Source organism: Meleagris gallopavo, chromosome 8, assembly GCF_905368555.1.
Source record: "Meleagris gallopavo chromosome 8, MGAL_WU_HG_1.1, whole genome shotgun sequence".
NCBI lineage: Eukaryota > Metazoa > Chordata > Aves > Galliformes > Phasianidae > Meleagris > Meleagris gallopavo.
The window spans coordinates 6,988,924-7,133,102 of NC_139411.1; the positions used below are offsets into that span (position 1 = coordinate 6,988,924).

Here is a 144,179-nt window from a genome sequence, read left to right on the forward strand (position 1 = left end):
TTCCCCCTGAGCAACTCACAAGGCTTCATAGAGAGTTTTTGGATCCGTTTTGTCTTCCATCCTCTTCTGCCTCACACCATTCCTGGTTCTGCTGGACACAAGGTACCCCTGCACATCTTCCAGCATGCTGCCTATCCAAAGGAGCATGGTCACCAAGCAGCTACCAACTGCAGACAGCACAACTGCTCTGAGACAGATGTTACACAAGTGGCACAAAGGAGTGGCATTAGTGCCACATATCCATGCTGTATTTCCCACCTTCAGAGGTGTATCGTCCAGATTTCCAGAAGTCAGCTGGGACTAGCAAACTGGAGAGTTGTGGCAACAAAAAAAAATCCAGACAAACCTAAGATCTCTGTAAGAGAGCTGCATACTGTGCTCTTTGTTTGGTCTTTTACAAAATTAGGGGTTTCAGAATGCAGCTTTGATTTAAAGCCTAACTGTTTTGGTTCAGGCTTGTATCCAAACCTTATAAGAATCAGTTCAGTTAAAAGTTAAAGAGAGCAGTAAAGGTTTTACTGTACTTTTTCCTTTGACAGTGAAATGTTTTGACTGGAAGCAATTTATTTCAGAAGCCATCTTTTTTGCTATATATACATATATGTATTCAGGCCACAGAACTGATCCTGACAGATCTTGCTGCAATAATAAATGCAGTGGGTACCCATTGTTTATTCTCAGTTTCAAGTAACTGTATAATTTTACCATTAGGTGGCACCAGAGAATATTTTTAACTTTTATACAAAGGCACCTCTGAAACTGAAGTCTGGAACAGTCTTAGAGCAGATGTATCCACTAAAATTAAAAAATAGTCATCTTTGCTATGCATCTGAGCACTTTAATTACTTGACTATAAGCGATAGCTTTACACAGCTCATTGGGAATCAAGTTACAGCTAAAGCCATGATTTCTTTATTAGCAAGTTTCTTTTCTATTCTCTATCACACACGAAAAGTGTTCTGTGTGAAGCTGCCATACAGTTCAGTTTAAGTGAGATGAACTGCTTTGTAGTGTTTCATTTGTCTTACTGAAAAGAAACATCTCTGCCCAAACAATTCCAAATATAAGGTATCAAGATACCCTTCCAGGACTCTGTGCATATCTGGTACAATTCCAGCTAGGTCTATGAATAATTTGCCAGTTAATGAGCTCTTTTCTAGTTATGAAAGTATACTCTTCAGAATACTAAGGCAGGACACGGGCAGTAGCCATATGTTTCTTCTCGAATTCCAGCTAGACAAATGACCTGAAAATTGCTGTTGCAAGAACTTCTAAAACATATGGCTAAGTACAGGGAATTTGTTAGCTTCTTGTGTCAGATCCAAGAGTTTCCAATTATCAACAAAAGATGGCATACCAACCCAATTACTCCTGATATATTCCAGTCAAGACAGATTCCAAGTAACCATAGCTGTGTGGGTGTATGTGGTTTGAAATAACAGGAATCACTGAAAATTTAGTGTAAATAGAAAAAAAAAGAAGTAGACCTTCTACATATTACATCCAGACAAACGTGTCCCAGTGTGCTGAATGTGCTTTCAACAGGAAGCAGGAATTTTTAGGCTTTCTACCAAGGCTGATTTCAAGCCATCATAAACTATTATAAGTACATTCACTTTCCAGAGTTACAGAAGACTCCTGCAACAGCTTATTTATTTCATTTGTCAATAGAATAGAAAAAATACATTTCTTACATCAGATAACAAATATGTACCAAATCATTCTTTTTTTTTTTAATGATCAATTGCAGATGGCTTTAAGACAACATCCTTGTAGCGTTGAGTAAACATGAGGCTACAATTAACAGTCAGAGCATAAGTACATTATGCACATTACCAATTCATCTGACTAAGCAAACACTGACCCCACGTTCTTACTCACATGAGCACTTCGATCCAGACTATGAAGACTTCCCACGCAGTACCTTGACCTAAGAATCTCTAGATATTCTACTTAACAGTGAGAGATGAAAAATCCTACATTCACAAAAAAAAATCATAACTATTAGAACTGCTAGCAAAAGACAATATAAGGAGCATATTTATAAACTAAGTTAGGTTCCATATTCGTTCTGTAAAGCTATAGTCATGTCATCTTAAAAGCTATATAAACTATCAGTGATTGTCCCCACTCCATTATATACCAGTATATACAATATTTTTCAGGAAGACTTTCTCCAGGTTAGATTTTTTTAATTACACATTCTTTTTGCAATTAAGATATAATTGTAGCATGAATGTAGACATCTATTTCAATTCAGACTTTTCAAAGACTGATTAAACTATTTACATTTACCTCCCAACTACTACAACAATTCTGAGATTTAAGCCATGGGTGGTAGCAGAACATATTAAATAATTACCCGTAGGCAAGCCAATTAGTTACCTGAGATGCTTGCCCTTTTGTTAGTCATAGCCTTAGTCACTTCAGATGCAGGTCCCCTTGGGACTAATTGTGCAAGCTCTACCAGAGGAGAATTTTCTCTCTGCACTGCATGCCTCTGCTCTACTTCACTGTGAGTACAACCTGACTAAAGGCTACAGAAGCATCCCTAAGGTCCACCTGCCAAGGTAAAAGGCCAGAAGAAAAGTCCTGCTTCTGGGGAAAAGGAAAAACCCTCCAAAAGCTCAAGGAACTTTTCAAAAGACTTCCAGCCACTCAAACTAATCATCATGATGGAGACTTGTTCATTACAACCAAACAGAACAGAAAGTTCAGGAAAATGATCCCAAAGCCCTTAGTACCATCTGAAAGTGAAAATAATCACACCCATGAAAAACGTTTAAGAGTCAAGAAATACAATCTTTTCCTGATGGCTTAGCAGCTGCTTTCATGAAGTTGAAAATCATTCACTTAACTAATCCTTCATCATGTATCATATGAATTTCAAGAGTAGCACCTGAGCTACTAATGAAAAGGCAGCTTTTTAAACAACTCCGTGATCTAATGCATAATGATGGAAGAGGTAAACATGTTGTAACTTCATATGCTATCTTGAAATACAGTAGGAAGATTCAAGAAGACAGACCATTCTGACCTTTGCTACCTAAACACTATCTGAATCTAGATGAAGGTTTTGTTTCTCCCAAACACAAGATAAAAACTAATTTGTTGTTCTTTATCAGAGCAAAAGATATCTGGCACTGTTCATAGGAATTTCCAATATTAACCCACCTGTAAACCAAGGAAAACATTTTCTCATAGCTCAGGAATCAGTGCCATGGTAGCTCATTTGTAAGACACAGGAATGTTGCTTTCGAAACTCAATCTGGTATGAGCACATGGAGATTTAATGATTAGCCATTGTTTTATCAACTCCGTAACAAAAAGTTTTCACAAAAAATGTTCACAGCAGCTAACTAGCAATACTTCCTTACCACCAGAATACCAGTAGTCAGCAGGTTTTCCAAAGCGTCCTTACATCAATTTCTCCTATTAAAACATGGAACAAGTATCCAGAAAACCGTCATGAGTCAAAACACCTCTGTATAAGACAGCAAGTCTACTTGCTAGAAAACTAGCCCCAGTTGTCAACCTTGGGTTCTCAGACCTGCACCTAATAGAAACCAAATACTCTTCCATTTCTTGCTGTGCATTGTACTTTCTTCCTGAAACACATTTTCACACATCACAGTTTGCAGTATACAACTGCTCCAACAGTACACTTAAATAAATGCATAAGTTACATTAGTGAGCCCACTGACATTGGTTAATTTATCCTTACACTTAAAGCCAAGCTGAAGCACTGTAGTGAATTATGGCCTTTTTACAATCCTGTACTTAATTATCAGCTTCTAGGTATCTTAATATCAAGAAACATACATCAGCAATCAGCTTTAGCTATTTCAGAGCAGTTGTGCCCAGAATTTTCACCATATCAACGAAACACGTATATTAATGTACTACAGAGTGCCCACTCAAGGATCTGAATCCTGTTCTGCCTCCCTCTTGAGAGAGGGATATTACAGGTGAGTTCTCCAACTGATTACTACATTTCACAGCCAATTCCAGCAATCTGTTCCTCTACATCCATATAGGGTCATTCCAGTAACCTTATATCCACCAGTGGATTAATTATCTGTTAGACTACTTCTATATATATGTATATCACATATCATCTGCTCTTGCCTCAAAGCAAACATCACACCTTTTGCCATATTAGCACTAGTCACAGTATGTTACACAAAATGAAGCCAGGTAGGGTATAGATTATTTAAACAAATTAGCATGCAGCATCTGCATATAAGTCCTTGTATTGCACTGTTATCACATCCCGTAAATAAGGGCCCCCAACTCAATGTTTTCTTACAACACTCTGAAATCATGCTGCTCATCAACTCCACCAGCTCTAATAGTATCTGTCCCTTGCAGGATGGCTATAGAAGGATACTGCTCTTTGTTAGTTGGAATTGCTGCCACACCTCTTAAGCATAATTTAGTCAGCAGTGGTTTTGCATTGGCTATTTTAATATGTTTATTTTAAATATCCAGAAAGAGTCAGATAAGACACAGACTATTTTACTAAAGAATGCATAACATTCTTAGAGTAGAACATACAAGACTCCCACAACTATTTAAGTTAATAATTAAAAGGCCTTCCCCTAGGGTTAACCAAGTCAAGTTAGTAATTCAATTCATTTAAAAGAACACATACTAAGGTAAAAAAAGGAATGGAGGACTAATTAGTTTGTATTTCATCCATGCATCACTCTGTACTATAGCTACATACAGAAGTACAATACTGCTGAACACTTTGATAGTTATAACACAAAGTACAGCAAGCCACATAGTTTGATATGCAGGTATTTCTCCGAGAGCTATCTGAGGCTCACTGAGAAGCTTGGATGGCTTTAAACTATCTCAGTGGCTGCACCAGTTCCAACACTGCATCACTCTGAAAGCACGCAGACTGGTACACAAACATACATTCGTCAAGTCCCTTGCATGTTATATCTTCATTGTAGAAAACTGTGGCTAACAGCCCTAGCCAGCCACTGCTCCAAGCTACACTTGAAAAGCAAATTCATTTTTACTGATGTTGTTCACAGCTCTGCAGGAAGACTAAACCATAGGAGAAGCCAATGGTAGTGATTTTTGCACACTGTCACTAGAAGAAACTATGTGGTTAATTTTTATTTAAAAAAAATAGAAAATAAACATCTACTTTAAATTTTTTTATTTTTATAAACTCATTAAGTATACTCCCCTATGCAGACTAAATACAGAGAGACAACTCTAGCAGGCAACAGTTTAGCCCTTTGGGAAGTACATCTGTCCCTTCTGCTGCCAGAAAAACATCACGTTAGCGTGGTCAGCCTTACAGATGATGACTATTCACTTGGTGATTTGAACATGTAGCTTTAGGGAAGAGACTACTTGCTGCCTCTGTTAGCCAATAGTGTTTCCATGCCAAACCTAACTCTGCCCTCATGTCCTCACTAGTAGGAATTGAGAGCATTACGCAAAACAAGAGAATGAGGAACTCAAGTTACCATAGCAGAGGAGCTGTATTTCCTAAAGACTCTGGCTAACACTCCATGCAAGTGACCAACTCAGAAAACAATATATGGGAGGAAAGCAGAGGAACCCCCCAAAAATATGTAGAACACAGTCCTAATAAAAAAAGGTGAAGCTCAAAAAAAAAAATGCAAGAGCACAGCACCAAACTAAAAATCAGAAAATGAGAGAGTGGAAAAAAATCAAAGCTGATTCTGGAAAAAACTAGTAAATGATTTTTAAATGCGTATGGCTTAAAGAATAGCCAGATTTGTAAAGAACATGTTACAGCTTCCCATAAGGAGAACTAACAGATGTGATTTATCTTGGAATAAAAGATAAACCATTAGTGAAGTTCCATATAATGTTCTTGTACCAAACTAGACAACTACACATAGAAAAAGCATTTGGAATAAGATCATGTAACAGTTTGAAAAGCAAATTTAGATAAAAACTGTACATAATTCCTGCATAAAGATGAAAACAGAATCAGGCTGAATTAAGTAAATAGAGATTTCCAAAGGGCAAGTCCACTCTCATGGTCAGAACAGGGCCACTTACATTAGGTTGCTCATGGTCATGTCCTGAAACGAATCTCTTCATCACTCAAGCACAAATTCATGTCCACAACCTCCTGCCTGTTCATCATTTGAGTGCTCCTCTAAAAGAAAGGCTGTCAATCAGACAACTCTGCTATCTGCAGCCACAGTACATTTGGAGATTAATCTAAGGGCAACACCAATTGTTCACCAGAAAAATAGAAGGAATTATTCAGAAAAGAAAGCTAGCACTATCACTTGAGCTGTAATTAAGATGAACTCCATCAATATGCGATCCTTGTAATCGCAGAATAAACCCAGGTTTCACTTCAATTCTCATAGCTCATGCAGTAAGATAGAAAGTATTTCTACACTATTATTGTCACACTAAGTTTTGCTCTGAGGTTTTTTTCCCCCCTCTCTTCTAAAAATGTGCAATACAAATATTAACCCAGAAAGCATCAAAGCTTTTTTCTTTGGAAGTAGCATCTAAAACATATGAGGATCAAGAGTCAGGCATTTATTAAGCAACATAAAAAAAACCACACTTTTTGGTATTACCAAAGGGTATTTGATATATTGATATGTCTGGATCAAGTTTTCATTTGTTGCATGTGCAAATTCATCTACTTCAACATGTTCATGTAAAAACATCCATGTGCAAAATGTATTTCTCCACGTCTACTGAAGTTCTTGGCTATTTACAGTCACTAACCTGATAAAACACTATTACAGACTTGTTTTAGGAATGTAATTCAGTCATTTCACTGCTTCCTGTCTGTGCCTCTGTGGGCTAGTAAACTCAACTTCAACAGTATGGTTACATTAACCTAGCTTTTCTTGCCATTACTATGATGTTTTTCTTTCTTCTGAGTACTCTGAGTCATTTCCTTAAACCTTTGCTGGTTTGGCTGCAGCCTTTAGGATACTAGGAACTGCCTGTGCTCCTCTTCCAGTTTTGGTTTTAATTCCACTGTAAGCTAGAACTGGTCCTCTGTTTCACAGGTTTTATCTAAGGTATTTTTGTTGAAATAACTACAATTTGACCTAATGCTGAAGTCACCCAAACACAGCTGTCAGTAGTTTCTTTGAAGCCATAGTTTACACTCACAGAGAGTCTGAGCCTTATAGTTCTATTATCAATTCTGATAAAGCCCTTGCAGTTGACTAGCTGTTTCCCATACTTGAAAATATGGCTGTACTACTGATCTGGGGAAGTGGAAAGAAATTCTTCACAGCTATGGCAGTTCCCCTACATATTCCCAAGGCTTCACAAGGGAGGCAAGACCAAAAGAACATCAGTGCATGAAGTTGTTAACTTCTGAATATAAGTTTTTTTATTTCTTTCCTAACCAGATCACACAGAACCCACAGAAATGGTTAATAAATAAAACCAGATGTAGAATACAGTCCTCCTGAAAGATATTGCTCAAGACAACAGGTCAAGCAGAGATAAAGATCAAGCAAACTTGCTCTCAGTCTTGTTTGAAGCAGCTGGGTGCCAGGCTGCTTACAGTGCTGAAATTATTCTAGTTGATTCTGGACTTGAAAACACTGTGGAAAAGCATAAGGTACCACAGGTATCTGTGTAAGGCCTTCCACAGTAAGTGCCACCTTCAAAGCATTACACAGGCAAGGGGAAAAAAAATCACTTCTAAGTAGATAAGAAATATGACCCTGTATGAGGCCAGTATACTGACTGATAAGGTACACTGGCTTCTCACCATCTTACCACAAACACCAACAGGAATGTTGCACAGTTTAAACACCACAGCAACCACCTGCAAATCCAAATTCCCCCCTTCATGGCCCAACATGTCAACTCACTTAGATCAGGCCTGCTTGCTTCAGACAAATGCACAGAAAAGCTTACATCACTTTTTTCCCAGCCATAGTCCATGTTTAAAACATCAGTCAGACCAGTTTTTCAAAATTTATTCACAAAATATACCTTGCCTCTGGTAGGCAAACACCCAGAAGGGGAAAAACCTTCTTATCTCCCACTTCTGTAGTAGATAATAAAATAATCAAGTTTCTAGATACTTTTACAACAATACATACAGCTCAGATACTGCTTTCCACAAAGGTAAATGCAGCATACAGAATTATGTAGAACTTATGATACTAGCTAAGCAAATAGCTATTTGCAAATAGAAAGCATTGTAGAACACTGTCTCCTAAAGTTCGTGCCTGCTCTGAATAGGTATAACACTCAATTGCACAAAGACGATAGCTAACAAAATGAAGAGTTCAACTACCAGCTTTCCAATGCTTGTTATGAGACAGTCTCTCTGCCTTTGAGCACTTGCTCAAATTAGGACAATTAGGATTCCCTTTTAGCTCACAGTCAGTTGTTGAAATGCCAAGATCTCTCATTACACTTCCTTTACCAGAGGCTGCAAGTCTAGTTTGTATTTGAACAGAGATTGAATTAAGATTTCCAGGATTCATATCATCCAAAGCTAAAGATGAAACAACTAGCAGTAATAGAAAAATAACAGAATTGAATTAAGACTAAAAGTTACTTTCAAGCCCAGCTTTTCCCAAGCAGTTCATTCACTCAATAGTACACTAGAACTACCTAAATCAACAACTTACTTGAAATAAAACAAAAAAATTCTTCAATAACTAAAGGAAAAAGGTAGTAGGAACTCACACATTTTTATTTTGATACAAGAATTCATTCCCTTTGATTTATTCAGATAATAAATATGTAAAGTAGACGTAAGCATTACTTTGACAATGAAATACCAGAAATTCAAACCGTGGGAATAAACAAATATCTAGAGTTAAGGGGAATGGAGAAACAGACACCAAGGCTTCAAAATGATGCTATAATGCTTTAACATAATGGAAAGTACTACAATAATAACAGAGTTGTACAGTCCCAGACTACAGAAAATAAAAACAAGCACAAATACAGCAACCATCAACACAGAAACAAAGGAACAAAAACTGCTTACCTTCAGAATGCCTTCAGCAGAAAAGGACCTGCAGCAAGATAGCTTCACCTCCCCCCTGCTAACCCTTAAATGAGATCTGGCTCCACCCTTTCCACTCACTCAGATGCATTGAATGCACCTGAGCTCCCCTGGATTGGCCCTGCCTTCACACCAGGTGCTCAATCACTAGTTCAGGCCATGACTTACATTTCCACTAAGCTAATGAAGATTGCCAGTTTTTTTTTCCTAATAACTAGAATTCCTTGCCTGCATCACACTAAAATATGGTAAAGTCCAATCTAAAGCTTAGTAATGTTTCAATTCAAACATTTCAGTCATAATTAAGCAATTTAAGTGTGCATTATAAACACTTGTGAGGAAGGCTCATTTTCAAAAAGAAAAGAGAGCCATTAGATGACATGCATTTTAAAATATAAAGTTGTCATTCGAGAGCCAGAAGAGCAGGACTAATCCATAAGGCAGGACAAGACAGGAACATCGGTCAACAAATCTTTACTAACTCAAGTACAATTCCACGTGTCTAAGTGCAATTACTTAAGTCAAACAGGAAAAGCAAGGTCCTATCAAGAAGATCAGATATGGATCAATGATCAATCACTAAAACACGTCTATGAAGTCATAGAAGCAACAGCAAAAAACAGAAGTTACAACTGCATACCTCCAATACAAGCCAAAATCCAGCCAAGAAACAAAAACAAGAAAACAGATTTCATTCTGATACAATCCAAAACAAGAGCTAAGGCTTGGGGTTGAGCTTAAATAGACCTCCCAAAGCCATTGGTGGAGAGTGTAGGTGGGGCCTCAGGTGAGGCAGGTTGGGGCAGTTAGAGCATATTAGTGCACTCAGGTGCACTGTCTGTTCTGACAGCATATGTCAGAACACGGCCATCATGGACTGAGAGATGAATAGCTGTGTGGAATAACAGAAAGCATGCTTCAATCATTCCTTCTAGGTTTTTTAAATGGCCACTCATAAAGTGCTAGCAAAGCAGGCCAAACCATGACAGTATTAAATCTGTATAAGAAAACAAACAAAGAAAAAAAATCATCAAATCACATTTTTCTCTTTGATTTCTGGTGGAAAAGGAAAGGCTGATCTTAGCAGCTATTTACTCTTGCTACTGATAGAAATACAGGAATTACAGCAGCCATTCTGCACAACATGAAAGCCTTGAATGCCTAGGGTGCCTGTGCATGTAAAGGAGACCCTCTCTTAGTTGATGGAACATCATAATAACGTAGTGAATTGCATGTGCGGATATAACTGGAAAAATAGATGTTATCAATGTGCCATTGGTAACTGCAGCATTTTAGCTGTGTGAGATGATAAAAGTATAAACTATGTGTACAAACAGAAGAGAAAAAAAAAAAAAAAAAGGCCAGAATCATATAAATAAAGACGGTTGAATTATTTGGAGCCTAACTCCAGAAACCACTGTAATGTTATTTCCACTGATGTAGGAATATTCGGGAAAAAAAATTTAAGTATATAGTTGAAATCAAGTGAAGATCAACTCTCCTCAGTGGTCAAGCAATCACAGAATCACAGAATGTCCCAGGTTGGAAGGGATTTCAATGATCATGAATCTCCAACCCCCCTGCTGCAGTCAGATAGGGCCACCAACCTCCACATTTAATACTAGACCAGGCTGCCCAGTGCCCCACCCAACCTGGCCCTGAACTGCTCCAAGGATGGGGCATCCACAGCCTCTCTGAGCAGCCTGTGTCAGCACCTCACCACTCTCGTAGTAAAGAAACTTTCCCCTGACATCCAACCTAAATCTTCCCTCCTAACAAAACAAAATGATTTTTAGATACCCTCTCCAGAGTTGCCCACTCATTTGTGTCTTAAATCTTCCCACTTTAATCAAGTACAGTTGCTTTTGCTCTAATTCTTTTTCTAACAAGGAAGAAAAAATGTGTAATAAAGATACATATTTGTTCATTTTTGAGAAAATGAAACCTCAAAAAATTCAGACACAATTTTTTTCTTAAATGTTCATAACAATAAATGTCATAAGCAGTCACTACCAAATGCAAGTACGTATTCATGATCAGGTGATGACTTTCTAAAGATATCATTAGGAAAACACAGACACACTAGCAGAATTTGAATTGTCATAGTAATGACAATTCAACAGTAGATAGACTGTTGTGTTACTGTGACAGAGAAAGAAAGTCTGCAGGTGGGTAACAGCAGAGGCCATACCTGAGGGTTTGTACAGAATTTAAATCCTGTTTCCTGTAACATTCCAACACAATATAGCTAAAACTGACAAAGAAATGGTGTGCAAATAGGTGAATAAACCTTGCTGTGCAGGATTGTTATCATTGTTTTGGTGTGAAAATGGAACGGTGTATAAGATAGGACTGCAATAGTTTGTCCTGGAACTGTGTCTGTTCAGTGTTTTGGTGACAGCATTGGTGAAGAAACTAAGAGTATGCTTCTTAGAGGTATAAAAAATTAAAATGCAGAAATGTAGCACTAGCACAGAAGTATAGCACTAAACAGATGTTAAAAAAAAAAAAAAAACAGGCTTAAAAAAAAAAGATGAAATTCAGTAGGGACAAGCCCAGGAGATCATACTGATGAAGAGTAAACAATGTCACAAATACATTGTGAGCAACAGCAAGCTAGACAGTAGATTTTCAGAACAACACCTAGGGATTATAGTGGAGAAGCGCAAACCAATAATGTCACACTGAAGAGACAGAACAAACATGATGCAGAGATGAATAAGCAAGTATGAGATGCATGGAAAGATTATATTATATGCAGTTATATTCACCTCAGGTAATGCTTCAGCTGGTATTTTCTCTCCAGGTTTGTGCTTTGCATTTCAAGAAGGCTGTAGGCTATTATGGAAAGAGTTTGTTGGAGGGCAACAAGAAATAATACCTCTGAATGGACTGAAAGACTTTGTATTAGTTATCTAAAAGAAAAGAAGACAGAAGGCGTGATCAGTGCTTGATAAAAGTCTCCAAAGGATCATAGACTATAGATAATAAATAATCCATTCACCATATCCATGATAGGACGAGAACTAACTGATTTGAATTGCAGCAAGTAGCATTCAGGTCACTTACTGTGGAGAAAAAGTACTTCCTGCAGGTTAGTGAAGCACAGGAATTTCCTAGAGGTCACAGAGACCTCATCATAAGAAATTGTCAAGAAGATAAACAAATATATTTTTAGAAATGAACTCAGCGTAGTTAGGAGATGGACTACATAACCTTTTTGAGATCTCTTTCAATTTCTTTTTTATAGTTCCACAATTAAATGTAATTATAAAGATGTTTCAGAAGCTCTCTGCTCTTACGCTTAGGAAAATAATTTATCTTGGGAATTTCTATGGCTGGAAAAGTTTTTATAATAGCTGTGGAGGACCTCTTATTTATTTGCTGGTGTGCCTTAAGTACACAGTATGTTAGTACAGACTAAGCCACTTGATATTATTCTGAGAAATTAAAGTTAATGGGGCCTGCTTGGGGAATATAGTACAACATAATGAAAGTCAAAATCTTACAGGCTATTACTTCTGCAAAGGAGATAATTGCCATAAATAAAGCATTTCAAAATGCCACTAACATTCATCTTCATCAGTAATAAACCTCTTCTAAATAACTGAAACCGAAGTTAGCATTCTCTCTAGAGAAGTATTTCTAGAAACCACAGATGACTTACGAAGATTCTGTATGTCTCCTTCTCTTTTCCCACTCTCAGTTCACAGCTTGATGAGCTGCTTTTTCGTTTATTTTTTTTTCTTTTCTTTTTTTTCTGTTTTGGACATGGCTCTCAGCTTGGAAAAATACAGATAATGGCACTTTGCTATTAATAAATAAATTAATACATTAAATAAATTAAAGATTGCAAAATCCGGAATACTGTGCTGTACTGATAGGTTACATTGTGTCACTCCTCCATTTGTAGATAACCTCTGCATTGCAGACTTGCGAAGGACAGAGATAGCCAGCTGTCCACTTCATGCTTTGGCAGCAGCCCTAAGGCAGACCTGTAACCTTGACTGGTGCTCTTTTCTTGGTGACTGTCACTTCTCTTCCTTTGCCATAGGAGAGAGCTTATGCAGCTCTAAATCTTGGGGTTCTATGCAATCCCAAAGTGAAGTGATTTACCAGCGAATGCAACCTGATTCATCAACCTCCTTTAAATTCATATAAGCTATTCCACCCTGATGGATGTTATATGATAAACTTACTGTCAAGTGTGTGAGTAAAAAACATTTTTCTGTTCAGTTAGGCTTTTTCAGAGATTTGCAGATATTGTATGTATGTGAGGTGAGGAAAAGAGACCAGGGTGAAAAAATTGGGAGAGAACATAGAAAAACAGGCATCCTACACCAAAATGAGGAAGGTCCTTTTATTCTTTTCTTTGATCAAGCTACTGGCCACAGAAAAATGACCAACATATGTTATAAATGCCAAAGTCAACTTCAGCTAATGTTCCTTCTAGCCATTTGATCTTTTATCTGCCAACTTCCTCCCATTTTTTCCCCAATTCTATCCACATTTCATATTGTTTTAGCCATTAAAGTGTGGTTTTCTACTTTTCTGTAGCATTTTATTCTTCCACTGTAGTATACTAGAGAAATAAAATGCCACCTTTGCAGCACAAATGATACTCTCCTAAACACATACTACCGATAAAAAACTTCTATAACTAACACTGCCTCTTTTTTGACCATTTATATAGGTTGTGATAGGTTTACTTTTCATTTTTTACTTTTCATTTTGGTCTAAAATCATACCACAGAAGGGTTGTTTTCAATTAATGAAAACTAAACCATGTACATCATTATTTTTAAAGAGATGTTTGATTTACTGTATTGTTTACATGGCTGCTGAAAAAATACTGCTGAGTTTGACCATAGCTAATTTATGAGAAAGGATTCTGTGGCCGTGCTACAGGAACTGATAAAATGCAAAGAAAGGGACCTCCCACACTGAGAATCCCTGACTGTAAATCTCACTGCTTTATGAGTGGAAAATACCCAAGTAATTGTTCTGCTCAGAGGTGCTAAGCACCTGTAGCAGCTGTGGGTTGTAATTGGCCCTGTCGACACTCATAACTTGGAAACATTTGGATTGTGTAACTCACAGGTCCTGGCACCCAGAAGACAGACAAGTCCAGCTGGCGCCGATCGGGGGGAAGCAGCGGCTTTCTCCGGACTCCCAGTTGGTTTGATACGGACCATCTTCACTTTCCATCTGCAATAAAAATAGGGTTTTGATGACTAAATTTCTGAACCAGGAAGAAAAGCAGCAGTGTGCTTTCAGCCTCCCCTCAGCCCAGCCATTGTGCTACAAGCTACAAATGGACATCACACTGTTTTGAAGATCTATATTCACGTTGTGTTCTGTTGTTGTTGGATCCAGCTGCTCTATTTCCCACCATGAGAAGTACCAGGGGATGTTGTGAGCAGCACTCTGCCTGCAGGTCCCTGGCTGGGATCCATGGAGGCTGAGAGCAGCGGGAGGAGTAACTGCTGTGGCTGAGCACAGGGAGCTTCAGTGAGAGTGCCTCCTGGTGTGCACCTACTGGTTGGTAGAAGCGCAACCACAGGGATGTGGAAATCACACTCACAGCGCAATGTGAGAAATTGTTAATGACGCAGTGAGCCAAAATGTCAACCTCTGTACATGTGACTGCATCTTGCAACAAGATCCATCTACCTGACATCGGCCCAGCCCCTGATAACTTCTAACACAGCCTGCCAACCTGGCATTAGCTCTGAGCTGAGTAACCGCCACTGGAGTCAGCTACCACTGTCCTACTGCTTTCTGGCAGTGAACAGCAGCGCACTTTTGCCACCAGAATCCATATCGTAGAATCACAGAACCATTCAGGTTGGAAAAGAACTCTGAGATCACCCGATCCTATCTGGCCCCACAGCCAGTGCCATGCTGTCTGAAGACACTCCTGCTACACCACTGCATGGTTTTGGGCCTAGACCGATTGCAAAGCAATACAAACCCAATGTTTAACTCTGACTGAATGCTGCTGGTAGGCCATCCCAAGACCACCGTGCGTAAAATAATGTGGTTATACCTCGGAGCTTAGGGCTCTGTAACACATCCTCATGCGGAGCACTTTGTCTTTCCAAGCCTCAGAACCAGAAAACCACAAGGGTGGAAGTTACTGCGGTGCAGAGATCTGTTGGCCACACAGGACAGCTGCCTCCAACGCATGCTGACAAACAAACGTTGTTGTGAACAAAACAAAGTTTGTTTCTTTTCGCTGCACATTCGATCAGCGTTGAGGGGAATCGTAGGTTGATTTTTCTCTTTTTTTTGGGGGGGGAAGGACGGGGACTGTTATTTAGCGCTTATTTTCCAGAACTAAGAGCCCTACGAGTCCATTGCTCTCCAGCACATCAGCCGGAGCTGCACGGCCGCCGCCGGACCTCCCTCAGAGTGCGGCGGCGGGCGGCTGAGGGGACACCGGGGGCCGCTCATCCCCCAGCGGGCCCTGCCCCGGGGGGGGGCGGCCTCGGGGGAAGGAGGGAGGGCGAGCGGGGCGGCGCGACGCTCCCGGAGCCCCGCAGATAGGGACTGGTGCCGCGGGTCGGAGCCGCACCCCGCCCCGACAGCCGCCCGCCTCCGCGGCCGCTGGGGGCGGCCTCTCCCCTCCCCCTCCGCTCCCGCCTCCCGCCGCCCCCTCCTCCCGGGCCGCGGCCGGGGATATCCCCGGCCCCTCCCCGGCGGCCCGACGGCGGCCCAATGGAGGCGGAGATGCTGTGCGGGCTGCGGGCGGGCTGGGGGCGCCGCCGAGCCGCGGACGCCGGCCCGGGGCCGCGCGCACTCGGCGGGGAGCCGGAGGCAGAGGCGGGCGGCGGCGCCGGGGCCGGGACTCTGGCAGGCGGCGGCTGGGATGAGGCGGGGGGGCGGCTGTGGGGGCAGATAGCGTCCCGCGGGGAGGCGGCCGAGTGGGACTCGGAGCGGCGGCGGGGGCCGCCCGGCAGCGCCATGGCGGCTCATTGCGACCCGCTGAGCGGGTACCTGCAGCAGCCGCTCTCCGACCCGGGCTCCAACAGCGAGCGCAGCACCGACTCTCCCGTGCCCGGCTCCGAGGAGGACTCGGCCGGCCCGCCGCGGCCCCTGCACAGCCCCGAGTGGGGCGAGGAGCGATTCCGGGTGGACAGGAAGAAACTGGAGGCCATGCTCCAAGGTGAGGGCGGGTAGCGGCGCCAGCGGTGCCCGGGGGGGCGCGGGGCGCCGGCGGCCCCGGCCGGGACGGAGGGAGGAGAGGGGACCGCGTCCGGGCCTGCCTGGCCCTTCTGGTCCCCGCTCCCGGCGCTCCTCCTGTCAGTGTCCCGGGGCGTCGGGAGACGGGGCGGCAGCGTGGCGTTCCCGTACGGGGTTGCGCGGAGGCGGCTGCGGCTCGCGGTCTTGTATGGAACTGAGTCTCCGGGACCGCCCCTGTCCCGGCCGGGCCGTGCTGCGGCTGCCCCGGGGACGCCTCGAGGCGCTCAGGTGCCGGGCCGGCCCCGGCGTCGCTAGCGGAGTCGCTCCCCGAGAATCACACCGGGGTGAGCGTGCCGCTACGAAGGGCTCGGGCTCTCGAGAAGCCCTTCCGAGCGAACGTCGACCCTGGAAGCGTGCTTTAGGCTCGCCGCTTTCTAGGAACAACTCCGAAGGCCGCGGCGTATCGTAGTGGAACGGCGGCATCCCCCCGGCCGGCGTGCTGTCCGGGAGGAGCCCCGTGCCCAGCCCTGCCGCTCCTCCCGGAGCCCGGCGGGACGAGAGCCGGGGGAACGGAGCCCGGAGCGCCGTCTGCGGGTCTTTCGTAACTAGAGAGCAACGCGGTTCCGATGAGTCGCGAGGGGGCGGCGGGGCTTTGCAGCTGACAGCTGCCTGTGCCTTCGGCTTTTTTCCCCCGGGACTCCGTGCTTTGTCCCATTGTGCCTTGAATTATCTGACTGTCTCAGTGGGATCTGCGTGGATGACTTTGGACAAATAGTATCACGAGCCTGGCTCTGTTTCTAAAAGGCAGATGGATGGGTTTAAGGCCACTGATGTTGGCGCTCAGCGAGCAGTTGATGCTGGGTGCTCATGTTGCTGACCCCAGAGCCCTGACAGATGAGATGAGTTCAGGGCTTGTGCTGCCCTTAGGCAGCAGGATGTGTGGGAATCAACCCAGGAGAGACAGCGTGCTTTGGAGAAGTGTGCTCGTAGCTTTGAGACTGATGTTCTGTAAACCGCGTTACGCTCACACCTTAAGCTGTGTAAGTAAATTTTCCAAATAAAACCCTAGTTGGTACGTAGCAATTGTTCATGAGGTGTGTGCCACTGAGAGCTGCAGCCAGCAGGTAGGTAGCTGGCTCTCCTGTCTCAGCACCTGCCTGCCCCTCAGATGAGAGCCGGCACAGAAGCGTGGGTGAATTGGCCGCTGCAGAGCTGTGGTCTGACTCAGTGACTGCAATGATTGGAATTTTTTAAAATGAGATTCTGTCTCCTGGGGGTGGGTTAATCTTTAATCAGTTAATACTTTGGTACCAGTAGAAAAATTTCTTTATGTCATGTGGTAAAAAGTAAGGAATTCTGAGGAACAACTATCATAAGCAGAAACTGTGTCTGAAGATGTGTTCATCGGAGTGACTTAGAACTAAAATCCGTGGGTATGGAAAAGAAAGCATTGGTAACTTTTCCCTGCTTTTTCATAGGCACCAAGTGCTGTGAAAAGATTGACAGCTGCCTTTACCTTTTCCTGTGCTAATGTAATAAATTTCCATTATCTCATCCCACACAGTCTCTCTTTCTACTGCCTGAGGTAGTGAGCGTGTGAGAATAAACAAAGCTCCTGAGAAGGATCCAAGTTCCATCTAGTCTGTCATCCAGTAGTAGCTAGTGTCAAAGGAGTTGGACTCTAGGATGCTTATGGTTCCAATTTGGGTTCTTCTGTAATGTGAAGTGTGGGGTTGCTTGCTTGCTCCTGTTTTCAGTTTCTTCTTATCCTTGTAAGAGTTCAGTAGGAGGTCTGATAGGTAGTGCAGACAGAATGCTGTGTGTTTCTGTGTTGCTATATGTCCCTTCCAGTAGGTACGTACGTACATGCTTCAGGCAGTGGTTTGGGGAGGTTTTTGATTCTGTTATTCTCTTTTATTCTTTTTTGTGAAGAGCAGTGCATTTAGAACTCAGTATCTGGTGATTTTTGTTTGCTGTGAAAGCCTAAACTTTCTGGCTTGTTGACTCTACAAAAAGCACACTTCTTGGGAAATGTAGCAGAGGCAAGCAGAAAACGATCAGAAAACAACCATTTATTAAATGTCAGCACTCTTGTACAAGTTCTAATCTTGTGTCTTCACTTTCCTACAAGGTAGGTCTAACTTGACCTATTTTGTAGGAGGGTACAAGTTTACCAGGGTGTCACACACAGCATTACGAAGCCAGAGCCATAGATGGTACCCAGAAGTTTCAAGTCAGTTATGTTGCAGATTGCAACAGAAAGTTGATTTTGGTGGATGGGTGTGCCCATCTTTTGTAAGCATAAACGTTCCCTCACCTCTGAGAGGAAAGAAATGATGGAGAAGCGCTATCTTCAGAAATTCACTACAGCTTCTCTTACAGTGAATTTCTGACTCTGAAAACATGACTCATAAGGTTACATTTCCTATTGTTTTTAATCCCAGTGTTCTTCACTGGGGAAGTTTTTAAAACATGCAAAAATGACTTTGTGGAAAGGAAGCATTTTTGTCATCTTCCCTTGGAGAAGTGATCATCAGATTCTGACTTCTAAGATATACCCAACTTTTTTTAATCTGAGCTGGGGTAAACGCAGTTTCTTGCTTATATTAGATGGATTAAGTCTCTTTTAGTTTTTAGCCTAGCTAAGACTTATGGCTTGTTGAAGTGTTCTCAGTAGCTTTTTTAGGTTACTTGAATGCAAGAATGCAATACCTTGAGTTCAGTTGTCATTAAAGCCAAATTATAAACAGCATCTAGTTAAGAAACCTATCAGGAAATGTTCTCTTTCTTGCTCTGAGAACCTTTTCTATTTTTTTAATAGTCAAGATCTGCTGCTTGCTAATGAAGAAATGTAGGAAGCAATTGGTAGTAGAAAAAAGTTGAAGAAACTAAGTGTTAGTATTAAGTATTAGGCCTGGTGCTTCTGCTGCATGTCTTGTGTTCTAGGACAGTATTACTAAATCTTCTTTTCTGCCACGATTATTTCCCATCTTTTCTGCAACCGCTATGTTATGTGGAATTTCTCAAGGGGCAGAGACTTCAGTGAGATTTACCTGGCACTGCAAATGTGTTGTATAGTTCACCTATCTTGGGTACCTTGATGTCACCTGCAGAACCCATAGAGGGAGGAAGTGGTATGGTAAGCACACAAGGTTACTCTTGTATGGTAAGCACACAAGGTTACTCTCTTCCAAGGAGATGTTGATGTGGCCTGTTGGCTACCAGTCACTTCTGAAGCAGAAACTAATTCTGAACTGAGATGGCGGAAAGCATTGACAGATGTGGGAGTGCTGCTTGCTCTTTTTTTCCTCACCTTAAGATAGTTCTTTCTGTGTTTTTGGTGTTTTGAAGGTTTTGATTCTTAATAGCCTCAAGAGAAATATTTAAATAAAAAGTAGAGGGAGACTCTCAAACAGTTTTCCTTTTGCTAGTATCTGGAAACATGAAAACTGCGGTGAACATTTTGAATGTAAGTTTTTTTTTTTTTTTTCACGTCAAACCATCTTATATTAGTGTTTTATTACTTAATGGAACATCATTCCACTCATCTTTAATCTGAACTGTTACTGTGGGATATACGTTGTCTTACGGTGCATCTCTTCATCAGTTTGTTGGTTGAGAACTCTTTTTTCCAAGAAACAAACTTAAATAAAGCAGATCAGCTCTTGCTTTATTTTTTCAGCAGCAATGGACCGTTGGATGGTATTTCATATTACTCCTGTTAATCATAGCTGTTGTGTACTGGGGAACACTCAGGTGATTTAATGCTGTGGAATAATTCACTTTGATTATTTAAGTGCCTGTTACCATAGTAGCTGAGTATGATTACAAAAGTGAAAACTACTAAACTTGAAAAAGCTGTCTGAGAAGGTACATCCTAACAAGAAATGCAGCAACCATTGAGAGACTCTAGAGTTACCCATGCACCCATAACAAAGAGAAAAGGAAAGACACTCCAGTGCCTTTCTACTGCATTGCAACTTAACTGTGAAGTATCGTGCCAGTTTTATTTAAAATAATCCTTTCTTCTTCGTCATTCTTTAATGGACATAAGGGAATTTTGGTGGGATGTATGTAGAGCGCATGCTTAAGTACTTGGATTTTATAATGCACTCTTGTACAGCAGTACTTCAGCCAAGAAAAGGAAAAAAGCAACGCCACAAAACCACATTTCTTGTTTTAAGAGAAGCTTAACTGTAGCAGTGATGCAGATGCCATATTACATATCTTTCCTTATGGAAAGAAGAATGCAACAACAGAAAGAAAAAAAAAACAAAACAAAACTGTGACAGTCTATGCCTGTCAGAATTTGCTTTTTAAAACACATCTTTGAGTTTGGGGACACCTCTGGGTAACTTAAGTTTTGTTATCTGAATCTGGAGGTAATTTGTTGTTTTTTCTCAGTTATGGAAGCACCTTTCTGCTGCTGGGAATGTGCTCCAGAGGAGGTTGCTATCAAGTGGGAATCTCATCCTGGGCTCATGTGGTATTGGCTGAAGAGTTCTTTTTTAACTAAAGGAAGTCAACATCTTTAGGAATCGTGTCCATCTTCATGTACATAAGGTAGATTCATCTTTCTCCCGTGGATTTGGTGTCCCTTGCCTGTGGTTTGGAGTTGGAAGAATGCTCAACTGGTTATTGTTGACCCAAACAAATCCTGCTGCTCTTTGATACATTTTCAGTTCATTTAGTCTAGGTGAACGTTGCCTATTTCCTGTAAGTCTATTGAAAATCAATTGTAAATTCCTTTGCCCAAAGCTCACCCTTGAGGCCATTGCCTGGTGCTAAGGCTGCACTTACGCAATGCCCTACCTCTGGTGCCTGGGTGATAACTGATTTATTCTGTGTTTGCTGATCTCTCAGATGGAACTTGCTGCCTTTAAGCAAGTATGTTTTTTCTACTTTACCTATAACTGTCAAGGCTAGTTGGTATCAGCTACAGAGAATGATAAATTAATGTCTGACTGGCCAGGCTTGTGTGGTGGGGGGAAGAAAACCCACTTGAGCATATGGAGGGAACTGGAGATGTTCCAGGAGAGGTGGAGGCGTTGCTGCAAACAATAGTTTCAATGGAAGCTTGGTTCTGAAGATGTGAGTTGACAGACTTTGAGCGAGCTAGTATCTTTAATAGGCAGTCTTTAATTTTTATTTAAATAGGGTTATCCTGACTGGTTTCTGTGTGGGGACAGTGACCTGGGTGTTAAATATGCTGACACTGATGTGTGAATGGCTGGACAGGGAAGAATCCTTCCCTTCTGAATTTTCATGTATGATAGTGGCAGAAATCTAAACAATAACACTAAATGTACAGTGTTGATTTGAATGATTAGCATACTTTGCTTGCAGTTGAATTTACAGATGCATAATGCTGTTGATTTGTATTCTGGCTTAAAGGGTCCCTGTTGGAGCTATAGGAAGTGTGAAATACATCTTTTCTTTGAGATTCTTACTGAAATAACTCCTCAAACTCTTATTTTCCTAGCATGTAATCGCTTTATTTTCCTAGAGAAATAAAATGGTTTTTTTGTACTTAAGAATGAGATTTCAGTTCATGTTTTTTTTCTATTTTTTTATACCTCGCAGTGTAGTAGCATAGCCTGGACAGAGAACATAGTTGTGGGGAAATGGGACCCTTTCTAATAGCATTTACATTTGGTGTTTAACTTCCATGTAGCAGGAGAAAAACAGTTCAGTTTCTTGGTCAGGCTTTCAAATCCCTGAAGTGCTGAGTAGTCTATTTCTACAAAAAATAAATATATGAAATGAATTTGTGTGACTTGTAGTTTAAAAATGTTCTTGCATTCCATTGTTAACAATTGTAATAATACCACTTTCTCAAGTTTCAGTGTTTTTTAAGTAGTACCACGGACTATCATGGTTTGGCACGAGCTGCTGAATTAAGTATTGCTGGCTTGCACATTCCTGTTGGTTATATTGTAATCTTTACCTCCATTGGAAAATATGTCCTATTTTGAGTACTCGTTGCAGGCTTTTGGCTTAATGCCTGTCAAACAATTAAACATGTTAGCTTTTATTTAATTTCAGAACACTATGTTGAAAAACTAACAGCGTTTTTAAATTAATTTTTTTACACCACTACCTGGTACTGTGAAAGCTCAGTGGTTTTCTTGTGCTTCAAATATAAAAACTCACTAAATGTGAGTTGGCCCTTGGATAGCTCATGAATTGCATATAATTCTTGTAGATCAAGGAGTGAGAAATTGATTGAAGGGTTTCTTGAAGATTCTACCTGTTAATCAATGATTGTTTTGGTAAGGATTTTGAATTAAGCAACCAGAGGTTTTTGTTCAGTATCTTAATGACTGTGCTTTCAGTTCAGATCAGGATGACTGCCTTGCATGGGGTAATGTAACTCTTCATGTTTCAGTGACTTTAACAGCTGATTTATGTCAAGACTTCTGCAATGATATCCTCTTTACTGGAATAGGAACATTATTTTTCTTAGGTTTCCTGTTCAAGTTGTGTTGATATTTTGAGGAAATCTTTTCTCAAAAGACTGAGGTAAGATAAATGCATATTTGAACTCTAAGACTGAGGAGATGTGTTTGTAGTATCAGCCACACATAGGACCTGTCTTGTAACAGACGTGAGCAAAGCAAAATCTGCAGAGTGAAGGCGTTGGTTGGTGAGTGCTAGCAGCCCTCTGCCAGTTCACTCCGGTCCTGCTGGATTATCTACAGTCCTCGTAGAAAAGAACCGTGCCCTTTCTGCTGTTATTTCTAATAGGAGTCAGGATTTGGGGTGCTCATCAAGTTTCCTCCATAATACGTGATATTATAGTTTTGGGTGGGAAAAACTCAACTTCTGTAGGAAAATTTGTGGCAGCTAGTGGGCTTAAAATGAATGTAAAATAGAAATGCTAGATACCTGAATGGATAAATCCCTTGTCCAGTTGTGCAACACTTGATTTTGTGCTGAAAACCTGACTTCGTGTGGCTGCATACAATTTATGTATCCATAGTGGTTGGTCCCAGCCATTATCGTGGTGCGTAGCTCTGGTGCAATGGAAAGCAGGGCACACAGCAGGGCACCTGTCAGCACTGTGCCTGCAGAATGGCTGTGGGGAAGCTCCTGTTCCTCTTCTGGGAAACCTGTGTGCGCTATCCAGACCTGGGCTCCCAGCAGGTGACTCAGATCAGTGAAGGGTCACAAAGAGATAGAAGGACTGCAGCCTCTGATACGGGAGGAGGGTTGAGATACCTGGGACTGCTCAGCTTTAAAGTGTAGAAGGCACAAGGGAGGTCTTGTTCATTGTGCATAGCGGGGTTGTAAAGAAAACAGTCTTCCTCAAATCAGTGACTACTGATAGGGTACAAGGCTAAGTTACTTTTTATGTCTCTATCTTTTCTTCGAAAATGAACTTTCATTTACTTCTGCATTTTAGAGGTAGTTGAAAACTTGAACAAATTGCCCAGAGAGGCTGTGGTGTTTCCATCCTTGAAACTGTTGTAAATCTGACTGGGCATAGCCCAAAGTAAATAGCTGTAGCTGATGCTTTTTTATGGAAGATAGTTGAAAATGTGTTTAATCTCTGCAATTCATTTTTGAGTTCATGGATTTGGTTGAGTTGTTTCACACTACAAAAACAGGAAAAATGGATTTGTATAAATAATACCTGTAGCACTTGGATTTTACGAGTTGCAATGCATGGGGCAGTTTAAATGGGTTGGGTGGTGTGTGGAGGTCATGCTTCATTGGTTCATTGTGGATGAAGGATGTAGATAGGGAATTAAGGTAATTGGAATGCTGTGCAATAATCTGGAGGGTTGTTTTTTTTTTTTTAAATAGTGTAAAATTGAGCAAATGTGCCTTTGCACTAAAAGTCAAAGTTGCAAGGCTTGTGATCAAAAGTAAGAAAGTCTACCTGATTTTTTTCCCAAAGAGTTATTGCGTGTTGACATACAATTCAACCTGATAAAATGGGATCTATTCTAGAAAAAATCCATACAAATCTTCACTTGTCAATTTTGTAGTGTTCAGTTATGAGCTGAGATTAGTTATGCTAATTTCTAGGTAAATGCTTGATCAGTTACTAGTATTACTAAAAAAAAAAAAAAAAAAGCCCTCTGGAGCACAAACTGTAATAAAGGATTGATGAAGGTGTGCCTGAATATTGTAGTGGATTTGCCTTCCTCGGGAGTGTGAGAAGCATCTCCTTGGAAAAATATGGTCTGCGCCTGTCAAAGTCCTAGTAGCATTTGGATGTTTACTTTAAGATGTCTTATGCCCAATTATTAATGCTTTATAGTGTTATTTTAATGGAACTTCAAATAGTGATGGAACAGGCACAAGGCATGTAGGCTGCTTTTGCCCTTTTAAGCTGTCGATCTCCTGAGCAAGTAGAAAATTGCAATACTTTTTTTTTAATTTGTATTCTTGCTCACTTTTTTTATTTTTATTTTTAATTTTTTTCCCTTTTAGCATGGCTACAGCTGTTCTTTAGATACCATTGTGTAATTTAAGAACCAGCTCCCTCTCAAATGGCCAGTGGCCAGCAGCGGCTGCTTTAGAGTTTGGCATTTTGGTCAGCAGTTCCATAAGTACTGTGAAGTAAAGCTACTATTTGAATTATTTTTTTCAGAGTTGCTCGGACTGCTGTCACCTAGAAATGGGTTAAAATCAGATCTCTGTTGTAGAGGCTAAGGAGCATAGGAGCATCCTGCGGTCACTGAAGGAGGCCGTGTGCCAGGACACAAGCAGTCTGATCAGCTGGAGATCTTCCTGAGCACGTGCTTGGTGGTGTGTGTAGTCCAGCTGTAAGCTGTTGCTGCATCTCTAGAGAGGTACAAATGCAACTTGCTGGACTGAGAGCAGTATGAGCGCTGATCTGCCTTGAGAGCTCGATTCAGTTGTTGCCCGCATTTGTTTGGGCCTTGTGCCTTTTCTAGGAGAGGGGAGGTGGTCAGAACGGTGCCAGCCATGGTGCAGCCCCAAGCTCCTGCTCCGTGCAATTCCGGCACTCACCTGATGTGCAGGGGCTGCTACAAGCCTCGTGAGAAATGCTGCTTCTGCAGAAAACCTGATAAACTCGTATGGAGAAGCGTGTTTTTTTTTTGTTTGTTTGTTTTGTTTTGTTTTTCAAATATTACTTTCAGAAAACAGCAACTCCCATTCTTCTTCTGGCTTTTTGCCTGTTAGGAACTTGTATAGACGCAAGTGAAGCCTGAGCTTTCCATTTTCCATTTGCTAAACTCATGTCTGGGCCAGGCCCAGCAGGCTTTGCAGAGTCTCCTTTCAATTTTCCACTAAAGCGAGGTGATATGAGTAAGGTCTGTAGGAACAGTTTTCGAGGAAAAAATAAGCAGTTATCCTTCTGCTTATAGTCTTTCTATAAGGCTTGCAGTATATACATATTCACGAATTTCTTTTTAACACTATAACTTTTACAAGTATGTTTTTCCCTGATGCTACAAAAGACTCCTTAGCTTTGTTTAGTTTTGTCAGCTCCCTCCCACTTAACTTTTTATTTAGTAAGCTATGGGGTTTCATTGAGTTAGGCCTTCCAGTTCTTCTCTGATGTTTTCCAGCATTTGAAGTTAAGTCCTATTTGCAAGGATGTAATGCCACAGGATGCTTTGCTGTAGATACTGGAATGCTATGCAGCATCTGGAAGCAAAAACCATAAATGAAAAGGTGTACTAAGGGAGGAAAAAATAAACATTCTCATTCAAGGTCTTTCAAGTGAATAAGTAGGTAATGTAAAAATGGGTATTAGCATTATCCTGATATTATGGGTATCAGTATTAGCATTTTGCAGTGATTAGGTGTGAAGTAGCTATTCACACCCCTTACTGGCAATGTGGCAACTCAATGCAGGAAAAAAACCTAATAGGCCCTCTGGCTACTTGTGAAGGAGGTCAGATCATGGGCTTTGTCTGGTAAGCTTCATTCCTGGAAAGGAATTATGCTGTACTTCCTTGCGAGAAAAATTTGCAACGTTTTCATAATAAAATTCAGCTAAACAGTTTATAGTACAGCACGTCTGGAAATGAGCAGCAAACCAAGTACATCTGGCCTGAAAAAGACAATGTTAATAGATAATTGGAGTTAGAAATTGGTGATGCTAATGATTTATTAGAGTTAAAAAGAAGAAAAAAACTTTGGTGTTTTTACACTAAGCAACTTCCCTTCCAAACAGCATTATGGGTACGTACTTGACTTGTTTTTAAGTCTAATAAGCTCACGCTCATGCAAACCCTCTGTTCTACCATCCAGCTGTCTTATTAGTATCTTGCTATATAAAGTTTCTCAATTAGAACTTTTATTGATGTTCTGAATTTTCATAGTGGGGTTACCAGCTATTCCAAAGTTTAAATATATTATCACCACTTCATTAAAATTGTAGTATTATTCTACTTATGAGTGATGGCACTTTGTCCATTATAAGCAAGGTCTGCTTTTAGGAATCTGCACTGCCATTCTGGAGTAGTGGTTTAAGCTGACCTTTAATTCTGCCTTTTCCCTACTGCCAATAACTTGGTCTGAATGGAGGGCTTTGATTTTATCTATTTGTATTGGCTCTGTGCTGTTCAGAGCACGTCTGTGGTAAATTTATGGCAGCTGAATATACGAGGCTGGTAACTTAAGACTAAGCATCTTGAGAAATGTAGAAAATGAAATCCTTAATTCCAAAGTAAATATTAGGTCAATTAAGTGGTGCATTGAAGCATTTTTATGTTACAGAAAGCTTTAGCAGATTGCTTCTTTTGAAGGTATTCCCCGTGACCTTTACAGTAAGACAATTGAATTGCCTGAGGGAATACAAACCATGATTCTGTGAGCTATTTGCTGGATAATTAAATCAAAAGCTGTGCTGTGAGGTGGTTCCTGTATGGAATGCTCTCCTGTACTGCAAACACCATGATGAGTGCAAGCTTAGTCACTTAATGATACAATCCAGGGTGTTCTGACCTGAGCTGATGCATCTTCTGCTCTGCTGCTCTGGGGCCTGGCCAAAAGATTGGGTCTCACTTCTTCTGGGTGTGCAGTGCATCTGTGGGTGAGAAGTGCCATGAAATGGTGTCATATTATATTGCATCAATTGCCCCTTGGTTATATGTATGCAGTTAGAGTGGTTAAAATAGTGTTGTATCAAAAAATCTGGTCATGCAGTACAATATTTATGCGTTGTTTAAATGGTAGAAAGGAGTCTCAGTACTTCTGTTAGTAGAACAAATAGATGTGCTGTTTTTCCCTTAGTGAACCTGTGCAGTGTGGGTCAAGCGGCAGATAAGAAAGTCTGGTTTTGATCTATTCCATGTGCAGAAACAGTGAATAAATGTGATCAAATCTTAGTACTTTAAAAGCAATTCCTTTCTGATATATGAACATATCCTGCAGAACTCTTTTCTCTCGATGTGGAAGATATTACTACCACTGGAGTCCAGAATCCATGGATTCCCTATGTGTGAGATTGTTTTAATGCACTAAACAATTCAACATGTAGGGATGTTTTTTGGGTTGCTTAGTAACAGTCAGGTTCTTTATTTTAAATGGCCTTCAGTGGCATTTTCAGATTTTTTTTTCCCAGAGATTTGGCAGAAATAAAAGTCGTTCTGCTGCTTGAAACATGAGGAATTGTTTAAGCCATGAGAAAGTGGGATTGGATTGTTGTAGAGTTTTGTTTGTGTTTGTTTACAGGACTTGGTATTGTGTTATAGGCTTGGGAGTGTTGAGTCTAAGAGGATCCTACTGTGTTTGATATGGTTGTAAGTGGTTCATTACCTGAAAGGCAGAGCTTGGATTACAGAATGTTTAAAGCTGAATGAAACGTTTTAATCAATATTATGTTTAGTATGAAGCTGGGTGTGGTGGTGGTGGTGTTCTGAGTTGAGAATATTATTCCAACTAAAACTTAAAATATGCAAGCTACTTCCTTGCTTATGGAATACCAATTGCATGCAGACAGAAACCCTGTAACTGGGTCAGTCTCCATTACTGCTGCAGAGCTGGCACCGGGGTCATCTACTGCTCGACTGGAGAAGGCAGCAGGAGTTAGAGACCAGCTTCAGTGCGTGCTGCAGGGTCAGTGCTATCAGCTTCTGCTTGGGATGCTTTTGTTGTGTCTCTTCTGCATATATTATCTAAGATGAAGTTTTTGCTTGCCATAGAGCAGTGGCTTGCAGGAGCGTGCTGCAGAACCGGGCAGGTGTGGGAGAGGTGCGTGGCCGGGGGGAGAACTGCTTGACTGCTCCTGTGGCTTCGACAGGGGAGTGTATGAGCCAAGTAGTGTTTGTACGTAGAAAGCTTTTGTGAGAAATCTTGGAGCAAAGAAGTAAGTGGATACATGACCAAGGTGGTTTAAAAAAAAAAAAAAGTTGGATAGTCTTGAAAATACAAAGAGAAGATCTTCCTGCACGTACAAATACCAGACGTATCATTTCTGAGCAGTTCCATTCACATTCCCTTGTTCCTTCATACTGCCTGGTGCTCTATGGGAAGAGAGGGAGAGAAAGCCCTGGTCAGTTGTGCTCTGCCTCCTCTCAGCAGCATAGTGGTGGTGGTGGCAGCTGCTAGGAGATTGTAACTGAGATTGTAAGCTGGGAGGACAGCTGTGTATTCACCATGTGAAGTACTGATACTTTGTTTTGCTAATTGCTGCCACAAATTGAAAAATGGTTAAAAATGATTAGGAAGGCTTGCTTAATTTTAAGGTAGGCAGTTTCTGTCTGGTAACAAAGTGGTAAACTTCTGGATGGAGCTTCTTGCTATGGAATGTTAAGTCCTTAATATGTAGTGTTATCTTGTAACTTAGCTTGTCTGACATTCTTTTAATAATCAACAGAATGAGTTCTTAATGATGCCTAATTTTACATCATGCAGCAGATTTCAGCTTCAGCAGAAGTCAATAGCAATCCCTAATTATAAAATAAAAAAAAGAAAATCCTTCACTGTGGTCTCCTGTAATTCCCAAATGCTGTAGTCTGCTTTTAGGTTCTATCTCTTCTCTTCCTCAGAAATGCAGAGGCACTTTACCTCTATAATAGATGTTGAGATAAACTTTACTAAATTGACAGGGATAGTAGTACCACTTTTGGGGGAGGGGGACGGAAGACTTGTACAGGGTTGCTTAAGAGGACAGTGTCTTTTTAGGCAAATTGTTCTGTAACTTCAGTTAATTTTTGTGCTTTTCAATTAAAGACTCTAGTATTTTCTGATATAAATGCCAGTTTACTTCTCCAGCTGGACCGCAGGTCCCGACTCTGTTAGCAGCTTGTTTTGCTTCAACATAGTACGTTCCTTACTTTGTGGAAGGAGCTATTGACTTGGTGCAAAGTAGAGCTTGGCAGCTGACTGATCATCCACAGGACTACATGAGGGACCGTGCTTTAGCTAGCACCCACTGATGTTTCTTCAGTATTGCTTTCTTTTTTTTTATGGAGAAACTTCTCTCATTGGGCCTGAAGTAGATGGATGCAGGCACTGGAGGTTGTGAATGTTTCACTGTAGCAGCTTAGGCAACAGATGCAAATCTACTTCTTCTGAAACAAAATGTTTCTTTTGAAACACCTTAAATTTGATGATTACCTGTTAGCAAGTTACAGAGAAGATTTATCTCAGTCTCTGCAAATGGGTTTTGCCAAGACTGGCTTCATAGTAGCCAATCTATCTCATGATATCAGTGTAGGAACTTAGGCAGCTGACAAGTATTTTATGATTAGGGCCAGTTGAATTGAAACAGAAAACCTACATCAACAAAAATCAAAATAATAATAAAAAGGCAAACAGGAAATGTTGCTTTTTCTTTTTTTTGGCAGTCTTAAGGGCTTGTGAATTCCAGAATGCAGTAGGCTGTGTAAACTTTACCTCTAATCTTTTTTGATTTTATTTTTGTTATTCACAATTGTGATTTGCAGATATCTGACTCTCCTGAGCTCTCTCGTCTTTCAGTCTGATCATCGCAGTGTTACTCTGTGTCGAGACAGTTTTGGGAACTTTGCTGTGTCAATAGAAAACAAGTAATTGATAAACTTCCTTAGCTGTCCTTACAGAACAATCGACTGCTCTCCCTAAGGCTTAATTATTTCTAATTGTATGCAGTGCCTCTTTTTTTTTTTTTGTTTGTTTTCTTAGGAGCATGCAGGAAAAACATGCCTAAACAACTCAGCTGAAATAATTGTAGTAGCACTGGTATTGGGGAAAAAAAGACATAGAAGGAGAAGCGTAACTACCGATTAATTAATCAAATGATGAAATGGCTCTGCTTGCATTGGAAGGCTCAGCTCAGTCAGGTCTATCTCAAAACTGGCGGTAGGAGAAATGACTTGGCATGTCTAATGGGACTCTGAAATACAAAGAACAGAAGTGCCTCTGGTGCGTTGAATGCATGCTATTGCATGCAAATGATTGTAATACTCATGTAATACTTGGTGTGCTAAAGAATAACAAGTACTGATAAGCACTGTCTTTTGAATGTGGCCAAACAAAGTGTGTGTATTTTTGTGTTCTATGTATTGTGTAATTAGAATGTAACTTAATTTATAGAATATCTGTTCATCTGTATTAGGAGGTAGTGTGAATTCTAGTTCATTTCTGTATGTGGGAGTGACATTGGCAACTCTAAAACTGGAATATAAAATCACTTGAATTCTCTGTTAACTGAGAAACTAGGAAAATTGCTGTGGATTAATTGCAACTGTGGGATGACCCAGTTAAATGAAATGAATATTGAAAGACTTGGCTTGATACTTGCTGTGTGTGAGCAGGGCGATGTTTGCTGTTTTTCCGGAGTCATCATTAGGTGGTTGCACATTCCTTATGCTAAGCAGGCGTGCCCGTTTTAGAGGGACTTCTCTGAACTTGAACACTTGTTTTCTCTTGTGTCTGCTGCATCTGCACAGTGACAGCAGAGCTGGACACCTGCTCTGCTTTGCCTTGCATTCATCCTTCCACAGTGCCTGGATGATATATGATTACCAAATAGAGGCTCCTTTAAGGCTTCAGGTGGTACTTGTTATGCCAGTACCTCATGTGCGGAAGTGAAAGTTCTCCATTTAATGCATTTGCAAGAAAATTGTACTGATAACTTACAGCTCTATTAATCTTTTTTTTTCTCCTCAAATGTAGTCTTCCACAGCCTTAAGTTACTGTTTACTTGGCTTAAAAACTCCTGAAACATGAACTTTACAAAACATTCAACAGAGGAAATGGAACAGCAAGACCTAGCATTCTTTGTTCAATCTTCCCTTTCTGCTTACTTGTAAAGCTAATTCATTTTAACTGTAAGAGCACACTTTTTCTGATAGATGGTTTGCACTGCAGTAAAGCTACGGCTCATGTTGTGGAACATCTTGAAGACCAAATTATTGTAATGAATAAGGAATGTTAGGAATCTTTTGTGGACAGTTTATATTTTGCCGCAGAACTTTGTGTATCCTTGCTTTGGATAGCTGAGCAAAGGCTGTAATCACTTGTTTAGCTTTTCTGTGCCTTAGTAGAAGGCATTCTCTGAGAAGGCTCCACATCCTATCTCTGTACTGTTGGGGGAGTAGAGGGTGGAATGTAAGGCTGGCAACTCTAGAGTAGATGAGTATTCTAACATTTCACTTCTTCAGCTGGTGGCCCCTTCATGCCTTTTAGTTGTTGTTTCTGGACAACTTAGTGGGATTATTTAGCGTCGTTTTAGGCTTTGCTGAATTCTTACAAACCTGTGAGAATACTGATACGGCTTTCTCTGGTCTGAGTCAGTCCAGATGGGGAAGGTGAAAGGGATGAGAAGGGCTCAATATATTGAAAATAATATAGTTATTATTAAGGAAGGCTGTCAATTTTATTTTTTAATTGTACAATGCAAAAGCATTAGAAGGAAGCTTTCTTTTTTTTTTTTTTTTTTTTTTTTGCAAGAGCTTGTTAAAACCCAGAAGTAATAGAGGGCTTTAAGATTCCAGATGCTTCTGTGATTATGATACTTAGCGTTCTGCATTGCAGTTTGGTGTTGAAAGATCATGTGCCTTGAAGTAGTCATCAGAAAGAGTGATGGAAATTGTAAACTTTTTCATGGGATTCTGATCTTGCTGTTCTTTGTTATTTATCACTTTCTTGTCTTCTCTTAATGCAGGGTTTGGTGAATGCAAGTGTGTATCAGTGTTTCATCTATATTCGTAGAATCATCATAAAATCATAGAATTGCTTGAGTTGGAAGGGACCTCAAGGATAGTCAAGGCCATCAACCTCTGTATCTAATGCTAGACCAGGCTGCCCAGGGCCCCATCCAACCTGGCTTTGAACACTTCCAGGGATGGGGTATCCACAGCCTCTCTGGACAGCCTGTTCCAGCACCTCACTACTCTCATTGTGAAGAAATATTTTTTTATTAGATCTAATCAGTCACTTGAGCAAGGCATTGTTGCATTTTTTTTAAACTTATTTTTGGTCAACTACTCACTACTATTTAGTGGAGCAAAATACCAGCAAATGCAGAATATTGTCCAAACAACGTTTTTTGTTGAGATATGAAACAGGTGTACTTGGCTCATGGGTGACAAAGAGTCCGTTGCATTCTTATTCCTCAACAGATCTGAGTACTCTAGTGTTTTTATTTCAGTTTTCTACTTTTATTTCAGTTGAATGTAAAATGCTGATGCCTTTTGCTTTTGAGTGAAGAAACTACTGACAGCTGTTGCTAACATTTACTTTTTTATTGATGAGAAACTGATCTCCTTCACAGAAGCTTAATCCAGTGTTGAGTTTGAGCTACTTTGCTCTCTGCTTCTTCAAACATTGCAATTCAACAGATTTTGTCCATTTAAAACAAGTGTTCTGGGGTTCAAAATAAGATTTGTATAATGTTGCTTTTTAATGTATCAACCACAAGTATAATTATTAAAAATTATATATTTTATTTGTATAATTAATAACTAGCATGAATACTCTCATTTGTTTTACATCGTAGCAATTGAACGTGGTTAGGCACTTTTCAGGGGCAAACATGGCTCCCTAAGAAAGCAGTACTTTGTCTCATTACAGGTCCTTATGATTGCTACTTGGAATTACTTTCAAGAGCAGTCTCTCCTAATGTTCAGCTGCAGCTGTTGGCTGTGCTGTTCTTATCATCCAAAAGTATTGATATGTTGTCTTTTGTCAGGCTTATGTTGTTTAAGTTGGTGTTTTGGGTACTTTATTTCTTGGCCTATTTTAAAATAACTTTATCAGTACTTATGCACCTGTTAAAAGCACGATTACTTGCAGTTAAGTCTGTTGTCTGTGACACGGCCATCTAATCTTTACAAGTTCTTGGAGAACAGTTAATTGTTTACCCCACAGCTGTGAAGTTATTTCAGTTAATTATGACTCCTCCAAGGGGTGCAAATTGGCAGGTAACAGAGGGCAAATGACAAGGTTTTAAAACTAGTCTTTTTTTTTTATTTCTTGTTGGTTCACTGACATTCTTTCCAAATGAGTGCATTTTCCATGTCAGAAAGTGAGTGCTTTTGGCAAATGCTTTATGCAGGCATGAAACAGATGGAGAATATTTATAAAAACTGGTGTCTTTTGCAAGCGGTACATCATGTGAAGAGATGTGGCCTGAAGTGTTACACGATGTTTTGTACATATTGCTTTATGTGCATAGCTGGTAATGTCATCCTGTGTTTTGTGTTAACAAACTAGACTTTTGTTTTTGTCACTCAGTTACTTCATCTGCTCCAGTTTGAAAGAGCTGTAAACTTTATCAGTTATGCTTCAAAGTTTTGGAAGCTGAGGTTTTTGCTTGTTTTTGGAGTAGTAGACTGGTACATCAGCAGGGTGAAGAGGCTCTTACCGTTATACTTGAGACTCACTGAGATTGTTTATATATATATATATATATATATACACACAATATATATATACAATAAATTATAATAAATGTACAGAAAAGAACTTGATAGAGAACTTCAGAGATACTGCTAACGCTGGTCAATGTCATGTTAGCAAATGCTAAATGCCTTTGTAGATAGCAAGTTCAATGCTTATCATTTTGTGATTAACTGTGTGATATGTGTACCTTGCAGTGATCAGCAGAAACTTCAGAAAGTCAATTCTAAATATTATGTCATATTCAAGGTCACTTATAGACGTGCTTTATGATATATGAAAACTTTTTCATACAGATCAGATTCTGTTTAACTTCTTTTTCTTCTATGTGTGTTACTTGACCGCAGTGTAAGCACCAAGAGGAGTGCGTATTTCATATAAAACAGAAGAAAAAAATATTTGCATGAAGCTTTACTGAAAGGATCTGAGTGTAATAATGCGGAATACAAATAGGAAAAAATTATTCCTGAAAACAACATTTCATTGTCAGCTGCACTAACATCTTGCTGCTTAATAGTGTTTGTGTTTGCAGAAATATGGTATTTCTTCAGCTAAAGCTCCCACACAGGAACTGGAGGCAGAAGAAGGCCAAATATTAGTTCCACACTCTTTATCGTTTGTTTTTCTAGATTTTGGCAGAAATCGAACATTCTTCGTTTTAATTTTTCACTTAACCACACATGACACTTCATAGCCTTTAAGTTTGTAAGTTTATTTTTAGTTTACTTTGCACAAAATGAAGTTTCTGGTATTATTTCTGCTTAGAATTGGTAGTTCTTGAGTCGTTAGAAGGTAGATGAAGAACTTTAAATTTCAGAATTGCTCAAGCTAACCAGATAAGTGAGTTATGTAATGCAGAATGGGTTGTCTAACCACAGTGCTTTCTTGTTTGCCCGGGTCACTAATTTAACTTCAGCATTTCCTGCTCCATATCATAGGTTCATGTAAATAGTTTTGTAGAATTTCTTTGGCTTCTATTTGTTTCCTGTAAACAACAGTGTCAGAAATAGCTTTTTGTATTCATAAAATAGGTATTATCTAGTGGAGGGCTGGGTACACCATCTCCTCCATGGTGTGCACAGATTGGCTTGTAGTAACGAGCTTGTTGCCTGTTTGTGTAGGCAATGTCATGTCAGAACTACTCTCTCCTGACTGTTTCTTCAGCACAGAAGAATTGCTCAGTTGAACCTACTTGGAATTGAAGATCGGCCAATTCAGAGACTAGTTTTCAAATCCTGTAACTTAAATTCAAAGGTGATGTTTACTTACAGCCCAGCTGACTACTGCTATTCCGCTATATTCCTTTCGACTATTCGAACCTGTACATGTGGAATGAGAGGTTTAAGATTCTTTCCTGAAAACTGAGAAGCACAGGTGTAGACTTCTGTGTTCTGCAAGTGTGGCAGTTGCATGGGGAAGGCCAGGACCCTGTAGTCTCAGGATTGGGTCAGCTGCCCCATGCCACATCCTAACATGTGTGTGGAGGGGAAATTCAGGAAAAGTCTTGTGGTTAATGGTCTAACATTGCAAGAACATAGCTGCTGTGTGGGCTGGGCAAAGCAGCGAAAATTTTGTGTTTATGTACATCTCCTGTGCAGCCACAATACTTGATTGGGAAATTGAGAAAAACAACAGAAGACTGAAAATAGACAGGAATGAGTTTATGAATTTTGAAGTGTGGCCCAAAAATGGGTAAGGTTTGGCTGAGCCATAGAGTGGGTGGTAATTATTGCTACAGTGTGCTCACAGTATTTTTCTAGTACTGCAAGAGTTGTGTCCTTGACTCGAGTTTTCGTTGTCTTGATCAGCCTGAATGTGAGAGGAGTCACCATGTAGAAGTGCAGGGTGAATGGAGCAGGTTAAGCCTCTTAAAAATGGAAATGTCTGTTTACTACCATACGTGCATTGTCTGTGATGTCTGCTTCAGCACTCTGTATTCAATGTTCAGAAGGAGATTTGGAGTACTTACGAAATAAGACTCAGCGGTAACTCTCATACCAAGCTCACAGAACAATAAAATGACCAAAGCTGTTTTCTCCGTGTGTGTCACCTGGTTATACATCAAGCTGTTGTTAATGATATGATGTAATTTTCTTTGATTTCAAAACAGCTCTAAGAAACCTGTCTTGCTCTGCTTCTCTTGCCTTCAGTTAGTGTTTTGTGCTGCAGACAGTTGCTTTGGCTGGAACAGGCTGACTGAAGTCTGTATAGGAGGCCCTTATTTTTACTACCTCTTGTCCATTACATCCCTTTAAGGAGATACCCTGAACTAGTGACAGTGCAGCATGAGATAAGTGGTGCCTCATCAGAACGCAGGTTTACCAGCTGTCCTTTGCATTTGTATGTAAAGAGTATTCTACTTGTTATGGCTTTTGTGGATGACTAAGTTGGGCTCTGTAGCACATAAAGTGAGCCCAGTTTCATAATACTTGAGCAACCCTGGGAGTTACTTGGTCCCAAGGCAGTCTGAAGATGACTGTGGATGTTACAGCACCAAAGACACAAAAATGTTAAACTAAGCAGCTCCTGATGAAATGGTAATGACACATCTTGCTTTACTTCTTTTTTTATCATCACTTGAAATTCTGCTCCTGTGTTCTATTCTTACAATCAGTTTTGTAGGTTTCTGAGCAGCATTTAGGAAAATGGAACCAGTCCACAACTGGTTAGATTTTTTTTTCCCCCAAGTGGATAAAATTTATAGATTTATTTGCCCGTCTTATAGTTTGCCATACGGACAGATAAATATATTGCAAATTTTCAGTAGTTACTGATGTAAAGTTAACTATATAAAAATAGTTACTGGAAAGGTAGAACTAATGTTAATCTGAAATTCACAAGCATTTGCTTCTACTCTGCAAACATCTGGGAAATCTGCTTTGAAAACACACTGGTAAGAGAAAGTCAGCTTACCAGTGTAAGGGCAGAATTTGTTGTAGAGCTGCATCTTGTTGTCTTCATTTGCCTGTTGGTTTAGAGCAGTTTTCTTCCTGGATATACGTCCGTGTTATGTCTTGGTCTAGTGCTGTTTACATGCATAGCATTACTTCAGTGAACAAGCACATAGGTTTTCTGAAACAGAATAATTTAAGTTGGGAGGTAAAATGAATATAATTCTTTCACTTGATTTTTGTCAATTTTGAGAAATTGGAAAGCTTTTGCTTGTCCTCTTGCTGAACAGTTGACCACACTAAAATACAAGTTGATATATTAGGCTTAGTAGCTAATGCGATTCACATCTTCCACCACAGCACTATTTGAGTCTCTGTGGATGCTAAGCTCCCTGCTGACTTTGACCACTGAAGTTTGAACTTACATAAACTGCCTCTAGAAGTGGTAGTTGTACTATGTGGTGTTCTTTCTTTGCTCTGAGTTTGTGTATTTTTATGTTTTTCTATACAAATACATAAAAAAACTTTTCTGCAGCTGTATGTAGTGCTTGTGCTTTTTAATATGGGAACTAGTCATAGGGAAAAAAAAAAAATCATGTAGTTGTCAAAAAAGTGGACAACAAAACAGCTGTGAAAATAAAACTTTTTCACCTTTACCAGAAGATCCAGACCTTTGTTGTGCTTTGATCTTCTTACCTAAACAATTACTTCATTTCCTTAGCTTCTTAAAAGAAGAAGGACCTTGATGCTGTGAGTCAAGTTTAGTTTGTGGGCTTAACTTAAGTTGCAGGTTGTTGTGCTGATGCATAATTTGGATTCCTTGCCTGTGTAACATGAGAAAACGGGTGACAAATCGGTGCAAGCTTTATGATGCTCCATTGCTCTAGGCTTGAGGTATGAGAAATGGAAAGTGCTATTTTTCAACAGAAAGGACCTGTTTGTTTCTTTCTCCAAATATTCCAGTTAACTCCACAAAGCTGGAGAGTGTGGCTGGTTGGTTTTGAGAAAGGGAGAAGATCCGTTAATTCTGAACAGTGTTCTTTTTTTTGTCCTTGTCTCTACATTTTTTCAGAATCTTTTTCAGCCTAATGGTTCCAGATAAGCATGGTGTCTCATTACTGATGGGAAAGTCTTGTTTCTTGTAGCTCAGTACGAAACCTGCATTGCAACAGTCTTAAGTTGGTTTCCTGTATAAAGCTTTGTCTTTGACTTAATCTTGGCTTCCATCCTGTAGCTCCACATCTGTGAGTGACTCATAACAAGCAGAGCCATCAGAAAAATATTGTGTACATTTTTATCCAAATCTGTAGGGTTTTTGTTTCTAATTTTTTTTACAGCCTCACTGCATTCTTTTCTTGTATGTAATGAATCATAAAGTATCCGTGTGCATACCTGACAAGAAAAGTGGTTATGCATAGAGAGAAAATGGAACACTAAACAAATAGAGTATCCCTAGTCATCAATCTGTTCAGAGCAGAGCTTTTGTATTTGGCAGTTATCCCCTGTCAGCCCCCAGGGCACTTCTGAAATGATATACTTTTTTTTTTTTTTTTTCCCCTCCTGTAAACAGCAAGTTCTGTTAAGTGGAGACTGGCTTGGGGGCAGATTCAGTTCTGTCAGTCACTGGCAGTAGGAGAAGTTTTGCCTCCTGAGACTTTCAAGAAATTATTGTCTCCACAGCACCCAGGGATTCAGGAAAGCAGACCTGCCATGGAGCCATACTTTACATCTTCTGCTTCTCTTGTTCTTGCAGGAATGCTTTGACTCACCAGTGTGTCTCACTTCTTGGTGTGTGACAACATGAAGTTTGATCTGTCAGCTGTTCTGCTCCTTCTGCAAAGTGTTTGGTGGCTAGGTTTCAGGCAAGAAAAATGCTGGAGCCTGAAAGACAATTCCTTTGTTTTCGAACTTTCCTTTCACTATCTACCTAGGTGAAAAAACAGCTTCCAAATTCAGCATTAGGTACTTGTGTGTTTGCTCATAGACTGACACTGGAGTCAAGGATGATTCGGGATAGTCAGCTGAGGCAGGCAACATGGAAGTGGGGCTGGAATGGTTTAACCCAACTGCATTGTTTTCATCTCTTTCCTTGTGTCAGGAGTAGGCTTATAGTAGTGGAAGAATGAGTTGCCTGAGTAAATAGCTTTTTGTTTCTTTGATTAGAAGTATTTTATAGCAATTGTGGGTTCTATGGAATCTTGGTGAGATTTTCCAGCAGCTACTAGAGCAGCCCTTCTCTGGATCATAGGTTAAGGGAATTGGTATCATCATGATAGTGTGTAATATGGAACAGTGTTCTCGTTGACTTGACATCTGGCTGTGGGCTGATCCTGTCAACATTGTGCCTACAAAGCATCTGGACCAAGTTGATACCATGTGAAATCTTACTATCCCAGACTATCTTTTTGACCACAGGTTCCCAAATTTCCTACCACGCTGAGTTGCAGAAAGGCCTTTTGAAGGAGAGGAACCAATTAATTAGCTCCTTGAGTAACACGGCAAAAGCTAAACTACCTCATCTTTCCTTACTGCATCTCAGTGAAGGTAACACTTCCTGGCAGTGGGGTTCCACTTCTTATCTTCCTGGAGTGTAGATTGGGTAAGGAGTGCAGGAAGACTGAGTTCATGGATTTATTTGCTCTTATATTATATGTAAGTTCAGTTAGGAAAAACATTTTAGAAACATAAGGATCAGTTGCAGTCTTTACTTTTTAGTCCTACCTCCAATATAATGTAAAATGTTTGTCTCAAAACTGGGGGGCAGAGGGTAATATTGGACTGAGGGAGGGTCCACAAAGGGACTTAATATAGTGTTTTAATCAGGTTTCACTCATGCTAATAGACTTAGTGAACCTGTCTATCTTATTGCAAACCATGGTATGCGATAGGTGTTTTTTCTTTAAAAAGCATTTATCAGAGCTGCAGGTGTAATTTTTTTCTATTTTGAGAAATCAGAAATAAAACTCTGCTACTACAGAATTTAGATTCTGAAAAGCTGTTTTTGTCCACTTTGATCAAAATAGAGAGAAAAAGTAATTTATAATAAACAAAAATCTGAAAGTAATATGGGAATCTCTGGGTGAAATATTAAAAAAAAAAAAAAAAAAAAACTTCAAAAGAAACATCTTGACAAAGCAAATAGGGCTTGAGTTTGCCTATGCTAAAGATGTTCTTTGACTTCATGGCCAGTACTTTAATATTGCTTTCTAAGTCCCAGTGGTAAGACCAGAAATAATTAAAACTGGACCATTTTTAGTTTCACTTGTGAATACTTAGGGTAATGGAACAACTGCTCCTTTTCTTTCATAAAATATCTAGTTCGTACTACAGCCACCAGTGCTTTAGCTGAGATGTTCTGGTTTTGAATTCATTATTTCTTTGAACTCTCATCTCCTTACCTACAGCCTGATAGTAAGCTATGCTTTCTGTGTATGCAGGACTTGAAAAGCAATCTTTATTAGCTTGAGATTTCTTAGGCTTTAAGGAAATTCTTAGGATTTCTATTTTTATGTAGAATTCTGTTGAACTTGAATTAGCTACGGAATTTCAGATGAGCCCAGAAGCAGGCCAGATGACTTAATCTGTTATTGAAATTGGAGTAAATGAAAGATTCTTAATAACTTTTCTACATCGTTTAGATACAATGCAGCTGTCAGTCTCCCTGGTATAGTATGTTAACTCTTACAAACCACCATGCAGATAAAAGAATGACTCATCATGATAAATACCATAGTTTGACCATCAAATAATTCAGAAGTTTTTTTAAGTGTAGAATAGTAATGACTCTCTTTGGTTTTTAACTTATGGTTTAACCAACTGAGTATAAATAGAGGAAGAGCCTTTGGTTTCCATCTAATTTTTGACAGTGAGAATAGGAAGGTGAGAATGGGCTCTGAAAAAGCAAGCATCAAACTAAAGCTGATCCAAGTTTGTGTGTTAAGAAGGGGAAGCTGAAAACTTGATCTTGGAACACGAGTTGGCATGTCTGCTATAAGTAGCAACTGGAGTCCTTGAATGCCTCTGAAGGATGATGTAGGAGGCTTTCAGCAATTTTCCACCTGATATGTTGAAGCAGAATAGAAGACGGCGCACAGTGACTTGCACAGTGCCGTACACTACTAGTCACTTCAGCATTTTCTTCTCTCCCTTTGCCTCTTCCTAATCTATGTTTTTAATTCTATCGTAGAAATTATAATTGAACTGCCGAGCACAGGTCTTTTTTATGTGAATTTCTGTGTGCAAGGGAAGAGGAGCAACGTAATAGAGGTCCAGGTTTCTTGGGTCTTAGTACTGAAGAATCCACACTGAGAGAGCTAATAGAGCAGTTTTAATCAGGTAATGCATTGCTGACAGCTACTTGGTTTTCCTGACTGATTTCTTAAGAGTAGCTGACAGGAAGTAAAGCACTCGCTTGCTATCTTTGAAGTCTGAAATGTTGGGCCGTAGAGTCTTCTGTGCTCCTTGTCTCATAAGAAAGCACCCTGTGCTTGGGTAGATGAGGCAGACCCATTTGGTTTTTGAAGGAGAGATCCCCAACAAGGAAAAGAGGTCCCAGGGCACCCCTGGTTTCACAGCTAGCTGTAAGTCTGATTTGACTACAGAAATGTATAGATAGCATACTTTCTCTATGCAGAGACTTGGCAGAAATCATTTTCCTTAGAGACAAATTTGTTTTACAAAATGAGAAAAATCTGTTGGTATATATGTAAAATTTACAGTTATGTAGTAAGTCATTGGTTCTGGATGAACTTCATAGTTATGCAGTTGTAAGAATCTTGATGCCAGGGAGAGAAAGTTGACGAGGCAGTAGCTTGTAGCATTAACTCTATTTTTCTTGATGCTACTAGCCATAAAATCCATGAAGTCCCTAAAGAAATCAAAAATAAATTGCTGGAATATTAGTTCAAAACTGTTTTGGTCATTTGAGTGTATATAACATTCTTTCTTGGCAATGTATGCAGTGGCAGTAAGCTTAATTTGTTTTAAGCTTTTTTTTTTGGCAATTTTTGTTCCTTATTCATTGCAAGTAACAGATGGAGGGAACTTTGCATTTTGGTTGTGGGATGGTTTTACTTAATTGCCAAAAGTCTTATTATAGCATGAGGAAAACGATTATTGAAAAATTGTTGTAATAACTGACTGTTTATGTAGTTTACGTGATGGATAGTCCTCATAATTTTGTGTATGAAGTAAATGGGGACTTGAGGGATGAGTGAAAAATATCAACTGTATGCATTTAGGAAAGGCCTCAATTCAAGAAATCTCACGCAGCTAGCTAGTAGCCCAAATAGGGACTGTAGGTGCTGAGTTTCTGCAATGCTCAGAAAATGTTGTATTTCAACAACAGTATAAAAGCAGTCTATGTTCAGAGGCTACTCTTTCTTTTTTTCGCATTAGTTATGTCTGTCAGAAGTTCTAGCACATCTGGCTTTTTCACTAATAGCTCGTAGCTTGTGTATTAAAGTCATTCCAAGAGCAGGAGATACAGTGGAATCTACCCAAAAACATCTAGTTATTTAACAGACTGTTTTTTGTCCTTTACTGAAAATACTGACATTGTTCCAGTTCTCCTTAGGCTGCTCAACTACAAAAAGAAACTTCCCGTGTAACATCTGTTTGTGCCGTGGGTATCTTTTTGTTTTAATTGTTTTCAATTGTTTTTCCTCTTAATTTATGTATTAATCAAAGATGCTATTTGTGTTTTTACCTGCAGTCCTGGAATCCTTTCATCACATAATATGTAGACATCGGATAATTATGTAATATTACAGATAGTGTGTAGTTCCTCACTTGGCAAGTTTGTCAGCATGATATATGGACAGGTGTATTTTTTTGCCAGCTTTTTTAGTTGTGACTGTGCCAATAATTTCTTGAGTACTTTGCGTTGTCTTCCATCCATTACTCTTCTTTCTGATACTTCCAGCTGACTTTGTGATGTACTCTTCCTGGTCTGAGGCAAGCATCCTCAAAGGCTACAGGTTGCCTTACCAGTGAACCAAAAAATAGAAGCACTTGGTTGGTTTGCTTTTTTTCTGCTTACTGACTCTGGAATACTTACAAAGCTAATAGAAATCCTAAAATACCATAATTTATGAGCTACAGAATACTTCATGATATTATAAAACGAGTGATTTTCTTCTCTTTATTGCTTGGGAAGATGACTACACAGGGAAACTGGTGACTTTTGGGTTTTTTTTTCTACATTGTGGAAGTTTCTTCACATGAACACAAAGTTAATTGTGTTACAGAGAGAATATCTCTAACTTGCAGCAAACTAATAAGTGGTCACAGAAAGCTTAAGCTACCTCACAGTGAGATGAATATGTAGCTGAAATACTACTGAAAGGCCAATACAGTAATAGAGTTGAAGGTTGTTATGCAAATGGATGGCTTATTTAAGCTTTCCTACGTTCTTTTGCCAAACACTTTGATTTTGGCTCATCAGCTCTTATTCTAACTTCTTAGTTTATTAGCTGAAAACTGAAAGGGAAGCCAACTTTATAATTAGAAGAAAAATGGTAAATGGATATCAAAAAATTCAACTGAAGGTCAGGTTCTTTAAACAATACATGCTCTTTTTTGTTAGTGTGCAATCACTATGAAATGAGTGATTTCACTTCTTGAAAACAAGAAGAATCAAGTCAGTATTGGGTCAACACATTTTTATAACTTTGAGAAAAGAAAACTAATTAATATGAGAAAAATAACAAGTTTTACAAATTCTTTGTGATTTATTGACTATAAGTTTTTTTTAAGTTTGATACTTCAGGTATATTATTCTACAGTTGGACAATCACGTTAAGTTGGTTTGTCTTGTTAAAAAAAACCTCAATTTTTTTTAGCTCTTCTTTTAAATGTGTTTTCTGATGCAAGAAATAATTTTGTTTCATAGCTGAAACCCTGAGACAAGAACATGCAATTAGTTTCTCTGATAAATGTAAGGGTTTTTTCAAGAGAAGGGAAGAAATTCTGATACTAACCAACCCAAAGGCAACTGCACAAATATTTTTTCATAGTTTTCAATACTGATTTCAAGAGCTTTGGGAATGAGGCATAAAGCTGATTTGTGAGATCAATTTGCAGTAATGGCTTCTTTAAACAAAACTTGACTGAATCCGAGTACCTTTGGTTCAGTTCCTATAAAACGTGGTCTACTTTGTAAACTATTCTTTTCATGATTAAAAGAACATTTAAAATAACAGTTAAAATTCACTGTTCCATGTGAACTTAAAAGAAATTACAATCTGGCTTTTTTCTGATTTGGTGATTAAGTAGACAAGCGGTATACTTAATGGATGTAATAATAGTTAACACCTGTTTCAACTGTTTCATATTTGTATTGGATGGGACCTCAGCAATCCAATATATCTTGAAAAGTGAAAACCAGATATAAAATATTTCATGGTATGGAAGAAATTATAATAAACAGAGTATAGCTTAAAATATAAAATGTCTATTATGTACGTTTATTTAGTCTTTTCTTGTATTTCTAAAGCCAATGTTATCATTTTATGTAAAAATAATCCTAGTTTTGGTGAAGTTCAGTTTAGTAATTATTGAATACAAGGAAATAAATACTGTTTTCAAGAAACCAATACTTGCTGAGTAGGAGAGGTTGGTGAAAATGAAAAAGTGAGGAGTCAGTGCATGGTGTTAATTAGCGTTCTGCCTGACGTGGCAGAATGGTAAATGATGTGGTCAAGCCCACTTTGCAGATGGGGCTGCCAACAGAAGGGTGTGGTGGTCTGAGGCTGGCGACCACATGTGGAATTCGAGAGCTCACCTGGATATACTGTCAAAGCACAGATCCTTTTCTGTTTCTCGGTAGAGATGCTGATGTCTGTTTGTTGTGGTAGACATTGAGTTGAGTTCAAGGAATGCTGTCATTGACGTGGTAGTGCTTCTGCTGTAAAATGTGCTGTTACGAAATCAAAGAACTGCTCTTTTAATATTTATGCCATACCCGTGATGCCTGGTTTTTGAGGAAATGTCGGCTTCGTTTTAACATTACAGATAATATTAGTAAAATAACTAAAATAATCTGCCAGGATATGAACGTCAGCTATGAATTCTGAGAGATTCTCAATATGATATTTCAAAGACAGGATTTGTTTTGAAAGTCAGGGTTAATTCTCAAGATTTGTTTAGAAAAAAAGTTGAGCTTAGGATGCGGTGACCTATCAGACTTCTTTCCCTAAACACAGATTAACGCTTGCTTTTATCTCAGTTTGTCTGACTGAGGTCAACCTCAATAGCTTGCTGAGTTGCAGATCGCTGTAGCGAATGCTGCACAGTTTGGAACCCATTTTCAATGACTTGGGCATAAAATTAAAAATTTTGGGGAATAATTTTGGGGCTCGTTTCCCTGTCAGTGATACCAAGCTGGTGGTGTTAGAACAGAATCCATTTTTCTTTTAATTGGGAAAGAAATGGGTAACTTTTTCCTTGTTTGGCAACTGCTCCCATTTCCAGAAGCTACAAATCTCAGCCTCTTTTGGAGGGAAAGAAAGGCTTTGAGATGGTAAAATTTTAACCACGTTAAGAACTATTAATGTTAAATTCTTTTGTGTGTGCGTGTGTGTGCGTGTGTGTGTGTGTGTACACATACATGCATACTTCATTTGGAAGTAAACATGCGTTAAATGTATGCAATATATGAATGATTGAAACTTTGGTATTTTCAAGCACGATTTCTCCTCCTTAGGAAATGGAATAACATTACAGAAAAGCAATATTATCGTTACCAAGAGTTTGAGAATGGCAGGAGAACTAAGTAGAAAATAGTTAGCCTAATGATAAACGTGATGTGCTGCTTTGTGTAGATTATCTGACTTATTTTCTTAGCTTTAACTAGAAAAGAAGAAAATACCATTTCAAGCCTAACTCAATAGTTTAAGCTACAGTTGAGTGTTGTTTTTCATTCAGTGCTCATTAGAGATGGCAGTTGTTAGGCCACCTTAATATTCAGCAGCTATTTTATACATGGAAGTGAGCACAGACATAAAGGACACATAGGAAATACTGAAATCATAGGAAGAACTGCTTTAGGGTATAGCAGTGTGAAAGTTCAACGTATTCCCCAATCCCTACCCTACCCCCACTAAAAAAACCCAACCAAACAACCACACAATACAGCCTTCCCTGTCTTTTGTTAGGAACCACAAGACCTTAAAAGTTAGAATGAAAGACTATTCCTTTATTTCACAGAAAAGCAATTGAAAACACTGAACAATGACTAAAACTGTAAATGCCATTTGCACCCCGACTTCATCAGGACACTCCCATTCCCTCTTCTCTCTTCCATGCTTCTTGGGATCCATGTGATGTGTCATACAGTTGCTGGTCGGGTCAAGCTGTAAATCAGGTCACCAGAATGATTCAGATTAAAAACAAACCTGCAGTAAGAAACTTGGAATTTACATTGTCAGCATTCTACTTAAATGCCTCGCAGAGCATCACTGCCATTATCTAAGCCATCTCTTGTTCGTGTTCAGTTTAGAAGGCATGTATTTACAGCTGAAACAAAATCTGTCTATTCTCAAGGCTACAGCTTCAGCTTCCCATCTGTCATCTTCTCATCTACAGTTTGTCTTCTGGACCCTCTGATTAAAAGCACATTAGGCCCATCTATCATTTGAAAGAACGTTTTGATACTCGCCTCCCTAAAATTTCTCAAAGCAATTTCTGACTTAGTGAAAGATGTGTAAAAACAACATGCATCTATGAAGTGCCTGCTATCTAAAGTTAGCTCTTGTTTGCAATTTTCTTGCGGATACCTCTGGCTTGCAATGCACAAGTTGAATTTTGTTTCCACAAACTCTGCTCTAGTGAAGCTTCCAGCGATGCGCTCCTCTGTCACAGGAGGTGTGGGTTTGGAGGGCGAGGAGAGCACTGTTCTTTCCTCAGTTTGTGAAGCTGGGATTTACTCTGCAGCAGGGTGACTAGTTCACTGGGTTCTTCTGCTTTGACACTGACCAGGAACTTCTGTATTCAATTGTATAGGAATTCGTGGTCAAGGATTACTCCATGCTATTTGTGTTAGAGACTTCCTGAGAAGCTCTCTAAGTGGCATTGCTTCCTCTGGGGTAGGAGCAGTGGTCTGATGCCATTATCTTGTACCTTCTCAGTGGCTTTTGCTCTGTCTGGAATTGCTTGCGTCACCAAAAGAGCAGAGAGAACTATGTAGCTGGAACAACTGTGAAGGTAGGTGATGGGGCTAATTGGACATCTGTTCTGTGTATGAGAAATACAGAAATCCCCAAAGACAATGAGTGTCTTCAGCAATTCAAATTTCCAATCAGGAAACTTGTTTTTTTTCCCCTCTTTTGTTTCCTTCATTTGGAATTTCATTTGGTGGCATTCCTTTTTGGGGGAGAAAAGGCCATTATCCTTCTCATGTTTATCTTGCTTCTGAAAGACCTACTGTGTTGTGGTTGTTGTGTCTCGAGTTGCAACACAGATAAGCTACAACATATGTTATGTGCAAACAGTTGTAGCATTTTCAGAGCAATCCCCTTACATCACCCCAGAGCACAGTGAGAGGTTTAAATTAATGTGGGAGAGAATCCAAGCCCTAATCCCTGTTTTGTTCTTGAAACCACTAAGTTGCATCTTTGTTTCTTGTATGCTTGCTAGTCCTGTTCTGAAATGATGCTACTGCTGCTATTTTTTTTCCTGCAGGCTTTTTGAAAAATACTCTTAAGGCTGTATACCTTGTTTATTGCCTACGGATTTTTAGGTTTGTGGTTGCCTGCTCTTCCTAAAGCCACTGTTGCCTTTTTTGTTGATCCAAATGTCCTAGTGTGGTTTCAAGACTGCAGGGCACAGCATGCTTGCACACACCAGCGTTGATGCCCCTTTTATCTGCTCTTCCTCACAGAAGCTCATGACCTGGAATCCCCAGATCTGACTGCTTGTACTGCACAGTTTGACATTACTAGAACCATGCTAGGCATGAGGAGGATGTTCTCCATTTTGTGCTTTTTATTTACAAAACTGTATTAGTGTCAAGTTGATGGTTTTTCTATTGTTGTGCTGTTTGCTGTTTTTCCTCTGAGCAGTTTGTTTTCATGAACTCAATATTTTCACCTTTCAGCCTCTAAAACCTCCTAGGTTGAGGAGCTCCCAATGTTTTTCCTTCATGACAAGTTCATATTTGCCCATGGTTGAGAGATACCAGCAGCCCCATTCAGTGCACCTTCTAGCTTCAGGTCACCTTTCTTGGATGCTGCTCTTGTATTCAAAAGTGCTCATGCTTCTGATTTGTACAACAGGCTGTTCCTAGTATCTAGGGCTGCTTTCAACTTTTCAGCTGTGGTGACTGTAGCAGCTCAGCAGTGCTGTTGGTCTAAAGGAAGATTGCATAAATTCACTGCCTGACAAGCAAATATAACAGCACAAAAGTGTGGTTGGATTTCTGTGGTGCTTTGTCAGCCTCAGTAAAGCAAAGAGCAGTCAGTATTCTATGAAGTTGTTTTATTTCCCTTTGGTATTAAGAAAAAGTTAATAGTAGAACAGAGGTACTTACTAATGTGATTCAGACTTAATACGCTGCTTAGTCTTGTCTTGGTTCTGATTCTTAATCTTGATTTAGTGAATGCTGTGCCCTTCCAGCTTTCTGTTTACATCTTAATAAAAGTGCATGGCAAAGTATGCAATGTGAATAAATCATTGGATGTAGGTGACTGTAGATCTAAATTTGAGTTACCAAGTATATATGTATAGTAGCTCTATTATGCAAATAAACATGTGCTTGGAACTGATCCGCAGCAAGTGACTCACAAGATGTTGTTCCAAGTATTAGTCAGTTGTTGATAAATGTCTATTGCATAAGAAATAACTTACTGGAGTTATAATTTTGCAGTAACATGGGCTCATTGATGATGTTTTTTTTATATGTAGACCTAGAACTTTTCTCCCAGGTATATTTTATAACCAGATGTCATTTTTGTTTTACAGCTGCTGCTGAGGGCAAAGGGAAAAGTGGGGAAGACTTTTTTCAGAAGGTAAGAAAGTTACCATAATTTTATCATAACAACTGACTAGACAAAAAACGATGCTCTTTGTTCATTCATGATTTCTACCAGTGAAACTTATGGTGCAGTTTCCACTGTGTTATTAAATCCATTTTTTTTCAATTTTGCTGTTTAATGCCTACTAACCATCAGCTGTCCGTAAACTATAATGATAAGTGTGCTCTTTGGTGTATGCTACTGTAATTCACTTAAAAGCTTAATTATTCTTTAATTGGAAGTTTCAAACTAGGGGGAAATATTTTGAAAATATTTTCCCCTCGTAGCACAGGGTTCACCAGAAAGATGGTGTGGTGGTCTTAACATTTTTGTCTGTGGATAAACACTACATCCTGTTACTGAAGAAATAACATGAAACTTATTGTGCTATCATTGAAAGCATAAATATTTGGTTGAGAAATGCAAAGTCCTTTCAAGAAAGAAATGCACAATCCACACAGTGTTTCAATAAAGTCTGTGGTTAGACAGAGGCACGGAAGGACTGGAAAAAATAGTCCCACAGCAACTCAGCTACAAAGAGAAACATGAACAAGAGTAATGGCTTTGAAATTGCTTTTTACAAAGCAACATGGGTTTTTTAATGAATAATGTGTAAATTATTATTTATGAGTCGATGAAGATAGTGCATGTAGTATGCAAATAAAAATGAGCTGTTTTGTCTTTCTGCGCTCCAGAGAAGACAGTGTAAACCTTCAGGTTGTATCCTGAAATGCCTTGAAACTTCTTTTTGATTAGCTGCCTGTTAAATAAGTGGCTGCCCTATTTTGTTCATACTTAGAGATCATATTTTTAAAAGATATGTTTTTAAATGTGAAAGAACACTTTATCCTGTATGAGATCAGCAGATGCCCTGGTCAAGACTGGAGGGGGAGAAGTGTGGATAATGGCAAAATATCTATTTTATTTAGTATTATATGGGATTCTTGGATTACATTCTTGCACTAGATTACATTAGACTACACTGGGACTGACAAATGAGTTACTTTTCTGAATGTGTTGCTTAATTTTCAATGTTAGTGTGCACAGCTGGGGGACGTGTTAAGAATTCATCTTTAGAATGTTATTAAAATGTGTGGTTTTGTTTTAATTTGATGCAACTTACCTGCAATTTATAGCAGGTACTTCGTTCTACACATCACTTTACGGTACAATATTTTCTCACCCTTATGTAACATGACTCATAATTCTTACAGCTGAATGTTTCCTCTGTGGAGTTGAATGACTTGCATGTTTAATGTGTCTGGATACTTGATTATTTACCGTAGGTATAAACTACCTTAGAATTACGCTGTCATTAGCGTAACAAAAAATACTGTTTTGAATTTAATAGAAAATGACATGTCCTTTGTGAATAAGAGTATATCACTTAGCTTATATTAATATGTCTATTTTGGCATTAATGCACTGTCATAAGCCTGTGTGGTTGTTGTTTAGGCACAGTGTGGATGTAGCAAAAGGTTAAAAATGCTGCACTTTAACTAACGCTCTTCTTAGCGTCTGAGTAACTCTGTAGTTTAACTTGCATTAGTGAATCTTCTCTGTACATACATGAGATACTACAGCTAATAAAAACAGATGGAAGCTATCTTCACAAGTTTTCTTTCTGTTAAAAAAAAATCTTTGGGCAGTGTCTCATGGCTTACTCACCGTCTCTGTCTGTGCAATTTCCTTTAATCGGGGCTACGTTTTTTCCTTTCTCTCATGTGAAATGAATAAGGCATTTCTGGAGGTAAAATGAAGACTACTGATGTGTTTCAGGTTGTGTAGTGAGGAAGAGTGATTTGAAACATTGGAAACATAGTGGAAGCTAAGGGAGCAAAATACTTTCAGAAACTTAGTATGAATTTGAAGGTGTAGTAAATACATCTTAAAATGGCTTCTAAAATGAGCCTCTCTTCAGGGCTGTATTATCAGACTTCAGACTTGATTGGTGAGAAGGGTGCTACTTATGAGTGACATCAAGATTTGAGGGTGTAATTTGCATAAATACTGTTGCATATAGCATCTTGAGACTGTACAAATGTTTTCTGACAAATGTGTTGCACTTACTGTGGGTTGAAAGGAGTGGGCTGGGTGTGAGAAGCTTTCATGCAAGTGCTTCAGTGACAATGGGCAAAGGCTCAGAAGGTGATTCAGTTTGAGAGAGGCAGATAAAAAGGGAAGAGAGGAGGCCAGTACTGGAGGCAGCAAGGCTATGCTGATTGCTCGCAGATGGCCTGGCTTGGTGGCTGGGCCATGAGAGACAGCTCAGCTAGTGTAAGTAGACATCAGGAGGAACAGAAGTTACTTATGCTCCCTGGGCTGGGCTTGAAGTCAGAACTCATCCAGGATTATTAACACAAGTTTTGTGGTGCTAAGTTTTTTACTGATCTTCCAACATGAGCGAGCAGTATTGCTGCCATTAATTTTTGTAATAAAGTAGGCGTTAGTGGGTGTGAACTGTTCCTATCAACTTCTTATGTTAAAAGCTTAATAATAGTTCAAGTATCAAGGTGCAATATTTCACTGAGCATATTAGCAGAACTGAGTATGTATTCTGCTGATGGAGTTGCGGAATTAGCCCTTGTTCCCATCGGTTCTTGGCTGTGTGGGACAAGTATGGCTATCATTTCTGCCATATTGTGGGGAAGATGGTGATGATGTACAACTTCTCTGGAATTAAATATGAGAAAGGGAAAATAGCTAAGTGTTCTTCTCTGGTGTTACTTAATAATAATCTGAGGACATCATCGTGCTTCCGATATTTTTTTTTTTTTTTTTTTAAGCTTGACTACTGCTTCAGAGTTGGGGGAAGACCTAACATAGTCTGATAGATTTTTCAAAACTTCTGGTAGTTGCTAATTACTTAACAAGAAATAAACAATAGTTTTCTCTCCAGATCACTCTGGTTTGTGGTTCAGTGACAGGTATTATTAAGCATGGACTGGTTGGCTGCTATTACATAAAATAGCTAATGTAAAAGATCATTGTGGGCCTTGCTCTCTCTATTATTGTTCTTATTTTTTCTATAAGTAATATTTAATGTAAAATTATTACTTGATACAAAGCCCATTTGCAGTCGATGGCAGAATTTTTCCATTGAGTTCCGTAACATCTGGTTCACGCCTCATGTGCTAGCAAGGCCCTTCCCAGACAAAGCCAGGACATTGTTCCAGGGAACGTATAATTTATGTAGCATTATAGATATGCATGGCACTTTCATGTAAAATGTAAGAAGGTGATGGGTCTCTGCCTTAAGGAATTGGTAATCCAAAACAGATGAAGGTTGGCTGCATGGACAGAGGGGAATTTAATACATCACTTCTGCTTGCTTTTTGTTCTGGCCTCCTTGTCTTGCCTTTATCTTTTTCTAATATTTGGAAATCTTAGTGCTAAATGATAACCTCTCACTCTGAAATTCCTCAACGCATCAGTGCACATAGAACTTGAATCACAGCACTGGGAGAATGCTGGGATTCAGTTGACTGGAGTTCTTAGGCTAATATGGGGCTTTGTGTTCAGAAAGAGGGCCTCTGGAAATGTGCATGTGGGATTCAGTCCAATGCTTAACTGTAGGTCAGGTGTAAGCTCCTCAGTGCAATGTGGTTTAGTGTCTAAAGGAAGGTTAGGATTGTCTTTGCTCATTTTCTTTGTAAAATGAGTCAGACCTTTGAACATACTGCAGCTGTTTTAGAAATGTTAGTCAATGAAACTATCATTTAAAGCTAGCTACTTCTCCAGGATAAAGATCAGAAACACAGTACAATAGAAGATGAAAGGAAACAAAACAAAACACAAATACACATACCTAATTGCATCTTGCATCCCTTGTTGATCAAATTCAAATTGTCATTGAATTAGTTAATAATGAATGTATGAACTAATGAATTAGTTAATAATGAATGTACATTACTTTTAGTTTAGGATGCTCTCATAGCAGAGGCAGTAAGCAAACAGCCTCCGGGTCAATTAATTTAAGATAATAGTATTCTACAAAATCCTTTATTTTCACTTGTTTATTCTTTGAAGAGCATTTTTTGGGGATGATGTTAGGCAGATGTGAACTCTTGCAAAGTGCGTGTGTGAATATACTGACAGAGTTATTGTGTACATGAATGGTTTTGTAAGTACTTATTTATGCAAATATAACCCAAGAAGTCTTTGTCTGCTGTAGATCATGCTGGAAATTGGTCAGTATTGCTTCTTAATCTTCGAACATGAAATGTGTAGGTAAAGCTCTAAATGTGGATGGCTTTAAGGCACTTTGAGACATAAGTATTAATCATTGACCTGAAACTAAGATGTCCCAGACTGATTATAATCACTGTTCAGCAGTAACTTTTGATGGGGTTTTCATGTGTCTTCATCCATGACTTCTCTGAAACTCTGTATTTGTAATTCATGTTTCCCTAAGGCTATACTCTCATTTCTGATGGCACTAGTGCTGCCAGTGCTATGTATTTTGCTAATTAGATATATTGAATTCGTGTTTCATTATTGTGGGCTTTATTTATATTTCAACTGCAAGAACCAGGAGCAGCTGTGATTTGCAGATACTGGTTCCACACCTTCAATTTTTTTCTGTGTAGAAATCAATTCATATTTCCATTAGCATTAAAATATATGTAGACTTTGAGCTCAGAACATATGTTAAGGGTTTGCGAAGGCAATGCAGTCCCAGTACTTGCTTCAGTGCTAGTCTGTAGTGCCATGAGCTTCTAATTTGTTTAGTTTCCTCTCAGTTAGCTTACCAGGAAGATAAAGGGACAGCTCCAAGATAATGGTATGGATGAGAGAGTTGAAAGAATGTCAGCAGTCAACATTTGCAAGAAATTTTGAGATAGAGAATTTGGTCCCCCTTTTGGCAAAACCACAACAAAAGGAACAAAGAGACTATTCAAGTAAGTTCAGTTTTGCTAAAAAGATAAAGCAAGTATGTTCACTTGAACTTCTCACTTAGTTCAGGGAAGCCTGAGTGATGGGAAGACTGTCTTCTTGCAGAAAAGTGTTTGTCAGGTTTCTACTGTAGCATTGTTCTGTTAAAAGAATGGAGTACTCATGAGACCTTTTAAAATGCAAATGAATAAAATCATGATCTTTAGCTTAATCTTTGCTGCTTCTGATACAGTGGGAGTGATTAGTTAGTCTGCAGTATGGAAATGCTGTCTGATGGGTCTAGTTCTCAAGGCTTTCACATGTGATGGTCGCTTCAGAGCATTGACTGTCCCTCCTGATGCTGTTGTAATACAAATAAACTTATAGGTTTTTTTGTGTGTGTTTTCTTCGTAAAAAGAGAGGTTATATTTTCACTCAGAGGGTGGTGACACACTGTAACAAGTTGCCCAAGGAGGTTGTGGATGCCCCATCCCTGGGGGCATTCAAGGCCAGGCTGGATGTGGCTCTGGGCAGCCTGGTCTGGTGGTTGGTGACCCTGCACGTAGCAGGGGGGTTGAAACTAGATGATCATTGTGGTCCTTTTCAACCCAGTCCATTCCGTGATTCTGTGATATATTGCCATTTAGTCGAAAGAAAAACATGATCTTGGATTAATATTGAGGGCTCATAAAACATGGAAATTAAGTTGAGGAAAGGCATAAATGCTTCTCTGTAGGTAAGGGCAATTGACAACTTTCTTCCCTATTGTATTTATAAAGGAAATAAGTACAGAGGTTAGTAAACATTACTTGTGCAAGAGGTTTGCTTAGTGCTGTTTTTAGATGCAGCAGCAATACTTAGTGGACTCCTGTCTTAAGAATTACTTTCCCAGTTCATTTTAGGTAAAGTGTAGGTTTAAAAAAAATGCTGTGTGCTTGTTCTCTTTGACCCTCTGGTACTAATCTAACGATATCGTAGTGCAAGCTGATCTTGTTTGCAGGTGCTACCTTAATTGCCTTTACTTACTACATATTAAATAGCTTTCTGAAGTGTTATAAGCTGATATCTGTTGATCAGTACTATGACTAGATTACTACACTGCCTATGATGCTAATCTTGCTCTCTAATTTTAGCTTCTGTTTCATCATTCTTCATGTGTTTACCTTCTTGATAATTATGTTAAGAATAGGTTCCAAAGATGTACTAAAGATGTTAGTATGAGTTTTGTCAATCTGGGCGAGGGTATAGTCCTTTAAAATGTCCTGCTTGGCTTGTTTGTGAAAGTCTTGACATTGTACATGCAGACCACAAAATTATGGGTCATGAGAAATTAAAGGAAAGCAAGTTCATATTTTTGCTTAGTTTTTGGCTAGAAACTGTAGAAATTCCATTTGGAAAGAGTTGTTTTTTGTTGCATTTTTATACCTGAATCTAAATTAGCTGGAAAATTCTGAAACATTTTCACTTTTTTGGATGAGGTTGTTTTGGCATTTAATGTAGGTAATTTTAAATTAAAATCAACTGAAAGAAAATGGACTAATTCATATGTGAAGATCAAATTCCTCTGATCCTGGAATAAATAACTCACAGTGGAATAATAAAAATTTCTTTGCCAATATTTAATCTTATCCATGTAAGGTATCCCAGATGATAGTCTGTAAAATCATTTCAATATTAGCCTTTTCAAAGACAGGTAAAGTTGAAGAAGGACTAGCCTTCTAGAAGGGCTACTACTAGAGGGAGTAGTTGCATACAGATGGTTTGTAAAAAAACATTTGGGGATTTTAGCAGTTGGAAAATAATACAGGAAAACGTTATGCCTCTACCTCACCCTCCAAGGGATGCATGCGTTCACTTCCTTGTACCTGGAAGGTTCCTTCAAATTGCTCTTTGCAGAACCTTGCACAAATGGCACTGAATCATTGCTCTGTTTTTGCATTATCCAATTGCATATTTTTGAAGCATCTTCCCTTGCTTCACATCCATCTGTTTCATACTGACTCAGAGATGAGAGTGATTTTGGTATTCATGGATGTGGTAGTCTGTAGTTAATCAATTTAACTTTTTAATATTTTGCCCAATCTGCCTGCTCCAGTAGCTTGGCAGGGAGTAACTTTACCTCTAGCCTTGAGAATACTGGAGGTAGTTCTTGTTGGAGAAAGGATTTCTATTTATTGGTGACAAACCAAAATGGGAGTTTGCAGTACATTGTCTCTACTTACTGGAATGTTGTATTAGTACTTAAAAATATCTTCAATTGTATTGGAATGCTGGTTGTTCTTGTATTTTTTTTTACTAAGATTATTTTATGCAGAATGTTGAGCTTGAAACGTTTGTCACCAGACCCTTAGACAGGCTTTGCAGTCTTGTTATCAGAAATGGTGCATGTTGGTCTGTGAAACAGTCCAAGCAGGAAAACTAAGTGCTTCATGTTAACTTCCATTGTTTGATAGTTGAAAGCAAGGTATGTTGCAGTAGTTCTTATGTTCACACAAATTCTCAGTGCCGTTTCAGGTGACAGAGACAAAGCTGTCCTTGCAGCTCAGGCTGCCCTTGGGCCCTGTGACCAGCAGACTTGCCATGGCTGTCACTGACCAAGAGATGTAGCTTTGAACATCTGATTCAAGTCCTTTGTTTTAAAGTTATTTGGGTTGTGTTTTAGACCTCTCAACAGAGTGATTTTCTTACTGACATAAGACTAAGCATGCGGAATTCTAGGGGCCATAGGTTACCATTTCAGCTCCTTGCACTAAGGCAGTGAAAGCTGAAGTACCATCTAAACTCATCTGGGGTTTTGTTGGTGATGTAAGCCTTAGAGGGATGTGTGTTTTTCATGTCTAAATTAGACAACCTAGAAGGAAATGACTTTGAAGTCAAGAACTCAGCTGTTCAAAACACTGCCTGGACAAACAAATAAGAACTACAAGTGGGCATACAATTTAATTGCTTTCTAGGCTTTTTTAATAGCATGAAAAAAAAACAAACTATCTGCAAAACCTATTCCAGTATGTTAAATAAAAAGTTCTTAAGTGTAGATTGCGACACATGTACTTCTGGAATTTAATTTGTTGAAGTTATTTTTTTGAACCTATAATTTTTCATTGCTTCAGTGCTCTGTGCCTTGAAAAGGCCTGTACATGACCCTGAAAGTAATGGCTCCTATTTATTTTCATGGAAACTACAACAGATACTAGGAGCACAATAACACTGTTCGAGAGAGCAAATTCTCAGCCACAAAACACTCTATTCTCAACCAAGTCACCTCATCTGGCTATACATATTTGCCAGCAATGGAGAGCAGTGCTCATGATGCACTTTTAAAAATCTGCATCAGTGGAGATGACCCACTGTTTCACAACTGTTATGACAGCATTGTTGGTAGGAAAATGTTGCCTGTGCAGTCCGTCTTTCATCAACTCAAACGGATGGGAGTCAGAAGGTACCAAGTACAGACTATATGGTGGCTGTAGTAGGAGTCCAGCCAAGATTGGCAAAGTGCTCCACAGTATTCCAAGTGATATGGGACTTGACACTATTGTGTTGCGAGAGATGTTGCTGCCTTCTCTGGCCTGACTCTGGAAGTTGAAACCTTAAGCTTAGTTGATGTCATGATACAGTAATCAGACTTGATGGATTGTTCCAGTTGCAGAAATCCAGATGGACCACCCTTTTCCTATCCCAAAAGACAGTACACATTCCTATATCTGCTGAGGGCTGTATCTTGAACTTTTTTCTCTGATGGAGAATTCATGTCATCGCTCCATGGACTGCTGTTCTGATGCTGACTTGTTATGGTGACACGTGTGTCACCAGTAATGATGCAATCCAGGAAACTGTCACCTTCCGCCTTGTATTGGTTCAGTAGGACCTGATAAACTTATGTGCTGTTCTTTCTCTTCCTGTGTGAGCATTTGTGGGACTTGCCTGGCACAAGCCTTGTGATATTGCAATATTGCCACCATTGTTTCCAGCATGTTGAAGCTGAGATTCAGTTCTGTGCGTGATTTCCCTGACCATGGTCCACCAATTTGTGCAGGTGAGCTGACTGATTGGATGCTCTTCATTTTGTGATGTGACAGCTGTGTGTCATGGCCATCCAGAATGCGGCTTGTTCTCAAGTGGTTGTGACAACCACTTGAGAACAAGCACCACCTACCACCTCACTGTGCTCGTATCCACTGTTTGTTCTCCATAAATGTTCAGCAAGCATCACTGAATTTTAGTGGATGCTATTTTTTCCACATGGAGGAATTGAGTGATGCACCTTTGCTTCACTCACTTCCATTTCAGGTGCCATTGTGTCAGACTGCCCCTCTGCTGCCGTCTGTTCTGTGGCAATAATATGTAATGAAATATTGGTATGAAGGGTCAACCTCTACTGCCACCTGACCACCATCTGCCTCTGACATAAGGGGATAACAAAATAGGAGGAATTAGTTGCAGAACAGCCCTCATTTTTCTGTTGTAGTTAACAGGGTTGAACTGAGGAGACTGATTTCCCACACTGAAAGAGAGAGGTTGTTCGTTCGTGAAATGAATAACTTGTTTATTTCCTTTTTTTAATTGATAGCTACCCTTGTGATTTTCTTAAGTTCCTTTTTGTTATTTCAGTTCAAGTGAGCTATTTTTTATGCTGAAGTTAAAAAGCAAACATACAAACAATTGCAGAGATGCCCTGGCAGATATAGAAAGGTGACAGATTCATTTTTTATTCTACAATGTTTGTGTTTTTTAAGAGAATTTTCCTTCATTGTTCCTTTGCATTGAGAGCATTCCAGCTTCCATCCAAAATCAGATGTTTTAATGTAAAAGCTCTCCAAGTGTTTAAACTATAAATTTCTCAAATAAGTCCTGAGTAGCTGCAGTTCTTGGAGGCTGAAACTTTTCTGCCAACTGTCTGAGCTGGAAGTCTCTTTTTTTTTTTTTTTTCTTCTTGAAGACCCAGTGATCTGCAACTAGAGCCAGTTTTTCATTGTCAGGGCACAACCCTGTTTGTTTTGATTGTGTCTACCACATCTTGTGTCATCTTCTGTGTGTTTTTCACTGTATGTATTACTTGTATCTTTTGGCTGTATAAATGACATGATTTCTTCTGAGAAAGGGAAGAAGAAAGAAGATGGAGATAAATAACTGAAGAGTTTCTCCCTTGAGAAGAAATACTTTGATAGTTTACTGTATGATTAAATCTTGCTGACAAATGTACCTAGTTCTTCTGGTCAATTGATTCTTCAAGGTTGAGGTAGTATAGATTAGTGCAAATCCTGCTACTTACTTAATGTGAAAAGAAGGGAAACCTGACCAGAGGTGATCTTCAGCAGTCTAGATGGTCAGGAACTCAAATTTACTCATCCCTTGACTGAATTCTGTTTTATAACTAGTGTATCTGTACTAATATAATGTGTATATACATGTGTTGCTTGCAGAGCAAGTTCTGTGTTCTGTTTTCTTAATACGAGAGTAGCACTGTTGTTCTCAGAGTATGGTGTGTAACACTGAGTATTCACAAATAAAGTATTCCCTTGCAACATGCAATTGAGGCTTTTATGGAGTGAGATTCCAAGTTTGTTTCAGGGGAAAAAAACACTAACAAAATCCTGGGTCTTTCTGTTTTGGGCACTTAAAACTGAATAAGCTGGAATGGTAAAATAAAATGTGAAGCTGATGTAACAGTCATCTATACTATGCAGAATTTCCTTCAAATTTAGCAACTGGAAAAGAAGCTGGTTTTTTTTAGTGGCATTCCTGCCACATACAGTAAGTATTTAAAAAAAAAAATAATAAGAAATACAATGCTTTGCAGTTTTGATCTGCTTCATAAAAGTCCTTTAGCTATTGTTTGTTGTAATATATAAGCCTTATTTTTGACATACAGCTCCAATTATTCTTTGGGGTTCCTATGACAACCCTGATTACTCAAATGTAACAACTGTTATAGCAAATATTTTTAGGTAGTTTTGATTCTCAAATTGCTTGACAGACGAGGTTATTTGAATGGGTGAAAAAGTAGCTGTTGCAGCAGAAACTTTCATTATCTAATATGTAATTTTCAAATACATGGAAAAGATAATTATTCTCAGATGGGGATTATTAAGTAGTTTACTGTTTAGAGTTCAAAGCTGGCAATGCTCCAGTTGTGGTTAAACTTCAATAAATGCACATAACTTAAATGCATCCAGACATTTTTCTGCATAACTGCCTGATACAGGAGATAAACTTATCTTTGTAGTGACCAAATTGTGAACCTTCTTTTTCATCTAATGTGGTACTCCTTAGGCTCGCATTCTGAGAAGAGCCTGAAGGTATTGGGCAGCCAAATCTCAGAGCTTGGTAGTTAACTCCTTTTCCTTTGAAGATCTTGTGCATCTTTGTATGTCCTCGGAATGTGTGCACCTCTGAAGCCACTTACTTTGATTTTCTTTTGGTTTATTGTGACAAGTACGAAGGGTTTAATTTCTTTAACAAATTTCCCAGCTTTGAGTAGTTACGGTACTGAGAGGACATGAGCATTATTCAAGACAAATGTTATCCTCTCCACTTTTGTCTCTTCTGTTGTAGTCCTCTTTATATTTATATTGGAACTTTATTCACTCGGTCTTACTTTCTTATTTGTTTCAGCATCTCCCTTCTCCTTTCATTTCTTTTCCTGCTATTTTCTGTGCATTTCTTTTCCTGCTGTACAATTAGGAATAATCTGGCCTAAAGCCCTCTGTTAAACAAGTGGGTTCTTAAAAATGGTGTTTTTTTACATCTGGATTGAAAAATTGAGAGAAGCAGGTATATGTTGCTGATAGTTTCCTCCTCCTGGAAATGTCTTATTTCAGCTATAATTTATTATCTAATACTTGCTGAAACAAAATACAGTACAATGAGATGTAGCTAACACTACAGGTTTTTCCACGTGGTTGAATGGAGAAGATAAGAATTAAGATTCTTTGCAAAGTCTGCCTTATTTTTGATCTTTACTGCTATTAAAAATTTATTGGTAATGCAGCTCATTTCTTAATACGTTTTCTTCTTGGAAGTGACTTTAATTATTTTGGACTTAATTTTTTTAGTTTTTGCTTGTATTTTAGCATTTCTAGTCATTGGTAAGAAACACATTTCTTTGTCTGATTCCCTCACCCCCATCATGAGTGAATTGACCTTTTTGGATAATATCCGTGTTTATTTTATTTTTTCATTTATTATAATTTTATTATAATTGTCATTGGTATAAGCAATCCGAAGAACGTATTCTTATGTTTTCTCTGCTTTGTAAAGTTAAACAAATAGCCTTTATGGAGGAGGAGCTCTGAGAGCTGCCAGCTGAAAAGCTCTCTTTGTTGTTTCCTATGTCTTTTCTACTTATGTAAATCAGGTGTAAATTAGAGCTGAATTAGTGTGTTTTTTCCTAGTTTACTGCATGAATTTATGATGAGCACTTGTGTATTTGTTACTAAATGACAATAGTGAAGCAGAGAGAACTGATTATTGAAATTTTTGAAGGAGCAGCAATCCTGGATGTCCCTGTTGCTGGACAAAATCCTGTCTGCGTACCAACAGAACTGAACAACTTACTCCAGATAAACTTTATCTTCTATAATTAGCAAATTTATTAAAAACACCTTGTTTATCCAGCCTGGGATGGTATTTGTTTGTTTTCACTAGATGTGTTTTCTTGACATTTTATATAACCATCCTGTCATGGACTAATATGGGCAGATCTTCCTCATTTTTTTATTTTTATTTTTTCCAGATAAAAATACTGTCTTGGTACTCATGTTGATCAGATACTGCCATCTCTAGTGCAGTGAGAGGTGTTTCATCATACTGCTTGATGAGATCTCAACACAGAAGAGCTTTTTAGTCTCAGTAGAGACTTGACCCATGTATTTTAGAACTGAATTTCAGTTTGTCTGCAAAGTCTTTGGTGTCATTTGGCTCTTTCTCCCATGTTAATGCTAAATGTGTTCATAATGCATTGTAACTGTCATTATTAAATCCTAGCAAAGTATTGTCTGCCTGGTGGATTTTTTTCTCTAAAGCAAAAAAGGTATCAGAAGTCTCTCTTGAGCCAAATATCGGATAGCTTTTGAGGTGCATGTGTGCTTGCAGAGGTTTTTTTTCTGTGAACTAGCTTGAGATTTACAGCAGGTTGCACGGTGTTTGATTCAATACTGTCAAATTTATTATCTGAGCAGCTAATCTGGTAAGTAAAATTTCTGGTTTCTGAACAGCCTCATATTAAAAAAAAAATTGCACTCAGGTAAAGATGAGGTAAAAAAAAAAAAAACCCAAAAGCAAAAAACTTTGAAGGCAAATGGCTACATCTTTAGACATCTCAAAGGACTTGTTTTGAATGTAGTGGTCTTTGCTTAGAAAGTATTTAAAGGTAACTTCAAGTATTTTTACTGATCTGTAAACCTTTTGAAATATGCTCTGAGGTGGATTTGGAGCACGCTGGGGCTGGTATTGATCTCTTGAACTTCCTGCAAACGATAGAGCAGCATTATGCTGCAGGTTGTTATTGACTAGCAACCTGGTCTAGCGGGAGGTGTCCCTGCCTACAGCAGGGGGTTGGAAGTAGATGATCTTAAATGCCTCTTCCAACCCAAGGCATTCTGTGATTATTGATTTTCTTTTAGGATTTGTAGGGAACTAGCAGTGATCAGCTTCACCTGTCACCAAAGAGCCCTCTCAAGGAAATCAGCAGTGATATGAGTCAATTACTTATGCTAGCTATGACTAATAGCAACAAGTGAATGATTGTATATAGTAATCAGTCTTGTCAGAATGTACTCCTATCTTTAGTAGGAGAACAATAGAAAATGAATTTTTCTTAAATGCTTTCTTTTTCACAGATTATGGAAGAAACAAATACACAGATTGCTTGGCCATCAAAGTTGAAGATTGGAGCAAAATCAAAAAAAGGTACAACGTTTCATTCTTTTTATTTATTTGTTTGGGATGAATTCTTAAGAGTAAAGCCATGGAACAAGAAATTCTGTCTGTAGAATAACGTTGTAAATAGCGTCTGAATTTTTTTTCACTTCAATCTTTTCCTTGTTTTGAGAGTTTCTTGTTGAAACTTCCAACTTTATGTAGATATCTAGTGTACTTTATCAACTGAACTACTTCTGTCTTCAGCATGCATATTTGCTTCTGTGTAATTCTAAATCTAATCTGAGCGATTTCATTATTGTAGCCAAATCTAATTCATTTTTCTGGTAATGTATATTAGTGGGTCTCCTCTTTCTGCTTAGTTTTGTTTTCTCTTTGTCTTAATAGATTGAGATGTGTTTTGGTTAAACGCAGTTGAGATAACGTATGTCCTTTGTATTCCTGACAGTGAAAGAATGAGTCTTTGGTCTCTTAAAGAAACTGAATTAGGGCTGTTCCTTGTTAATGGCTAATATTATCTCTTTGAAGTTGTGCCTCTTTTAGAAGTTCAGCCTACTGAAATGTATTGGGAGTACTGTTGGGGAGGTCTTCCTGAAATTTGCCTTGTGGTTTTGCTCTTAAAGAAATGCAGCTGAATGGTAATAATACTTCCTTCTCTGCAGAGAAAAAATGAAACTAGGAATGTTTTTCAACGTTGCCTGTATTTTTGTTCAGGCTGATACATATTTAAACCCAAGAAAGTGGAGTTCAAATAACTTCTGGCTTGTTTAGAAAGTAATGGTGGAGTTGTAGCCAAAGTTTGTAAGTGAAGAAGGTCTTATGAGAAGAAAAATAATCTCTTCAGAAACATACAGGTTTAATAACATCGTGTAAAGTGAGATTCAGTCTCTGAGGTACTATCCCACATGCTCTTGAAGTATGAATTTTCCACCTGTATAGAGGGGAAAAAAGAACTGGAGAAGGGAAAACAGGGAGCAAGAATTCAGGCTGGAAAAAGATGCTGTTATTGTGCATGTGTATTCGTATGTGGGACTAAGTTACTGCAAATCCAAGCAAAGCAAAAAGGGAACTACGGCAGAGAAAGATGATGGTTGGATGATGGTAGCTTTTTTTTTTAACGGAAGGAAAGAAGTAAAGCAGTGCTTGCATTTGTTTTCTTGCCAAGTTAAATGAGCCTAGTTCTGAAGCTGAAAAGCATGGGTTAAAGGCCACAGAGAGGGATGAGAGAGTTGGCTGGCTGGAATTCTGGGTCGATAATTAAAAATGCAGATTAAGTAAATTAAACTTTTTTTTTATCTCCAAGACAAAATGTATTCATCAATGATTGTAAGTGAGGCTCTGTAAGTATGTAGAATGAATTTAAATACCAGGGGAAATAAAATAGCTGAAAGTTATGAGCTGAAAACAGTCAAAAACCAATCAAAGGGGAAAAGCAATGCATAATATAGCTGAGCATACTGAGTGCTTTTTCAGTGAGTGGTTATCTTGGAAGGCCATCATGAAAGAAGAAATTTTAGATAGCAATGGGCTGCAAATAAGGCATTTGAGCAATATGCTGAACAACTAATAATGTTTCAAATGCCTGTGAACTGCAGGGTGGTTCTTGAGTTAAGGCTCCTATTCTCTAACTAGCTTTATTCTGGGCAGTTGTGTATATATACACCTAAGATAATAAATAAGTCTGTATAAAAGGAACCCCTTAATCCAGAGGTTCCCATTTCTTGTGAAATAAAGAGTAGTTTATATATTCTGTTTACATTTGGTGTCAATTGTTTGCAATTCTGTAACTTTCCATCTGTGGCTACAGCACTGTTTATATGGGGAAAATACTCTAAGTGTTTAACATACTCCAGCATTGCTTAATGATGCTGTGATTGAGTGGGGAGTCTGAAACAAATAACTGGCCAGCTCTCAGTGGACTTGAACTCTGAGAACATACTATCTTTTGCTATCTCCTTGGCTGGAAACTGAGTGCCTGATTAGCAGTCATTCAGCGAGGGAGAAGCAATTACTGGTGCACAGTGTTGCAGCCCAGCTGTATCTTGTATCCTAGCATAATCAAATCTAACCCCATTTTTCACGTAGCTTCTCAGGTAGTTTGCCTGCGATTTCAGTAGCATCATACTCTCTTGGTATATGTGGCTTTTGGTCATTCAGTTTTAGTTTCAGAAGACAAAGAAAAATCATTACGTAGACTTAAGTCTGTGCTGCTTCTGTCATGTCCAGTCTACTATGAAGTATTTTCTCTTCTTGATGTTGTCAGTTCTTTGTTTGAGGTTGTTGATGCCTTTGCAGGAAGGACAGCATACCGATTTTTTTTTTATTTTTTTTTTCCTAAATACAGCACATTAGTTGAAATTTGTATACAATCTATTCAAAATAAGGTTTAGAAAGGATCTGAAGGTGAAGTTCTGTACAAGGCCCTTGCATCTTATGCTGATCCTGTGAGGAGAAATTGGTTATGACAAAGATGAAACATTCAGGGTAGAAACCTTTAAGCTGCTAATTTTTATTTCATGTTATACTCACTACAACGTTTACAGTAATAATTGTGAAATACTATATATTGTGTATTGTAATAGGAATTAATTCACTCAGGCTTGATAAATTCTTTCTAAAATTTATGAATTGCAAAATACCTGTGTCTGGGACTCATCGTATATAAAATTTAAACCATATAATAATTAAAAATTCAGTTTCAGTATGAAACTGCTAAAAAAAAATCTCTTTACAAAGGCTAGAATTCACAAATCAATTATCAGCTCTCAATAGTTACAGAGAGACCAAAACAGGAATTTCCTGGCTTTAATGAATACCAGATGCTGCAATCTTGCTTAAGTGATGAGAGTAAAGTATTTTGAAATACTTTTTAGAAAACACACAAACAGGTAGTCTTCCAGTAGCATCTTTAAGAAAGCTATTTGTTCACGTTTTCAAAGAGATTCTATATCATTAAGGCTTTAGAGAGGGAAGCAAAACATTGTGAAATAGCTCTGTAATGCACAATTCCTCTCTGCCAGTGACTGAAACAACCAGAATTTATGTTCTGAGCCATGTGCCTTTGGGATGCAAGGGCTGGGGTTCAGGGTAGACCAGCGACTAATCTTCTGGAGGTTTCAGATCTTTCCAAGTTCAGTGATTTACTGATCTAACTGGGACACAGGAATTTTTATATTTACCCTCTTGCAGTTAATGTACATCTTCCTCCTAGTATGGTTAATGTTGCTTAGGAGTGCTGTTAATTGCCTTGAAAAGATTTATTCAGTAATACTCAAGTCCAGAGCAGGGCATGAAACTCTAGATGGTAGATCTAAAATGTTTGCCCTATCCCTTTCCAAATACTTCTGCCCTCTTCTTGGTCCTGTTGTTTTGTTCAGCGTTTCTTGTTATACTGTCACTGCTGTTTATATTGTCATGGATGGATTAAGACTACTGTGAGTAATTTTTACTGTTGGATATGTCTTTGTGCATTTGCTAGCTGCTTGAACCCACACTTTGTCCTCCCTCTTCTTCATTACAAGGTTGAGGTTGAGTGAACTTGTAATGCCTAATGCGTAGAACCAGTGCAAGCAGAAGAAAACTATGATAGCAGCAGCACATGTTGGCAGTTTAAGGGACTATAAGAACTTTAGGGAATGAGTTGGTTTTTAGAGTTTAGATTTCATGCATATTTACTTATTTGATTCCTCCTCATAATGTTTTCACTCTTTTTCTCTCTGTGCCTTTGTATTTCAAGAAGTTATAATATGTGTCCTGGTAGCACAGGCAGCCCTGCAGTAATGTTTGGCCAACAACAGGCCTTCAAATAGGTTCATCTGGAAAATCAGTGACACTTGGCAGGAGTGAGTTCAGAGAGTCAGAGCAGGGAACACTTGGGGAGTTTACAAAAGGTGATAAAAGGAAATGTGAAGTAAACTAAGAGAAGGGGAAGTCCAGTGTTTCTGAACTTCTGGTAATAAAATACTGTACGTGGATGATTGGCTTGCATATGAGCAGTTCAGCATTTTGTTTGCCAGTTTTTAGTGTCACATGTGCAGACACTTAATAATTTACGCGTGTTCCTTGGAGAGATTACCTCATTTCATAACATGCAAATGCATCCCTGACCATTGCAGCTATTGGGACTGAGCTGAATCCCAGATTCATACAATGGTGAAATTGCTGTTCACAAGTGGAGACTTGAGTAAAACGCAGCATAAAAGCTGAGTGACACACTACAATAAAAAAATTCTGAGGTATCATGGATGCAGATGAAACGTGAATGGTTGTAGTTGAACAGAATACTTTCATCTGAGTCAGTGAGCTGATTGCCTTGGAAGTAAATGGGGTGCAGGTAAGGCAAGAGTATTCTGCATGCGTTCTGAAGTTGGGCACTATGTCTGTCACATCTCTTCCATAGATGATTGCAGTGCTCCCTCTTCATGCTTTTTTGGTCTGCAGTCACTGTGCAGCATTACCTGAGGCATAGGAGGAGAATTGCTTACCAGACTTGGCTATTTGTCTCCTTCCTCTATACCCCAAGATGTAGTAGCAGAGAAATGGCCCTTGTCCTCAGAAATACTTAGAACTGAGACTAATAGTGCAGCCAGTGGGGAACTTGGATTACTGTGAGAAGTGTGTGGCATAAAGAAGTGGTCTGGCACTCTCAAAGCAGGAGTTCCTCACTGTATTGCTGTTAATTTGTAATAAATGCAAAGTTGGAATAAACGAGTAGTTTTCTCTACTTCCAGTGATCATTGAGAATGCAGGAATACTAAAAGGGTTCCAGAGCATGCTACTAAATTGTAAGTTAAATAACCATTTTTCTAAATACCAGGAGGCTTGGTGTACTTCAGAAGCTGGCATGTTTGCAAAGAGCAGTTACATAAACTGCAGTTTTACCCAAGAATTTGGCCAAGTCTGAGTTTAGTCAAACAAGCATAAAAGTAACTGAAGATTACCTAATAGGTTAGACTATTTACTTCTGTCTTATATAACAGCTTATGTTGAAAACTGTAGACTGTTTCCAGCGGTTTGGCAGCTGTAAGACTTGATGACCTCGCAGTTTAAATATATAATGTAGTGCTATATGTGTGCATGTATATGCATGAAGAGAAAGGGAAAACCATGCCTGTTGAAGAACAAGAAATTAAGTCTAGTGTTTTCCTTTTCTCAAGCGTTATTTGTATATGTTATTCCTACTTTGTGTGTTTACAGCCATAATTGGGCTTTGTTATTCTGTATTTGATTTATATGACGGATGGGCTGAAGAGAGATTAGTTGCTCTCTTTTTCACAGTGCATATATGCTCTGTCAGCTTCCCTTTTTAACCTAAATTAGAACAAAATTCAATTTGTAAGTAGCTGTGTTATGGAAAAACTGCTGGTGTTGGCAACGTGGCATCTGTTAATTAAACCCATTGAGCTCAAAGATATATTAAACTTTTGTTTTGTTTGCAGGCATGGTGGTGGTGTTTCTTGTCTATTTGACTACTCAGAAACAATGATGAAACAATTCGGGGGGGAAAACCCACTTAACAACCCAAAATCCCTTATGTAGTTATGGCAACAGATTTGATGTTAGCAGTAAGAATTATGTATTTAAAAGTGCCTATGCTTTCATTTCCATCGTTTTTATACTTGTACGATGTTATAAGAGCACTTCTAAAAGCGCTCCTAGAAATGAATGTTGAGGAAACATGACTTGATTTTCCTTTTTAGATTTTTTTTTTTTAATCTGGATATATGAAACTGGCATTGCATAAAATGACCGGGGGGAAAAAAGTTTTAGCCTATTCTGATATTTCTCTGAATATAAGTGCAGATATCAGACTAGTCTTGTTCTGCATGAACTTCATAGCTGTTAGTATAGTGTGGGAGGTTACTGAATTCTTCATGGTGAAAATGATTCTAGCCCAGAATAAAACCCATATGTGCCAGTGTATACGTAAGTAGAGGAAAATAAGCAACTCTCTTTTGTGAATACACACAGTAAGTTTACTCAAACACACAGACTTATTAACGTAGATTTAGATATTTGTATTTTCAGATTGAGGCCATAAACTTCAAATTCATCTGTTTCGTATATATTTGGTGAATTGCTATTTAACTCCCAGGTTGGGAAGGGGAGTTTTCATGTGTGTGAACCTCAGCTACAACATCAGGGCGTACTTTTTTACTAAAAATAATAAGTTATTTACTTCCAAAATGGTTCAAGTTGTATAAAAACTTGTTGTTACAAAAGCTAAATATCCTATTGACACTTAATACTGTCTTAATTCTTTGAAGATAAGTGAATCCTGAATCCTGCTGCTTTTGTAGGGAATTTGATCATGTGAACTGTGGTGTTCTTCAAGCACTTAATCTTGCATAAGCACAAGACTTATCACAGAAGTCCTAATATCATTCACTTCTAAAATGAGTCTTTTTGATTGTAACTGTATAGAACCTTTAAAAACATGTACAAAATGACACGGGAAACAAAGCTTAAGATGCTGCAATTGCTTCTATGCTTGCCAGTAGCTGATAGCAAAGATTTTTCTCAAGTTTAAAGACCATAGTAAAGACTACAAGTTACTGCAGAAGTGGTCCATAGCTTGTGTTTCTGTAAATGCTGTCATGCGTTTTGTGACTGAATTCATGTCAGTCATGAGTGTTGAGCCAGCCCCACCAAAGAAGGTGTGATACTGTGTCAAAGAACTGCCAAATACTCCAGATATGTTAATGCAGCAAACAGCAGTAATCTTGGATAATTCTGGTCAACTTCTGTTCCTGACCTGTCTTCATCTCCCTGTATGCTGCTTCTAGTCAAAGTTATTGTAGTTTCTGCTGTTCTCTGGAAAAGACAAAGCAAAACAAATGGACAGTGTAAGACATAAAACGTCATGCAACTTGACCAGGTAACTTTCCCACCTTAAATTCCATGTTATGAAAAGCTGCTTAGTGTATTTAGAGCCTTTTTTTACTCCCGTGTATTTTGCTCAGGCCCTTGGAGTCCTGCAGCTTTCACTGAGCTTTTGATGAATTATCACATTGGCTTTAATTAGGGATGTGGAAATAATGCAAGTTTTGTGTGAAGAGAAAGCAGCTAAACTTCTGTGAGGTGCACAGATGTGTCAGTGCTCAAAAAACAAGTTAACTTATGTATCCATGCATGTTCAGACTTCAACAGTTTGTTGTCTCAGCATTGATTTCAATGTAGATAGGTAGAAGCATGAGTTCAAATGGCATAATGCTATACTGCCTGTTGTCTAGAGACTGTAAATGACGTACCACATTCCAGTGTGAACTCTGCCAGCAGACAGTGCTGTCCATCCAGGCTGACTGTTGGTAGTCACAGGGCTGTGTGGGAATGCCTGGAATGGAAGGGGGATGTTCCTCTAACAGTATGAGCAGGGAGATGCTGAGGCCTTTGTGTCAGGCCTGTAGTTCTGAGCTGTGAGCACCTGCTGTCTGAGGAGGGGAGTTCTCCCTCTGGCTGCATGTGGATCAGTCAGGAGCTATTGCAGGAGAGGTTTTGGAAGCTCTTCCATATGGTGAACTCTTTTGAAAGGGTAGAGACAGGACAAGGGGAAATGGTTTTAAGTTGAAGAAGATTTAGGTTGGATGTCAGGGGGAAGTTCTTGACTATGAGAGTGGTGAGGTGCTGGCATAGGCTGCTTAGAGAGGTTGTGGATGCCCTGTCCCTGGAGGTGTTCAACGCCAGGTTGGAGGGGGCACTGGGCAGCGTGGTCTGGTATTAAATGTGTGGTTGATGGCTCTGTCTGACTGCAGCAGAGGGGTTGGAGATTCATGATCCTTGAAAACCCTCCCAACCCAGGCCATTCTATCTGATTGTGTGTGTTGTTCCTCCTCTGTAAGTGGCAACAGGATCCTGGTGAATTAACTCAAGACATCTGACAGTAGCAATAGACATGATGTTTTTTTGATCACCATACCCTCAGAACAACCCTATTTTCTATGTTGTAAGTAATGATAAAGATGTGCTCAGTTGTGACTTGTCAGAGTGCTCTAACCACTAACCACTTTTGCTAGAAACGAAGTCAAGGCGGACAGAGCTGTTTTCACAGCTGCTGACCAGCGTGCTTGTGGTCTTATCTCTTGCTTTCCTGCATGCCTGCTGCGTGTCTCTTTGTCTCCATAGCTGCCTGCTAGGCAGCTCAGCCCTCCAGCCTGGCATGCCCCAGTGTCCAAAGCTGCTGCTCTGGAGGGAATTCAGCACCAGTGCTTTGTTAGGACAGTGCTGTTTTCTCCGTGGAATTTTTGTAAAGCTTTGTACTTTTGGTTCCCAAGTTAAAAAGTGTAGGTCTAACTTTATGCCAGGTCAGTAAAGGTTTTCTTAATCTTGGCATCTACATGCTTTCTACTTGCTGGGCCCCATGACAACAGAACTGTTGGGTTGGCTCTTCTGCTATGGGCTGTGCATGCAGTAGAATTCCTGTGTGGCTTTCGTGACCTCACTGAAAAAAAAACTGATTCATTCTGATACATAATTGGTAACTTTGTATAAAAGTAAAATAAAAAAAAAAAAAAAAAAACCAAAGCAAATACAAATTCTTCCTTTAAATCTACTTACACCTGAGCAGCATGTGAATTTAGCAATAGTATGCTTTTGCATATTACAGACAGTTGTGTCAGTAGGTAACGGATGCCATAGAGTGTTTCTTGAGAATTCTAGTGAGACTTACTGAGGAAGGAACGATCATTTCTTCTGTCTGCATTTGTTCATAAAATCAACCAATGTGGTATGTAATCTGGTAAATCGCAAGATTTTTCTGTTCATCAAAATGGCAGAATTATTTTTTTGCTTGACCTTTCTGCAGCGGAATTAATGCTGTTTTGCATTTCAAATATTAAAAAACTTGATCAACAGTATGTTTGAGGTGAGATAAAACCAAATAATTTTGTAAACTGAAATGCAGAATACTTTCATTTTGGAAGTTTGCTATAGTACTGGCAAGTACTCACTCAGTGATTTTTGTGGCTTTCTATAACTTCACTGGATTGTGGTTGAGGTCATCTGAAATGCTTCAAGATTTGATCTATCTATGATGGAATTGAAATAAGCATTTTGAACTGAAATAGGATTAGAACACTTTCATCTTCATTGGGATATGGAGGTGATGGTCAGATAATTCCTATCAATCAGAAACAGGCTGCTAGGCTTTAGAATGTATTTCTTGAAGATACAGAATAACAAACAATTGTTGACAGAAGCATTTGTATACCATCTTTTTGATTATTACCACTCACTAATATGTTACTCTTTTTGTGAAGGGGTTATACACAATCTTTAGGACTTTTCCGTAAGAGACAATCAACTCTGAGGATGTCAAATGTCAGTTGAAGCCCACAGTGTTTTTGGTGTTGTTTTCGAGCATGTAACTTGTCTAGAATTTGATTGGTAAAGCATTGAGAAAGGACGTGTATTGTTTCATTTTGAACTCACTCCTGCTTCCATTTGTTTAAATCCTAATGGTTCATAAAGTTTCAAATGAATTTGAGAAGTTTCTGGATGTGCATTTTATGTGCTATATTAGTATCAAGCTTTCACATAAAACAAAATTTTTTGCAAGCCTATTTACAGATGCTGATTCAAATACATCACTTATGCATTAGGATTTGTCCAGTGAAGAATAATGACATGGGGTTAACAAACAAGTGCAAATTGCTGTGTTTTGATTTGAAACAAAATTGACTTGAGTGTAGGAGGGTAGGACCCCAAAACAGCTTTCAAGAGCATAAAGAAAATAGCATACACAGCAGAAATGAAGTTTAAGAACTTGTCAGACTTGAAAATAATAACACTAATGAAAAAAAATCATTTGATAACTTTATTGAGGAGTCAGAACAATGTTTTTACACTCTAAAGAAATAATGCCTAATACACTCTATTTTATGTTTGAAGAAATCCCACACTTGAGCTGTCATTCCAGTTCCATATAACTGTTTTTCTGTAGCTCTATTCAATGTGCAATCCTCTCTTCAGGGAAGGGATGTTCCAGGTTTATTGCTGACTGCAGGAAAAATAGGTCTGCCATATTACTCTCTAAACTGGTGCACCACCTTTAGACTGTCTAAAAGTAAAATGTAAATATCATACGTTCTTTGTAGATCTTGCTGTATTATAAATAAAATTCTGATACATTTATGTTCAAATTGCTTTCATTTCAAACATTCTTTATGTTGTGGATTCTAAATATAGCCCAAGGCTGTGCCAGAGGCTGACTGCAAACACACAAAACCATCATTGATACAAACTCTCTTTAATGACTTCCTCTGGAAACTCTAATTTGAATCATATGATCTTTCTAGAGTAAGCAGTAGAAGGGAATATCTGAAAAACAGTTATAGTATGGAATGGCTTTCTGAACTCTAAGCTTTTGATCTGAACAAACTTAACTTTGTATAAACTCTGCAAGTAATTTTATGTCTTGGTTATTGGGCAAGACTAGTATTTCCTATAGAGCAATTCAGATCCAAAGAGCAAAATCCAGGCCATAAATAGTGTTCTTGGGATACATGCTATTTCCCCCTAGATGGTGAGCAGTTAAGAAATAATAATTTTTTTTGGAAGATGTTTGTCTTGAGCTCTGATAGTGCGTAGGTCTGGCTGTGTGGCTGCAACTGTTAAATTGGTGTTGTTTGTCTATTGAGATTGGAACTGCTAAGTGATGTTTATCAACCAAGGTTAGTCATTGAGAGCTGCTGGCAATGTTTGCCTCCTACCTTAACTGACGTGGAAGGAAAAAGGAAATGGTATCATAATGGGAGGAAAGCTGTGGGAAAGGAACAAGTTGGGGATGGAGGGAGAAGGGAGAAAAGCGAAAGGAAATGAGAGGTTGATGAGGAGACTGAAGTAAGTTGGAAAGATGTAGATGTGGTTCAGCAAATGGTTTGCAAGAAGCATGAGGATAGAGTGGAAGTCTCAAAGAAATGAAGCTTTTAAAAAAAAAAAGGTAGAGGTAATAATGGAAGTGGCACAAGAGAACAGGAAAACAGATGAGTGGTGGAAAGAGGAAGGTGCTGGGGAGAAGATGGTGACAAGGAATATTCTAAGGGGGGAGGAGGGTTGTTACCCAGCGTTCATGGCTCTTTGCCATGGGACTTGAGATACACATCCTTATCTTGGATGTGGGGTCAGGAACCCTTTTGACGTTTGTACTGGAAGAATATTATGGGGAAAAGCTGGTAAATACCATTACGTTGATGCAGATTTTGCTGGCTGTTTTAGACTGATGACTTAATACTTACCATGCTACCATTCTTATATCTAATATCTTAATGCAATTTCCATAAAGATCTAGATTAGACGACTCCAATCTTGGGTAAGTAAATTTTTTTAACGGGTGCCATGTCTTAAATCAAAACAGACATTTGATTTAAAATACAGGGAATGCAAAACAGTTTATTGCCTGGGAGTTGAGTATATTGGCACTTCCTAAAAATAAAAAAAAAAAGTATGTGCAAGTAAAATAAGATAAAAAGGGTTAAATTTGAGTGCAACTAACATCTAGTTTAGTATATTTGTGTCCACTGCAATGTCAGATAATGTAAACTGCTTGGTTTTGTAACACTGGAGGAGAATAAAATGCAATAAAATGAGCTGAGACAGTACTGGGCTTCATGAAATTGCAAGCTATTTTGTGGAACTTGCTTGAAGTTTCGTGATGCCAAACTGTTCCCATCAAGAATTTTGGCAATAAATTGGTAATATTATACCAAATTCTACGTGTTCAGAGTATTTCTATGTGTATATTGATCTTCCCCTCTTCTGATATAGAAGTATGGAATGAAATGTAGGAGTGCTGGTTGTGTTAGCTTTTCTGCCTATGGGTGCTGTCTCTGACTTGTAGCATTATAAATGTGTGAACTGGCATGTGTGTAAATATACTTTTGGTCACTTCAAAGAAATCTAAGTTTTCAGGATGTGTACACATTCTAGAAAGAAGAAGGAAGAAAAGATCAGTTAGGAATGTTGAGGTGCAGTATTTGTTGTTCTCTTTTTTGCTACCAGGAAACAGGGAGACTGGGTGGCTCCCCACCCTTAAAGTGACTGCTGTATTGCACTTTTGCTACGTTTTCTGACTACTTTCCAGTAGGTCAGTGGTTTTATTGATTATTGGTGGATGGATAGTATGTATTTTTATAAGTATGCAGATGGCATCAAGGCAGAAATGCAACTTTTAGTCAGAGCACACTGAAGAAATGATAGAATATGACTAAAATCTCAGTAATAATAATTCGACATAGGCTGATTTGAGAAGAAAGGTGGGGAATACAGCGTTGAAGAGAGGGGTTTGTCTGTTACTACACACCACAGGTTAAATAGACTACGCAGTGTGATGCTATCTCCCAGCATAAAGCAAAATGGGACACATTTTTAGATTCATTGCTCGTAAATAAAGGGAGAAATTATTTCATATTCACTAGTGAAATCGCCGAAATACTATCGTGCCCAGTTAGCAGTGCTGCTCGTCAGGATTTGGACTACTTGGAGAAATTCCTGGGAAAAGCAGAGGAGCTGCTTTGAAAACAAAGTAGGAAAATTTTTTTTCTTAATGTTTTGTACATCAAAATAGTAATAATTTATGTAGTGGTAGTAAAATAGTGATTGTTATCAGTGTCTTAGTACAGGATTATAAGCAAACACTTCTGTTGAGAAGAGATTTCTTACATATTACAGAGGACAAGAATAGATAATACTGCAGGGTTGTTTGTGGTGGTTTGGCTGGTGGTTTGTTGGTGTTTGTTTTTTCTTTTTTTTTTTTTTTTTTTTTGCATAGTTCTTGCTGCTTCCTCTCTTGCAATTTTAGTAAAACTTGTACCACAGTCAGCTGAAAATGAATGCCTTGTAACTTGTGTTTGAGTATCTACATTTAGATTCCTAAATCTGTATCTGAATGTGGTATCCTCTGCTGCTTTCCTCTGGTCTGCTGGCAGGGAAAAGGAGAGAGCACAGAGCTGGGGTGAGTGTAGGTGCTGGAGGGGGTGTTCCTCACGGGGGTGGACTCTTCACAATGCTTTGTCACTTTTTAGTTTCCATTGTTTCTCATTTCATACCCTCATCAACATACAGCTGCGTTGTCTCAGTGTCACAGCTATTATGCTGCCATCAACACTGCCTAGATGTTTACAACTGAGCAGTGAATGTTCTGCCGTGCCAGCTGTTTTTGCTAGTGGGTGGCAGGGTACCCAGATGTGTTGGGTTTTGAAGAAGAGCACTGCATGCAGCAACTCGTGGGTTCGTCCCCTCGCCTGTGCTGCCCTTTTGTAGTGCATAGAAAGTCAGGTGCAGATGTTCAGATATCTGTGCCTCACCTAAGAAAGGTGAGGCTGCAGAGGGCTGAGTGAATCAGCCAGGAGGACTTCTGGGAGATGCAGGGTTTCTTTGTGTTTGTCACTGAGGATTTTCATTCTGAAAATGTTTCAAATCTCTGCTTCCTGCAGAGGGCTTTTTTTCTTTTTTTCCCCCTAACCTTCTTCAATTGGTACTGGCTTAATAACATTAATGATCTAGCTTTTGGTTTTTTGTTTTTGTTTTTTTTTTTTTTTTTTATGGGAAGGCTGTAGGTTACTTAGGCAGTGAGGTACACAAGAACGAAGCTGCTAATTCTAACACTGACGTAACTTCATGCACAGCATTGACCTTCAGGGATTGCAACCTAGCCACGATAGCATGCCTGTGCTGGTCATGCTTTTGAATTTCTGTCAAGCAGCCTCTTTGATTTGTAAGTCTTGTGGGTGCACACAGCTTTTGGAGTGACTCCTATGCCTGGCCATAGCAGGAAACAGAAACAATTTTGACTGATTTTTGTCAGACTAAAATAAGTTGAAAGGAACTTGTGTAGTATGGAATTTATTGGTTGAATTATCAATGTTTATTTTTTACATTTCTGGACTCTACTTGAAAGCTAGAATTTTGACTTGTCTGCATTGAACAGAAAACTTGTCTTCTCCCACAAATATTTAGACAGCTGAACTGTGGGGACAATTCTCAGCTGTCTTAATGTAGTTTGTCCACAGCTGTTTCTCTGCCTTTTTCTACCTTAAAATGATTGAACAGATTGGTTGCGAGGAAGGGGCTTTATTTTTTCTTGCTATGGACAGCGGGAAATCAACACTGAAGTTCCTCTGCTTCAAGTGGTGAATATAGAACTCAAAACAGAAAAGTCTGCTTGTCTTTGTTTCTCAGCATCTCAAATGGAACACAGCAACCACCATAACCCTCTTCCCGAGTCAGTGTGTACTCTACCTGAAGGCCCAGATTTCCTTTATCACACTGTTTTCTATTAATAATGTGCCAAGAATGACCATCTTTGTATTTTGTCATCTGAAAGACACATGCGTGCAGGCGGACTCTTCTGTGGGTGGTTGCTTTCATCAGGATGAGAGAAAAAGCTGTAGAGCTGGAGTTGTTCTGATGTTTTGTCTGTAGTGCTTTGCTCATGAGCAAATTGGAGGAAAAGGTCTTTGTAGTCTTTATGTATTCTCTCCCCATGAAGTTTCGTAATTAACCAACAGGCTACCTGTTAGACAGTAATTTAACTAGGGATCGTCTTCACAAGGCTTTGAAAACAGGAAAATATTTTCCTGAATGTGTTGCTAAGGCATATCAATTAATACATAATTGACTTCAAGATTTAAAGCAAGTCTCTTGCTGACGCTGTGTTTATTGTTCGGAATGCCAGATTATTTACAGCATGTACTGCAGGCTCTGTGTTATGAGCTGCATCTGCTTTCTGTTTATCCATAAATGAGAAATTGTCAGTGGAAACAGCTTCTCATATTTTGAAGAAAAGTCCCCTTACTCTGTAATTGTGTAGTTTAAAAATTAAGGAGCAGTTGTATTTAGATAGCAAGTTAGTCCATTCCTTTCGTTTCTGGAGGAGCTGACCTGGTCTCCTCCCTGTTTTGCAATGAACAAGTGAGGCGGCTGTCCCAGGCCGTGCGGAACTTGGCTGCAGGTGTTGATTCTCTTTGATTGGAGCTGTTTGACATGCACAAATTCACAGCATCCCCCGTGCCAGCAGCTGGCAGCACAGGATTCATTTACTGGAGTTATTTATATCAGCCTTCAGCTTGTTACCGTTTCAAAAGGCAGACAAACCAACAAATTCTCCCTGCTTTGCATGCTGCACAGGTGAGAACTGAGAAACCTTAAAAAGAAGGTCGCATTTGCTGAAGTCTTATCTTGTTTGTGGGGTAACTGTTGAGTCTTCTGTGCTCGGTGCTTGTGCTGTATCTAGCGCTGCTTCTACACCAAACTAGGAAATCGTAAATTAGTATTAACGTAGGGAAACATACAGTCACAAATGTGACCACAAAGTAATGATTTAAGGGAACACTGAAGTAGTGAGTGAGGAGCAGGTGGGAATGGTAGAAGGGGAAGATAAAAAACAAACAAAACTCAAGAAGAAAATGACATCAACTCTTGTCATTCCTCAATGAAAGTACAACGAAGTTATAAGCTTTTCTGCTTTTGATCAGGGCTTGTTGTGTGTTCTGCAAAGAACAGCAGTTTGCTTATACTCAAGCAGATAAAGCAGAGCCAAAATACAAGCACAGTTATGAGGGGGAATTATCAAGAGGCTCATCCAATGAGAGTGCTTGGCAGGAATGGCAGTGAAACTAAAACTTCTGGCCCTGGAATGCAGCAATACAAATTCATATTGTAATTAAATTACTTGAATACACATTTGTTGCTATCTGTTCTGCTAAAACTGGTGTTAACTGATGCATTGTTCTTAGGTTTCTAGGCTTTTCTTGCCATTAGCAGTACCTGGTGGTGTGCTCTGAGAGTGACTGCTCTTATGTGTCATCCCCATCGTTCCATTTGATCTCAGATTTGGGGCATTCGCATCCTGTGGGTGCTCAATAAGAGATGAATTTTTCAGATGTGAGTTTTGCAATTAATCTTATGGAGATAGACAGATGTACAGAATTGATGCAGAGCAGATTGATCCAAACCATTTCCCTGTAGCTGTCGAGAAGACTGTTCAAATGTTTCTGTATCGCGCTTGGCACTGTTGTCTTAAGAAAACAAAACAACTGCCTTTGCATTGTTCGTTAGAAACAGAAATGATATAAGACACTTCTAAAAACTTCATTATCCAGAATTTTTTTTTCATTTTCACTTGTTGGAACTACTATTCTAAAGCAGAGAAGGTCGTAGAGTATTTGTAATTGTAACTGAAAATGGTATCCTTAATTATCTTTGTCTTTACTCATCAAGTGCCTAATGCAGTGTCATGAATCAGCTGTTCCTGTTTCCTGATAGATGTTTATTTCCTTTCAGTTCTCAGATTGACTGTTTGTTCTGTTCACGCAGGTATTCTCAGTGCTGTATTCCTTACTGAAAGACTGGTTGCATCCACTTGTTCCAGCCACATAGTTGGTGCTAATAAATTATTCCCATAGTTGTACAGGATACAACTCGCACAGTGAGATGCAGTTAGAGCAGTAAGGCATTAAAAGGAGTGGCAGTAATCAGGAGGCATGAAGATTCAAAGTAAATGCAGTTGGATTTGGATGCAGGGCAATTTGCAAAGGCAGCTGTGCCTAAGGCGTATGTTTAGGTGGCTGAGTCAGATGCCATGATGCCTTTTCCTTTTTATTTAGCAAAGAAAGCTATGATGACTTTTTGAGGAGCATGTGCGTGTAATCTAAAATAATCTCCACGCTTCTGCATCAAAGTTGTAGTCTTAAATTTGAGCATGTGTGCAGTGAAGATACAGTGGTGTTCTCACAGGAATTTAAGTCATCTATTACTATTCTTACAATACATTTTTTTTCCTCCCATTATTTCTCATTTTATTTCCTAAGCACTGTGGTTCTGCATTTGGGCTTTGAGATTCAGTGATGATAGACTATTAAAGAGCTATTAATTCATTTGTATATTTTTCATACTTAAGATATAACAGACCTTGTGTCATGCTAAGGACTGCCTTGCCTGGGGTGGCTTCTTAAGGGCAAGGCTGAAGAAACAGCTATGCAGGGAGTAGCAGTGTTGATAATGTGCCTTCTATAATGTCTGAATGCATTTACAAAATGTCTCTAATGATTTTATTTAGAAAAAGTAAAAATAAAGAATCTAAGCTAATAATAGGAAAACTGCTCTGATGAAAACTGTGTATCTGAAGTGGAACTCTTCATGTGACTACAATTAATTCATTCTTATTTCTTCTTTTCAGGTTTTCCTCTTCTCCACCTTGGCCTTCACCTTCTCCCTTGAAATCTGATTACTTTTCTGTTCAATTTGCCATGCCTTCTGTTACCTCTCCCTTGTCTTGCCTCCTTTCTTGTACTTTCAGAGAAGTCTTTTCTTCTGTCACTGGATCAGAAATCCAGTCATCAATAGTTTTACTCCAAAAATGATAAATTGTACAGGTAATCTATTTTTAAGCTTATCTGATATTTCTGGCTGATTGTTATTTAATTCTAGGCCTTCAGAAATTTTAATATCTGGTGTTCTGCAGTGACACTTTGAAGGCTGTGAGAAGATGTGAATGCAGGATTCAGCTGTGATTTGATGTATATGTGCACCTAGTTTTATTCATTTATGAGGTTACGTCAAACAGCTTTTACTTGAGGTAGCCCATTTACATTTTTAAGATCATCTTTTAAACTACCCTATATAACACACGAAGTCAGAGGAACAAGATGTCATTTCTCAATTCTACAAAATGTTATACAGTGTTTCTTCAGTTCTTTGCTTTTGTGGAGGAAGACGGTGTCAATGTTGCTTTACCCAGTCTCTGCTTCAGAAATCTGGAGTTATGTGGACCCATCCATGTACATGTGTTTCTGTGTATGTATGTGTATTTCTTTTAAATGCTGGGGAGAAGTAAGGAGGAGATGGTAGGCTTCACCACCATACGCCGTTACAGTGTGCAGGACTGAAAGGTGATGCTCTGATATCTAATGCTCCTCAGGTGACTAAATAGCAGTAACCAAAATGCAAAATGAGTCAAGGGTTGCATGTGAACTGCTTTCCCTGCAGCTGTGGCAGCAGCTTTCCAACTTCCTTTTCATTCTGAGTAGAACAGAAGTCTTTAAGAAGGTTTAGAGTTAAACGCTAGTAAGAGGGAAGATGAGAGTCAAAATATACATATCATATAAAAATATATGAGAAGCAAGGGCCTCTCAAGTATGCACATACATATAGGCACTGGTTCTAGCTTTTCACAAGAGCATTTCGTTATCATCTGTTCATCCACAATAGATCCTCCAGAATGCCCAGAGCCTTAGGATATGTCTACTCTGAAGACGCTGTTAATTGCTTGCAGCCCATGTTGAGTTTTGTGGTGCTTTGGCTGGGCTTTTGATGATCCCTATTTAGCCAGCTGAAATGTTTTTCTGATATGAGAGCTCTGCAGTCTAATTTAAACTATGTGAGGGAAGTAAAAAAATAAACAAAAAGAAATCCAATGCCATGGCATTCAGTAATATCTCTGAGGACACGGGGGAAGGCTGCACTAGGAAATGACCCACTGCATTCTGCCTCAATACAAGTAGCTTCTTTCTTCTGTAATTTAAATACCAGGGAGATAAGTAAATGCACTGAGGTGTTTTGGAGAGAAGGGTGAGAACTCTTCTCAGCTGATGAGCGAACAGCAAAAAGTGCCCAAATGACAAACTTCTCTCACTTCATTGCATTAATTTGCATATGCCCTTAATTGCTTTCATTTGCTGCGTGCTTTTTGCCTTCATGTTTTTTCACCATGGAACTAGAGTGAGCCTGTATCAAGCTTATAGTAGGCACTGACATCAAACCTCAAATTGTCTTGCTTGGTCAGTGAATATATCCACTCTAGCAGCCGTGTACTCAGTATTTCTTATTTTATTGAAAAACATTTTTTTCAATTATCTCTTTTCTGCATTAATACTAATTCCTGCTTGACTTTTCCTGATTTAAAATTTAGTGTTTTATAGACATGTTTCATCTTGTTGCTGTAGTGTGAATGGTGTTCTTTCTGTTGAGAACATGCATGTGTTCGTTTGACTTTTTTTGGTATGGCTTGCTGAATTTTTACTAATACCTTTTCAGCTGATAGTGTCATAACTTGTCCTTAAAGATGCTACATCTCTTTTGTCTTTTTCTTTGAGTAGCTCAATTGTATACACATGGGCTATTCACATCCTATTTAGCTTCTTACTGTGGATGACTGTCGTCTGCCTTTGTGTTGCCCAGTTGTCTAGCTAATTTTAGAGTAGTGGTGTTTCTCTAATGTAAGTTGAGCCTGTTCATCGTGTAAACAAGCTAGAAGTGTAACTGTGGTTTAAAGAGCTCTTAGCCATTAAATGTAATCTCTGATTTACAGTGGATGCCTGCAAGTTAAATGTCTAATTATTTCAAATATTTCTTGCCTGGCAGAAGTTAGTGTGGGTTCATTTGCAGTGGCACAAATGTGGTTTTGCTTGGAGGAGTTTTATTTTGTTTACAGAAATGCTGCACACAATAGTAGCAAAAAAGCTTGAAGCTTGCTGGTAGAGCTGTGGACAAAGACAGAGGAGGTGGAAACACTTCCAAAGTGTGGAGCGAGGAATTTGAGGAGAGGAGAAATAAAAGGCCTCTTCAAGGCAGGAGTCTGGCAAAATGCAGACTGTAGAGAAAAACATCCAGCATTTTCTGTTGTGCAACTTCAGCTTTCTATTTTATATCAACATTCTCCTATACTCAAAGGAAACCAAACTGGTAAAGTAAGTTGCATCTTTTCCATTCTTAGGAAAGAAACTCCACCTCAAAACAGACTACAAGATAAATGCTGGTGCAGCAAAGTTCTTCACTTTTTGCAAGACATTAACTGTTATCTAAGTCTCAGTCTTTTCCAGCTTCTGATGGTGTACAGCCATATGTGCTTAAACATGGAGGTTTTCCTGAAGTCTTTAAGTCTTTGTAGCAAGTAGTTCATAAAGATTCAGTGTCTCATTTCTTCTTTCATAATAAGCATCTGCTCTTTGCTGTAATTACTCATTTGAAATACACTTCCAGTCAGGGGAACTGCTAAGCGTGGAATTAAGTCTTGATTGTGCTCAGAAGCCTGTAAGGGGGAAAAAATGTGGGAGTGCTGTTTTAGTAAAACTAAGTACAAAAACCTATGTTCTTTAGGATAAAATAGTTCATGCTTTCTTAATGATCTGACCCAGTTGTCATCTGGAGGAGAATGCTTTGCTGTGTCCCTGTCTTCCAGAGCCCGTTGTGCTGGAAGCTTACTAAGGAAGTGGGCTCTTTCACATTAAGAACACGTACAGGTGCTGTGAGGGGTTTGGGTCCTTCTAAATACTGACAGAAGGGAGTCCTGACAATGTTATGGATATGTTACACCTGCCAGACCTTTCTGCCTGACGATGCTCTTCTCACTCAAAGCAGCATTAATCATCTTACTTGGGGCTTTGTCAGATGAGACTGCATTGCTGTGCTCATAGCAAGTGGGTGTTTCAAATAGTAAATATAGGCCTTTACTTAAGAAATATTTCTTTTGTTTCATTAGAGGTAAGATTATAAAATTTATTTTTAAAAAAATTACTGTGCCATGGAATAAACAGTTGCACCTGAGAAAATAAGTAGCATGGAAAAGTCTTGCTCAGCCTTATCTAATGTAAATGCAGCAGCCAACAGGCATCACTTGGTACAATCAATTCCTGATCAAATCTTCAGTTTATGCTGCTAAAAAGTAGTTCGTTGGAACAAGGATTTTTAAGGTGTTTCATTTCTTATAGTTGGAACATATACAGAAAATACTTAAGAAGCCCAAATCAACAGTTTTAATTACCCTCCTGTATTGAGGCATGAAGAATAGAATGTGCTCTTTTAATCCTATTCAGTGATATAAACATTGAAAACAAATCTTGGTTACCATTTGGTGTCAGAGTTACGCAGGAAATAGTTTGGATTAAGCAAAAAGCTGAAGTTGTAGGTGAATGCTTCTTCCTTTAGTGGCAAATTGTTTCTGTTGGCATACGGTCATGTAAGGACAAATGCAGCCTGGTCTGCAGGAAGCTTGCAAGAAGCTTGGGAGAAACTTGCCTTTTGATTACCCTCTGGTAAGCCTGTTGTAGTGCTTCCTAACAGAAATAGGAAGATCTTTACTTTGATAATATACGGTTTAGCCAGGTGGAAAAAAGGCAACTTATCATTTTCCTTTGTTAATTGACAGGCAAGTAGGATTTAGGATTTGGCTAAAAAAAAAAAAAAAAACAAACCATAATGATAGTGACTTGACTGTATGTACGTACCTTCCCTGGAAGAAATTACTGTTGTTTAATATCAGGAAAAAAAGTACAAGAACCACTGAATTTAAGTGAAAAATTTTACAAGGTATAGATTTGGGAGGCTGAATCTGATGAATCAGTAGAAGAGAAAACTTGCCACTTGTCCAATCTTACAGAGGAACTGCAAAGCAACAATTTGATTCTCTAGAGAGGTATATTTAAGAAATGTAAGTGTCTATAATATACAGGAAATCAGACTACCTAATTAAATTGCTACTCTGACTTATTAATCAATTCCTGAAGTGGTGGCCTGGTTTTGCACGTTACTTTGATATTGTGTGGGAATCTGCTGGTTCACCTTTCAGCCGTACATCCTTCCAGTGCACTCTCAGCTCCTGCAAAGCCCATTCAAAGCATTGAACTTCTATTGGTTGAACATAAGCTTTTTGTTTGCTTAATTTCGTTTTTGTTGTGTGCATGAGTTTTTGTACTTTTGTCTTTTTTTTTTTAATGCAAGATTTTGTCTGTAAGGTCATATCTAAACAGCATTTCCTTGAAGGAGTGAGCAAGCCTCAGAGGAGGAATTCTGGTAACACAAAAAACAAGTTGCTTCATATCCATTTCCAAACACTGTGCCATTGAGAAGGAGTCAAATGAGGAGAGAGTACTTAAGACCACGTTTGAAAGATTTGTCACTGACTACATGACAGTAGATCTAGATTTGTCACTGACAACACTGGGTTCTTTTTGTTTCTTAATGTGAGGAATTGAGCTTTTTTTCCTCTAAAAGCAAAGAAAAGCGAAATGCAGTAATACAGAATTACTTCTTTCTGAAGCTGTAAGTATCAACAAGAAAGGGACCCAAATTAGATGAATGAGGGAGAAAATGCATGACCTGAAATCTATCTTCACCCCTGCATGAACAAACATGACAGAGCAGCAGTACTTGTCATTAGCACTAAGAGCTATGGGATGCTAGCTGTGATACCAGATATTTTTCGTACTTGTGACCAAATGGGTATTGAAATACTATGTTTACAATAATGTGAAAATCAACCCTGAATTGTTCTTGTTTTTGGTTTTGTGTTTTTCCTGGTTGCCTCTAACGAGCACTTGGAGCACACATCATGTGCTAGAATCTGCTTCTGGGAATTTCAGCCTGCGCCATCCACTTCAAATATCACTCACAGCTTAAACACATTAGAACCACATGGCTTATTGTCAACTTAAAACAGAAAGAAAAAAAAAAATGCCCTTAAGACTATTTTGGTTTTTCTTACTTTGTTGTGAAAAGGCTGAAGCAGCATATTTTCAGGGCCTCTCTTAGGTTCTATGCACATACCGTGTTCTAGCAGCTACAATTTTTGGTTGTTTATTTTTTTAAAGAAATATGTCTGTTTCTTAGAACTCAAAATGCCACATTTTTCTTGACTTTCATTAGACTTGGCAGTGAATCCTCTGTTCCTTCAACATTTGTGTTCCCAGCTGAATGCGTTCAAACTTCCCAGTGTTAAAACACTAGGGTTTTTTTTTTTTACTGCTGGAAAAAGTGTATCCAAGCATGACTTAAACATATTCACTTTTCAACTGAGTACAACAGGTTGACAATTTTAAGTTGTATTATTTGGCATTTGTGTACTAGTGAAATATTTCTGTTGCTGAGATGATGACAAAAGCAGACGTGTTGTATTACGCTATTTTTTCCAGCCACTGAAAACACATTTACCTTTGTGAACGAAGATGTTTATACCAGTTTAGCATAATGAATTAGATGAATGTAGCATTAATTAGCCAGAAGATGATGTAGGGTTTTTTGAGGAGAACAGTTCATTCCGCACCAGGACTAAAAGTGCTTTTCCTGCAAATTTATTCCTGTATTAGGGGAAGAGAAACGTGCCTAGCATCACTTGCAGGATCAAGTCTGTGTTTCTGAGACTTAAAAATTTGGGTGGTGGTGTTTGCCTCATGTTTTGAGAGTCATTTTGGATTGTGGTACGTTGTGGTACTTTATGCTTCTGGACACCAGGTGGTGCTGCTAAACCATCTAATATGTGATTTCCACACACCGGTGTGTATATGATGCTTAACTTAGGAGATACTCTGCCTGTTAGCTCAGCAGAGCAAAATAGGCTTCTTAAGGACAATGGTTTGAAAATTATATTGCAAATTAGTTTGCGTGTAGATCCACAATTTTACATCTCAAGGGGCAGATGCTTCAATTAGCTGATGATAGTTTTGAGTATCTAGTTTGAGTATCTAGTTTAACAGTGATTGAATGTACTGAACACTTGGAAGATTTGATTTATTTATTGTTTAATGGTACTATTTCAATTTGATTTGGTAAATTCAATTAGAAAGCTGCTTCTGCTGGAGGCACCTTCATTTTTATTGCCAGTTTAAGACAGTGAAGGATACTTGTAGAAATGAGATAATGAAGTGATGCTGAGGTTTGGGTGGTGTCATCAGTTCCCCCTTCGATGTGTTCTGTGTCAAAAGCTCAACTGAGGCAGGCTAAGAGTTTTCTCTTTGCCCTCAATCTTTTTTTTTTTTAAGATGTGGTTTCTTAGGTAGATAACTGTATCACAGGCATTATTTTTAATCACATCTGGCATGTGATTTGTATTTATTTTATGTAGGTTACAGTGTGTAATAAACTGATTGGGTAATCCTGAACTCCTAACTGAAAGGATTGAATAATATATTTGATTTTTAGCTGAAGGCTGATGGTACAATTGATCAATAAACGATAGAAAGTGGGTAAGAATAATCTTGGAAGCTTTGAAAATGCTTCTTTCAGACTGCTATCCTTTAACTGGTGACAAAAGTTTGATAGATATTGGTTTTATTTCTTAAAAATATTTATTTATTTTATAGATCCTCATATTAAAGTCTCTGGAAAAAAGGAAAACGTTAAAGAAGCTAAAGAGAAAATCATGTCAGTCCTGGACACAAAAGTAAGAAAAAATTTACTTTCAGGTCTTCTATCGGATTTTAATTTCATCTAGTAGCAAATTTTTCATGTAAATGTATGAAGCTTCTGCCAACTTTTGTTGTATGCCAACTTTTCATTCTCTTCCACAGCCAGCCAGAAGGAGCTCTCCAGTGATAAGCAGCATTTTTCTTTAACAACTGTGAACATTATTAGCAACCGTTAACTATTAAGAAAAGCTCTAGACAATGTTTGTGCATTTAAAAAAAAAAAATGATGTACTGGAAAAAATTTGGTATTTTGAAGGTCTAACTTCATCTCCATGTTACTTCTGCATTAGAAAATATTAATGACTGTGATCCATACTAAAGTGTCTCATCTGAGTAGAAGATGAACTACAAAAATGCTTTGAAAAGCAGTTTTCAGTGTCATTCTTTTAGTTCCAATGCTATGAAATACTCAGATTCTGCTCTTAATGTATCTAATCATGGGTGCTTCATTTCCAGAGCAATCGGGTAACCTTGAAGATGGATGTTTCACATACAGAACATTCTCATGTGATAGGTAAAGGTGGCAATAATATTAAAAAGGTGATGGAGGAAACAGGATGCCATATCCATTTTCCAGACTCAAATAGGAATAATCAAGCAGAAAAAAGCAACCAAGTATGTATAATTCTAATTTAACTACTACATTTTAGCTAGTTTGTATTGTAGATTTCTAAAATATATTAGAATCGTAGAATGGTTTGGGTTGGAAGAGATCTTAAAGCCCCTCCAGTTCCAGTTCCCCTGTCAAGGTGGAGATAACTTTCACTAGATCTGGTTGCCCAAAGCCCAGTCCAGCCTGACCTTGAATGCTCCCAAGGATGGAGCACATGGGATATCCACAGCTTCTTGGGCAAATATTTATATCAATATGAAACAGTTCTAAACTTACCTCCAATTACCTTTTTCTTTTTTTTTTTTTTTTTTTTGGAGAGGAGTGGAATTCAAGTTCAGAGAATTAAGTATTTGTTGTTTACATTCTAGAAAGCACAGGAGTTCATAAAAGAAAGCTTTATGAACAGAACAATTTGTGATGCTTCACGAATCTTTTTTTTTTTAAAGCTAAGATTACTTAGAGCATGCAGAAGTTAGCAAATTAGTGTGAGCATTCTGCTAAAGCAGCACTATGAAAAACAAAGCCTTTTTTTAAAACTCTTCATTGAATCATGCATAACTCGTTGTTAGTTCTGACTCATGTTGTTATGTTTTCGAAAACAAGAGTTGGTGCATAGCTAACAAACACAAACATTCTATTATAAGTTCAACTTCAGTAGAATAAGTCACTATCTGTTTTGGATGTCTCCTGTAATGCTAGCCATTAGTGAAATGCTTACCTTCTCATCTTGCATCGTGGTGTTTAGAATCTCTCTTGGGCTTCTCATCAAAACACAGCAATTTTGAAACATTCAAGAAAACATGCTGAAAGGCTTTCAGCACATAAAGTACTATTTCCATTATTTAATCCTAACAACTGTATTGATCATTTGATAAACTTCTAGTTGCTGAAGTGTAGGTAACCTAAGATGCTGTAATATTTTTAAGTAGATCTCTTTTTTTTTTTTTTTTTTTAAGTTGGATTAAATTTTTAGCTGTGGTTTAGGCAACAGTTGGAATGTTACTGGATGTCACTTCAGTGTTGATTCTTAAAGGAAGCATTGATATTTTGATAAATTTTCAAATGCCTCACTTGAAAATGTAATGCGTGTTTTCTATTTTCTTACTCTTCCAGGTGTCTATAGCAGGACAGCCAGCTGGAGTGGAGTCTGCAAGAGTTAGAATTCGGGTAATAGCCTATTTCAGTGTAATGCTCCCCTGAAAACACCTTGAAGGAAAATATTGCTGTGTAGATGTAAGATCCTTACAGTTGTTTGGCCCTGTCCTCTGACAGCAGAAATATAGAATGAACAAGTGTATCCATGAGTAATATATGAGTAATATGAGGGTATCATATAGATTTTAGTAGAATGTGAATCAGTTTTTAAATAGCTCGAGGAAAACACTGAACAGTCTACAGTATAAGCAAGAAGTAAAGTATCCCATACTGTGCTTAAAATTGCGTTTTCATTTATGCTCCCCAGTTGACCTATAGAAACTCAGGCATCCTGTGTGAATATGATTTAAAAGGCAGCCGTTGTTGTTATTATGTGTATGGAAATGATAAAATTATAGTGGAATTTGGTTCCATTCTCCGCTCACAGCACTTCCTGTCTTCCCTTTCTGGTTTTGATTTGTGTGCATCATAGCATAGGTAACAAATCTAATGAAGTGTAATGTTTTTTTCCCCAACAATAATTGTAGTCAGGTGTGTTATTTATAAAAATGTGGTCTTCGAAGACATGAAGCCAATGTTATGTAGCTTTGTACCTGATTTAAGAGCTCTTATCTGTGGCAGAACAAAAGCTTCTCTATGAATGTTTACAAATAATGACTTCTGTTAGCAGCGTGGATAAATATAGGTAATTAAACTATGGCTTTACGATTGCCACATAATTGCAAAAGTTCCTGTTGTTTTTGAACAAACAAAAATTGCTGTCTAAAACAAACAAAAAACCAACAACATAAAACATGTTTCCTTGGAAAAGCAATGCCTTTTTAACTCAAGATAATATCTTCCTAAATGAACAAATTAATATATTAGTTTAATTATAACTGATCAATATGTTCCAATTCATTAATAAAGTTATGGTAATGTTATTGAGCATGACTTAGTTTTTCAGTATTTTCTGTTTAATGTTCTAGGAGCTGCTTCCATTGGTACTCATGTTTGAATTGCCTATTGCTGGAATTCTGCAACCAATCCCTGATCCTAATTCTCACACCATTCAGCATATATCTCAGACATACAACATTTCAGTTTCCTTTAAACAACGCTCTCGAATGTATGGTGCTACAGTCATTGTCAGAGGGTCACAAAATAATACTAGTGCTGTGAAGGTAATGTCATCTTGAGGAGGTTTCTGCATATTGTACATATATTTGTAAGCTAGGTATCTAAGTATTATGTTAACATTATATCCTTCCCCATCCATACATGTGATGGCAAAATCACTTCTAAAATCTTAGTATTAATTCTCAAAAAACTTGAAGTGGTGTAGATAAAGTGTAAAAATGTGGTAGTTCTAAGTTTAAAAGCTTGGCACAACATCAAGTTATATATTTTGTTGTTGCTGTATACCTCTTTAGGTTTGCGACAATTCTGGAATGTGTCCTAATCCTACACTCATCTTAAATAAAAGCAATAGTAGAAAGTCTTTCATGCTTCAATTTTCTCAATGTGCAGTCAAATATTTAACTTTGAAATGTGCCTTAATGGTTCATCAGAGTTGTCTTGCTAAGTTGGTTGTGAAATGTGGATGTAACAGAAGTTAGGCTCACTACCATGAGCCGATTTACTGTAATAAAGAAACTTTTACTAATGACTGGCAGTGTGACAGATAAATATTGTCTCGTATGGGTGTATCTCAAGCCTATGAGAATAACTGAGGCCAAAACTGAAAGATAAATTTTGCAAGTGTACCTACCCAATAAAGTCTCAATTGACTTTCTTATTCCTGTGTATGTGGCCCAGGAGTTTTGCTGAGATCAGACAGTTTGATGTCTTAATATTTGTCTTTAGTGATGACAATTAAACTCTCCTTTTTGTCTTAAGATGGAAATAGTGAAGTTTCTTACAAAACAGTTGAGTTTTTAATCAAAACAGAAATTTTTCTTGAATGCCAAGTGCAGTCTGGTGCAACTTTTGTTTTCCTACAAGGACTGTATCATCAGCTTCTTGTGTTTGCCCCTGCAGGAAGGAACAGCCATGCTTCTAGAACACCTAGCTGGGAGCTTGGCTTCAGCAATCCCTGTGAGCACGCAATTGGACATTGCAGCACAGCATCATCTCTTTATGATGGGTCGAAATGGCAGTAACATCAAACATATCATGCAGAGGACTGGTGCTCAGATTCATTTCCCTGACCCTAGTAACCCACAGAAGAAATCCACTGTCTACCTCCAGGGCACAATTGAGTCTGTCTGTCTTGCCAGACAATATCTCATGGTAAATACTTTCAGTTAAACTTGCTTGTAAAAATGCTAAATAATGGAAAATGTACCCTTTCCACATTGGCCCAGTGTAAGTCAATTTTAGAGAAGTGTTATTACATTGCAAAATGCTCAATCAGCTGAGTGTTCTAATTTCATCAGTGTTTTGTGTGTGTTTGTAGTTACTCAAAGTACTTGTGATCTGTGGTAGCATGATTTGAAAAAAGGCTGTGGCAGTATTAATGCAGCATAAGCAATTTGTATTTATGGTAACAGTATGCTCCTGAGTGGAAGGAGACTGGGAGGGAGGAGTTATTGCTATGTGCTGACATCTTCTGCTTGTCTTATTTAGTCAGTTGAAAGGCTGAGGGAAGAAGCAGCTAATCAGATAAAATCTTAACCCCAATTCCTAACTTAGTAAATCTGTGTTTTTCAGCCTCAGATATAAACATTTGAATTTGTCAATTGTACTTAGAACTAAACAGCTGCAGTCGTTCTGAGCTTCACTTAAAGTACTATTTTCTTGATTGGTTCTTCTCTGACATAGTCCAGTGTTTTGTGTTTTAGAGCAATTTTCTGTGAGGTAGAACTGCATGCTGACCTTCTTCCCATGGTCTGTTTGTTCCTGGCTCCTTCCAGCTGCTCTGGTTCAGCTAGAATAATAGTTGATGCTATTTCACAGTCAGGCTGTAGAAGTGCCCTATAGAATGGGGGATGTGATATAAAAATAAAGGTCAAGTAATTCTGTTTTAATTTTTAGGGATCTTGTAACTAGAAGAATCTAGACACTGATACCAAGGAAAGAAACACCATAAATGTTTGCAGAGTTGACAGTATGCCTTTAATGTGTGCCTTAGTTTATGACATACGTAGTGTAGCAGTGCTACTTCAGAAGTTGATTAATAGTATGTCTGAATGGAAACTTTAATATTAGCTAGAAACTAATATCATTGATAAGGCCATTTAATGTATAAAGTGTGAGTGTACATCTCACACATCTCTGGTGATGTGCTATTCTCAGTTTCTAATCATCAACATGTTGCTTGCAGAGAAATATTCATCATGTTGATTAAGGCAATGATCATAGCAGTGATGAAGGCCAACTGTAGGCGGAAGAAAGAAGATGTAGTGACTTAACTAGTAGACTGAGAGGGGTTTGGGTCTTGATAAAGTGTTCTGTCTTTCTCTCATCTCTAATCCCTTGCTTTTATGTGTGTTTTTATAATCACTAAAAAAGTAGACTTTCTTTATTGGTTATGCATATAATGTTTTGGACTGTATTGTATTTAATTATGGATGATATTGACAAATCCTGTGCTCTAAGCACAGGAGGAAAACTTCAGTGCAAAAGTCCAGCCATTTACATTTATAAAACCTGACGTTCCAATTCCCAAGTTTCCATTTTCCCTCTTTGTCTTGTTAACCTTTCAGTTGCATTTTTGTTCAGCAGGCATTTGATTAAACCTCATGGTATTACTTTCTGTAGCTTTTTAATGGGAACATGGATTATTGGCTTCAGTGTGTTTTCTTTAGATTAACTTTGTGATCGTTCTTTTTAGCCAAGTTTACTTAGTGAAGTTATATCAGTCTTTCTAAAGTCAAAATAATCAAGAGAATTGGCTTTAATTTAAATTTATGTTAGGAAAGTATTTTGTAGTTAGAAGTGGTACTGTGAGAAGACGTACATAAAAATTAAATACTGAGCTGGAGATGTGAAGAATATACCAATTTGTAACTTTTGTTCCAAAGCAAGAGGAGGAAACTAAGGAAATGGTCATATTTAGTCAAATGTCTGTTTTCTTACTCAACTTTTTCCTGGTACATGTGATATTATATTTACTTTATTGTGAATCCAAATTTACACTAAGTAGACTTGTCTTCTACTGACTTGGTTATTTATGAGCGATCTAACAACCCCTAGATACCTTGAGAAGGCTGCGGTGGGTTTATCTGTTTGTTTTTGGTTGTTTTTTTTTTTTTAGGGTTGGTTGCTTTTGAGTATTTTTTTCAGTTATCTATAATTTGAAGCTTAATATTTGAAAGGTTTCAGTGATGCCACTTACATTAGTGGAAAATCGTGATTAGCTACGGAGTATAGGAAAAAGAAAGTAGAAGTTGAGCATTAGATCACGGCGACTTGCGGAGACAATTTTTTAGAATTGTTTTCCCTTATTCTAAGCTGAATCTAATGTAGACTGCTTCTGACAGTATCTTTTTCTGATTTGATATGTAATAATCATTTCTGAATTTGCATCCTCTAGATAGTCTTAATTTAGCTAGGGAGGTAACAGGGGGTATATATGCACTGACTGATGTCAAACTAGTCAACAAATCATTTCATCTCTACACCACCAAAGTTTTTATTCAGAATCCAAGAGTAAAAAGCTGCAGTTACTTTCTCATTGGCAATAAAGTGGCTTTACTTAAAACTGCATCCTTATTTTTTCTGGGCTTACTACATCCTTGTGCTTACGCGTGCAGTCAATATGTATTTCAGTTCACTGCTAACATTAGTGTGAGGAAAGCATACGTTTAAATTCTTGCATCTATCTTTTCAGGGTTGCCTTCCTCTTGTGCTCATGTTTGATATGAAGGAAGAAATTGAAGTAGAACCACAATTTATAACGCAGCTAATGGAGCAGTTAGATGTCTTCATAAGCATTAAGCCAAAGCCAAAGCAACCAAGCAAGGTTGGTAAAAAGCTCATGTATTCATTATAGGCATTTATACCAGCTTTTCAGAGCTGGTGAGTTGACATGTGTGCCCTTCCTTCCTGACTTAATAGATCATAAACTTGTAAAATATGTATGTATTTTCTGCTTGAAATATCAATTTAAATGTAATAATTCTCCTTTACGGTGATTTGGCTTATTCATTAAATATTTGGTGATATAGTGATTAGACTTTATATAGAAATAGTGAGGGGGAAAAAAATAGGAGGGAAACATTAGATCTGATTAGACCCATTCTTGGTTTTAAAGGAAATCCTTGAATCATATATTTCCCACATAATTGCAGAGTTCTTTAGCAATCAGAATTAAGAATAAAAAAACCTGCTGTGAGGAAGTTTAACTGTCTGCAGAGAAGTTGGAGGGGAAAAAAGCAACACAGAATAGAATTACAAAGTATTTCTGAGAATTGGTATTTGTTGTTAAAATACTCAGGTAAATGTGAGAAGGAAGTACTCAGTTATCTATACCATTGTCCATATTGTCGTAACAAACAGAATTATCAAAGCAGTGTTGGTTACTGTTAGCTGTTCAGCATCTCTGTGTAGGGATATGTACAGTCTATACAAAGAAACAGTGTGAGGAGAATTTACAGGGTTACAAATAGGTTATTTCCTTAATTTTTCAGGTGTTACCTATGGCTTTTTTCAGACAGCTAGGAATTTGGTTGTTTTTGTAGAAAGTTTTGTCTACTTTGACATATAGAACCCTGGTAAAAGAGTGTAAGACTTCAATTATTGAATCGCTTTTATAGATCTTGGGGCACTTCAGATTTGGTATGCCCAATACCACTAAGGTTCAGTAATAACCTGTTTTTATAGTAAGCAATGATAACCAGTGATAGAAAATACTTTCATCATTTCTGCTTTGTAAAATGCATACGAAATTCCTAACCTAACCATTAAGCCACTGAATTTAAGTACTTGCTAATGGATGTTTTCCCACATTATCTTACACTGCTATGTTACTGTTAGGGGAGATTTAAGAGTTGTGCGTGTTGCAGACGCGTTATACAGCTGTTCGTTACTGGTTTTCCTCTTCTTTCCTTTTGTTTTGCTCCTGTGTCTGTCTTTAACTCCAGTCTGTGATTGTAAAAAGTGTTGAACGAAATGCCTTAAATATGTATGAGGCACGGAAATGTCTTCTGGGACTTGAAAGCAGTGGAGTCACCATAGCATCAAATGCCTCTACTGTCTCATGTCCCGTTGGTCTGTCTTGTCCTGGTTTGGATATCTTGTCTTCAGCAGGATTAGGACTCACTGGACTTGGTATGTATTTTACTTTATTAATGTATCTTAATTCAGTTAAGTGAAGCATAGGCTATTACTTTAGACCTTCCTCACCAGTATGAAGTGTAGGACAGAAATATTCACGATTCTTATCTGATAGAATTTCATAGAAGGAATGGGTAGTCCAGACTGAAATTATCTTTTCTTTTTCAAGCTCTGCAAAGGCCAATTATCAAACAAGTACAGAACTGAACTACTCAACAAGAATCTAGTGACAAATTTAATGTCACTGGTCCCCAAAATTCAGCATTACCATGTAACTACCCTGCAGTCTGCCATCTAGGAGGGCTGTGTAATTCTGTCAATGCTTTTGTCAAGATCACACAGATGAAAGTTAATGTTCCATTTGACTGTAATTTTTAACATGGCTCCTGCTGTAGTTTTCTTTTCATGCCTGCACCTTGGGATTGGCTTTTATTTCATCTCAATATATTTCTGATCTGACTTCATATATTGAGAGCTAGTTTGAGGAAATGCGTTTGGAGGATGATTACTATCAGTATTGAAATTGCAAAAAGGAACTAAATAGTTCTTACTGTGGAAGTAGTGGTTTAGTTCATGAGGTTTTCAGAAAAAAAGCTGTTGTTTCAAATGAAAGCAAGGTTATAAAATACAGTTGCTTTCTTATTCTGTAAGCGATGCTTCTGTAAAACAAACTGAAGCAGTGAGGTAATACAAACGATGGCAAGCATGAAACATGAAAAACAGCTATTTCAGACTTAAGTTACAATACTTCATCCAGAAGATGGACATGAAGAGTGCTGCAGTTCTCATGTTTCCCAGTTAAAGAATCCTGGTCCTTAAATGTGCTGTTTGCACCATATTAACATGAAGCTTAATGTTAAGATCTGCCTATAAAATATATTCTGTTGTTACTTGGGTTATTTATTGTTTTGTTTTTTATTGCTGCTTAAAACTCGCAAGAGTATCTTTTATCAAGTCCTAGCTAAATATTCACACGTGTAATTTTTTGGCAGGCCTTTTAGGTCCAACAGCACTCTCCGTCAACACCTCAACTACTCCAAATTCTCTGTTGAATGCTCTCAATAGCTCAGTGAGTCCCCTGCAGAGTCCAAGTTCAGGCACACCTAGCCCTGCTTTGTGGACAACGTCTCTTGCTAACACTAATGCCACAGGTTGGTGGAAGTTAAATGTAGATCGGATGATTTTGTTGATTCTTCAACAGTAAGGTGTAAGAATAACAACAGAGTCCAGAATCATTCATTTTAGAGCCTTAATTCCCAAGTTTTACGTTCACACAGATGAATAAATGTCATAATTTGAAGTTATATGTATATGAAATTATATAACACGCTGTCACATACAATGTTTTCATTTGGCTAACATAATAAACTTTGTTAATCCAGAAGTAATGATTAAAGCATTATATTTTTGGCATGTGATTCTAAAGGAAACTTTCAAACCTATGTAATGATAGATACTTATTTGAATCACTGAGTTAAGTGAGAAACGTAACTAGAGGATTACCAAAATGTCTTTTCACAGGTTTCTCTGCTATTCCACACCTAATGATACCATCAACTGCTCAAGCAACTTTAACTAGTATTTTGCTGTCTGGAGTACCTAATTATAGTCAGAACACTCCATCTCCACCACCGGGCCTAACTCCTGTTGAAGTCCATGTCAATGGCATGCAGTCAGAGAATAAGAAAGTGTCAGCTTCTTTAAATGGTCACGTGAAGGTAAGAGACATGATCTCTGGAGAATCAGATCTGTTTGTAATGAACCTTGTCTAAGGAAGTCTGAAGGGATAAAGAAGTGACATTAGTAGATTCTGAAGACTACTAAGTTTTCAAATTGAACAGTAGCGTTTTCAAAATGTTGTGTTATGCCCCTTCTTGAAAAATGGGGCATTCAAACATATTATTTTCCTATGTCAGAGATGAATCTTTTGTTTCTTGTACAGACGGGCAAAATTTACAATATTTTAAGTGTAGCAATCACTTAAATTTGACAATTATTTTAGACCACAAATATCAAGTATGCTGCGCTGTCTGCCACTTCACTGGGAGAAAATGTGTTGAGCGCAAACCACAGTGATTCAGCAAGACAAACAAGCACTCACGGTGCCTCAGAACAAGTAGCTGCCAAGTCAAATGGTACAGAAGGTAAGATTTTGGCACTTTATTCTTTCGTAGTGTTTGTGTAGCCCACGTGTGTTCATGAAACAAATGTACAACATCTACAGGCTGTGATACAAATGTATAGTGCTTGTACAATTTTAGGGTTTTGTTTATAGATGCTTAATTTCATTGCTGAAGATTTATCTGCTGGCTTAAGCAATGTTTTATTTTTGCTTTTCAGTGGAAGGAAAGATTTAATGCCTTTGACAGATTTATTCTTGCACAAAATTATGTGTACATCAAACTTAAATGACACTGGCAAGCAGAATTTATTTGCACATTTTATAATAACATTTCAGTTGATTACTTCACCTCCTAAAGTGCAGCATAAAGAGCTTTCCTTACTTCTTGGAGGGAGGCAAGATCAATTCCATTTCAAACTTGTGTAGATTTCTGTAAAGGCCCTGCTCCTCTTGTGAATACTGTTCAGTAAAGGAGATGCTCTTAATGCTTGTGGTCGTCTGAAAGGCTGTCTGAATGAAAGATGCATCGACCAATCAAACACAAAAATATTTGCAAAACCCTAAAGATATTTGAATATTAAGTGAGGTGCTTTCATTCCAGCAAAGATTCTCTTACCACCTGACAGGATTTAATAGAACAGGATAACAAATCAAATTCATTTGAAATAACTAGTCACTTCCAATCATCTTTAAAATTGGTTAATGTTACTTGGCTTTTACTTAAATAAATAAATAAAAATAATTACAAGTCATAACAGGTACTCTTTTGACACTGATACATGGGTTTGTTGGCTTTTTCTGGTGCATCTGAACTTAAATTTCTGACTTAATTCAAAGCAAGATGTTATTCTAAAGACTGAGCTTAGTTATGTAAGAAGGAAAGCAGGTTGTGCTTTGTATTCTAGTATGCTTACTAAGGTAATAATCACTACAAGATTTAAGTGTTTTTTTGTTTTGTTTTTTTTAAGTTTTCTTTATTGATCTTGCAGGTTGCAATGATGCTTTTGTAGAAGTGGGCATGCCAAGAAGTCCGTCCCATTCAGCAAATACCAGTGATCTGAAGCAGATGATAAGCTCTTCCAAACAGGCCTGTGCAAAGAGGCAGACAGTTGAATTACTGCAAGGCACCAAAAACTCTCACTTACAGTAAGCTAAAAGTGCAAATGCAGATAAATGGAGCTTTCACCACGCGAAAATACTTAGTATGTGTGTTTGTAGATAGAATGGATGTTTTAGTTGTCAATGAGGTGATTTAAATTGAGTTTGGTTTTGGTTAGGTACCCTTCAGTTTGCCTTTTGATTGCAAATTTTGAATGATTTTTGTACGTCCTAGGAATTTTCTTCTTTAGTTTGTACCCATGACAGAGGAGAGGAAAAATGAGAAAGATAAATGCTTTTTCTATTCCACAAGAAAGGGCACTTTTTACAGAGAAATTTTCATTAGATATTTCTAAAGGATGCTCTTTTGTACTTTGCCTTCTTATTGATTATTTTGAGATCATTTCCTAACTGCAAGGGTTTTTGCTTTTGTGTGTATCTGAGGCTGTTTTCTTGGTAGAAAAACTACATTCAGGGCATAACAGCATGTTCTCAAACACTGTTCTCAGTGACTTCGTTTGTTTTTTTTAATGACCTAGCAGTGGGAAGGGCCCTTTTGAGTCATGTGTCTTGGCAATACAGGTTTTGTTCTTAATGAGATGTTTTTAAGTAATGTTAAGTAGCTTTTGGGAACTGCTTATCATGACTCTTTAGAGTTGTTTTTTCCTTACCTCATTTATTTACACTGTTAAAGCTATAATATTTCAAATATTTCATGAGTTCTGTTCTCACAGTTGAGAAATCCAAGGATTTTTAACTCAGTTGCTTGTATGTTTTTTTTCTTTATGTTGTGGCTCTTGCACTCAAAATTTCTTCGGAGTTTCTTTCTGGGCTAATCATTTAAAATGTGGTTACATATCTGTTTTGAAGTAAGGAAGGAGGAGTGTGCACTTATAGAGCAGGCACAGAGTAGAGCTGATTTTTAAGTATTCTTCCTTATTTAGAAAGAAAGGATTTAAGTAGGAGGTACATTGGCACATAGGATTGCAATGATTGATGCAGGGCTTATGTTAACTTTATCAATTTTCATCACTTGTCTCTCTATCCTACTACTATCAGTCTGTTAGATGTGTTGAGCTGCTAGCTTGAGCTAGGCTAAATAGCATGAGGTCCTACTACGTAGGGATTGCATGTGATGATTCCTGACTCCAGAAAGCTCAAATTTAACTTCATAACCTCATACTTGTTAGCATACGAAGCAGCAATTTGTTTTGTTTCACTGACGGAGAAAAAGGTACATATGGTAAAGGAAAGCTGAGACTTGGAGGTATTGTAAAGGATGATGAAATGTTTGCACATTGGCTCTTGTTGAAAATGCCATACTTCTCAAGGTAAAACAACTCAGTTATGAAAATCGCACCGAATATTTACTGTTAAGGTGAGAAGGCTGGATTTAATGCTGACTTTGCTTCCTCAGTACCACCGACAGGTTGCTCTCAGATGCAGAGTTAAGTGCTTCTGAAAGTCCTGTGGCTGACAAAAAGGCTCCTGGAAGTGAGCGGGCCGCAGAGCGAGCAGCAGCTGCCCAGCAGAACTCCGAAAGAGCACGTCTAGCTCAGCCATCATATGTAAATATGCAGGTATGCTTCCCCCCAATAGGCCCAAATCTGGTGCAAAATTTGGTAATTGCAAAATGTATGCACCACACAATGCAAAGGGGGTTTTTGGCTAGCGCACTGCCATCACTGTTTCATTAGAAGTATTTCCCAGAGAAACTATTCATTCTTTCATGGTACAGGGATGTGGTTGTACGTGGGTTGACTGGTTGGCTTTTAGATAGTGAAATAATGCTGAGGTACCTGGTCTTGTGATATTACATGAAATATGGTCACTTCTCACAGGAATATGAGTGTGGTTTATAGGGGGCTTCTTTGACTCTATTGCTTCCCTTGCAATCTTTTTATTTCCCTTACTTCCAAATGATTTCCAATGAGGTGGTACAGTACAGAAGGGTGAAAATAAGGTCATTTTTGTGCTGAAACTGCTATATGATTACTAGTTAATTTCCACATAGTACAGTAAGACCTCTTCGAATAAGTAATTAAACATCATCGTACGTCTCAAAGACTTAATTTAGTAAAAACATAAATCTTGCTTTCTTTGGAATATGAAGAAATAGGAAGAAGAAAGGTTCAGTCTTCAACTCTAAGTTAAGGAAGACAAAGAGGGAGTTAAAACAATGCTTCTGTGAATAAATAAAATAACTTCAGCACAAAATAAATTGCATGGCTATATGAATCTACATTTAAACACTTGTGTGCAAAGTCTTATTACTTTACAATAATGGAGATGAAAAAATATTTTACAAGATCTCATAAGCAATGTCAACACAGCTTTTTTTCTGTAACTTCAGGCTCATTTACAGGGACATTTACTGAAGTAATCACCCTAGTTCTGTCTTAGGAATATATGTTAAACACTACTTTTACAGAAAGAAATCTGCCTATCTAAATAGTGCTGCAGCCTCATATAAATAGAGATAATTAAAATTTACCTACATTTGTATGAATGCATTTATATACAGGGGAAACTTTCAGTTATTGGTAATCTGTGAAATAATTAAAAAAAAGTTTTTAGAAGATCTATTTTAGAATTGTGAACTATCTTCTGCATGTTTAATTTTCAGGCATTTGACTATGAACAGAAGAAGTTACTAGCAACCAAAGGTATGTGAATAAACAGTGACTTCTAGGACATTTGAGTTCATCGCTGAAATAATTTTCTGGAGGTTCAGTTATGTAACTCCATTTGTAATCAGATTTGAAGCTGAAAGTGAAACATACTTATTTTCCATGTTCCAAATTTTTTTTTTAACACTGACATAATCATGGTGTTAAAGAAGTTGCACATGGGATACTGTGTGAGTACATCCATATACAATTCGACCATGTTTTTTTTTGTTTGTTTTCAAAAGCCTCTCAGCTTTAATTGCTGTAATTGACATCATTTAAATGAAATTTAAGCATTAGGATGTTTGTCATATTTGTTAAGTTGATCATTATTTCAGGAATAGATGAAGCTACAGAATTCATAAGGGACATAAAAGTATATGAATCTTTTAACCTTGTTTAAAGATAAACTGAATATACTGGCACCGGCAGAGAAACAGAAACCCTCTTTTTTGATACTTTAAATATATATATATAATTTTTTTTTACTTTCTTGCAACCCAATGGGGTTTACTTCTAACAGAATAAATTGCCTTCAGGATGGGTAGAATTCAATCTGTTGCAAATGGAAGTGTTAAAATGACTGTTTAGTATGTTAAAGTTAGCATACTTAGCATACGTGACTTCAGTATTATTATCTCGTCACCTTTATTAAGGTTGAGATTTACTGATTTGTCTCTGCATTTTTCAGCTATGTTAAAGAAGCCGGTTGTAACAGAAGTGAGAACTCCAACAAATACCTGGAGCGGGTTGGGCTTCTCTAAATCTATGCCTGCAGAAACAATCAAAGAACTAAGAAGAGCTAATCATGTATCATATAAGCCATCTATGACAACTACCTATGAGGTATATAAAAACCACAGTGTAATGGAAATGTATTTCTAGTGAATGATGGTGATAGATGTAACTTTTTTTTTGAAGTTACAGACTTTCCCAAAATTAACAATTTTTAGCTTTTACATGCACTTGCTGTGCCCATTTCCCTGCTTCATTTTTCTTTATTTTTATCTCACCTTTATAAAATGCAAGCAATATGTTTCTTCCAGTCTGGAACTTCGGACAACTTTTCTGTAGGATGTATCTATCTTTTAACTCAAATGAGATATTTGATGATAGGATGAAGGGTACTGTGCTGTTCCCCACTTGATATGAACTTTGTGTGGCTTTCAGCTATATGTAATAGATTTGGAGGTTTGTATTGAGTTTGGAGCAGTAACTTTGTGAGAGAGAAAAAGCAAATGAACTCTAACTTTATTTAAAGTTGTTTTTATACTAATGGAGATGAGCTGGGGGGTTTCCCCCCAGCTATGATGCTCTACTAAAGCTCTCTAAGCAAAGATGTTCTAAGAAAATTCTGTGTTTTAGTTACTTGGAGTCTGCCTGTGTACAAACCATAGACTTAGCTCCTTCCAGTGAAACATTAGGATTCCTATCATCCTTGTTTGTTATGAGCTATTGTGGAAACATGGGGAAAAAATAAATATCTTGGATTCTTTGCTTCTTGCTTCCACTTAGCAGTCTTCAATGTCATTAGTATCAGAGGCTGTACTGCCACCCTTCCTCCCCTACACGTGTTTTTGATGTGAACTGTGTGGGATACACTGAGGGCCCAGTCTTTGAACAGATGTGGTGTTGGTATTACAGTCTACTGTCTGGAAAGTTAATTTGTGAAAATAAGCTCACTGAACATTTAAACTTCACTGTGATATATTAATGAATGTTCAGTTTTCCAGAAAAACTGACTGACATCATTTTTGCTTTAAAACTTTTAACCATAACGATGATCAAACACATTGCAGAGGCTTGATCTCTTCTTGTTTGTTTGGAAGACTTGGAGTAAATCCATTTTGTTCTTCAATTGTCAAGTTTTACTAGCCTTAGTTCACATCTTCCTGATTTTGCCAATGACAAAGAGCTTTTGCTTTTTTCACCAGTGGTGTTGATTTTTTTTCCCTGAGCAGTACAAAAGTTGCTTAACTCTCAAGTTGTGCTTTTCAGTTAGAATTTGATGCAAATATATGGAGTTAAGTTGTTCACTTAATTCTGTATTCAATTCATGCAAGTGTGGTATCACCCCAATTTTGGGGATAAGTCCATCCTAATTCCATAATTAACTGCAGCTTTTCAGGGAATGTAGCCAATTGGAAGCACTGACTAGCAGTATTGATGAGAGTTGATAGCGGTCTTTACAGAAATATGAGAAGCTATTTATAAAAAAAATTCTCAAACTGTTGCAGAATTGTTGCTATAAACATAGTTGTCAAGTAGTGTATAATGGATCCACTTCTCTCCAACTAATGGCCTGTTTGCCGTGAAGGGATGCAGTAAACAGACTGTTTTGTCTACAACTTGCGTGGGAATGTGGTACCACGGAACCTTTGGAAACAAACCTAAAAATACTGAGAAATTGATTTTGAAGTGTGGTCTCTAAACTTCTGTTTAAAACATATGTGGTTTAAGGATTTCAAACACCTGCTGTTTTTGCGTCTGGTTTACAATTATTTTCCAATTGATCAACTGCCAAGAAGATGCTTAAAAGTATTAAAGCTTTTTTTTTTTTAACTGAACTGCTTCAAAGAAAACATTTGAATCACAAATTTGTGTTTTCTGCCCAAATTTTCTTTCTGTGACTTGCAGGGTTCATCGATGTCTCTCTCACGATCCAACAGTCGGGAGCACCTGGGAACTGGCAGTGAATCTGATAACTGGAGAGATCGTAATGGCCTTGGACCCACAGCTCATGAATTTGTCTCCTCAATTGCCAGCCCCAAGAGGAAACAAAATAAATCAGGTTAATAATGTTTTAAGATCTGATCATTATTATTTTAAAACCCAACTGATACCAGTAAATATTTATTCTAATATTTGTATTTCCTGACTGCATCACTAGGGATTCAAATTACTGTTGCTTGTAAAATGAATTAATAAACTTAAGGTTTTTTTTCTGTTGTTGTTCTACAAATTGGAAAGTGAAAGCATATGTAAGATTGTGTAACATAATATACAAGTAATGGTCCAAAAGGGAAACCTTTGAGGAAATTTTTTAAATTCAAGACATACTTGCTAAAAGTTCTTTGCTGTCTTAGAAGGCTTTTTCAAGGTGTACAGCCTTAATAAGAGCTTATTTCTAGACTAACATCGTTCTGCTGTTATCAGTGCAGCAACAGCCAGGCTTTTACTAGGCTATCTGCTAGCTGGTGTAGCAACTAGAAGCTGTGCTGATGGTGAATTTTAAAGCATTCTCTTTATGGTGATAAAAATAAATAATGTTAAATTATGTGTTTGGCTAGGCCTAACACAGGGCTTTAAACTCCCGTGTGTTTGGTTGCAGGCTGTAAGGGTTTTCATTCCTTCTTTTTAAAAAAAAAGAAGTTTAAAACTTACAGACCACTATTTTACTTCATCCACATTGTTTGAAACTTCATTTCATTTTTCAGTAGCTTAATATGTGCCTTTCTGAAAGACAGCAAAAAGAGGGAATAGAGAATTTGGAACCATACTGTCTGACGGCATTATGGCTGTTTTTACTTTTCTCTGTTCTTCTTACAAAGGTGAATAAAACCTAAATCCCAGACTAATTGCAAAGTACACAGATAAGAATAATAAAGTTGCACATCATAAGATTGGGTAGTTTCAATTTGAGTAAATATTCATGGTTGGTACACTTGGTTTATGGATATATATTTCTAATAAGAATATTAGTTCAACAACGAATGGCTACATGCAGTATTTTAAATATTCGTAGTATAGAAGAGATGAAAAATGTCTTTAAAATCATGCCAGTACTTACATGTAAATTAAATAAAATGGAAGTTTTAAAATGGAAGCTTAATCAAATAAGAATTGAAAATGCATTTACATATACATTAAAAGAAAATTAGTAATTTGAATGTAATGGCAGTGTGGGAATCCTCAGACTGCTATCACTGTAGCTTTTTCCAGGGAAGGGAAGGAGGTGGAAGAAACAGCTATGAATTGGCTGGACTAACATTTGTGCTTACCTTAATGTGAGACTGTGCGGGAGAGCTACAATGCAAGATTTTAGGGTCACATAGTGCTGTTGAACTTCTGCTTTGTTTTTATGGTAATTCATCATGATTCCTCACTAACAAGTATCTCATAATTTTGTTTCTTTTACTATGCTGTCTTGCATAATCTGCCCCAAGCGTAGGATCATTAATTTCTCTTTGGATGTTTTTAGTATTTTCCTCTGATGCAGAAGAGATGAAGGCACCACCTTTTAAAGTCTAAAATGCCAACTGTAATTGCTTCATTTGTCAAACCCAATGTTCATAATTTCAGCAGTGAACATTGAATAGTTCGCTATCTTATAAAATTCTCTTTCAAAACAGAGCCAAGGTTGGTGGAGGCACTTGGGATCAAGTTAACAGTCTGGAGAATTTCTAAATAGTTTATTCCCAGAAAATAAGAACCCTAACATAGAGGATGTGAAAAGTGGTGTTTTTACAGCCTCCTGTTGGCAGTCAGTAGTGGAGACTATAGCAGAAGGCTCTGAAACAATCTGAATTTTACTCACCTGGAAAAGTATTCTTTTAGTCTATACTCCAATGTCTGTAACAAAGTGGCCCCATTTACAGAGTTTTGATGCAGTCCTGGGCAGCTACCTTTGTTCTTGTTGTTATGCAACAGGAGGAAAAATCATTATTAACTGTCTGGTCATTTAGTATTGCTGTGTACTGTCAGTATGTACATGCAGAGGAAATTGATTGCTAAGCAAAATCTGTTTTCTTTGAAAACTTAACCTTAATTCTTTTTTTTTTTTTAAAATATACCTTTTAGGGAATGTAACTTAAAATTATATAGGCAGCATATTTCCAGATGCAGTATTTATAAAGCTGTTTCACTTTTTTATGTCTGTGATGTACTGAAATGATAACCAAATCACACAGTTACTCTTGCTACCAAGAATGCTCTGGCATGATATCCCTGTTCCAACCAGAACAGGTTGGTTGTGTTCATGTGCAATGATACTTTTGAAAATAACTACTGGAGAAAAGAGGAGAAGGGGTTAAGGAGGGGGAAAAGCAACAGTGTTGCAATGACTTCCCCTGTATGAGGTCCTGAGTTGTACCCAGATGAATGCTTAATGTGATTTTTATTGCTTTGAAGATTCACCTGAACATCTTTTAATAGAAAATAAATATGGAGGTTAACAAGAAAAATCACTTCAATCCATTTGTTCTTTCAGACCACTTAAAGGTGTATTTTGTTTTTTCCTTTCCATTCTGTTATTAAATAAAATTAATTTAAGTTGGCTATTGAAGGGGTAATCGAATGTAATTATTGTAATTGAGAACTGTGCACTTCTGTGGCATGACTGAAAGTTGCCTTTCCTTTCCTTTCAGCTGAACACTATCTCAGTAGCAGTAATTACATGGACTGCATTTCTTCACTGACTGGAAGCAATGGCTGTAACCTCAACAGCCTCTTCAAGGGATCTGATCTGCCTGAGCTATTCAGCAAACTTGGTTTGGGCAAATATACAGACGTCTTTCAACAGCAAGAGGTCAGTATTCTTTTGCAAGGCATCTTTGTGTTGATAGTGTGTTTTATAACAGTAGTTGTTCTGTTTCTTGACCAAAAGTGTGTTGTATCTCTCATGAATTCCCAGTCAGCTTAGCATGGGTACTATTTCATCGTGTACCTTTTGATTCATACAAAAAACTGAACTGATATCTTTTTCTTCATTCAAGGAAGTTTTAAACCTTGGCTCTTAATTGTAAACCAGGATGATACCCAGAATTTAATAGCTGTCAGTCAACTTCCTGCATATGTTATGGAAATCTAGTCTACGTTCAGCAGCAACATCTTCTCTCAGCTACAGCTGGGATGTGTGAACATTCATTTCTTGCTTCATCCTGTGTGACAGTTGAATGGACTTCCTCCATTTCCAGCAGGGAGATGGACCAGTTACATATGGGACCTTCTCTCTTTCACCTCTGCACTCACTAAGTCAATATCTCACCTTAGGTCAGGTGCTAGTATTTCATGCTCACAGAGTGCTATATAGGTAGAGTCAATTTGGATATCTGTTGGTCACTTAATCTGGTGACAGATAATCTGTGTCACAGAAGTACGGCGAGCCCAACTGCAAGACTTGCTGGCTTACACACAGAGTACCTGATCTTTCCATGAAAGCACTGTTGTCTTACGTAGAAAGCTACATGTGTCATACCACGCTGCTGGCATTGGGTGTACTAGGGAGCAAAGCACAGGTATGGCTGTGTGAGTTGTGTCACTGCTGCTAGCCCATGGAAGATTTAATGTTTTTCATAAGTTCTGGACCCATATTTCTACTCTGCATCTTTATCAGCAGTGATCAAGTCTGCATCAGCTGGTCTCAAGCAACATTGCATCTGAAAGTTTTGTCACAATAGACCGTGTTAAGTGGATATTTGCACAGATTGCCTTGTTAGTAGTACTGTATGTGTGCTCAAAAGAACAAACTGAGAGGACCTTCCATTTACTCGAGTTCCTCAAATAGTGTACCAGTGTTCAGGTTTGCTTCTGTGGGAGGAAAAGTGCTTTGCACACACCAAGGTGCATTTGAGTGTACATAGCATGATTCCAAGGGTAGGCATGAGGCAGGCCTTCTCCTGCACTCTAGGTTACACATGTGTATGCGCTCGTAGAATCATCCTGGCTCCAATGAAATATATTGCCGTTTCAGCCCAAGGCAGCTGCGTCTGGTGCATTTCCTGCCAGTGCTTCTCATCTCTAATCATACTTTTTGCTGTGGAGGAATTTTATTTGTGCAACCAGTCTGTGTGGCTGGGTCAGTATTCAGTCTGAGTGAATACAAATTCAGCTGTGCCTCAGTTAATTCTGTGTGCGGTTTGGCAGGTTTATTTCCTTTTTACTCCTTTGCATGTTTAATAACGCCCATGCTAGCCAGTCATTAATTCTTACCTATTATTACGAGGCTACACTTGGTGCCAGAAAAAGAGAAGTGGCTGTGTTAGTTTCTAACACTAAAATTGGTTTTAGTCTGGAATTTTCATTTTTGTTTTTTAATCTCAAGAGTTGCTGATTAAGTGTGATGAGCCAAGCGGTTTGGCCAGAGCAATTTCTAACTAAACAGTTTTCACGATATTTCCACGAGTTGTATGAGGAGCAACAAACCACAGATGTTCGTGGTTGCACACACTTTCTATGTTGTGAAACGCTCAATGCTTTAATTAACTCAATTACATCGCTAGTAGGTGGGCAATCATCCTCTAACTTAGTAAAGTCTGAAACGTCTACTGTACCTACAGACATATCTACCTGGCTGTTTCCAATTATGTTGCAGAAATTTTGCTAAATACTCAATTTCAGTAGTCAAAGTTAAATGCAATTACTGGATCGTCTGTGCTTTTCTAAAACTGCTTTCTGTCAAAGATAGCCAGGTGAGAAACATTGAAGAAGTTATTTGGAACACACCAGTTGCTGTGTACATGCAGAGAATAGATTGCTAAAAGAACTGTCAAGTGCAGTAGGGAAAAAGACGATTCTGTACCACACTTACAACTTAGTAGTTTTGGAGAAAGACTTGTTTTGCTTAACTTTCCTATTTCTTCTTATTCTAGATTGATCTGCAAACGTTCCTTACTCTTACTGATCAAGATTTGAAAGAATTAGGCATTACCACTTTTGGTGCCAGAAGAAAAATGCTGCTTGCAATCTCAGGTAAAGAAATAGATTCACACAGGTTTTCATTTGTTGATTTTTAGTATTTTGTTTCCCTTTTATTTGAGTTGTGTGTTTATAGTAGTCAAAGGATCTTTGTAAGATTGAAATTAAGAATCTAGTCCACAGAGGTCATAGTGACTCAACTATAATCAGAAGGCACTTGAAACCAGACTTAATGGAGCTTTCACACTCATCTAGCTGGAAGAAGTGCACTGGTGTGTTTCTGTTTAGTTTTTTGTTCAAAGTGAATCTAATAGTGTTGTTAGTGAATGCGCTTTTCGCATTTAAAAAAAATGGGAGAAAGGAGGTGAAAATACAGTGGATTTATTCAGCAGCTGTCACAAAAATCTGCGTAATCCTTCAGTTTTGTATCTGTTAAAAAGTTTGCTCACAAGAAAAGAAAGGTGAGGAAAGGAGAAACGCTTTGAGCATTTACTAATACAAACTTAGGGTTCCTACTTGAATCAGAGGTGAACACCTGTTATTTTAATATGAATTTTATTGTAAAAATCATTCCAATGTTTTGTATAAAATAAAGAACTGGCTATCAGAAAGTTATGGAGAGGCTAATAAGCTTTTCTGTCATTATTCTACATAACATGATTATGCTACAATTATACACTGATGTACTTGTTTCTTTAGAAGACTGCAGCCTTTGAGTCTGGTAGCAGGAGCTTTTAAAATTGTTTTGGCGATGGTAATTTGATCAAAATCAGCATTGCTAGGTAGTATTAGCTCCACCTGTGCAAATTGAGATTTGAAACAAATAAAAGCTCTTTTCCCAAGCAGCTTCTACATAGTCATAACCTGGCTCTTATACTATCCTAAAGAGCTCCTAAGCTGACATTTTTAGTTGATACCATTCTGTCTGAAATATTTTCATGTAAATAGAAGTCTTGGTTTGGTTTTAGGTCAAAATATTTCTGATGAGTTGCTTTTCTTAACTTTACAGAACTGAATAAAAACCGAAGAAAACTCTTTGATCCATCAAACATACGTGCCTCATTTCTGGAAGGTGGAGCAAGTGGAAGACTGCCACGTCAGTATCATTCGGACATTGCTAGTGTCAGCGGTCGCTGGTAGCAGTAAGTTGTGGCTCAAAAAGACAACTGTAAAAGACAGACATGGCAATCCTGTGGACAGCCTTCACTGCACACCACCCTCTGCACTTTGGGAGTCTGGGTATCAAGGACCAAAGCGTTTTGTCTGCATGATACTGTGCCAAAAATAAGAGAAAACACTTTTTGTCTGTTGTCTTTCAAAACACCAAATGTGGGTTACGTTTTACTCGAGTAGATTGGACAGATTTTGCAATAATAATAATATAGGGTTCTTTGTTTAGTATTTTATTACCTATAACTATAATGTATGCACTGAATTTTTACTTTGTTGAATGAAGGAAGAATGAAGGGCTGGGATGCCAGAGAGCATAGATTTTGCTTTTTATCAAGATGGATTTTTCTGGTACTGCTTAAAATAATTATTGAGGTCTTTCTGCACTTTACATGTTCTGATTTCTTGTCCTGTGGAAATTTATTCCTCTCATTTCCATATCGATTTTTATATTGGCACTAATCAAATTTTTTTTCAGATGTTCCTGTATTAAGTCACATCTCACTATAATGGTACTAGGAGCTGGTTCTTAGGTATATTTCCCTTCTCTCTGTCTCCCAGTAGCTACCTGAAGAAATGGTTCTAAAATCAAGCCACGTGCTAGTGGACCAGTCCTATTATTATGCTATGGTGAAGCAGTGTAGTGCTGCTTGCAATTAAACTCATTGTAACAGATGCAATGAAAGACCAAAATGGACCTTGCAATATTAACCCTTTGCAGTCATCATATTTAACTGCTGCCTGTTATGCTAAAACTGTTTTTTTAATGGTTGTCTCAAAGCAAAGGGCTATTTTTAGTATCCTGCCACTAAAGGACATTTATTTATATCAGACTTTTATTTTTAGATCCTATACACCTACAGTATGTAACAGATTGTACTGATCTACTGCAGACTTATGGTAGAGAATGAAAGGCATTCATCAAACTAGAGCTCCGGGCTGTCAGTTTGATTAAACAGAACTAATCTAATTTGACAAGACAGCAGTGTTGCCATTTAATAAATGACGAATATTACTTACGTGAATATGCATGCAGCAATTAAGTGACCAACTTGAAATGGATGTAATAGCATGTTTTGTTCAATTTAGATTTGTAATGGTCAGCTGCAGAAGTGTTTAAGAATCTGGAGATGAACTATTTCTGAAACAAGTTATGTTCAGCAGAGTCCATGTTAAGTGGCTAGAGCTAACTATTGCATTCTTATACTGTGAAAGTCCAAATAATTTGGCAATATTATTCCTATGTCTTTACAAGTGTCTTGTGCATTTATGAAGGGTTCTCGTACAATGAAGGACTTCCTAAAGTGCCTCTTTCTGCAATGCAATATGACATTTCCAAGCATTATGTTTTTGAAAAGCATTCCCATGAGAAATATTGTGAATTACCTCTACTGTAATGTATTATTTATGTTCGGTGTACAAGCCTTTTGAGAATGGACATAAACCACTGTCAAGTGCTCAGATTAGAGTAACATTTACAGTAGTTGGTTTTTATGCAAAAATGGGTGAGAAATAGTTTTGACACTTTCCAAGGATAATTCTTTCAAGGTGAGAAAACAGCGATGTATAGATAAATTTGCACACACAAAGGGAATTAAAAGAAATTATTACTTGAGGGCATAGATGATCAAGCAATAATGCAAAGTCTTGTGGTTAGCGAAAAATAACTGCTCAGTACTTCCTTCAGCCATATCTACTTAATGGTGTATAGCCGGGTGACTTCCACTGTTGATCAAATAGCAGTAGCTTACTCTGGGGTTTGAAAATTGTTTTTCAGATTGGAATGGATAGAAGTGCATCTTATATGCACGCAGCTGTTCACATCAATTTTTGTGCTCAAATGTTGTAGGTAAATATCCACTTATCTGTGAGGTATTTGTGTGTGCGTTGCACAGGCAAGAGCAACTTCATGCAAACCCTTGTGGAAGCCACAACTCCTAATTGAAGAAGTATTTACGCTTGTGCTTGCTTATAAGCATGTAGGTAGCTCCACTGATGTGGACTGACTGACGTGCTTACCCATGAGCTTTCATTTTAAGTATTTTCATTTTTAAGACTAGCGTTGGAGAATCAAGTTGTTTTCAGTTATGTTCGTTTTCTAAAATATTTTAATGACATACTCAGCAACACTTTGTACAGAAGTTTCTGCAACCCCTTCTTGCTTACTTTGTCTAAAATTAAAAGCATCAAGAATACCTTTACACTCTTAAATTTTAATCTTTCATAAGTACATGCTATGTATCTAGACAGTACTATATATTTGGAAACTGAACTTACTACAGTATTAAGTTGATGTGGTCTTTTCCTGAGCAGTGCTTATATCATCTACACCAAAGTGAAGAATTTCCCATTAACAACATTTTTTTCAATAGGGTTTCACACAAAAAAAGAACACACTGGAAAAAGAAAACTTCTCACTTATTTTAATTCCACAAAGGGAATATGACAGTACAGAATACCGTATTGTTAGTGTTATATTATGCACAAATATTTGACTTATTACATAAAAATGTTAGTTTTAAATCTGTGCCTTAATAGTGACCAGTTATCTGTAAATATAGAGCAGATACAGATTGTATTTTTGTGGGTTGTGTCCTTTTAGTGATTTTTAAAAAATAAAAGATGAAATTAAAACATAAAAAATGGGAATTTTCAAAACTAATCAATGTTGCATAAAATAAATTTATATAACTGCCTTGTATTCTGATTGGTTGATGAAGTATTTTTTCATTTAGACCCAGTTCCAGGGATGCTTGCTTGTTAATAAAGTATCAAAAGCAGTATTTCATATAATTGCAACGTTTCTTTCGCACAGTAGTGTACTACATTTGACTGTTCTTTCCATATCCACGCAATACAGTTAGCTTTTAAATGAGAATATCTTTTTTGGCTGTACCTTGTTTAAAAAAAAAAAAAAACCATGCAAAAGGAGGTTAGTTATTTCAGGTTCAGATCACAGCAGGTGTTAATGATTCAGCTTACGCAGGTTTCATTCTTTTGGTCTTCTCTTTTTAAGAACTCTGTAGATTTTTACTTTGGTTGTATGTATTCTTTTGTGGAGGTCATTATAGTTTCACACTCAGTGTAAAAGAGCTCAATTTTTGAAAAACAAAGAATATTTAGGATGCTGTCAGTGGAACCAGCCGAAATCTAGCAAGAGACATAGCTTTTGCACTCAGGTAATATTTAGGTTGTTTTGAGTCAATCTTGTCTGTGCGCTTGCAGTGTAGGAACATGCATTTAGTTTTACTTAATTGACACAGTAAACCCAGGCATTTCATTATTCCAGTATAATGTTTCCTTTCTTTTTGATTTTTGTACAGACTTTTTTCCATTTACTCAAATTACAGTTTTCTTGGATCACTGACCTTTTAAAATCTGTTATCTTGTTACGCCTAGTAAGTGTTTAGGGAAATGATATGGGAACGGGAGAGATCAACTATTTAACAGGCACTGGCATAAACTAAGTGAGAATTGCACAGGCAGGTGGACCTGCAAAGCGCTGCACCTTTGATGCCTGAGCAATAGTTAAATACAGGGATCTCAAATGAGTTTCCTTTGCAGACACTGTACTTGGAAATATTGCTTATAATGGGACTACTATATGGTTTCATTTAGCAGAGTGGTTAAGATAGTATGGGAAAGAAGAGGAACAGTGATGACACGTGAGAGCTTGACAGCCACTTTCCTTGCAGTGCGAGCAGTGTTTCTGGCAGCTATTGCGGCAGGGAATGAGCAGTGCTGCTCCTTGAGCAAAGAGGCTTTGCTGTAGAGATGCTCGTTGCCTCTCTCTTCAACTATACAGATAAGCAAAGCTGGAGGTCTTCTGTCTGAACATGTCTTACTAAGAAATCTTGGCAATACGCAAGAGAAAAGAGGTGGATTCTCCGAGCTGTATGCAGCTTCTTAAAGCAGTCCAAAAAATGCTCTGAAACTGTTGGAATTGCACGTATTTACAATGTATTGTTTCATTATTCTCCTACTTTCTGATGTATATTGGGCTATAATTGTTAGATGCGTTCTGAACATGTAATTTGACAGTATTAAATCGGAGTAGGCTTGAATTATGCTGGGAAATTAATATACTTGATTATGAAGTTGCAGAACCTAGTACACGAGTCAAAGCATCACCTAGTGTCAAGTTTCTCTGCTCTTCTGTGGATTAAGATTTGGGCAATGTTTGCTCTACTGAGAGATGCAGAACGATTCCAGATGTTTGACCAAAACATGAGAAGAGATGAATACATTGTGATGGAAATTACTTAGTTTGTGCCAAAACTGTGTTGCAACTTCATGGAAACTTAACAGATACGAAAAGGAAAACATAACACACACACACACACACACACACACACACACACACACACACACACACAAAAAGAACCAATTATATAATGAAGTAAAAATTTGTTATTTCTAACAATGGGTGATGAATGTTTTAAGGATTGTTACCACTATTATAGAAACCCAAGGATCATCGACTGATACGGATTTTGTTACAGTATTTTGCTATGACAAGGAAATCAGTTCTTCATGTAACAAGGACAGCAGATTTGAAGAGGCCTGACGTGAACTTGATACTAAGTTAAGGTCCCTAAAAACAAAAACATCCAAGGAAAATAGTCTCTACCTGTATACAGACAATATAGCAAAGTAGTGGAAAAGATATAAGTTATTTTAGACAAATGATAGAAGAAAGCTTCAGTGTTAACCAGCATGAAATACAGTAAAACTTGCTGTACACAGTGCACTCACGTTATGGGAAAAGATAGAACCTGAGAATGAATCCATTTCAAAGTAAATGGCATTCAAAGTTCAGATTCAGCAAAACAGCCACAATCTATTCATCCAGCAGGATTCTTTTTTCTTTCACTATTCACTATTTAAAATGTTGATTTGTGTGATTCTGAAAAACGCTTGAGTTGTCCAGCATCTAGAAGTCAGTACAAACCAAGATAACACTGTAAGTGGTCCTAAATTGTTGACGAATTTGAATCTTGCTTGGAAACTGGATGGGAGACAATTAGATAACCATTCTGTGGGCCAATAAAATATTTCTGTGCAAGTATATTAAAAATATCTTAGTCTCAGCAGTGTTTCTCCTTCTACCAAATGATGACAATAGTCAGGAAGCTGGAATGCTGAAGGCATCTATTACGCACAAAGGCTCCTCCTGAGCATTCTTCTAGCACCAGCTTATCTTCCATCTTCACTGAAAGTGGTTGCAGATGCTCTATTGTTGAATCAGTGCTTTCTTTGCATCGTACTTGGATTCTAAATGCTACACAGGACTAACTTTTAAAGCTCATGAAACTTCATGTAAAATTTTTGCTTGCCCAAGCACAGTGTTGACTTGTTTTCCTGCAAGTGATTAATGTAGAGGCTGTCCAGAACCACTAGCATGGATGAGAAAGATTTTTTTTTTTTTTTGAAGGGATTTAAAAGTCATGACTAGACTGGAAATAATACTCCTGGCATTGCTGCCTTTATTGGCTGCTGATGTTGTCTGCTCACTTCTCCTAGATCTTGGCTCTCCCACTCTTGGCCCTAGTTTCCACTCTCTCTTCTGGTGAGCAGTCAATTTTCAGAGGACTACTCCTGGGATGTTCTGAGGAACTTCAAATTTTCAGGCAGATGTATTTCCTTTGCTTTTCTATGGACTTCAGCAGTCTATGAACTATAGCAGTGAAGGTGCCTATGCTGGTAGTCATCACTAGACAAGGTAAAACAAAAGTAGTAAACGCAATGTAAAGGATAAAATGATACGAGGCCAGTAAAGATGAGGGCATCGCTTCCTCAGATGGGTGCTTGTGAATGAAGAATAACTAAAGAAAATATGTTTACTTGTCTGGTTCTTTTTTACATACCTTAATAAAGAGGAGCATCTGTTCTGTTGCACAGTATTCTTGGTATAATTTTAGAAAGATTGGGCAAAATGACTCCTGTAACCAATAATAGATACGTAATTTATCATAGACTCCTCAGTTCTATCCCCATCATCCTAACATTAATTATTGGAGTACAACAGCACGTTTCTTCCTTGCTTCCCTTCTGTCAGTAATGTTGCCGCTCTGACCAATGTATCCCAGTTCTTCAGTTACCTATCAATATATATGGCTATTCCTTTCTGGAACTGCTTCAGAGACGAGGTAAAGAGACCCCACATCCAGGATTGCATGTGATGTAGTTCCTAGTGCCAGTACTTCCTCTGGCTGTGTTGGTCTGCTGAAAACTCTGAACCACATCCTCTCCAGCTCTCCTCTCTGCTCCATATTTTGTGATGAATTTCTAAGCTTCAAGACATTCTACATCTGCTTCTGTTTGTTAAATTGTTTTCAAGATTTTTTTTTTTTTTTTTTTTTTTTTTTTTTTTGAGGCTGCGCTAGGAATGGAATATTGGAGAGGCATTTTATCCTGAGTTTGAGTGTAACTTTATGTACATTCGCTGTATACATCAAAACTCAGCCTGCTGTGACAACGAGTTACAGGCTGGGTTCCTTCCACATCCCTTTCCACACTTTGTAACAGTTCAGTGCTTCATCTTTAAGCACTTTTTATCTAACTGAGATTTTCTAAGCTCACAGAGTCTGCTGTGAGGCACGTGAACTGCTTTATGGCTCCTGAAGGAAAATCATTTTCCTGTAATTCTTCTGGTGTGTTTTTGTGCCCCTCAACATGGGAGGTGTGTGGAAAGATCAAAAAGATATTAAAAGGTCTTACGATTGACCTCTAACTCTTCAGCTTTTCCCTTTGCTGGAAGCTAGCAAGTGTCATCTTTTGCTTAAGCACAGAAACAAACAACACAATAGCACTCCTTCCTTTCCTCCACGCGTACTGTAATTTTGCATGCAACACCTTTTTGTAGACTTAAAGCCAATTCTACATCATACGAATTCATCTTTCATGCTTTTTTTTTTTTTTTTCCCTTGCTCTTTGCTGCCCTGTGTGGCCTTTGCCCTCTCTTCAATCAGATTCTGCTGATGTGTTCAGCCTATGCCTTCCGTGTGGGGCAGCTGGAGCCTTCCAGAATGTTCCAGGGGCTCTGGTGTCTCCTCACAAAGCACCCTCAGCCCTGTGGCTGGTTACTGGGCATCCTGTACAGGCACTAAACCCTTCTTTGGCCCTGCTTCTTTCTGCTTATTGTAGGGTGTGTTTGGGAGCAGCTCTAAAGGCACCCTGAGGGGATCCCCAGCACTGGCTACATCGTTGCTTTGCAGTCTTCAACCAAGCAGAGATGGCGCCTGCTGCCACCCCTCCGTCAGGCTCTGCAGCCCATGGAGATGTAGCTGTGCTTGGTAACACACAAAGGTAAGGATCTAGCAGCCCAGGGGAGCCATGTGGGAATAAAGGCTCTGTGCTGATGACATGCATATGGGGAGGCTGCTGAGGAACCAGCACCAGGTGGGGCCCATTGTGAGTGATAGCTGCCTCAGGGCCAACCCTTCCCCATGCATTGTGATGTGGGGCTGTGGGCTGTGTGAGGGAAGCAGTGCGGGCCCACCTTGGGGAGCAGAGGGAGCAGGAGCAGGAGCAGCAGGAGCAGCAGCAAAGGTAAGTCCTTCATTACAAACAATTTATAAAGCTGGCTTTTAACTTGTTTTAAAATGCTGTGTTGTAAACAGAGCTATTTCATGTTGTGTGTGGAGCCTCATTGAGGCCTGGTGTGGGTGCAAGCAGTTCCCTGAAGTCACAGGGCAGCAGCCACTGTGTGTGACACTTTGTTTGATGCTGTGTGGTGCATTGAGGGAAAGGTTTGCACGTGTTAAGAGTCATCCAAATAAAAGAGAGGTTGCTGTAAGAAGTAGATTTGGAGTAGGTGTTTGCATATATCTGGATACTGATATCTATACGACTTGATCTATCATAATTTCTTAGTCTGTGCCTGTCTGTGACATCTGCTTGAATATGAGAGCAAATCAAATTAACGATATCTTCAAGCGTCTGGTAAGTGTAAAGCAATTCCTTTAGAGTCTGATACTTTTTGTGGAGCATGGGAGTAAAGGCAAGAGCAGATGGCAGAAATTTCCAGCGCTCAGCAGCGTGATGTGTAAGCAGAGCTCTCCCAGCGCCCTGCTGTGGCAGCAGATGGAGAGCTGGCAGGAGGTGCTGGGCAGGGCCGGGCTGGGGAAGAGCAGCAAATGCTGAGGAGATGCCCAAGGCACTGCAGAAATGTAGCGAGCTCCTAGTGACGTTGTGAGGTTTTCCTTGCTTCTGGCCTTTTCTGACTCTTTTGTTTTCTGAAGTGAAATATCAGAATTAAGGATTTCCATCAGCCCATATGCATGTATACAAGGGTATTTCAGTGTTCTATAAGCCTCTGCATAACATCCAGAAGCTGCTGTTTCTGGAACAAGTCACAGTAAAATATCTGAGTGCATCATTTGGATAATTGCTGTCACCTGTACTCGCTATTGTAAGTTTTAAAATAATGCTGGAAAAAGAATCCTCTTTTCTTCTGCTACAACTTTCAGAGAGAAAAAAGAAATGGTAGAAAAGAAATTTCTAGGTTAGCCTGTTTCACTTCATGCATCATCTACGTCCTCTTGTTTTCTTGCAATTTATTCACGTAAGCAGTCCAAAATAACGAAACATTACTATCTCCTCATAGCTTCCCAAGCAATCTCTGTAGATCTGAGGTTTGTGATGGCAGCAGTTGTGTCAATGTGGAAATGTCAGCTTCTTGGCCTTGTGGCAAGAAGCTGTTTGTTAGTAATGGCTTTGCCATGATATCCCTAACAACTGAGGAGCACAAATTAATAGAATTCCAAATGACTCAGTTTTGAATGTTGAGGGATTTGATGTTTGTTTGTTTGTTTTAAGAGCTGTTGGTTGATTGCACTGCTGAATAATTAGTTTGTTTAAATTGAAACAATTTTCTTCTTTCCTTCTCAAGTCTGTTACAGAAATAAGCGTCCTGTTGGGTAGCTGTGTGGCTGAATCTCCTATTGTAGCTGTGTGCAGGGACTTCACAGCTGTGTTTGGTGTATTGAGAAATGGTGTGCGCTCACTGTGCTGTGAGAGCTGTATGTAGGGAGGTAAGGAGCTTCTCATGCTAAAGAAACACTGGGGATGGCTGCAGCTCAGGTTTAGGTCGTGAGCAGTAAAGGAAGCTTCTGTAGAATGCTACTGATTAATCATTTAAGTGAACAATTTTTTCTCCTGTGTGCGTAAAGCTGTAGTAGAGCAAAATTGCATTGGAGGAGTTGCTTGCACAACACTACTGAAGCTTTGTCTGAAGACAGTGACCTGTGAATGGCGGTTTAAAACCTGCCCTGAGCTCTGAGGTTGAGTAGGCACCATCAGGACTCACCAGTAGCTGTGTAGCAGCCATGTTGCACAGGGGCCTGGGAGCCAGCAGGAAACAGTATTGTTCTAGCTGAAATGCTGGGCTTGGTTAGATCAGCACAGCTATGCAGAGTGGAGAGTTTAAAACAGGCTTTTACAGGGTTAAATGAAAACATTACATGCTTAGAGGTCATTACGTTACAGCTAGCGAAGTCTGAGAAAATGACCTATTGCTTATTAAAAGTTCTTCCAGTCTGAGAGTTCCATAGTCAACAACACTGAATTTCTTAGTCTATTACTTTTACTTCTTAACTGAAGAAAATAAGTGTTTTGGTAGTTTAGGTACTTCAGTGCCAAATTTCCGCCTATTTTACATGGTCTGTGGAATTGCAGTAACTTCTATTTCAATGTTTTTCTTCGATTGTATGGTTTGCATGCTTTTAGGAAAGAAGGTGAAAGACTTGAGCTGAGGTTAGGGAGCCTGTGATTGATTTATTTCTACCATTGTTGTACTGCATTCTAAACAGCCTTGGGGAAGCTGTTTCTTTAGAAGCCATAGTGGGTTGGCAGCAATGATGTTCTTGTGAGTATAGTTATTGTTTTCAGTGGTTAATATTGAATCGAATACAAGACTGGAAATAAGAGATTTAGTGGATCTCCTGTTGTTTGCACTAAAGCTTAAGGTAGATTAAGTGTGTTGGTTAAAGCTCATTGCAGGAGTTAAGATAAGCACACATGTTTTTGTCTTGAACCACAGAAAAGTATTTTTTTCGTGTACATGACAGTGGGATTTTAATGCACTTTTTTACAACAAATTACTTATTAAAAATTGGAAGGTGAGCTGATGGCTCACCTGTGGAGGCAGTGAAGTTGTAGAGACAAGACCTTCCCCATGATACATGAGAACCACTTATTGCACTCCAAGCAATGGAAAAAGGAGTGCAACTCTTACAACTGCAGCGTGCTGCACAAGCACTTTGTTTGCATGCTGGGTACCCTAAAACAAATAAAGAAGGCTGTTTAGTGAAGCACTGTTTGGAGGGAGCAGATGGCATACCTGGGAACAGCCACACTGGGGCCAGGCAAGGTTTGCCTGCCCAGTGCTGCTCAGCTGAGAGCTGTGAGTAGAACTTGATCTCTAGCTGATTACTCACTGACTACCAGATCATTGGTTTAGCTTTTATTTGATAGTTACATTGAGAACATGGAGAAAAGATCCACAATTTAATTCTGTAACTGTCTTTTTCCAAAGCCTTGCCATTCCTGGTACTCATCCCTCTCTCCTGCTCTGCGGGCAGGGGCAGATCTCCATGGTGACATGGCTGCTTCGGCCAAACGCCTGGCTGCTTGTGTGTTGAAGTGTTAAGCTGCGCTAATACTGCATGAGTAACGGGTGAATGTGGTACATGGGAGAGGCCACGTGATCTCTGTTATTGTGCTGTCCGTGCTTTAAGAGAGGAGTGAAAAAAACTCTGGTGCTTGTGCCAGACTCACCACTTGCGGAGCCATGTTGCGACAGACACCCTGTGAGTGATGCTCTTATGGTACAGTGCTGGGAAATCTTATAAGAAAAATGTTGTTTTTGTTATTCAACTCTACAAGTTTCCTCTCGAGTTCTCCATGCAATCTCCAGAGCTTCTCCTTCCCAACCAATCTGCCTTGATCTGCAGCTGACCCCTGTGGGATGAAGTCATCAGGAGAAAGTTCTTGTTTTCCTCTATCTGTTTTACAGCACGGCCTTGTTGCTTTATTAACTTTACCAGAGCAGGCATGTGTTTTAAGTCTGTCTTGTGTTGCATTAGGAAATCCTCCCACACCACAGACCTTTCTAAACATTGTCTGTTGACTTACGGGAAGGCGATGGCTCTGTGTGCGGCCCTGCTGCAGGCAGACGTTTGTGCGACCGGCACCGGGGGATGGGGACAGCACGGTCCCCTTCCTGATTGTGGAACCAAACACAAAACAACCACAAAATAAAAATGCCGCTGTCTGAAAGGAGCCTTTCTGTGTTAAAAGCGCAGATGTGAAAGGCTTTGATGAAGGCAAGGGTGCAGACGGGGCTGCTGAGAGCCCTGCACACGGGCAGTGACTTTCCCGCATCCCAGCCCCGCGCACCAGAACCCAAGTGAAGGACTGGGGCAGTATCTGGCATTTCTCTGAGGAACGCACTGATTCCTCTGCACTGAGAGCACTTTACCATCACACGCTGGCGCCCATCACTGTCGCTCCTGCCAGCGGCCCTCCCACGCATGCTGGGTCGGAGCAGTGCGAGCCTGGATGCTGGGCTGCCGATCAACTGCAGGGAAATGAACCTTCTGGAGACAGCTCTCTGTGGCGAGGTGCTTGCTGCTTAATAAAACGCAGCACGCTGTCACGTATTGCATACTTACACGGCCCTGCTGGCCGCCCGCTCTGCTGGCTTGCGTTCTTGGATTAGTTGTAGCTTTTCTCAGTGCTGAATTCCTCTCTTCTGTTGCTATTGTGGTGGGGAGGATGGGTGCGAGTACGGCACTGGGGAAGGCAGCTGAGGCTGGGCGCTGATTGTCCCTGCTGTCCGTGGGCTGCAGCTTGCTGGGTGCTGCCAGGAGGAACGCCTGCAGCATGGCAGTCGTGTTTTCAGCAGGTGATGTGTGGCTGTGGGGAGAGGGGTGCGAAGGGAGGGGAAAGACCTTCTGTTAAGGGATGTGTGAGTTCCTTTGGTGATTACTGTGCAAATGGGAGGAGCTCTGTATGCAGATCCAGGACCTCTGTCTGTCTGCCCCTCACTGTGTTCAGGACTCTGGCACGTGCAAGCTTTCCCATCCCTAACAAAAGTGCGCATGTCCCAGCCAGCGTTCTGTGCCTGTGGGATGTGCTGTTGCCTGACATTCCGTCCTGGCCCAGCTCATGCTTTGCTCTGAAAAGACTCAGCTTGCCTTAACCATTGAGCCAACAAGTATGCACCACTGCTGTCAGTCTTCTGCTTTGGTCACTATTATCATGTATCACATACCATACTTACATTTAGAGAATGAACCAATGCTTATCCTATGATAAAATATCCAGAAGAAACTGCAAACCATACTCCCTATGCAGGATTTTTCACAACTTTGCTGAAATAGAGATCTCTTTACCTTTTTCTAAGTATTCTGAGAAATATATTTTCCAAGTTTGTAATATTTTAAAAACCTAGCAGTAGTTCTGCTGGCTCATTTGCAGTTTCTTCCAGGTTCTTCTTGGGCACTGATACCTCTTGATAAAACATCCACAAGTTCAGCATTGCAAGTACTAGGGGCCAAAGTTGTTCTCCCGAACCTTTATTTCCTAGCGTGTGGAATGCTATTAGGAATAAAAAAGAACGTGCAGCACATCACGGAGCTTCTGCCAGCCCCCAAACACGGCTGATGTCAAGCAGCTGGGGCAGTGCATCATGCCCTGGGGTTGCTCTCATGACCAGAATAGGAAGCCACAGTATGGAAAGCAGCAGAGCATGTGGCTGGGAGAGGTATGCAATCTGAGGCTTGTCCAGAAACAACTGAAGTGAGATCAGAGGCGGACGATTTAGCGAAAGGAAGTTGCTCTCCTCCCACCCATTGCACACAGGCAGGGAGAAGTGGCTGGATAGAGGCAGAGGAGGGGGGTGTTTTGTACTGACACTGCACCGGCGTTGTCTGGAGGGCAGTAGAGACTTTGTCACTGTTTCAAAACAAACAGATGACTGTGGACATGGGAGAAAATAGAGCAGCTCCTCAGGAAGACGTCACCTGCTACCATCAGCAGAACTGCGTGCGTGCTCACTGCAGGACAAACAGAGCTTTGCCTCACCTTTAGGTGAGGGCTGTGAAGATAACTCTGTTTTCTGGCTTTGGCTTGCCAGCCAGGTGGGAGAGGAGCCCCTGGGTTCTGCTGTCCTGCTCTTCTTCCCCCTGGGGCTGCCTGCCTTGCCAGGCAGAAACACCCCTGAGGAAAGACATCACGTGAGCTCTTGCTCTTACGCACTAGGAATAATCATTATGAAGGCTCTGTGGTTATTTCCACTGTTAAGGAACAAATGGAAAACATCGGCATGCGAAGAATTTTAATTGTTAGGGTGTTAACTTCTCACCAATGAAACCAGTACCAGCGTGCCTCAGCTCTTGTTAGGGAGCCAAAATATAGTCCAAATTCAATTTAGGCCAACACTTTATTAGGTATTATTATGTCTTAATATTTGTCTTAGGTGCCTCTTTAAAGTCCTGTTAGTAAAGTAGACATCATTGCAGCAGCCAACTGAGATGTGCAGGCTCTCGGCTCTGTTCCCACAGCTCAGCAGGACTGCTCCTGCCTTGGGAAAATGCTCCCTCGTGGTGCTGAGCCATGGCAGCACCCCAGGTGGTGGATGCTGAGATTTGTTGTTCTTTCCCTTCTCAAAGCAATGCTCCTTGCTGAGCCGGCCTGCTGCTCACTTCACAAATGGTAATTTTTCCCTGCAGCTCTCCCATGTTCAAACACTGCCCTGTTCTCCAGCAGACCAGGCCAAGGTCTGTTACAGCACTGATTTTTTTATTATCATTTTTTAGCAATTATTTTTTTCTCCATCACAGTGTTGCACGTGCAACATTGCTTGCTATTTATTTGTGATGGCCCTGTGAAGGTACAGGAGGGGGTGTGTTGTAGGGCCAGCACATCTTTGGAGGGGGGAGGAGCTGAGCCCTGTGTTGCAGAGCTGTGCACATGCACGCACAGTCCCCAAACTAAGCAGGGGGAAAGGGCTGTCATGAGAAGAGAAAGGCAGTCCCCACTGAGTGGCTGACAGAGATGCGTGCTTGGGTTTGTCTGTAAGGCTGTGTTAGGCTATTTCTCAATTCACTTCAACAGCATTAATCTGCTGCACTGATGCTTTGACTGCAGTGCTGGGTGCTCTAGCTCTCCACATCTGCATCAAAGACAACTTGCAAAGAGATTGATCTAGGTCTCAACCTGATTGTTTTAGTGGGATTTTTTTGATGGTGATTTGGTTTTGTGGGGTATTTTTGCAGCCTATCAGGTTGTGCAAGACTCGCTTTGATGCAGGATTTTAAGTGGATTTTAACTTAGAATTAAGAAAATCTGTGAGTCTTGTCAGCTCTCTGGAATATTTTAAGGTCTGGCTGCATTCTGGGACTGTAGATGGAAGCTGTGACTCAGACCTTGCAGTATAGTGAGGGCCAGAGCCCCCAGATGTCTTTGTCTTACTGTAACTAACAGAGGCACGTGCAGGAGCTTGCTGGTGGCTTTTGTGCCTTAGTAAATATTTCTTGTGTGGATAACTTTAGGATAAAGACCCCAATGGGGCTAGAAAAGACTCCTTGCTGCTCTGCTACCTTTTACTATGTGCCCTTCCCACGTGCCATTGTAGCTGGCATTTTGCAAAAAGTGCAGATCGGTTTTAGCTACAGTACCCTGATGTCAACTTAGGGCTGCAGTTCTCCTGAGATCAGGGCTCATCCCTCAGTGCTCTCTAAATCCCATGGATGTCCCCTTCGAGTATCTGTGGCTTGAAGAGAGGCTAAAAAACAGAATTTATTTAAGCATTAATTCAAGTCCTTCCAACAAACTTCAAATGTGTGCTTTCTTCCTTCTTGCATTCCTATCACAACAACTGGGGTTCCCTATACGGTAAAAGGCAAATCAGTTCACAAGTACTGGGGAACATGTGTAGCAAAGAAGATTAGTCAGTTGTAATATATCTCATATGCAGCTTACCCTAACATGCTCTGCACCTTCTGATTGCCTTCTTATAAGGCCAATTTGCCTGGAAATAACTGAGCCAAACTCTGTGATTACTTGGCTGTGAAGGTGTGGAGTGATTTTTCTCCCCATAAAGCAGGCTCATCTGGCCCAAACAGATGGAATTCAGAAGGTGCCAAATCTGGACTATACCATGAATGTGACAGAACAGTCCAGTGCACTGCTGACACTCTGTACAGATGAGCTGGGAATCTGCTCATAGTAGGCCAGTTTTTGCCTGAGGAGTAGTATCATCCAAATATTTGCATTCACCCTTTTGTCTGAGGCACTTAGGTACACAGCAGCTTGGTTAACATGGGCTGCTTGTTCCTTGCACAACCTTTTTTAAAGGCAGTAGGGCTGGTGAAGACCTAGTGAGTTGGTTTGGACCTGTAGGATGAGGACATGATTAACATGTCCTTGCCAGTGAGGGGCTGGGTTTGCAGTAGATGATCTTAGAGGTCTTTTCCAGCCTTAATGGTTCTGTGACGTGATGGTAACTGGGAAGGAAGAACAACTCTGAGGCCTGTAACATCATCTTGCTTGAGGTTTGTGTGAATGATGTACTCATCATTCAGTATAGTAATATAGTAATATAATACAGTAATATAGTAATATAGTAATATAATACAGTAGTGCTCCAAGCAAAGTTCTCTATTTACTGTAATAACAAAAATGTTGGTATTGGTGCAAAAACTTGCTGTGCTTTCAGAAATCTTGTCAGGGAACAAATTTACATGTTATCAGTCAGGACAGTTTTCGTTTGTTCTCAGTGTTAGTATGTCTGGGTTTGTCAGGACTTTGGGATAACAGTTTAGACTGGATTTTCTTTCCTTTTAAATATTCTTCGTAATTAAAATTGCATAAGCCTTTGTGTGTAAGCAAATCCAACACATTTTTCCATTTAGTTTTTATTTATGCATACTTTTTCATACAAAAAAACCCCAACAACACAACATTCCTGGTCCATTTGATTTTCATCCTGTTTTCTCCACATGTTGGGAAGCTTTCATGGACTTGATGCCACAATCCTGCAAGCCCTAAGGAATATCCCTTGGATGAGGGATAAGCTGCTTATAGGTGTCTTAGTAATAGTAGTTTCTCCATTCTGATGAAATCCCATTAGAGGCAGGTAAAACTGTTTACGTTTTAACAAAGAATATTGTATTTACAGCCTTAGAAGTGGGTGTAATTTGCCTTGTAATCAAAGTCATCCTCAGTAAGGTGCCATTCCCCAGGTGGAGGCAGCTGATGGCCATGATCGATGGCTGCGCTGCACTGGGTGCAGGGCCGAATGGGCTGCAGCTGCCAGGAGCACGGTTTCACTTTACCCTCCTTGCTGGCTAGGGCTGGAGAAAAAGACTGCCAAGTGGGTGAACTTGCATCTCGTGATTGTCCCTGTTGGCTGCTGCAGAGACCTGGGCAGTTCTGTAGCCCAGATGGTTTCTTCTTCACCTGAGAAGTAAAAATCCTCACCCTAATGCTTGCATGGAGAGTGCTGTGCCTTACAGAAAAGGCCCTTTCCCTGAAATATGCAAAGCAGCGTGAAATCCCCTACAGCTCTAGATTTTTTGGTATGGGCGCAGCACTGCCCTCATTGGAGATGAAGGACTGCAGTTCCAAAGGGACAGCTTCCACCCAAGGAATTGCCTGAGAGAGAGCCTGGTGAGTAACCAGGTGAGGTGTAGCAAAGGAGAGGGGAGCACTGATTGTGTGCGTTGCACTGCTGGTGAACTGTGAATCGAGTGTCAAAGGCCCAGGAGCACAAAACCTGTTGTTGAGAGCTGAGTTGTGCCGCTTCTTTCACTTAGGAAATACCATTATTTGTATCAAAGGCACTTAACATCTTAAAGACCAAATGGACGGTGAGCCAGCACAAGCCTTTCTCATAAGTAGAGCAAATATACTTTAAACTTAGAGGGGGAAAAAGTGTAGCATTCCTTTTCCATTTGCATGCATGTCTGCTGAAAACACTTTTTCTGCCTTCTCCTTCCACCATGCCCCAGAAGGAGGCTCTGTGACTCTATTATAGAAACCTGTTGTCATGCACTTGCTGATCAGTATCCAGCTCAGACACTGGCTTGGTTTCAGCCCAGCACTAAGCCAGTCTCCAGATATGTGAGGCCTGGTACTGTTAGCTGAGTTCACCTATTTGCTCTCAAATTATGTGCCTCTGGGGATGCAGAGCGCTTGGAGAGCTGAATGCTGGCAACCTGAGTGCTGACTGTGAGGCGGATGGCAGCCACACAGGCTTATGTTCATAAATGCACTTTTCTGAGTTAGACCATGCGGAAAACAAACTGGTAAAATACAGCACCATTAGCTGCAGATCTTGGATACACAGACCATTAAGATAAGGCAACATTAGCTGCCTGGTTCCTGAGTTACCTTGCTACCACATCACCCTGTGCACAGGCTGTAACTTGCTCTCTGCTCTCATAGCCAGATTCCTTTTGCTGCTGCTGTTTCCAAAGACTGACAGCACACAAGTGAGGCTCCCTGCTCCTGATACTTCTGTGTTGGCAGTGCTCCAGGCACACCTTGCTTCGTTAGCTCTGCTAATGCTTCTTAGGCTTCTTAGGGTAAGGCTGCATTCTTGTGGCTCCCTGGGTGTGCAGTACCGTCTCCTTCACAAACTGAAGCCTCTGCCATCGTGGCTTTTTGATGCTGCACAAAGAACTTAACCTCAGTCTGCCAGCTCTAGTAGATACTGTGAGAACTCTGGAATAGTATTACATGTTTTCTGAAGCTCTGTGACCTGCTTTGTATCAATTTAACTGCATTTCAGAGCACGCCAATTTAATTAATGGCTTCCCTCAGGATATCAAGCAGTAATATATCAGATCCCTTACTAGAATCTATAAACATAAAGTTGTCTCTAATTCATTTCCTCAGTCTAACTCTGTTAGTTTCTTTTAAAAATGTAATCAAGCTCATCTGGCAGTATATTCCTTTGCTGAACATATGTTGTTTGATCCTTGAGATGCAAATCACCTTGACCTCTATTTCAATTAGCGTTTCACACTGGGTAGCGAAGAAGATGCTTTCTTGCCATATCATCTGCTGAGAATTCTCTTTTGATGTGCAGCTTCAGAAAGTTTAATCTGAAATTGACATAACCACAGTTTCCTCCCTGCTTCCTCACAGGCAGCACTCCGATAAGGAGGCTGCTAAGCAGAGAAGGGTTAATCATAGGCTCCTGAAGAATAATGATTTAGCAGAGCAGAAAAATATTCTGCTCTGATTTTTTCCTCTCTGCTGTTGCTATGCCAGCAGCTTCATAGCTCAGGGAGGCTTCATGTATTTCTTTTTCCTCCACACACTTAGGAAACCAACTAGGGGTGTGTCCATGTGCTTTTTGCTATTCTGAGAGACCTGTGCTGCTCGAGTGGGGGGGGAGATGAGCACAGAGGAGGGGCAGAAAAGAATCAGCTGTGCAGATTGTTTTCACAGCTGCACTGCTGTGCAAGGGTTGCTCCCACAGAGGTCTGCAGAGCCAGGGCTAAGCAGCAAAGGTGGATGGCAAATTGAAAAGGTAGCACTCAGGTGCTGGGATAAGGTTTCTTAGGAACCTTTTGTTTTTGGAGCAAATGTATGCAAGAAAGATGGGCTTCACCTCAGCCACACCCTGACAACATTATCATGGAATCATAGAATGGTTTGGGTTGGAAGGGACCTTTGAGATCATTTAGTTCCAGCCCCCTGCTGTAGGGAGGGACAACCTGGGTCTCACTAGACCAGGTTGTTTGCAGCCCCATCCAGCCTTGAACACCTCCAGTGAGGGGACACCCACAGCCTCACTGGGCAACCTGTTCCACCCTCACAGTAAAGAACTTCTTATAAATATCTAATCTTAACCTGCCCGCTTTGAGTTTAAAGCCATTTCCCCTCATCCTTTTGCTACCTGCCCTTCTAAAAAGCCCCTCCCCAGCTTTCCTGTAGGCCCCTGCAGGTACTGGAAGGCTGCTATCAGGTCCCCCCCACTCCCCAGTCTTTCTCTTCTCCAGGCTGAAGAGCCCCAGCTCTCAGCTTGTTCCCATTTATACATCACTGAGGTTTTTATACTATGCTGTGTTTTGCCACTCAGATCTGATTGATGAATCACAAGGCAGCGGAACAATGAAAATCTTGTAATCCAGAAATAAGAAAATTCTGTAATTCAGAAATGAAAATGATAGAGTATAATAAAACTTATGAAGGAATATCAATACGACAAGCAAATAGTCTCTGATAATCACAGTATATTAAAAATAGATGGGACAAGTAGCCAAATGTAGATGCATTCTATATTCAAATGCTGCAGATCTTAAAAAAATAAATAAATAAATAAATCTAAGGTGCATGGAATGGAGTCTGATTAAAATAAGAATATAGGTATTAAAAATATGTCAGAATCTTGGTAGAAATGGAATACTGTAATAAGAAACAAATCATAGAGGGTGACAGCCTTGGTGAGAAATCATACATCTGTGCTTTTTAAGGTGTCAAGAACAACAAAACAGCTTATGTACAGTGGCACTCTAAGTGCTTTAGTGTGTGTTTCTACAGCTATTGAACTGCTGTGGAGTAAGAGGGATTAATCTTTTTTTTTTTTTAATTCTAGTGGATTAATGGACATAGGTAAGTGAAGGCCAAAAGGGGAGGAACAAATAGCCAGCCTTCACAGAGATGGAAGTTTCTCTGTTGAGAGTTATCCACTGTTCAATGAACTTATAAGTTTCTGAGGAAATGGGCGACCAGTGAGTGACAGTTTGTTGGAAATGCAAAGTCATTTGGGATAGTTATTCAGGATTGCTTTGGTGTAGAAATACAGCTCTTACGATTTTGAGCAGCTACATGAGAAAATGTCAGGACTTTGTATTGATGGAAGTAAAATTTTACGTTCAGTAATGGCAGGATGTGGCTCCAGCAGTACAAACTCAGAGCTCAGAATGAGTAACCAACTTTTTAGGAAAGATTTTCCAAGGTCATTGGAGGAACTTGTTAGAAAATATCAGCTCAGTGCCACGAAAGAGCATTCTGTGGGATATTTTCTTCCCTCATGACCAACACGTCCTTTTCCCTATGTTTCTTGTTTCAAGTAAAGGATTCTCTTCGTGATATCACATTAGGTGAAATGCGCTGTCTCTCTCAGTCTTAATTTAATCTACTGATATTTGGGTGAGGTGTGTGTACATTTCCATTTTAAAACACGGTAACCTCACTTTCACTCCAGCCTAGTGTCTAGTGCAAAGTTTTTCTCTACATTTTCTGAGTCTTTTGTTGGTATTTTCTCTTATTCAGTTTGCAGGGTTTTTTTTTTATGTCAGAACCCTTTTCTTCCTCTGTATCAGCAATTTTATTAACGTGGGGATCTAGCAGCGGTGATGATTTTATATGGTTGAGGTGAGAGTCTGTAATTCTGAGGGAATTTGTAAGAGCTTGACTTTTTGCTCTGTAGGCAGTGCTTCTCTATAGCGGATATTCCCAGCTTCTTCTCTTTGCTCTGTGCTCACCTGACATGGGTAGGTGTGGGTGAGGTTTGAGAATTATGCTGGCAACAATTCTTTACTAAGAATGGTAAAATGCATTTCATAAAAGTTTAATTTCTAAAGGATTACTCCTTTTATGAGCTTTCATTCAGAGATGGACTGCGCAGTGCTTAAAATGAAATTCTGTTAAATAATGAGAAAATAACCTTCTGGTAAAAAGGCCTCTCTCCCATGTGACTTTCACTGTGTAATTTTTTTAAAGTAAATTTTAATTTTTGCACCATTATTACACGGATGTGAATATTTAAGCCATTTGAACTGCTGATGGGTGCAGAAGCTACTACAGGAATCTCTCTTGCATTCACTGACTTTGGAGTTGTACAGCAAAGTAACCAAAACACGGTAAATCTCAATTTTCCTTTTCTTGCTCATTACACACAGTGAAATTCACTCCCCCCTCCATTCATGCTCGGTTTTGCTAACCCAAACTGCTGGGCAAGTGAAATTTATCTCCTTGAGGAACCACATGTGGGATTTGTGCCCAGGAGCAACCGGCCAGGTGCATGAGAAGTGGGGCCCACCGCACTGCAGGGAGTGGGCTGCTGGCTTTATGGAGTTTTAGCAGAAACATGAACTCTAAAAACAGTTCTTCATGCTTGGATGAAAGGTCTGTCTGTAAATAGAAGTGTTCATACTCAAATGCATTTCATATGGAAACATTGTACAACGTATGAACTTTTCCTTCTAACTGCTGAGGTACTCGTTCTGCAGATTTATTTCCTGCAAATCTCTGACCACGTATTTTTGCTATGCTGAACCAAACTGATCCTTATTTGAAAAAAAGCCCTCCGAGGGATTTTCGCTGGAGTCTCTTTTCATTAATGCTTTGCTGATAATATATACTGGAAAATGGAAGGAAATAAGTCATTTATGGTTTCATTTAAAGAAGTCACTCAGGATTAATAAGATTATTCTTCTTTTTTTCCCATGGAAAGTATAATAGCTGACTTTTAAAAGAATGGTTTTATTGCTCTGACAAGTTATTGAAGTCCATTCTTAATACAAATATTTTTTGGTGCTTCACATTTTTTATGTGAAAACAGAAATTATTTCATTGCTTATGGTTAGTTGGTGCTGCACCACTGAAATCATAAACGCAAATTTAAATGGAAGAAAGTTTAGCAGCTTTTCTGCTCTTCTCTCCTCCACTGCCATCACTGCCAAGCCTGCTAGAGCTGTGAGTGCAACTTGTACATAAGATGGCAGATATTTTAGAAGCAAGTGTTTTTGGGTGGGGCTGGAGCTCAACCAGTTTTTCAAATCTATAACGCAAAGACAGAATTATCACTATGTATAATTGCCAGTTACCTAGATCTAAGCTGAAAAATGGCTGCAACTTTCACAAATATTTGCTTCAATGTATTTTATAATTAAGTTCCTTCCCAGGATGTATAAATCACGTTAGTTGAATCAAATTATAAACAATTCCTCTGAAGGAGAATCTCAATACCTTAAAGTAATTTATTTTCCTTTAAATAAGTGAGTAATAAGTTGCCCTATTTTATCTCCTAACTATCCTCCACGGCATAATGCCTTGCATTCAAGGAGGAATTAAACTGTTGCATCTTAAATAGGTACAAGGAGGAGAACTTAGACTTTCCTGCCTTCCAGGGCACTTTCTTGCATCTGGGATGTGCATGTGTATTGCCTCGGTGGCCTGCTGGCTCCATCAAAAGTAGCAAGGAAAGAAAATGCCTTTCTCCACGTGTTTGTTGCATGAGCAGCAGAGGCTGCTGTAGGTGGTTGGTCTCTGCCCATGTCTTGCGAAGACATGGTTGGCCAAACCCAGGGAAGAGACACTTCCCTACATTGTTGTGTTCCTCAATTCTTCACTCTGTGCTGTGTGCTGCCAGCTCCTGAATTCAGAGAATGCTTGATTGGAGTGAGAAGGAGCAGTGATTTCTGCAAGGAGATGCTGATTGGCAGTGAAGTTGTTCCTTGAAAAAAGGAGGTGGATGTGTATGATAATGGTTCCAACAGCAGAGGAAGCATCCTGCCATATCCTCCCAGAGCTTACAAGGACAACCAAATGCCTCAGCAGAAACCCAGAATGACAAGCAGTGCAAAGCCCACCCTCCAGGAGGCAGGGGCAGCAATGCTGTCCCCACTCATGGCTTCGGGGACCTGCATGGAGCTTGTCAGTCCCACTGCACCAGAGCTTCACAAAGACTGAGAGTGCTCCTCTTTCTTCTCGGCTGTGACCTAGTCAAACTTCAATGGTGTAACAGGAGCTATTTCTTATTTACGTTAATAAAAGGCTCTGTTCTTTTGTACCTCTTAGAGAAAGGTTTGCATTGAATCCGTGTACTTCTTACTGTAGGACTCCATTGATCTGCAGCAATAGCAAAGAGGAGTCTGAGGGCAGGGAACGCAGTACTTTATTTCCTGAGTGCCCCTCTCTCCCCACAGCATATGTAGCAGCGATCCTCTGCCAGCCCTGTGGGCTGTGATTCAGATTCCACGTCCTGTCGCGCACACAGGTCTGGCAGAGTGGCCTGCAAAGCTCCTAATATGTGTGAGGTGGCAGGCTATCGAGGAAGGAAGGGCTGTACGTGCTGGAGAGCTCCAGGCCCCTCTCCCAGCCTCCCACTTGCCCACAGTCTGCTCATTCCACCTACCCCAGGCAACCCAACCTGCCATTGCTCTGGCACCGCCCTCACGTGTTGGCAGAGCTCTGTGTATTTTTCACTTGTGTATGTACGTATGTATTGGTTTTGGGTAAGCTAATGCAACTGTGAGAACTTTTGAGTTATTTTTTTTATTGCTATTGGCAGAGTTTAAAACCATTTGAAACACTGCCATGTTGGCTTGTGCTCTGTACGAAACAGGGGGAAGGAATCAGCGTCTGCCAAATGGAAAGGGATAAAACTGGTGTAATGATATGTTGCAATCACGCTGCAAAACCTACCACAGTAAATTACTGCTGTAACAACCTCCTTCCTGTTGCTAGAGGCTTCAGCCCAGGCTTTTTCATATCTCAATATTCAGCTGTTTAGAGAAGGTTATCTGCATGATCCATAGCACTGTGTAAGGGCTCAGTTTCTTGGAGGATGGGCTGGGTAGTGAGACAGAAGCCGGGGTGGTAGGTGCCTGACCTGAGGTGGGCAGTGCTGCCAGATCCCTGTGCCGTTGATCAGCCCCTGATGGCAAACCCACACAAGCCCAGCACAGTATTGTCGGCAGTGCTCCACCACACAGCATGTTGCTCTGTGATGTGTGGGCTCTTCTCCGTGTTTGCTCACTGATCTGTAGGTCACAGGCCGCACACCCAATGGGAGGGGAAGATGCCCGCGTTGTGCCTGCAGCAGTGGCTGAACACAGGCCCAGGGGACAGCTGTCCTCTGAGAAGGCCTTTGGGAAATGGGCTGCATCTTCTGTTTCCACCCGTCTTGTGTGCATGTCCTCTCCTCAGACGTTGTGCTGTGCTTGGCATACAGCCACGTTGTTGTTAGCGCTGAATGAAGGAGTGAAAGGGGGGAGAGGCCAGAAAGCCAAATTAGTGTCCTGGTTTCAGTGATCCTCCTAAAGGGAGGGGAGAAGGTGACGGCCTCAGTGTGGGAAAATTTTCAGGGCTGCTCTCCAAGTAGTTTATGCTCTGTGGAAAGAGTGGTTTGGGTCTCCTGAATCCAAAGGCGTGGTTTCGAGAGATTTATTTATCTGCTTAAGGGAAGGAGAGGGAAAAGAGGAAAGCAAGCCTACTCTTTGAAGCAAGAACCATGAAATCCTTGTGGTTTCAGAACTGTAAGATGATGGCCCTGTGACAACATTTTGACTTTCCAGAAAAGTATCATATGTAACTTCATCTGATAGTCAGCACTAAAACTGGGAATTGCTGGGAGAAACTCAGCCGCCTTGTGCTTAAACTGTGCAGGCTGCCTGACGTGACCCAAGCCATCAGGGTGACATCTCTGTGGGCTCACCTCCCTTTGGTATGACAGACAGTGAGTGCAGAGTGTGCTGGGTGCTGCACAAACACAGTCTGGGAGTCCAAGAGAGCATGGTGCAGTGAAAGCTCCCTTCCCTCCAAGCACCTTCTGATCTGCTGTCCCTTCCTGGCTGGGCGTTGCTCCCAGGCTTCACAGCTCACCCTGCTGGGCTGTTTCCCTTGGATATGAATGGACTTTTATTTTTTTTTCTTCTTACGTGGTGTTTATGCAATTAAATTTCCTTGTACTTTTTTTTTTAAAAAAAAAAGAAACATCACTAGTTTCCTGTGCGCTCCCTAAGTCCCCAGCCTCTGCTTCTTCCAGTAACAATAATAAAACCCAAAAAGGTTTCTTTTGTCCTCGGTACATCTATGACAAAATGGATGTAGATTTAGCCACGCTTTGCCCTTAGATAGCTGGCAGGCTTGCTTTCCCTCTCTCCAAATCCTCCCCGTGAGGAATGAGCACAGCTGACCACAGGGATAAGGCTCAGCTCAGAGGGCGTGTGCTGGCCTGGGAGATTTTTCCCTTTGATGCCATTGCTCCCCACTTCTGTTGTCTCATTCACGTTTCATATTCTCCAAGCTTCAAGTCGTCCGCAGTCACAGAAGCTGCTTTTCACCCCTGCTGCACAGACCAGACCAACCCAAGGGGATTTTCCCTTGTGCAGGTTGCCAGTGAAATATTTTGCGTGGCTTAAGTTGAGGTATCAAACTATTTCTCAGCTTCAGCCAGTATGAACTGAAGGCTGTTAGGAAAAATGCTGTCTGTCACATTAATGTGAGTGGTCAAGAAAAGGCCCAAATAACAGCTTTGAAAAGGCAGTCTGGTCTGCCAAATTCTCTTTTCTCTTGTGAGATTAACAAGCCTTTCTCTCTTAAATTGAAATCTGATATTTATGGGAATGCCTCATTCTCTGTAAAGATATTTGTGTGTGTGTGCAAACAGATCAAACTAGATCTAAACTGTATGGAATAGATCAGTTGAAATATGTTTAAAAGAAGTGGATGTTTTTATGTTACAAAAGTGGGCGTGCCTCATTCTTTCATATGCTGGATGCTCCCCATGGAAAATCCATAAAATAAAATGGGAAATGGGAAACTGTTTCTCTACTGATGTAAAATAGCAGAGGAGAAACTTTATGAATTACAAAGAGTCCAGCAAAAATACCTCCCTGGGTGCTCTTTCTAAAAGAAAATTTATCAAGTCGAGATGATTTGGGGCTGTTTGGTTCAGTTTTGCATCAAGGCAGATAGATTGTGTTCCTTGTGATATTAAATTCTCTTTGCCCTAGATCCCTTTAATCATGAATGTCACAGAGTATCCATTTCAAATGGTGTTTGGATGGTTATGCCAAGGGGAAAACAAAGGGAGTGGAGTGTGGTTTGGTGTTGGACTGGAAAGGGATGGCACAGCTGGTGAGCATGGTTTGGTCTCAGCACTGTGAGGACCAGGCACCAGGTAGGTGGTCATGGAGAGCAACTTAAGGCTGCTCTGTGAGGGCAGGATTTCTGCTGCTTTGGTAGTGCTATGGTTTCAGGCCTTTGTTGCTGCAAAGGAGGGGCGTGAGGAAGAAGTGCCTGGAGTGGGGGCTGCTTTTGTTCTGGCTGCATTGTTCACACCTTGAAGCCCCCTGGGAAGTCCAGCTGGCTGTAAAGAGGGAGGGGCTGGAGGCTGTAGCCCCATCACCTTTACTGCTTTTATCCTGTCACTGAGGGCAGAATCAGTGAAGTCCATGGAAATGTAATTCACTGCAGCCAAAAGCTGTCTCGTCGAATTGATTTGGTTTGTTATTTCTGTGAGTGTGTTGCTCCAATAATGCTGGCTGCCAGAGCAGTGAAGGAGGATCCAGTCAGAGAGCTGGGGCTCTAGGAAGCCATTTTGTTGCTGTCAGAGCTCATAGCTTGTCAGAGTTTCCAAGGTAATTCTGATTTTTCAGGGGACCAGTTTGATTGCTTCAGAATGCCCTGGGCTTGCTTGATCCTGCATCATCCAGAGGAATATGCTTCTTTCTACACGGCTTTCTTTGCAGCAATCGAAGGAAATTTGCTTGCTTTTTTGTTTGTTTGTTTTTAAGCTTTTCAAGATGTTTTTAGCAGATCTGCAGTGTGCCATGAGGTTTGTCTCTGTCCTTCCCCTGCTCCTTGCCCACTGCCCTGGGTGGGTGAACGTGCAGCTGGGGGTGTCCCTGCCAGATACGGTCCCCCAGCAGCTGTAGCAGCAAAGTGGCATTTTTACTCTGCTGGACCACTAGATGGGGAAATTGTATTTACATATTTGAGCTGCGAAATGAAGCTGGGTAGCAACGCTGGAACCTTTAATAGTAATGAAGCACATCAAGCGTGTTATCTGCAAAAGGTGTGTGGCAATGACTCAGATGTGCCCTGCTCTTCAGCAGTGATGCTGCAGCTTCTCTGCAAGGAGCCAGGCTCTGCAGTGCCGTGCTGAATCTTGGGGAGTTTCTGGCAGGGTGCTCTGCCCAACTGGTCTTGCTGCTTCATGCCCTGCCCCAGTGTCTTAGAGGTTTCTATGGCATGGAGCAACAGAAGGGCGGGGCGTGCCTGCACAGCTGCCAGCCCCTGCATGTACCCCACAGCTCCACATAGGAAACAAGGAGAGGAAATAAATGTTTTCACAGATTTCCGAAAGGAGCACCTGAGGTCAGGAGGCCAGTGGGCACCTGAGAGCCCTCCCTAGTTTTGAGGCAGAAATATAAAAGCATGTGTGCTCTGGTCCTTCTGTTGCTTTTAGTGTTCCGCTGCTGTAATCCATTGGCTTTTGTGTCAGTAAAAGTATTTTTCCATACTGTGACAGAAGCTTTATGGTGATGCTGAGCCTGATGGCCTGCTGATGGGAGACATGGTGATGGGGCAGAGGGGTTTGTAGAACAAGCTTGGGAAGATTTGGTAAGTGTGAGAATATTTCCAAGATTGGAAGTAAGAAACTTTGCCCCAAATATTGTATCAGTTTGCAACTATAACATCATTTTGATTTAAAGCACACATTCTCTGAGATACTGGAAGGGTCCAGAGGTGAGTAAGCCTGATTATAATGCATTTTGGATAACCCAAAGCTGTAAACCTAGAAGATGTTAGATGACTTGGTGACATTACTTAAAGATGCAGTTTTAAAATAAAGAAAGAAAAAGAAAGAAGGTGGTGATACAGGCCATAAGGACAATTTTACGTGCTGCAAGATGCTGAGGTGTTACAGTAATTCAATAGCAACTTTCTGTATGTTGTGCAATTTACAGACCAGATGTGCCCTCTACTAAGCTGCCACAAGTTTTCCAGACCTCCTATGGATAATGTAACTTTGGAATCAGCTTTATTTCTCTAAAGGTATTGCTGTACTATTTTTGGGAGGACATTTAAAGTGATTCAACCATCCCAGTGTGATAGCAGCTATAAAAATGAGCACCTCTACCAGTGCAGGCAGGGCAATGAGCCGTACAATGAGAAGTTACCTTCACACCTGCGTGACCGAGTCCATGCAGCACCCCATCCCCATCTCTCTCTGCCCATCTCTGGCACAGGGTCTGCGTGAGGCCCTGACCCCTTCCTCGCTGTGCAGTAGCAGTGGGCCTTGGTGTGTGCCTGCCAGACCTGAGGAATCCTCTTGTGAAAGTCAGCGTCCGCTCAGGAATGAGCCACAGGAATGTGTGTAAAGAAGCGCACCTGCATTTTTTTGGCAGTAGGAATTACTGTAAGTAGCTTAGCCAGAAATATGGATGAGTGTTTATAGCCATGTGGATATTACCACCAAGCAACTGGAGCACCAAATGTTTTTGCAGCAGATGTGTGTTCTGTTGCTGCATGTATTTATTAGAGAAATAATATCTTCAGGGTGGAGCCTGGGAGCCAAAGATAGGAAGGAAAGAAAATGCCTGCAGGCAACAGCCATATTCATCCCTTGTGTGATTTCTGTTTGCTGTTAAGGAAGACATCTTGTGTCTGACCAGATTTCCGGTAGGATTCTACACTTGGTCAATGGAGTAAATTGTACAGGGTGTGTGACTTCCATGCCTTTGGCTGGGAGAAGGCTCTATCGTGTATACAGCATGTCTGGAGAGAAATGGTATGTGAAAGTTTTCCCCCTTCTGATTTGTAGAAATGCTTCCATCAGGGAAACCTGAGGCCAGCGCTCCTCTCAACCCCAAAAAGTGCTGGTGTGGGAAAAGCAGCACAGTGTTCTAAGGGGAGCTGCAGTATCTGGGTAGAGCAGATTTTCCCTGTCGTGTGGAATTGAGGTAACTTTCTATTCCATGAAATCACCTCCTATTGATTTTTTTTTTTTTTTTTTAATCAGTAGATCTTGAAATGTCCCACACAGGACATAAAAAGGATTATTTCTATCCTAAATATGAGGAAACAGAGAGCACAAGTACCCACAAAGAGGAGCAGAGCCTCTCTCTACCTCCTCCAACCTGTGACCCCACTTCAGGTGAGATAAATCATAGAATCATAGAATGGCCTGGGTTGCAAAGGACCACAGTGATCATCTAGTTTCAACCCCCCTGCTATGTGCAGGGTCGCCAACCATCAGACCAGGCTGCCCAGAGCCACATCCAACCTGGCCTTGAATGTCTCCAGGGATGGGGCATCTGCAGCCTCCTTGGGCAACCTGTTCCAGTGCCTCACTACCCTCTGTGACAAACTTCCTCCTAATATCTAACCTAGAGCTCCCCTGTCTCAGTTTGAAACCATTCCCCCTTGTCCTATCACTGCCCATCCTTGTAAACAGCTGTTCCCCCTCCTGTTTTTTTTTAATGTATTTGCCTTAAGCACCTCAGTGATGGTAGACAGAGCAGATGTCCTAGAGAAGGTTTGCCCTTGATTTTGGTTGGAAGATCTTCCAAAATGTATCAAGTCTTCATCTCCTGATGTGCAGTATTGCAACATGTGTGAGTGTTGCACTGCTCAGTCTCTTAAAACAGGTGGTGCTTTAGCTGAAAACCAGATGAGCATTCCTAAGCCCCCACTCCAATCTCTTGGAGGAGTTTTTGGGTTTCCATGTGCTGTGCTGGCAGGTTGGCTGCGGTGTGAGCAGAGGTGCTACTGGCAGTGTGGGTAGGGATGGCTGCGCAGGGCTGGCTCTCACAGGCTGAGAAGCCCCAGGCTGCTCTGGCATCCTGACAAGCCTGGCTGTGCTTGTGGTTGCACTGCATCGATGGCCCTGCAAAACGCTTCCTTGCCTTCAAATTAGTTTTTGCACGTAGTGATGTGCACAAGGCACTTCCTACAATCATCCTTCCAGACAAGTTAGGGTTACTCTGTGTCCTGAAACTTAAAATACACTTTTCTGCAGTTACATGATGTCTGCCAACTCCCCACCTTGTCTGGTGGATTTGAGGTTCAAAGATACTGCTTCAAAATCAGGTTTTAAAAATTCATCTATGTGCAGCATGGGGAAATCTAGGAGCTGAGATGTAATCACATAGTCCAGCCTTCCCTGGGCATTGAAATGTAATAGAAAAATTGTATTTTATGCTCCTTGTCAAGAACAAATTTGTCTATTATCTTGATTTTATTTGTGGCCACTCTTTGGCTGATGCAGAAGCTACTGCTGACGCTTGCTGCTGCTGCTTCTCACCATCTTTTTGCAATCTTTGGTTAAAGAACAATGCTGCAGACTGCGCTTGCCCTGCTGAGAAGCAGTACCTCGGCAGGGCAGAGATAGGAGAGAATTGCTTATCCTTCTCATTTGGGTGTATGGCTCACATGGGTTGGCTTTATATCCTGAATTCCGGGAGGAGGCATAAATACCAACCTGCCGGTTTCCTCAGCTCTCCAAGGGCTTCCAAGAGCTCTCCGAGAGCACATTTTTAATAGGGGACCATCTGCTGCAAACTTGCACGTTTGTTAGCAAATGCCTACCTAGTGCTGCTCCAAGTAACACTCAAGGTAGATGAAACGAATTAAGAAATGATACCACCTGCTTTTCTATTTGTTTAGTTCATTGCACTTTACAGCACATCGTATAGAGTCAATTTTACTGTTCCCTGGCACAGACTGTCAGATTTTGTTTCTGTGGCCTTTTACGCATGTGCTGTGAAAGATAATGGAGGAAATCGTAAAGATTGTGAAATCAGAAAATAAATAGCTGGGGTGCAGAAGTGCAGTGCCTGGAACTATCTGAAGATGACTGGATCTGTAGTAAATAGTAATGCTCTTTCAGAGCTCAAATTATCCCCAGTCTGCAAGTGTTCATTTATAGTTTCATGCCATATCTCTGTTTGTTAGGCTCCAATTCCCAGTGCAGGTGGGAATGCTCCCTCTGCTGCTTTAGAGCCCTCCAACTACAATTAATTAATTAGACAGATCTCATTTGATTTCTAGAATGACTTACCCAACTATCATCTTTGCTTTCAGATTTCTTGACATCTAGACACTTCATATAATTTGCATATTCAATTAAAAATGATCTGCTTCTTTGACCTTTGTTATGCAATCTGAGCTTCAATTGGCTGTCTACTATTTCATAGCCAACATTATTAGCAAAATCCTTTTAATTACAGAGATATTGTTGAATTATTGAGAAATTAAACTTTTACAAAGCTTTGCACCAAACTATGGTGACCATTATGAAGCTGAAACTCCTCTATTCATACAACCTTAGTATGCATTGGGCACATAATATATATCTTTAGCTCACCAGCCTCTGCTATCATTAGGAGAATGGCCAATGAAAGGTTGAAACTTGGGGCTGTGGGAGTTGGCTGCGGTCCATTGCTTCGTGTCATCAGGGATCTGACACCAAGCAGTCCTAAAGAATGATTTGCCCGACAGCGAGGAGGAGAGTGTAAGCAGTCAGGTTAGACAACTTTGTGATTAATTTGGGGAAGTCAGGATTTGCTTGCACTCTTGCTGGGAAGGAAGAGAAGGGGACGGGGTGTCCCTGCCTGCTGGGGCAGCCCTCTGCCCTCTTTCTGCCAGCCTTGACCAGGGGCTGCCATTTTATCCTATTGCCTGCAGAGAGCTGAGCCGCTTCGGCTTGGACAGTTTTGTGTGGGCAGAGGTAATAGCTGCAGTTTGCTCTCAGCAGTGGGTCCTTAGGGCTCTTTCCTGCCCCCCACTCCCACTTTGAGGAAAATTACATTTCAGCTGCTCAAGAGCAGCTCAAAGTCACGCATTTAATGGCACCTACGCTCTGATGGAGGAATCCTTTTTGCTCTCTATCCCTGATTTGAGTGGGCAGTCTCCACACGAAGCTGGTACAGCAAGTGTCTAAACAAGGATCTAGAAATCCCAATGGGGTACTTACATAAGCCTTTTGCTTTCTCCAGGCCCAGAGCTTGGATAAATAATAAATACATCTCAGCTGGAGTGTCTCTGCAGAACTACTCCAGACAAACACCCACTTGTTCTGGTATAAAATGCCCTAAGTGTCATAAGCCAAAACTAAAACGTGTTGTTTTGTCTCTTTCACTCACTTTTTTTTTTCTTTTTTTTTTTTTTTAATCTTCATTCTGGGTTGGCTTTCAATTATATCAGCAATAAACACAGCTGCAGGCTGAACAGGGCTGCTCTATAATCTGGCTGATACAACAGTGGCATTGCATGGCACAGCCTGGAGAAGCAGGCAGATCTTCATGCCTCCTCAAATCTGTCACCTCCCCATGGCTCTCAGCCTGCTAAATGTTAAGGGGTACAGGTTGGTGCTCTTAGAGGGAAAGTGGTCTTCCCACCCCCTTCCAAATATCCTACAGTGTTTCCAGATTTCTTCCCTCATCAGATGCCTTATCCTGGGCATCACAGATAACAGCTAGAAATTGCCTGAAACTGGATCCCAGAGTTTTGTGGCAGATGTTTGCGTCCTATACTCTCTGTTCTTTAGTGACCTTTTGCCTCCTTTTGTGCCTTATTCTCCTAGTGCATGCCCCAGTTTGAGGAGTGTCAGCATACAGTGTACTGTGCTGTGTCTTAACCCTGCTGTTAAACTCAGAATTCCCAGGGCTTCAGTGTAAGGTGGTATGCAAGCTGAAAGAGGGCTCCAGTTGATTCTTGCAGCAACAATACAAAGTTTAAGTAGTTTCTCTGCACAGAGAAAGCATATTAATGATTTCTACACAGTATACAGCATCACCAATTCATTTACACTGCATCCTCTGGGTAGCTTTACTGAGCTGTGATTGGCAAAGAGCTGAAAGCTGCTCCAGGTGTGCGCTGAGCTGGCTGCAGCGCTTCCCAGACCCACATGCAGGTTTCCACAATGCTGAGACCACAGCTGCATCTCCTGCCCTGTGTTTGCTCTGCCCACTTTCCTTCCAAGCCTGAGCTCAAGCCAGCTGCGCAGCCTCCAAATGCGTGCCCAATGCCTCCAAGGTCTGCTTTGGGTAGCAGTGGGGCAGAGATAGCTTGTGCAGTGTGGGGAACATGGGGTAGGAGGATGCAAGGACTGGGAGTGTTTGGCAGCACAAGAAAATAGGCTGTAGGGGCTCCGTGTAGAATTGCTGGTAGTAACTCAACTGCCTTTCTCCCTGGTCTTCTCCCTGTGCTTTGCTTGAAGGCCATTTTGTTAAACCAATTGCCTTTGCGATTTACTGCCTGGTTTACTACCAAAAACACACACAATTCATTAGAAGAATTAAAAAATAACATCACAGTAGAAGAGTATGGTCTGCAATGCACACTCAACAGCTAACAAAGGGTGGTTAGATGTCAGCACATCACGGAAGCATTTAATAACCACAAAAGCCACATCTTCCAAATGTAAAAGGCAGCACAAAGGAAAACATTTCCCTTTGGCTGCAAGTATTTGAGAGGTCTGAAGCACTGTTACTGTCCTCCCAGGCTGTCTGTCACCTTGGGCTGGAGGAGTGGGGAAATGAGTAATTCATCCCAAACTTCACTGAGGGGAGAAGTCAGACACGCAACCTGTGGATGGAGAAAATGGGGTTTCAGATCATCTTTTGAGATTATATCATGCACAGAAAAGAAAAGGGACAGGCAGGGAGGGAAGGAATATGGGATTTTGAAGGGTAGGAAGTCTTAAAATGTTTCAGGTAATGCTAGCCCTCCCCACAAGTTAATTGTACAGCTTTTTAACAAGGCAGTGTCACATAGCACACAGCAGGGCTGTGTGTGCTTGCCCACATCCCTGGTGCTGTGTTTTGGGGGAAGCACAGCCCTAGGCCTGTCTTGCTGAGCAGGCAGCAAACCACAGGTTCTTCCTTGGGAGAAAGCTGCATGTTCAGGGAATGAGGTTTCATGCTTTTTCTAGCCAGCAGTGGCACTCTTCAGTTGCTGCAGTTAACTTGGCACCTTCTCTGCCAAGGAGGAGCATGCTGCTGCAAAGCAGTCCTTCTGCTCAGGGTCTGCAGAAAGCAGTCCCAGTCTGAAAGGGAAACATGAGGCTCTGGTTTGAGTTTGTCTGGCTTTCCAGCAAGCATTGTGTGGCTGCAGAATGGCACAGTGCAGAGCAGAAGCAAAGATGTGCAGCTCTGGGCACAATGGTAATGATGAGAGGGAGCACAGAGTGGGCTCCGTAAGAACGGTGACAGGCAGGGTGTGCGCATGTGCTTACACATCCTTCAGGCTTTCTTCTCACAGGTAGAAAAGCTCAGCTCTGGCTGAAGGCCAGGCAGGATCAGGAACGTGCTGAAACCTTGGTGCAGCTCCATAGAGGATGTCAAGGCTCAACCTGCCTGTGACTTCACTAGGTGCCGATTCCAAACAGCTTTTGAAGTCCCTGCCAGTATCTCCTGGCAGCAGCTTGGGCAGAAGTACAAAAGGAAGAAACAGCCTTGCCATAAAAGGCATCTCTGCCCTGTCAGTTGGGGACAGTGAGGCCCGCTCTCCTGCACAGAGCTGAGAGATACCCAATAAGCAGTGCTGGTGCCACGAGAGAGCAGCCTGATGATCTCCTGCCATCTCCAGGCAGAACCTCCCAGCTTATTCTGCCAGGCAGTCATGAGCACAAAATGACAAGAAATCAAGAACTCTAGAAGCTCCTGAAACTTTCACCATCAGAGACAACAACATGTTTCCCTGGTCATTTAGTATTGGGTTACATGGCCAGGTGCTGACAAGCCCATGGTAACTCCTTTAATCTATCATTTGCATGTGAGACATTAAAAAAAAAAAAAACTGAAACCCTTCAGGACAGAAAAACCTTCACTGCCCTGTCAGGCAGCATACAACGGCTGC

General features: G+C 39.5%; 1 protein-coding gene across 1 annotated transcript; it reads left to right on the forward strand.

Moving 5' to 3' along the window:
• Positions 1–15,676: 15,676 nt before the first annotated feature.
• Positions 15,677–112,355, forward strand: BICC1 (BicC family RNA binding protein 1). The gene is made up of 21 exons (XM_085229261.1): positions 15,677–16,184; positions 48,865–48,911; positions 62,633–62,702; positions 86,738–86,817; positions 87,299–87,457; positions 88,569–88,622; positions 89,579–89,773; positions 90,630–90,881; positions 93,424–93,555; positions 94,676–94,862; positions 95,861–96,019; positions 96,390–96,586; positions 96,871–97,012; positions 97,980–98,136; positions 99,506–99,668; positions 100,715–100,754; positions 101,449–101,603; positions 103,395–103,548; positions 106,124–106,284; positions 108,347–108,446; positions 109,402–112,355. Exons 1-21 carry the CDS (start codon positions 15,737–15,739, stop codon positions 109,530–109,532), a joined length of 3,183 nt encoding a protein of 1,060 aa, XP_085085387.1. The 5' UTR covers positions 15,677–15,736; the 3' UTR covers positions 109,533–112,355.
• Positions 112,356–144,179: the final 31,824 nt, after the last annotated feature.

Excerpts from the sequence above, each read along its gene's own strand:
- BICC1 (XM_085229261.1), top strand. The coding sequence starts at position 15,737 with ATGGAGGCGGAGATGCTGTGCGGGCTGCGGGCGGGCTGGGGGCGCCGC. Across the intron at positions 99,669-100,714 it reads CATCATATGTAAATATGCAG|GCATTTGACTATGAACAGAA; the intron begins GTATGCTTCCCC and ends TTTAATTTTCAG. Across the intron at positions 100,755-101,448 it reads GAAGTTACTAGCAACCAAAG|CTATGTTAAAGAAGCCGGTT; the intron begins GTATGTGAATAA and ends TGCATTTTTCAG.